The 136,053-nt window shown below is 38.6% G+C and overlaps 1 protein-coding gene across 1 annotated transcript; it reads left to right on the forward strand.

Annotated features, from left to right (window-relative positions):
• Window positions 1–319: 319 nt before the first annotated feature.
• LMBRD1 (LMBR1 domain containing 1) lies at window positions 320–68,573 on the forward strand. The gene is made up of 16 exons (XM_030944972.1): window positions 320–432; window positions 938–1,114; window positions 9,240–9,300; window positions 13,760–13,857; window positions 14,831–14,898; window positions 19,321–19,409; window positions 23,327–23,400; window positions 39,528–39,653; window positions 42,051–42,203; window positions 46,699–46,763; window positions 47,525–47,627; window positions 48,767–48,871; window positions 49,304–49,453; window positions 54,566–54,641; window positions 66,348–66,439; window positions 66,600–68,573. The coding sequence occupies exons 1-16, from the start codon at window positions 373–375 to the stop codon at window positions 66,714–66,716; spliced, it is 1,614 nt and encodes a 537-aa protein (XP_030800832.1). The 5' UTR covers window positions 320–372; the 3' UTR covers window positions 66,717–68,573.
• The last annotated feature ends 67,480 nt before the right edge of the window (window positions 68,574–136,053 follow it).

The following is a 136,053-nucleotide window of genomic DNA, read 5'->3' on the forward strand; positions in this document are numbered from 1 at the left end:
TCCCTCAGGCAAGAGTCCGCTCGGACCGAGCGCTGCCCTGTCCCACCCTCCTGGCCCCAGAAGGGAAGGACAGGAAACCCTTCTCGGGAGCAAGAGGTGAGGACAGCTCTTCATTATCCCGATTTCCCCTTCCTGCCCCTCGACGGCTGCGCTCTGCCACGGGACGGGAACGGGGCCGGGGAACTCCCGGCTCCGCTCACTTCAGCTCTCGGAGCAGCGCCGCTCCCCCGTCAGCAGCGCGGGCGGGGCGGGCGGGGCGGGCGGGGCGCGTGACGCCACGCGGCGTGGGGCGGTTGCCGCGGTGACGCGAGCCCGCCCCGCTTTAAGCGCCGCCTCGGCGGGGCGGCCGCGCTGCCGCTGACGGAAGTGAAGATGGCGGCGGCGGCGTCTGACCTGCTGACGGGATGGTGTCTCTTCGGCCTGGCGCTGCTGGTGAGAGGCGGCTCTCCCGCCCTGCGGCTGCCCCCTCACCCATCCCCTCCCCTTCCCTGGGCCGGCTGCTGCTCCCTCTTCGGCCGCTCGCTGTTCCAGTCCTGGGCATCCCGCCCGCCCTCCTCGCCCGTGCCCCTGGGGCTGCCCCGGCCGCGGGTGCTCCCCCGCGGCTGCCGCGGGTGCCTCAGCTGTGGTGCCCCAGGGCAGAGCGCGGAGCTGGCAGCGGGGGCTGCCTTGCCCCTCCGCCCGGCGAGCCGCGCTGTTTGTGTTTTCGCGTGTTCCGTGTGTGAGCGCTGGTGGTGTTGCTCCAGCTGCTCTTAAGGAAGAGTGACTTTTGTGTGGTCAGTATAACCCTGTTGTGTGGTCAGTATAACCCTGGTGCTGAGTGTTCAGGTAAAAGGTGTGTTAATGCTATGCCAGGCATCCGTACAGAGTCTAACATCAGTACCTACTTGCTGACATTGTTATTACACAACTCATAAGTGCTTTTCCCTGTGTGTTTCAGGCCATTTTAATTTTCTGCTGGGTTTATGTGCGCAAGTATCAGAGTCGGCGGGAAAGTGAAGTGATTTCTACCATAACAGCAATTTTTGCCTTGGCCGTTGCTCTTATCACATCAGCGCTTCTGCCAGTGGACATATTTTTGGTCTCATACATGAAAAACCAAAATGGTACATTTAAGGTATGGACTTTAAAAATGCGTTAATTGCCTCTTCCAGACAAGCACTTGTGTTGCAAAAGGATGCTCCTGGGTTGTGAAACTGTTTCAAACCAGTGCTAATACCTATTTTAGTGACTTGACTTTTCTCAAAGCTGGGTACTAGTACTGTCCATAAAACATATCTGGTATTTGAACTGGATTTCAGTTTTGACTTCTATGCTTTCTCAGATATTCTACTCATTTCCAAGTGCTTGTTCCTTCTGTCGTGCATTAGAGTGAATGTACTGTCCTGAGGATATAAACAAATTGCTTAAGGGTTGCTTTTTAGTGCATCATGATGGGGCATTGTAGAATAAAACCTGTTGCGCTTTTGTTCAAGGATAGACTGTATTGCCCCTTTGTAATTTAGGACTATTATGTCTTTTTAGTCAGAAAAAAAATTTAGTACTGGAGCACTTGAAGATGTATAAAGATTTACTGTGGTAATCTACCTGCAATCTAAAGCCTGAATTAAGCATTTTGAAAGCTGCAGGAACCCTTGGCAGAGGGGAATGCTGTAGTATCTCTTTTTGGCTGATAAAGCCTTAACTGAACTCCTGCATTTATAAACTGTAGTGGGTTGCTGTGCAAAATGAGTTCCTAATGAGATGAGTACTTGTTGTCATCTGCTCTAAGTATTCCTGTAAGAGATCTTCCCAATGCTTCAAGTATTACTTGAATTTTCAAGAAGAATTCTTGAAGATATCGATCCAGTGTCTTTGTAAGGACATTGTGAGTAACAAGAGGTTGAACTGGAGTATGTAGCTAACTTGAATAACAACTTACTTGGGTTTGGAGCCTAACTGGATCTCTTGTAAAAGTTATGACCCTGAAACAAATAACTGAGTGGGAGACAGGTAAATGCCTGCACACCAGATTGTATTCCCTTCCAGCCCTTCTTCCAGAGGAAGATATAGGTCTTGCCAGATCTATGTAAGGCTTCAAAATGCTTCAAAACTAGCTTGCAGCTCATACCATGCTTTTTGGTTGGTGCTTATATAAATGCAAGTTATGAGAAGCCTTTAGAATTGAGCTGTGTTTTTTGTCATCTTTATTGCTCATGGTGAATACAGAATAAATTAAGCTGTTACTCAGTGCTATTCAGAAAAATTTGTGTTTTCAGGCCTTGCTTGTTTGGAATTAAAGACATTCTAGATGATGGAAGAGATCTTTCATATGTCAGGGTTCTAGCAATTCAATGAAAACAGTAGTCCTAAATACATTAAGCTTGACTATCTAGAGAAATAATCATGGTGCACCTAGGTCCAGCTGAAAAATGCACATCTAGTGAGGACTAAGCAGAATTCTGTGCTGCAAAGGACACATTTTGCTAATGTGTACTTTGCCTGATTAGAAACAAACCTGTGAGAACAGGTCATCAAAGGTGGTCATGCAGTCACTACAAATTTTTGCTTAAGGAAATACAATTACTTAAGGAAAACTACTTATAATACTGTTTTTTTGTGGGCTAGAATTCCTTGTTAACGGACACATGTTTTGCGATATGGTGAGGTGGATATGTTCTATTTAAAAATTGTACTGAGAGCAAACATTCATGCTTGTGGTAAACACTTTTTTTGTAAAGTGTCTTTTTGCCTATGCTTTTGAGGCTTCTTTGTTCTGCTTAGTTCTAATGTTGGTAGGTACTTCTTATGGCTTGTTAAAATAAAATTGCTCCATACTGCCTTAAAGAAGCATTCTTCTGTGTCTTTTAAGACTCGGCTGAACTGAGTTTCTAGCTTTGCAGAAATAACATGATTTCTACTGGTAGTAATGTATTTCATCCAAACGCAGGTGTTGAAATTATGGCATAGAAGTATTAATGTGGCCTTTGAAGTTGAGTGACTCTGAAATCAGTCAGAACCTACAAACCTATAGGTAAACATAGCTTTATTGATTTGGTAATTCCAGTTTAAGGGGCAATGAAGTAGGAGGCTGACAACATCTTAAAATCAGGCACATGATGTCCTGCACAGGACTGGGAGTGGTGATCCTGATGGGTCCTGGTCCTGATGGTCCCTTCCAATTCAGTATTTTCTATGGTTCTTTGGTCTTCATGAATTGTTAAAGCTTTTAAACTGTCTTCAGTAACATGTGCTTCTTTCCTGCCATTGCTTTGCTAGTAGGATAGACTGAATTGTGTTTGGAATATTTCCTGAAGATTACTGGCCTTTCTCTGGACCATTCTTTCAAACCCAACACTTCCAAGACCCTATAAATGATGCTGGGGTCTGAAGGACTATGGCTCTGGCAAGAAACCTTCGTTGCTTTGGATGGGCAGAGTGAGTTAAGTCTTTAATCTTCTCAGTGACTTTTTGAGGGAGATCCAGGTAGCAGATGTGGATAATAGTCTCTGTAGATAAATTAGTAGTTCATCAAAAAACTCCATCAGGATGGTTTCAGAGCTGATGCCAAAAGAGCAGTGGCAGTTATCCAGATTCTAGGTAAAAAATTCTTCTGTGTGTATACTTTTCCTCTTTGCCCCTGCTCTAATTCCTGGTATCAGTGTTAAGAGTCATGAGAAACAAGGGTGCTCAACTTGAAAGAGGTACTATATGTGAACTTCCAGTTCACTTTTGATGTATCTGACCTTACTGTCAACTTGTGGATATAGCTGGAGATTTACAAGATGAATAAGCTTGTAGCAAACCTAGGGAGAATCACACTACACTAACAGCAGAGGTTAAATTGAAGGCTTTGATGGTTCAAAGTTCTCATTGGCAATTTTGTGTGTGTTCTGTGACAAGGGAAGATGGTATGTCCTGGCTATGAAGATTTGCTGAACTGTAATACCCAAGCAGAGTATCTTTTTCTGAAGGTTGTGAATATTATGCTGCTTTCTGGAGGAATTCACTGTAAAGTGTTGTGTAGCCCTTTTCCGTCATATATTCTGAAGTGCCTTCCTTGACAAGGGCTGTATGCTGTGGCTTGGTCAACCTTTGTTAACTTAAGGTTTTGTTTATTTCAACAGGACTGTTAAGGTACTGTTTTTACATCTTTCAATTACTACAAATAATGGCTTATGGTGAAAGTGCCTTGTAGCATTTAGCACATAATGGTGTATCTCACCACATTTTGAGACTTAACAAATATTATCTTAAAGTTTTTATACTGAGTGAATTGAGCAGGTTTGGTATTGGCATGTTTTGCACAGTAGTTACACAGTAGGTACACAGTAGAATTCACTGGAACACCTTTTCTGGAGGGTGGGATTACTTTGATTCCTAGTACTGTTAAGTAGGAAAGGAGGATTTTGGTCTAATACTAGTGAAAACTTGAGTATTACCTTGTAAGTGAAGTCCTGATAATGTTCAACAGCAGCATTTCAGCTCAAAGGTTTTGACTGTGAGCGCTGTCAGTGCTTTAGTTTGTTTCAAAGGATTTCAGATGCATCCAGTTGCATCTGATCTGTTTGATCTGAAAACTTGTTGGACTTATAACAAGCACATAGGAGCAGAAAACCTTGCCATAGCTTAAAAACATAATATTTTTGCTGGAACCCAAGTTCTCTGGGTCTGACCTACAAGTCTCATAAATATTTAAAGCATAGCTGATGCTGTCTTGCAGCAGGAAGACTGCTTGAAACAAGGATGCTCACATCATTGTACTGTCTCTTTTCCTACTGTTCTAGCAGAAGGCAAAGAAGGTAATGAAACCTTTCATTTCCTTTTTGAAATGTATGCATTCTTGCTACTATATGAAGTTAAAAAGCCAGTGGCTTCTTACAGTCTGATTAAGACTGAATGTGTCACAAGCCTTAGGTGTCTGTGTGAGCTGTTAAAAGCCAGTTGTCCTCTTAATGGCTGAAAGAGTAGCATCTGCTTGATAGGAGGTACTTTTTGTAGACCATTTAAGGTTTTTTGCATCTTACTAGGGTGAGAGGGGAACAACTCATTATGTAGATGCTCAGCATACAAAACCACTAGAAATGTCTGGGTTTTTATTTTTAGAAAGATGCTAACTGAGAAGTTATTATTGACTGAGAATGTACCTCCTTCCTGAGTAAGAATTACTACTTATGAAGCAATAATACTTGGCCAAAACTTTGTTGCTAGGCAGAAGAGGCTGAGATGTGCATGTTTCTGGATGCTGCTTTCCATCTGGCAGTCAAAATCCTGCCGCTGTCCCATTTTGGAGGTAACAGGCTGGAAGATCTGAGATCTGGATACAAAATTTTCTCATATTTTGCTATGACTCAGTCTCCACTCTTTCATACTGCATCTTCCTTTTGTTGCCTAAGCTTTGGGAGAGGCTAATCAGAAGAATGAGTGCTTCATCTACATTTCATGAAACATCACAAATACTGAGACCTGTAATGTTGCATAACTTTAAGCTCTGTTAAGGGATGTTTGCAGAGAATGGGAGCTAGCTTCCCTGGGTACTCATGAAAGTCTTACAGGGTGCAGCAGTGACACTAAAAATGTCAAATTTAATGGGGACAAAAGAATGAAATTCATGGCTGTTCCTCGCCATAAAGGGTGGAAAGTCAGATTAACTTGCAATGGTTTTATCTGTGGAAGTTATCTGTACAGTTTGAATAGTACTGTTCTGTTAATGTATGTTAACATGAGTTACTAACTGGACAGAGTTACTGGAAGAAGAAAGACTCTGCTCGATGATTAACACAGGAGCAAGTGTTCTTTGTAACTGATTTTCCATTAATATAATTATAAAATTAATCTTCTAAGGGAGCTCTGCTTTGGCTTTAGCGTTTAGGTAAACTTAGTGTCTTAAGCTGCTTTTTTATATCTTTACTTACATAGTGACATTTTATCAGCCTATGTACTTTTTACACTCGTTTTTAACATGACCTACATTACAAAATACTTAAGCATAATAGTTTACTATGGGTCATTATGCTCATTGCACATATCATTGCAATTTGTGATTTCCCTTGTCTCTCAGTACAATGAATTGGTGCACGTATTTTAAAGGTGATATGTGTTGGCTAAACTGCATGGAACAAAATGAAGTACAGCACAACAATGTGGAATGTCTGAATTCTGCAGATCTTAGAAAATTTGTGGTCCCATTTTGACACCTTAAACTGTTTGTTGAAGGTAGTATGAATTTTCACCTCCCTAATCTATTGTGCTTCTAAGCCATTAGCTGTATATACTGTAAGCTTGGGTTGTAATGAATGGAAAAGAAAAAGACTAGATCTAGGAGGCTGCTTAGATGAGTTCTCAGCAGAGTCCTGGATGTGCTAATTGAGTAAATTCCTATACCTAGCAGCTTAGTATGTCACCAGAGATGTTAAGACTGTTGGAGCTCAGCTACTCATGTAGCAGTGCTTGCTTTTGACAAGACAGTGCTGCTGTCAGTAGCCTTTGCAACAGCTCAGATGGACTGGTTACTGCCTTTGAGTTGCTGATGGTGTGTGCATATGGATAATCTGCCAGTTAGGATTAAGTGTTTGCTTTGTAGTTTGTTTAAATGTGGGGCTTCAGCAGCTGACTGAAAGCTGACATAATAATCATGATATACCATTAAATTGGCTTGCATTACATATTCTCCTTGTGCAGAGTAATGCAAAGTTTGTATTCTGAGGCAGATGTAAGTAATGGTGAAATGCACACATTTACAATTTCAGTTTGTTTGGTGTAATATAGCAGCTCACTATTTTACTATGGTGTAGTGTATGTTTCCTGGTATGCTACTCTGGTCCTGTGTGCAACTTAATTTGGAAAATGAAAAGCAATTGTAATGTTTACAGTTCTTCATCTGTATTGTGTTAAAATTACTTCTCTGTAGCTGAAGGAGAAGCAGTTCTTGGGCAGCTAAGCCATGTTGTATTTCCATTACTAGATACCTCTTCTGTACAATGGCTGTGTCTCTTAAACTCTCTTAAACTTTGGTCTCGCTATTGCTTTTCTTGCTTGTTCTTGGTTTTGTGCATTTTAAGTGTCTCCATTGCTCATAGGAGAGACCTTTTTTCTAATAGCTACTTGGAATCAAGTAATGCAAACAGGCCATTTCAGTCTTGATTTTCCCTTAGCCTTGATTAAAGTAAGCATTTTCTTAATATATAACATGAAGCAATTTAAATGGTCTGTATCTGTTCTTTTCTTATTGTAGTCAAATTCTTTTTTGGTATATTTTAATACAAATGCCTAGAAATTTCTTTTTTTAAAATGCTGTTGGGTGTGAGCCTGGCAGTCTTCAAAGACTGAGCTTACTGTGTACCTGACAGATACTTCAGGTGTTTCTTCTGCCCCTTCTGCTAAAATATTTTTCATCCCTTTTTTTTGCTGATTAGATGTCAAAATGGATGTGTATTTTTCTACTCAAATTCCAGCTGGATGATAATCTAATTTAGTTCATACAGTGAATTTAAAAAGCTTAATGTAAACTGATCTATTGGAAGTCTTAGTATAGTAAGAAAAAGGAAGCTGGTGCTGATTTTCTGAGAGATTCAAAAAAGTGTTCATGGTATGTCATCAAGCCCATATTCCAGGTGACTTTATGCAATTCTGAGGGAACTGAAAAACCAAATGCCAAAGTGTCTTTATGTCTTAGGGGAGCAATGTTTAAGTAGTGTGCTCATTTGCATTTTCATGTCTCCCTGTTAATGTGTGTGTCTTTACAACTAAAAGGGATTGACCTTACTAGTTTGAAGAAAGCCCTTTTTCATTTCTGTATGCAGGCTTTGACAGTACTGGATATTTCTTTTTTCACCAATTCAGTTATGTTCGTGTGTTCTTTAGCTTTTAAAGAATTCTGCTTGTGGATAACTACTTTCTTGCTCTTGACCACATGTAGGTTGGATCCCACAAAGCTAAAATAATTCTGAAATATATTTAACCTGTATGGGCAGCATTGGACCATTTTATTCAACCCCAGAGTTTGTCTGTCAATGATTGTCATAAAATATTTAGCTTCCTTAAACCAATAGTTTCTCTCTTGGAGGAGAGGGAGTAGGCACAAGAGCTTGATTTCATCCATCTGGCTGACTGCAGTTTCCAACACAGTTAAGAGTTGTATTTTCACTTTCTTTGTTTCTATTCTCCAGACCATTCCCTGGGACTGAGTAGTGCAGTTACTTTTGCTCTTCTTGAAATAAGGGATATAAGTGCTCTTGGAATTTGACTTGTAATATTAGATATTGCTAAGTTGAATATTCATGTAATTAAAGTCTTGGTCAAACAAAAAAGTGAAGTCTTGTACTTCTGAAAAAGGAGATGATAGCTTAAACTGATGTAATAACTAACAAAAGTAAAAGTTAATGAATGATATATAACTGAGCATAATAAAAACTTTTCTTATTCTTATGTCTAAGTATTGTTGCATCTGTATATGCAAATTTTAAACAAAGCTATTCTATAATGGAGATATTGTGTACATTGTGTACTTTGTCCAACTGTGTGGCCCATGTGGCCCATTTTTGTGGCCTTGTTTTAGCAAGAAAGCTATTAAAACAAGGCCACAAAAATGGTCAGAGTTCTGGAACACCTCTCCTGTGAAGACAGTCTGAAAGAGTTGGGGTTGTTCAATGTGGAGAGGAGAACGTTCTGTGGGGCTGTTGTTGCATTCTTTCAATATAGAGAGAGCTTGTTGGAAAGATGTAGAAACAGTTTTGACCAGGGCCTGTGGACACAGCTTTAAACTGAGTGTAGATTCAGCTATAAAGAGGAAATGTATGGTGAGGTTGATGGTTCTCTGGAACAGCATTCCCAGAGGAGTTGTGGATGCCCAGCACCGGAAGCATTCCAAGGTCAGGTTGAATGGGGCTTTGAGCAACCTGGTGTTCCTGCTCATGGCAGGATGGATGGACTAGGTGATGCTTGATGGTCCCTTTCAACACAGATCATTCTATGATTATCTTCACAGAGTCTTTTTATAAAGATATTGTGGAAATTAGCAGGACATATGTGGCAGCTGCCAGAACTGCTTAATGATCCTTTGGGTCTAAAACCTTCCTCTTGTGAAACTGTCCTATGCTTATTCCTGTTTGCCCAGTGGTTTTCACTGTTGCTAGCACTCTAGCATGGAATTCTTTACAAGTAGTGTTTTGACTTCTCTCCCTTTATTTGTGTTTAGTGGTTGATTCTCATGTAGTCTTCTTTTATTGCATTTGCTAATAAATGCTTCTATCCTTTATTGCTAGGTCTGGGCTGATGCTAATGTTTCAAGGCAAATTGAAGACACTGTACTTTATGGATATTACAGTAAGTATTTTAGCTTTTTTTTTTCAAGTAATAGGACCTTCAAGTGAAGTAATGAAGTTTTTAGAGGTCATATTGGGTTATTCCTTTTTGGTTAAATGTGAGTCTTAGTGCTCTTCAAAGAATATTTATCTTCAAAAGCCCCCTAAAAATGCAAATATACTGAAGCCAGTTCATGAAAAGGCTAATGGTTTCTGTTGTATCATCTGTGGTTCACATGTTTCCTGTGTGTGTATTTAGTGGTCCCTTAAGGGAAACACATGGTTTTGCTGTAGCTTTTACGGCACTGAAGATATGCAGCAGTGCGAAACTCATCTACCATGTATAAAGTTCATGCAACCATGAGTGCAACACTTTTAAGTGTTCGGATTCAGCAACTACTGTGTTCCAAGTAGCAGTTACTGTGGAGGACCATAAAGGAGTTAATTCAAAAGTGGTCATCCTAAATAGAACTGATATTTTAAAAAAGTGACTGAAATAACTGTTCACCAAACCTCTGCATAGTCTTATATCAGTTTTTAGCAGTCCTTATGAAACTTACAAGAAGTTTTTACTACTATGGATGTAGTGGGTATAGAAATATGCTCAGCACAGTTTGAGTGAAATGCTTCAGTTAATGATGCAAACTCAGAGGTGGTTGCCTGCTTTTGGTCACATTTCCAAAGACTTAAAGTTTTTTCTTTTAGATTGTGGTTCTTTTGAAAATATTTTTTAGTTCAGGAAATTATTTGAAATAGTGGACTTCATTAAATTACAGATTAATTATTGCCTGTCAGTGATAGTGACAAACTAGAATTGGCTTCACTCAGCATAAAAATTAATAAAGTCAAAAGTAGTAAGAAGGCTTCTGTTTTCAAAAAACAACATTTAACACAGAGATTCTTCACTTTATAATAGTAGAATTGATATGTGTTTGATTTATTTTCTTTGTAGTTTGCCAAAGTCTTGTTTAATAGATGAAATATTTCACAACTCAAAAGGTAGAATAATCTTCAAGCTCTTCTGTGGACTGTTTGCTGTAGATTTGTAAGACTGATTGATGAATTTCTGTAAGGTGTTTTGGGCTAGCTGAATGTTTTGGTAAATCTTGAACTAATTTTTTGGAAAAGATTTAAACTTAAACTGGGAAAACTGCTTTTCTTTTTGGCTTTTCTGGACAGGTCTACTTGAAATACTGTAGGAAAATGTCTTATTTCATAGCATATCCTCCAGATGGTGGTAGAGATTTAAACATGGTTTTAAATTTTTTTTCTCTTGTCATCTTAATTTGAGAAGATATACTTGTTCTTAACTGGTTTTATAACTAGAGCTATGTTGAAGTGAACAATAATAGTAACTTGTTTTTCAGAAGTCTTCAAAAAATCATATATAAAAATACAGTGCCTCTCCTACATCATCTAGTGCTCTGCTGCTGTTGTCCAGCATAGTGACATAACAGCTGAGAAGGAGGAAGTTAAGCAACTCTTCCATTGTAATACTATTCCACTTTTTAATTTTTTTTCTATCTTCCTAAGAAAGTATTTGATAGTAGTTTTTTTTTTAACAGACAGGATGAGCAGAAGTGAAGTACCCTTTTGTACTTAAAGAATGTGAATACCAGTATTTCCTTGTGTCTCCTGAAAATGGAGACATAACTACATAGATCCTACTTGACTCGTGTAGTTGTATTGACAATTTATGGTATTAATAATTGGTGCACTTAGGTCACTGTCGTTCAATCCAAGTCACTTGTAATTGTAGCAAGAATGTGGAGACTAGGATTTAACTGGTATTTGATACTATTAATAATTTCTTTGCTACTTGCATTGCTTTTTACTGGTGAAGCTGTAACTAAACACAGAAAAGCTTTTTTGGTTTTTTGAGTAGTTGTTAGCCCCCAAGAAAAGTGTTCTGTTTCTCATTCCCACCTGGTTTCTTGGCTAGACTGATACAAAAGTAGAATGAGTTTGTATGTGTAGAATGGTAAATGATGTACCTCTTGGAGTGAAGCTTGTAATAACTGTATCTTGGAGTGGGATTTCAGCAGCCTAAAAGCTTTTCTTAGGAAACCAGTCTAATAATTGCTTTGAAGCCATAGTGGCTTAGTGTGTTACTATTTCTAACCCCAAATGTAATAGAACATGCCTCACAGTACTTTAGTGATTGAACAATGATCAATGGTTGGCAAATGCTCTAAAAAAGCATGTCAGTTTGTTTGGAAGGAAAGCTCTTTTGCAGAAAGTGTTGTAATTGAAAACTGTCCGCCACAGTTTGCTTTGTATCACAAAGAATGAGGTTGAAACAACTGACAGCAACCTGGAGGTGTGTTGTGTAGCTCTTCCTCTAGTGAGTAAGTACTACCTGTTGGAGTCACCTTGATGTCCAGTGTCCTTTGATAAAATTTTGTGTATGGTGACAGGGTGTTATTGGTAGATTCTAATCTGCTTGTGAGATAGACCAAGATCTTGACCTACATGTGTTAGATGAATCCCAGCCACAGGGATTCACAGCAGACAAGGTCTGTCTGCTAAATTTTATGGGATCTCTTCATGTGTGCTTTGAGGTCTATGCTAAACTTGAGATTTTCCATTTCCTTTTTGAGTCAGCAAAAGTCTGGTGATCCCTAGGTTAAAGTTTTTTGAGTAAAAATTTATCGAAAAGGGTAAGTGGCATTACTTCGATGATTTTTACATGGAATTTTGTCTGCTTACTGCAAGTGTTTGATAAGTCATTGACACAAGAATTTGGGCTTCTGGGAACTAAGTGCAAATCAAATACAACTTCATATTTTTGTGGTCTGGTTCTGGGAGAAGCCATTCTCAATACTCAGAGATATGTAGCTGTGCTTGACAAGTACTGTGGAGTTGATCTACAGAAACACTTTCCTAATTAGGGTAATGTTTCTGAGAGCAATGTGCCAGAACATAAATGGAAAGTCACATTTATTCATAATATTGAAGTAGTACAACTACTGCTGTAGAATGCCTAGGAAGGCTTCTTTTTCAAGTTTGAGTTTTCGAGGTGTTATATAGCACTGAATTTGCTCTTGGCAAATGTGAGAGTTCATGAACTGAGAACTTGTTTCTCTTCTTGCATTGCCATACTAAATACACTAAGCAGTAGATACCTTTAACGCTTTGAACTATTTTTCCAAAGAATGAGTTCTACTTAGATATAATTAGAGATTTATATTTAGATTCTAGGTGTTGATACTTATTTGGCTTCTATACAAACTTCAGGAAAAAAGGCTAAGGTGGATTTCTTTGGGGTGCGTGGGTACTGTGAGGAGTGCACCAGCCAAGATAAGAAGTCGCAAACTTAAGTTGGGAATGAATGTATTCATGGAAAGGTGTTAATTACATGTATATGTGTATGTGGTAAGGTGTTAGTCATGCAAAATGGGGCAAAGATGAAAAATAGACAAACATTACAGGACTTCTGTGGTCCTGAGTACTTTTATTTATTCCTTCAAAGGTGCAATTTTGTGCTGGCACAAACAGTCTTGGTTGTGTAGCAATTCTGACATTTTGAAGTCTTAGTAAATTATTCTAGAATAATTTTCTTGTGGGGTGCAAATACTGTAACATACTGCTTCACAGTTTTTAGTTTCCTAATGGACTTCTGCAATGTTCATAGTAGAAGATAATGTGGACTATTAAAAGGTTTTCCTAAATAATCATGCTCTAAAGCATGTTCAGCTTATAATACAGACAGCTGAAGATTTAAACTTCAAGTTGTCTACCTGAAATTGGTCTTCTAGCCACTGGCTAATCAATCTAATTGATTTTGACCAGCTGTCTTAATGTCTTCAAAACTTGACAGTATTTGTAAAGACATATGTTAAACCTTTTACTTTCTTATGATCACCTGCGCATCAAAGCGACATGATGGGAGGATTGTTTGGTTTAGTGGCTACATAGTTGAATATCTGTTGCAATCTCCAATTAGTCCTCTTAAAAAGGGAGCATGAAGTGATGATACTACACTGCTGCAGCTTGTTTTGTGTTGTTAATTGAGGTCAGTAACAGCCATGTCTTTCATCCATGATATACTTCTGTTAATAGGAAAATCTGGTACAGAGTCCAGTGATCAAAATACCTTTAAATTAATATCAAAATTCATTTGATATACATTTTTTTGAACAACAATTGGGTGGCTTAGCTTGCTTTTATTCACTATGCTTTAGGCTAATGTGCTAGTATTGTGTATTACTTACATACAGTTGATTACTTTTAGTCTTTTGTTATTGCTGGATTGAAGATTGCTCTAAAATCCTTATTCTGAAAGGGTTCACTTTAAAGTTCTTTGGAGTTCACAAAACAATAATAGTTTGTATGCTGGCTAGTGACTTTTACTGACTTTTCAGTGCTTGAAATTAAGAGCTAGAATGAGAGGAAATGAATGTTTTACTCTTTCCTTTGAACTACTGTGTGGTAAATGAAGTGCCACTGTAACTGTCTCTTAATTTAATTCTTCCTCCTAGCTCTGTACTCGATCATTCTGTTCTGTGTCTTTCTGTGGATTCCCTTTGTCTATTTCTATTATGAGGAGAAGGAAGAAGATGATGGCAACACATGCTCAGTAAGTTTACTCTAGCAAGTGCACCAAGCAATGAAAAGGCAAATGAATATAGCCAAAACATGAAAGCAACAATGATTTTTTAACTTACAAATGGTATTAACATTGTGATATTTAAGTCTATTACTATAGTCCCATAAAAATCCTGAAGCAGTTCCTAGTAAGACATAGTCTGACATTGTCTAGTCTAAGCACTGTGGTCTCACATGAAATGAAACTTTAGTGAGATAAGTAATTAATGTCTGTATTTTCGTGAAGTCTTTAAACTTTCTAAAAATTCTTTTGAGGAAAATGTCATACACAGGAAGTTAAAACTTGTTATATGAGACTCCATAGAATAAAAACCATATATAGTGACAGCTTGTAAAGTAAAGAATAAGAAGATGGTTCTGATTCTGAAATAGGTACTCAAATTTTGTGTCTTACTACTGTGGTGTTTGCTTTTTTTCTTGAAGTAGGCAGTAGTAATTTATCTGAAGCTAACATGTTTACTTTTGTAATGCACTGGTTTGAGACCTGCCAGGGAATACAGTAACTGCATGCCAGTAAGGTGCTATGTTTCAAATGAAAATACTTTACTACAGTAATAATCTTCTGATCAATTAATCATGATTGTTATCCCTTGTTTAGTTGTAACCTTAACATAAGGAGACTTTTAATAATAGCCCTAATATAGAGTATTAGTAGTATATATTTTCTTTTAGTGTTTATGCAGTGAATATATCCAGCCTTCCATCCACAGCTGCTCAGATGCATAGCTTATGGTGGAAGCAGAATTCTATGTCATTGTTCACAATTCTCAAGCTATGAGATACTTCAAGAATGTATGCTTATGAGTTATATATAAAACTACTCATGCTCTTTATGGAGGTTTTTTGTAGAATACCTGTTATGCTAAGTATATAACTTCATAATTTGCACAAATCCCTTTATATTCAATTTATGTCAGTGTATTAACTTTCTCTTTAATATTCAGCAGGTTAAAACTGCACTCAGATACACTCTGGGATTCATCACAGTTTGCGCAGTTCTTCTGTTAATTGGGTAAGTATTTGTATTGAGCATGTTCTGTGCAAGATTTGTTTATCAGAGTTCTGTGCTTCTAAGAGGTAAATTATGATACACTCAATCTGTATAATCAACATCAGCTTAATCACTAATAAGGCTTAAGTATCCTGAGACTTACATACCTGAAAAGTAAGAGTTTAACTGGAAGATAAAATGGTTTTCTTAATTATGGGGGTGCTTGTGCTTCCAAGCTGACTGAACGTGCAGTGCAAATTGGTATCAAGGACATGGTGGCTTTGACACAACTACATTAATGCTTCAGTGTACAACAGGAGTAAAAAATGTCCTAATCTATGTTCATCAAATAGTTTTTGCTTTTCTCATGTGATTTTTCTGAAATAGACATTGCAAAACAGCTTCTTAGGAAAATGATTAGATGTTATGTGCTTATACTTTGCTAAATGGAAATGTTGTCTGAAGAATGTTAGTATGAGGTTATACTTGACTTAATTGTGCCATGATAAAGCTTTTGCTGGCATTTGTTTAAATGGCAGATATTACTGAAGTGAGTAACCTGTTTGCAGCAAGTGCTGTTGTTCTGAAACTCCAGGTAGTAGCAGAAAATTGATTTCAGGTCACCTTTAAGCATGACATGTACACACCAATACTGAATCTTTCTTATGTCTCCTGTGTCATAAGCTTTTTAGCATTTTGATGTCAGCAATAAAGTTGGTAAAAATTGGAAAATGTATACTAAAATGATTCATATCACAGTACTGGAGTGTGAAGTAGAAACTAGAGTGAAATTAATGCTTCCAGTTGTATACCATCTTACCGGAATATTGTTTTAGTTTTGATAAAAGTTAAAGGTACGTTTCTATCAAGTGTTTTGTCCTTTTAAGTGAAAGTAAGGTATTTGTTCTTACAAGATATTGTAGGAGTTTATTACCTTAATCATTGTCTAGAAATATTACTAAAATTTCTGGCAAAAGCTGTTTCTGACAGTTAGCTCACATCATAGGTATAGATGGATGTATTGTATTGCACATCCAGTTTAGAAATCTTGGTAGTGTCTCTAATAGGCGTCAGCTGAATCCTCAGTAACTGTAAGCATGTTTCTTCCTCCTTCCCAGTAAGATAGAGAAAGGTAATTCTTGTATTTCCCTTTTAAGAGAAACTTCAAGACTCCCTGCAAGGGGAAAAGGCTCAGTTTTAGGAGGCGACTGAGGTGTCTGTGCTGAAGAAGAATGTGAACTCTATTTCCAGTATAGTTTTATATAGATTAAGTAGCATATGTCTCAGTGTTTATGTATATGCTTTTTCTGAAGAAGTTACCTGTCTTAGTCAGCTGTTTTCATAGCAAGGGCAGGGAATGGCCACAGAGTTCAGTGTGACCAGAAAGAGATAAACATGTTGGAGCTGAAGCTTCTGTCTCAGTGGTTTGACAGATGTAGTGAAGACTAGTCTTGCAGTAGTGGGGGATTCTCTCACTGCTGGTTAGGATCAGAGTAATGTTAAAATAGACTGGAATTTTATGTACTGGGTTTGACTCTAGGTGTCTAGGCTTAATGAGCTAGAGTGCTGCTGCACACACGTTGAGAGTGAGGGGGGTAGGAATATTTCCTGCTAAATGCCTAATAAATAGTCTTTTTCCTGTGCTTACGTGGCTGGTGTCTCATAGCCAGACAGCCTCCATTCTGATTGGTTTAGGAAGTAATCTGTATGATTAAAGAAGGTCAATAAATAATTTTAAAGGTGTACATAAGGAAGTTTTTGCCTCTTCCCTGGTCAGCTGTCCTCAAATGAATTATAAAAGCTATATTAAGCTCAAAGTTTGAGTGTCTTTTTCTTACCGGGATGTTGCCCTTGGTCCACAAGAGATCACTGTGATGTTTTTGGGAAACAAATGTGTTTAGTGCCACATAGTCTTGGAGGTTTTTCTGACTTGATAACACAGCTCAGTGAGCAGGATGTTATTGTCTGAATTGTTATCAGGAGAAGTGTTTGTACTACTTACTTTACTTGTCTGTTACAAAGCAGTTGTCTGGCAAAAATGTGCATGTCTGAAATACTTAAATCCTCTGCACACAAATAACCTGATGCAGAGTACCATGAAAAGCAAAGTATAGGGCAAATTTATACTGGGATGCTCAGAACTAGTTTTTACTTATCATAACTTTCCCTTCCCATAAGTTAGGCACTTTCCCTCTACTGTCTCTATATGTCATATGCTTGTCAAGGGGTTTAACATACTGCAATCTACATTAAGGAACCCTGAAGCAGCCTAGTATGAAAAAAAAGGCTGTTTTTGAGGCTAATGAACATTTGGTTCCAAAATGCAAGCTTCTCTGGCTGTCACTGTTTAGAATTAAACTGGTTACCTTAGATTTTCTAGAAGCATTAGCTCTTAAAAAGCTATGAATATATCTAATTATCCTATAAATAGTTATGCAAATTATATCACAGCAGAATTCACTTAAGGAAATGAGTCTAAATCTGATGTGTTGAAAAATAATTTCCTAAGGATGACAGTTAATGACACTTTGATTTAAGGATCAAACTTTTTATCCATCTACACTTGTGTATTAGCCCTACCAAGAGTGAATAGTTTTAAACTGCTTGTCTTGCATTTACTTTCCTTGTTCTGCAGCCTAGATATTGATCTAGATTTTAATCATAATTTACCCAGGATGTGTTTTGAACAGCATAGCAATTTGCTTCTATTCTTAAAATTACCACAGTTAATAATTTGATTTGTGTCCAGAACTCCAAGTATCAGACACCACAACTGAGCTGTTTTGTTTGCTTGCATCACTTAAATTTAACTCGTGTGTTCCTTTCTGGGGTCTTTGGTGCATGGAACTTGAGCAGGAGCAGAATCAGATGTCCATCTCCTTCAGTCAAGGTTTATCTGAGTACTAATTTAAGAGTATAATGTATTCAGTAGCCCCTGCTCTCTGATTAGTGTCCTTTGACATGCTGGTTCAACAAAAAAAAAAAGGAATCTTGTGCTCAGTGGAAAAAAAAAGCAAGCAAGTATAAATATCCTAAAATGTTCTTCCATCTTGTTTGTTTCCTGCATGTGGTCCACAAATAGCAAATCCATAGTCGTGCTAAAATAAAAAAGACTTGAGCTATGTTCTCAGTCTCCTTTAACCATTTTTAGCAAATAAACCTCCAGTTATTTCTTTTTATCATTTATAAGTAGAAATGTTGCCTAGCTTGGTTTTAATACCTGTGTCTTCATTTTGTCTGGATGCTGTTGTACAGAAAGAATTACTACTAGAGGCAGATACAAGAGCTAAATCCTAAGTCAACTTAAGCAAATGCTAGCCCTCAGTCTGCCTCTTGCACAGTCAAGAAGCTTTCTTTAGAAATTAAAATATTGATTTTTAAAATGTCAACTTTTTTTTTTTTTTTTGCCGAGTATCAGTTTGGTTTTGATGTGATGATTATATGTGCACACTGTTGGCTTAGCCCTAACCTTGGAAGCAAAAGCATATGTTTTGTACTTTGAGACTGCTCCTGGAGTATATGTGTTTGTTTGGGACTTCAAGCAGGGGTCTAATCATGTTGTACAAATAATATCAATTTGTCACACAAATCCAAATGATACTTATGAACATTCTTTATGGACTTAGGTTTGAGTTCTTTCATTCTTTGCCTGAAGTGTTTCCCTGTAAATCTGTCTTCCCTGTGACTTGTAGACATTCTATTTCATGTCTCAAAGCTGCGGTCTCAGTGGTTTTTTGGTATGGAGGCACTGTTTTTCCAGCTATTACAAACTCAGCTGTTTTGTCTGTACAGGTGCTGAAGAGTTATTCTTATTAGTAGACTTTAGATGGTGAGCATGACAACAGAAAGCTTTCAGCTAGGGGGCTGTTTTACCTGACATTGTTCTCTGAGCATTCTTTGCTAATGTGCTTATTGGAAGAACAAAACAACTTAGTGAACTTCTCTGCAGCTCAGTTCTCTGGGCCAAGTACAGAACAAAGAATGGAATGGAGCAGATGTGTTTAGTTGTAATAATGGAAGATAAACATGTCCCTTTTTATTTCAGTGCTTGTTCAAGAAATCTTTATTTTATTTTGGCTTTCAGAAGTGTATATTTGAGAATTTGTCTCAATTGATGCTTAAAGTTCATTTGCTTCTCTGCATATGAGTCAAATCAGGACAGTAAATCATATTAATATGTCTTTTAATTATACTTGAGTGCGGAGTCCTTACCTCTTTTAGGATGGGTAAATACAAAATCACTTGTTCATTGACCTCAGACCTGACTGTACACACACACATGCATGTACTCTGCTGATCTAAATGCAGAGGAGAATGTGAATAAAATGAAACACTGCCTTTTCTTCAGGAATAAATGGGTTTCTGTTTCCTTAATTTGGAGATAGAATTCTTCCTATTTTTCACTAATTAGGGTAAGAAAGATTTTTTTTTTCTGTATTACAGTGCTTTTGTTCCTTTGGATATTCCCAACAAGAAGAATTCCACAGAGTGGGAGAAAGTGAAGCTCCTGTTTGAAGAATTTGGAAGTAGTCGTAAGTTTGAGATTTGTTCTGGGCTTTGCATGAGTTGCCACTCTACTAACCTCTGCCACTCATTCATTGACTGATAATTAACTTCATTTGTGGCAGTTTTCTACCTTTTCTCTGACTGCTTACCTGCAGTAAGTCCTTACAATAAGACTTCTTCCTGTTCAGAGAAAAACAAAAATTTGGGCTATTGTGAAAGCAGACACTGCCAGTATCTCCTCTCTGTACTTTAAATACAAGTTCCCGTTTGATAGCAAGGACTCCAGTGTTGTGTCCACTGATATTTATGGTGTGGAGAGAGGATACTTGCTTCCATAGACTTCACTTAGCTCTTAAATGCTGCTTGGATGCTGAAGTTCACTGACTTTGAGGGTATGATGAGTGTGTGATGGTTGCGAAGACCATTGTCTTGTGATGGTCTTCATTCATTTACCTAATGAAATGCAGTACTGCTGTTGACTGTAAAAATGAGATGAGTTGTTCTGTCTATTTGGATGGGAAAGTCCTGTGGGTGTTACAACTTCTTCCCTTTGCTCTTACAGTACTGACCTCTTCTAAAATTGTTGATAGCTGTTGTTATACTTTACACTAGGGCTGTAAAGAGCTGTTGAGAAGACCAAACTCCATGGAATAGTATTTAACACTTATGTGGTGTAGTTCATGTGTGTAACCTGGGTATGTTTTCAGGGTAAAGGTGTGAGGGAAGTGTTTTATAGGTGAGCTAAAACAGACTTGATGTCACTTGTCAAATATATTCAAGAAAAGTTGTTTAACAGATATTCATCCCAGTGCATAAGTACACCATTACTCATGTTTCGTTCTTGATATGCATCAGAGTATTGGCATCTATGTGAGTGTTTTAGGATATATTCATACAAGCCTTCATCAAGTCATATTCTGCATTAGTCTAGGAATTCTGTACTGAATAAAAGTTCCCTGCAATGACATAAACCAAACATTGACAGAGCTGGCTAATCCATTCAGAGCCCATGCCCATCAACTTTATATGTACAGTTTGCTTAAGTATTCTCCAACCTGATCCTCTTCCACCAAGAGTAAATATTCCTTCCAACTTTTCTTAGTCTGCTCCCTAGCCTGGATTTGCTGAAGTCTGGTCTTTCTAGTAAAAGACTGAGGCAAAGAAAGCATTCACTAGCTCAGGCTTGTCATGGAAAAGTCCTGTCACGCCAGGTCCCCTGCCCCACTCAGCAACAAGCCCCTATCTTGCCTCTTCTTCCTCTTGCCACTTAAATACTCCAAGCCCTTCTTGTTTGTTTCGACATCCATGCAGGGTCTTTAATCATAATATGTTCTGTGCTGTAATCTGTGCTTGTAAGTGTAGGAGATGGGGAGGACAAATCCATAGCTTATTGAATGTTTTGGCTGTCTGCTTGTTGGTTTTTCTCTTGCTTTGCAAAGATTATAACAGCTCAGGATAAAATGCTACTTAAACTGTTTATACAGGTTGTGATAACGGTTGAGCTGAGATGCAAACTAATTTTTCCAGGTGACCTTGATATGACTGCAACAAAGTATTTAGCTGTCTTTGCTATGAAATACAGTATAGCCTATGTTTATTTCTAGGAAAGTAAACTGATTAAGATGCTGGGTTGGGATGTGAAAGTCTGATTTTATTTCCTATCAGCATTCTCTTGTGACTTGTAATTTCATAGGATAATTCAGATTGAAGAGACCTCGGGTCATCTATTCAAATCTGCACCAAGAAGGAAGCTGTAAGATCAGGCTGGGTTGCTCTGGGCTTCGTTACCTAGCTCATCAAAACCTCCCAAGTTTGTAGACTGAACTCATTCTGGAAAAATCTCTCCTCTTACCTGTTGTGGATATACTTGCTGTCACCTAATTGTCTCACACCTGGCAACTATGCACCACTGAAGAACCTGGGCTCCATCACTTGGCTAAGCAGACAGGCTGTACTGGAGCTCTCCAAACCTGTCTCTGTTCCAGGCCAAACAAGCCTGACTCCCTCAGCTGCTCTGCACAGCATGTGCTCCAGCTTCCAACCACCATAGTTCTTCCCTTAGCTTGCTCACATTTATCAGTCTTAATCTGCAGCAGGGACCTCAGAGCTGGTTGCGCTGTATGGTCCCTTCCTTTAATAGATGGACATGCTGCTGCTGTTGATACAGCCTGGGATGCCATGGGACTTGCCTGCTGGCGCAGCATGCTGCTGGCTTACCTTCAGATTGCTGTCTCCCAAGCCCCCCATGCAGGGGTCCCTTGTGTTTTCATAGAGCTACTCCACAAACAGCAGCTCTCTGCAAAGGGTTCTTTTGTGTTCCAGGTGCTGGAGAAATAAGGACAAAATGTTTGCCTGTTGTCTTTACTTGTACCTGTTGTCGTGTTTTTATATTAATTTACCCTTTTCCTTTGTCTGTCTGTAGTGGCCCCAGAAATACAAAGATATTGAGACTTAGAACAAACATCCAATCATCACTTGGTAGTTGGTTGTGTGGTTATGAAAGGAATGCAAACTCATCCACTGAGGCAAAGCCTGATAGTATACTTCTGGTATACAATTATCAATTTTTCAGCCAGTTAGTTTCTTAATGTTGCATTGAGTACAGTTCAGACTTCTAAAGTGGATATTAAATGTTGGTTTCAAATACTTGTACAGAAGGATCATCAAATACAGTATGTAAGTACATTGTGTGATATGTTACAAATACAGTCCACTTGTGGGCTATTTTTTGCCCCCTAAACTTCGAAACCAACTCAAATTTTCACAGCTACTGAAGGAAAAATAGTACTAGGTGGTTTTTGGTTTTTTTTCTTTCTTTTTTTTAACAAGTTTTAAACATAGCTGTAGTGTTTGAAACACAGGAACATACTGCTTTTAGCTCTGGGGAAGTTGTTTGATGTTATCTAATGAAAATAGTAAAGGAGAGATTTGAGCAGTGAGGTTGGATTTTGTTGTGCTGTTCTATTAGTTTTTGGTGGTTTTGGAAGGAGGCCTGTAGGGTTGGTCAGAAGAGGGATGCAGCGTCTCATAGAGTAAGGTTATGATTTCTCAGTTGGTGACTGCTTAGTGCTGTGTTCAGTAAATAAGAATGGAAACCAGGCAATGAATAGAAACAGGCTAGTATATTTGTGTGAGTAGAAATAAAAGTTATTGTAAATTTTTGAATTAAGTAGAGGGGAGGACATGGGGGAAAACAGTAAACTCTGGTTCTGACTGAGCATAAACATGAAATTGTTTGCTGATGGTCAATTTCTGTAATTTACTATAAGTTTCAATGTTACTAAGTAACCAAAGCCACTTGTGATGTCTTGTGTGGTGAGATCAAGGACAGACCTTTAGGGAATTAAATGCCTTTTTCTTTGGTCGCTCTTTTACTATCTCTTAAAACTACTAGAGTTATGAGGCTACATTAACTCTGTAGTCCCCTGAGCTTTGTCCACTTTGTTGGTCTGTATATACATTGAGTGAAGCTGAGAGTTGTTTTGATTGGTTAAAGGATCCATGCTTGTCTGATTCTGGATAATGGTATTAGTAGGAGGAATCAGTTGGTAGCAAACAAAACTAAGATGAACCATCCAAAATGCACATGAAAGTTGTGCAAGTTACCACAGCACCCTGGGGAGGCCAGAAATAAGTCTTGAAGAGGTATTAGACACTTTTGTGAGCAGGTTCATCAGTGTCTTTTCAATCATTTGGGTCAATGTAACTTCTGTGAGCTTGTGAAAATGACAAGAGTCTCTCCTGGATCCTGCAATTTCATATAAAGATCTGTTCTGGTCAAAAAAGCTCTTCTAGGTATGTTTTTCATCTGAGTTACAACTTTCAACTATGTTTTCATCTTTCTCATGAACTTAAATCTGTTCTGGAAACTAATTTAGGAAGAACTGTTCTTACAGTTCTACTGTATTTTCAACAAGTTCTTTTATTTAATTTTTTTTTGCAGATGGCTTGACTGCACTTTCATTTTCCATTAGCTCCTTGACTGTGATTGGAATGTTGGCAGCTATCACTTACACAGTAAGTTGTTATATAGTTTTTCAGATTTTTACCTTCATGATACTAGCAGTTATCACTGTCTCTACCTGTGTGGAAAACTTGTCATCCTGAAAAGATTCAGTAGTGTCTTTGGCTCTGGATTTTCATGGTTTGAAATATTCATTCTAAGTTCTAACTTTTTGCTGCAAATTTAAGGACTGCTGTTTTAGTAGTGAGCAGAGATCAGACTTAATTTTGATGTGTTTATGGAAGGGGATGTCACATTACTTGTGACTTGTAACACAGTCACTGACTTTACTTGCTCTTAAGCCTTTATTTTATTTCTCCACCCTGATATAGGGAATTAAATGTTGCACTTTTTTATTCATTGAACTGTGGCATAACATAGAGTTGATATGGAGCTAAGGTACTGCAGTTCTTTATGAGAGGGATTTGGAAGGGTTCATTCTGTAACCAATTGTAAATGGTATGATTAAGGTTATGTTAGTTTAACTGCTTGACTCTTGCTTTTACCTAGAAAGAAAAGGAACTGTTTTAACTTACTGACATTGGTCAACATTTAATGCTTATGTGGTCATTTGCTTTTCCAATTTGTTCTATTTCTTCGTTCAGTGAATAATCAGCGTGTTTGTAATGCTTCATGTTTTAGTTTGTTAAGGTAAAATTTTGCAACAAAGAAGCAGCTTAAAAGCTTAAGATAACTGGCTGATAACAGACAAAGCTTTAAAGTTTCTCAGAAATTACTGTTTTTCTGACAGATTTTTACCTTTAGATTCATGTCCTTGCTGATATAATGTTTTCTTCCATTGGAAGCTGGCTCTAACATAGTTGTTCCTATGTAGGTTTGCTACTGAATTCTAAGTGCCTTTGTAGCCATAGCTTATGCAGTAAATTATTTTGAAGCATTGGTACCCAAGAAGGTGTCTGTTTCAGGCAAACTATAAATATATAAAAGTTGAAAAAGGATTTAAGAAAGAGGGAAAGGGGTAAGGTGCTTATGAAATACTACCTTTAGAATGTTAAATGAGTAACAAGTATAGCTAAAGATTTTCTGTCTCTCCAGCTGGTGTAAGTTACAGCAGAATTATGGAAGGCAGTTCAGTACAGGTTTGCAGATGTGTCAGAACCCTGACAGCTTAGTGGCCATCAGGGTCTGTGCAGTAGGTAGGAGAGCAACTGGGGCATGAACTAGTGGGTATTTTAGGTGAGCTGAATTGCTCTCAGCCCCATTGGTGACATGCTTTAACCTGATCAAGATGATAAATTTTACTACTTTAAGCCTTTTCTTAAAGTGACATGGGTCATAAAATTATTCAAGCCATCTTGCCGACATCTGGATCATGCGATGGTCAAAAAAGATCTAGACCTCCACTTAGCCTGTAGTAATGTGCCAGATTTTAATTAGCTTCCCTTAATTATGGAAGAAAAGATTCATTTCTTGTTTGAATTGCTGAAGAGCACATACTGTATTATTTTAGCTATGATACTAACAAAAGAAAAAACACCTTAGCTGGGAGAATAATACCAGTATTTTGTTCAAAAAACCAAGTATTGTTTTTATAACTGTTAGCAAACATCTAAAATGTGCGATTGTGAAAATAAAGCCATTTTATTCCTGACTGAAATGTAAACAATTTACAACAAAAACCGTAGCATATGTGGCACTTTGTGATGTGGTTTAGTGGGCATGGTGGTATTCCATCAAAAGTTGGGCTTGATGATCTTGAAGGTCTTTTCCAACCTTAATGATAATGTGATTCTTGGAGTTTTTTTCAATTTAATTCTAACATTTCCTACTTCCAGTTTTATTGCCTACTTATTTTTGAACCCATACTGGTTGTAGGCACCATTCAGCTGAGTATCACAGTATGCTTCTCTCTTCAACACTAGCTGAACCTGGAAATATGTGGAACCTGGAAATCTGTGTTCAATAACTTCAGTCTTCTGGTTTGTCTGTGTTTTCTCAGATGAAGACAATACCTAAATCTTCAATACTGTTGCTTCAATAGTGTCAATGTATTTACAACTTCAGTAAATACTGAGTGATAAATGAGGTGAAACATCAAGCATGAGAACTAACTCTTATCTGAATGCCTTAATTACTAAGAGTTTTGGGCTAATTTGTTGATTTGTAAACTTCAACTGAGCTGTTTATGCAAATGCCTGGAGTGTGAAATGGATTTCCTTTATTTTTAACTGTTGTATTTCATTCTTCTGTAACTCTCTGTTCTGTTTTACAGTAGGTGTTAAGGGAGAGTGGGAGAAATTGAGGAGCTATTTTACAGAAGTTTTGGGCATGAGCTCACACAGGAGTGGGTTGTTATCTATTGTCTGATGTGAGTTTTTTTTCATTGTTTGCAGGCAGTTGTAGAATCTTAGCAGTGAGCAGGCTTTGATGTATGGGTAGACTGAGGTACAAATGTGTCACAGACAGTGAAAAACACCTATTAGAAGATCTGTTCTCCAAGCTGGAACAGTGTTTTCTTTGTGCTTTAGAGCTTTCATAACATCTTTCCCACCAGCAGTGATGGTCAGGCTTCCATATTTAAGCTATTTTCACCTGCAGCAGCATGGGCTGGACTTATCCCTGTGGTATGACATAATGCAAAAATTACTTTAGGTAATGAAAAGTTTCTGGCCAGTTGTACTTGCCTGAACTTCAGGGTGAGGTTGGCTTAGAGTGTAGTCTGTCTTTGCCGGTTTGGATTACTCCACTTGGTCTACTTCAGAGCAGAAAAACATGATTCTGGAAGGAGTGACTGTTTTCTCTTGGTAGTTTCCCATGTCTTTGTGTTGTGGGGTGGTTTGTTTTTTTTTGCTGTGTTAGCCTTGTATAAAAAAATCACCTCTAGATGAGACATATATGAGTGCACAGACAGGTCTTTGTTTTTCAGGCAGCCTTCTGCTGCCTATCAAATTGTTTATCCCAGTTTCCAAAGGTGGGAGGTCTGTGTTCTAAGTCATCAAGCCACTCTTTGATCATTGCTGTTAGTTGTTTTTAAGCATAGAAAGAGAATATTGTTATCTAAGAGTGAACACAAGAACTAAGACATCTATCTCAAAATTTTCCTCAAATTCTTAGTAGATGATGGAAAAAAGAATAGATATGTGATCTCTGAGTTCCTGTGTCTCTAGATGGAGGTGATCTCAGATCTGTGGTTTACACAGAGTTGAGGATTTGTAGTATAGATGTAACTGAAAATTTTTGCTTTTCCCCTGACTTCTGCATATCCTCAGCCTGTTTCAGTGCCAGAGTTTGCTATTCTGTTGTTAAAGGGAAATTAGCAACAGGTATATCTGGTCTTCTATGTACTCATTCACAGTGAAGAAAAAAATCTAAATGCTAAATGCTTATCTAATAAAGGTTGTATTGTAATAAGTAATATGTTAGCAAATCCCTTCATACCTAATTAAAAATGACTTTACATTGAATGCCTACTATAACAGAAAACACTAAAAATAAATAGGAGTGCTGTGACTGCAGTTGACTGATTTCATCTTAAAATGTTATTTATGGAAGAGACCATGAAAGAGATGAATAAAGTGCTTTTATTAAAGTCCCTGGCAGTGCAATTTATCCATTCTACAATTAGTTAAATGTATGTTAACAGTACTGCTTTGTGTGGCCTTCAGCATGAAGAACTAGATTATGGCTGCTCTAAAATTGGTGTTGTGGTAATACACAATAATGTGAGAAGTTGGGGGGAAAAGGCTTTGGCACTGTCAGTAGGTAGCCTTGAATTTGAGTAGAAATAGAGAGCAAAATCTCACTTCAGCATGTGTATGTGCCCAGGCTTCCTCTATGAAACCATGTCTTCCTGCTTCCACAGGAGGAGGGATACAGCAGGGTGGTGTTACTGAGATTGTAAATGGCTGCAGTTTAAATTATGGAACTAACAAATTTACCCCAAGGACTAATGTAGTTAAAACCTATTTTTTAACCATCAGTCCAATGTTTGGGGCCTCTCAAGGCCCTGATTGGTTTGATACATTGCTGTGAAGTACATGGTGAACTATTAATGCAATGAAGAACAGAATTCTTATCAGATCATATTGTGTTGTAGCATTTGATATGTTGGAGTTTGGGGGTGAAGGTGACAGTTGAGGGACAACACAGATTGAAGCATTGTGCTGGACTGGATTTGCAGATAACTGAGCACTTGTGTTACTGGCTATGATACATACGTAGGTAATGCTACAGTTCAATGGGGCTGTCATTATATTAGATTGCTGGCTTCAAACATCAAAATCACAGTAAATTTGATCTAGTGGTACATACAGAGAAGAGCTTTACTTGCAGTTTGACGGGAAAATGCAGAGTTTTGCTTTTGAGTTGTGAGCTTTTCCCTGGCATCTGAAAGGGGTAGGATGAAGTATACTGTTAAAACTGAAATTGCCAAAGAAATAAAATTTCTTTGGTATGAGAAATTCCTGATCTCCTCAATTTCTGTGAAATACTAGTTAAAAGCTTTTGGAGGTATTTGTAATAAATACTGATCCTGAAAGCATCTCATCCCTTAAGGTAAATCACTGGAGAGGGGTATTAGCATGGAAATTACCAGCTTAAGAAGTTAGTGCAAAAGTTGCTTTTCCAAAAAAAGGTCAGTGAGAAAATTCACAACTACTTTAATTGGTAAATTAACACAGAAGATTGTGTATGTATTTGATACCTACTAAAAAGCAATAATTATTATAAGAATTAGATTTTAATTCAAGTTTCATGCTTGCTAGGAAATATCTTCAGGAGTCAAGAGCGAAGTAAATGCTTTATGGTATTTCTTAACACCATGTCATTTAAATGAGAAAATGAGCTGCAAGGAGGATGATTAAGGAGTATTTAGAGGATTTTGACTTCACACTTCAAATGGAACATAAATTGGTTTGTTCTGTTTAGTTTTCCATGTGGTGATGTTTGGGACAGTCCTGCAGAATGTGGCAACAATGTCTCACCTTATTAAAAAGTCCATAGCAGTAAATTCTCAAATTCCTTCCTTACATTTGCCCTAAAAAACTTCCACTTAACTTTAAACTTTCACTTTTTTAGTTTTGGGATTTTTGGGGTTTTTTTAATTATTATTATGGTCATTCCACTGAGCAGTTATTTTTCCTAAGGTACTCACTTTAAGATGTGGGCACAGAACTGAATTATCTAAATTTCCCAAAAGCTTGGACTGTAGCAGGCATATAGCTTAGGACCAAAGAAACCAAAAATTTATTAGATGTGGGGTCAGCCAGGATGTTTTTCAACAGCATGAACTTCTTTCTAACTGTGTATAACAGTTTAAATGAGTGCTGTCTCTAGATTGTATTCATATTGCTACAGTACAATTTTTAAACATAATTCAAAATTCTGGAAGCAAGTTTATGGACAGATCTGCATAGCACTTAATTCTGAAGCTTCAAAAGTTTTATTCTGAAGAACACATTTGAGTTAAGCTGTTTTCAGAGTAATACTTCCCATGTCAGCCTGCAGAGCCTTCAGCCCTTCACACACTACTGTGCTGTTGTAACAGGCTAAGAGCATCTCTTGTTGGTGATGTGGCTTTGCCGTGTTTGGAAAATGTATGTCTAGCTCATGTTGAGCCTCTCCCAAAAGATCCTCGTAGAGAATCTTGTGAAATATGGCCTGGATGAGCAGACAATGAAGTGAATTGAAAATTGGCTGAATATCTAGGCCCACTGGATGGTGATCAGTGGCATGAGGTCTAGTTGGAGGGCAGTCATTTGTGGTGTATGCCAGGGATTGATACTGGTTCCAGTCCTGTTCAATGTTTTCATTAATGATCAGGATGATGGGGGAGAACCCTCAGCAGACTACACACAGAACTGGGAGAATGCCCTCTGGAGTTTATATTGGAGCTGTCCAGAGGGACCTTGCTAGGCTGGAGAAATGGGCTGACAGGAACATAATCAAATTCAGCAAGAGAACATGCAAAGCTGAAGAGGAATGTATGTGTGCATATCCAGGGGAAGCACTCAGGAGAAAAGCAGCTCTGAGACTGGGAGTTCTGGTGGACGCCAAGTTAACCATGAGCCAGGAATGTACTCTTGCTGGGAGAAGGCCAGTGGTATCCTGCAGTGCACTAGGAGGAGTATTGCCAGCAGGTTGTTGGTGACTCTGCTTTTATTCTCAGCCTTGGTGAGACCACATCTGGAGTTCTTGTCTTCTCAGTATGAGAGAGATGGAGCTGCAGGAGGGAAACTGGTGAAGGCCTGCAAAGATAATCAAGGCACTTTCCTCATATGAAGAAGGTCTGGGTGCCAGGACTGTCAGCCAAAACAAAAAGACAACTTAGGTGAAGTCTTAACACGTGCAAGCATCTGAAGGAGCAGTACAAAGAGTATGGAGCTGGGCTGTGTTCACTGGTACCTAGGGATGGGACCAGAGCAGAGGGCACAAGCTGAAACACTCTGCAGGTGTCTGACCACTGGCACAGGTTGCTTAGAGAGATTGTGGAGTCTCCTCTTGCAGATACTCAAGAGCCATATGTACATGGTCTTGGACAAGCAGCTCTAGGGGACCCTGCTTGGGCAGAGGTGTTGGACTGGATGACCTCCAGAGTCCATCCAAACCTCAGGCATTCTGCTGTGTGGATCTGCAGGGTTTACAGTGGTACCAATGGGTCACATTGTGTTGTACCTCATGGTGTGAGGTGTCTTCTCTTTAAGCTTGGGTCTAGCCTATGAAAGGGTTGAGGTGACAATGATTGACTGTAAGATTGGTTCTTTATTGGATTAATTTTTTCTTCAGTACTGGTTTTACTGTTAAACCCTTATTTAGCTCATGTTGGACAACTCTTTATTCCATCACAGCGGTTAATTTGTGGAAAAAACCAAAAGATTTATTAGAGATTCTTGCTATGATTTATTCACCTCAGTACAACTAGTGTTTCAAAAAGTGCACTGGGCACTTTGTTGAAAAACTACGCCATGTCAGAAAATAAGTAGTTATGTGTTAATAACTGCTAGTTTGTGCAAGATTATTCTGTCAGAAGATAGTAATAGCTTTGAAGTACTTTGATAGGTGGCAATTTTCAGAAGCTCATTGGGTAAGTGAAAGGGAGACTGCCAATTCAGAGTAGGGGAACAACCAAACTTTTAATACCTGTTCTTAGTCTAAGTAATACAAATTTCTTTTTGCTTTATTTTGTAGCTTTGCAACTTGGTTGGACGAAAAGCAAAGTTACTTTGTTCTGTAAATGGATGTAAAAATATAAAAGCTGCAGTTATGCTTCTTTTGACTGACTTTGAGCTGATACTTTTTAGTATGTCTTTTTAGAATATAATACTAAAACTTCATGTTGGATTTCCCTGCTGAATGCACCAAAGAATAATGTTTTCTTGGTTTTAATTGACTGTTTGGAAGACTAGGAAGGGACAAGAAAGATGCAACTTGTATATGCTAAATTTTTAACTCTTTAAGGGGAAAAAAGTCAAATAGCATAGGTGAATAATATAGATGAAGTCTACAAATGTTCACTTGATACATTAATATTACTGGCAAGAGCATAAACATATTTCATTTTCTCAAGTACATGCAGTGTTTAAATTAACAACATTATTTAGATGTATGTCTTGATATGTCTCAATTCTCAACACAATCCTTCATTGGTAGTTGCTTTTAATTTTCAAGTTTTAACACAAAGTCTACTTTTTTGGCATTATGTAATGTATAGTACTGATGTACAATGCTTGATACTCAAAATTGTTTTGTAAAACATGTTAATAGGTGATCTTCAGGAGGGCTCTGCAAATCCATGACCGTGATGATTTATACTGACAGCTTTCTATGTCTATAAATACAGAATAGTAACAAGAAAATTATAAATTAGGCCTGCAGTGCTATGCTGGTTTTGGCTGGAGGAGAATTTGAAACAGTTTCACAGATGATGTAGTTTGCATCTATTCTTTCATTAACGTGTTTTTCATTGAAATGGTTCTACATGGCCTTAGGTATTAAAACAATAGTTGTTGTCAGCTCCAGGTTGCTATTTGAATTTGAGACAGAATAATGAGTTGCTCATACAACAATAGGCAGATTAATTTTTGAGTGATCTTGTGCATCTCACTTAGCATGTCCTTGAAGGATGATTATAATTGGCTTTGTAGTTTTTCCAAACATTTCATAAGCGTTATTTGATTTCTTATGGAACTATAAAATGCTCCTTTTTTCCCCATCCTGAAAGAAGAAATGTTAGAAAGCTTAGCTTGTCTACTCACAAATGTGATGACCTTTTCACACCTAATTTTTGCCTGGATTATGATTTACTTTTCTGCAGTTGATGTTATTAACAATCAAAGAGCTTAAAACCATTTAAAATCTGCCTAACCTTAAAAGCACTCATTCACTAGTGATATTCTTTTAAAGAGATGTCAAACAGCTATTGAGAAATTGAGATTCATCAATTCATTGTCATTACTATTTAATCACTTCAATACCAATTCTGAAATAGAAATGTAATTCTTTCATTATGTTCACTTCTCTGTGAAGTAGTAAATAACCAAAATAACAAAACCATTTGATGGTTGTTTTATCAGCCTGATTCCTACTATACTGTTGGAGAACTGTAGGTATTAAGCTGGTGGATAAATTTGTTTTGTACTTGAAAATTTTAGAATTGGAAAGTAGGTTAATCTTTTGGTTTTTAATGCTTTTCTAAGCCTGATGGGGCAGTATAGAAGGTGACAGCTAGGCAGAATAATTCTGATCAGTATTGTAACTGAAGCAGAATTAACTCTTTCACAGATGTTTTGTCCAGCAAGCACAAGTTCACAGTGTGTAGTAGAACATCTGTATTATAGAGGCTGTTGTATTTGGCTTCTGTATCCTAGAAACTTTGACAGCATTTTTTGTCCACTTGAACACTGACAAATAGTGAGTCTGTATGGTGGAGAGAAAACATCATGAGAAATGAAGGTGAATGCATAGCTGGATACTGTAGGGATGAAGAATAGAGAAATGGAGAAACAAGTGCTCAGTGCAAGATTCATGTTGAGTACTGCAGATCATGCAAGAATTGCCATGGTGAACCTGTTTGGTCAATCTGTTACACAGTTTGAGATGTTTTTTATAACAATATTATTCAAAAGTTATGTGCTCTCATAGCAGCTGAAGACTGGATGCTAGAACTTCTTATGAAAAACTGAATTTTTACCAGATAACACGTTGAATGACTTTTGAAGATGTATGGCATGACATTTTTAGAGGAAGCAGATAGCCAACTGTCCATGAGAGAGTTTGCCATCTTCAAATGCATTTAGTAGGCTTTCTCCTTTACCCCTCATAATTTAAGGGAAGATGTATAAACTGCTGTTATTATTTGCCATGCTTAATGATGTTCTGGAAATAAGATTGTTGAATTCCAATTTTTATTTTTGAATGATAGTGTGAGTAGGTAGTCAGAGACGGGAGACATGGCTTTAGAAGAAAGCAGGTGATGAGTCCTTGGAAGGTCAGATTACTTTTCAGGAGAGCTGTGCAGTCAAGCTGCACAGAGAAGGTACAGTTTCAATCAAAGTGGAGTCCCAGTTCCTCTTACACAAACTCAGTGTTGCTTGGGTTGGTGTGACACCTGAAAGTGCACCTCCCTTGAGGCTGTTAAATTGGACTGACCAGTGTGCTCAGTCAGAAGCAATGCTGGCAAGAATGCCTTGTATCCATAGGAAACTGTTCAATATAAGCAGCTGAATTGTGTCAATTGTTGTGAAGGGTAGAAGGTGTCCTGTGACTTCCCTCGTGGCTAGCATAATTGAAATAAAAAGCTAATTAAGCTACTAGTATATAAAAGCATCTTCTATACCAAAATAATTATTTAAATGGAGGGGGTTTTTAACTGGGGCATTTGTATTAAAGAAAATTAGCTCATAGTTGACTGTATTTCTTAAATACTGCATATATTGAAATAGTTCAGCTGTTTCTAACTTGAATAGATGCATTTTTGTCAGTCTGGTTGGTAGAACTGAACATTTTGTCTTTCATGGTCATGCTTTGAGGTGAAGTATTGAAATAAGCTGTTGTAAGAAAATAGGAATATGAATATTTGTGTCTTTAAAGCTGAGAACATTTCTGTTGTCTTTTATACAGTGGTTATAAGAATTCTCTTTTTAATTTGGCTTTTTATGTGACTTCGCTAGAGGGCACTGCTGTGCAAGAAATGTTTGTCAATATTTATTTCTACACTTCTTGCCCAAGACTTGATAGACATCTCTTAAAAACCTCAGTGATAACCACCTTAAAGCCACTTGCATGATATATAGACCCCCTAATAATAAATGGTGTAAGAAGTCTTTCTGATATGCTACATAAGTACTTTTCAATAATTTATTGAAATCACAAGTTTATTTCTTAAATATCTTTAACCAGGAAGAGCTGTTAAGCTATCTTTTTTTTGGTTCTGGTTGTGCACCAAGCTGATGAGAAACAACCTACTTGTTCTGTTTGATCTCTAACAAGGAGTGATTATCCTGTTTGGGCCACAGGTTAATCATTTGATCATATCTTATTAGCTGAACATAGCAGATAAGAAAATAAAACATAATCAACTTCCATTTAAAGTATAATGCCTGATGGCTTCAGGCTTTTTTGTGGTAGGTGTTCAGCTTTAAGTCATTTAACTCTATTTTAAAGTCATTTAGTATATTAATTTTAATGTGGTTTGCTGTCTTCCTCTCAGCTATCTATGCACTTATGGCTGATATGGTTGATGATTAGATGTTCCCACCTTAACATTCCCTTTAAGTGATATTCTTTCAAAGTTTGTGCAATTTTGAAATCTTACACTAGAGGTTATAGTTTCCAGTGGAAAACCTTTCTGGATCTTTTTAATACTTGAGTTTATCCTTGAAGTAGTTGCTTGATGCAACAACTTCAGTAAAACATGATTTTACAACTTGTTGCAACCTCACTTATGTTCTGGTTTCTGTTTCTGAGTGACTATTATCAGCATGGCGGGCAAGTAATAAGAAAGACTTCCCTTATCTGGCCGCGGGTTATGTGGGTGTGGCAAGCCTCAAGTGTTGCAACATGCTGAGTCTGCTAAGAATCAGAACAGCAACTCTTCCTTCTAAATCCTAACTGTGAATGATGTGAGAGTGGCTGAATCTGCTGCAGGATGAGAAGGAAAGGGACCTGGGAGAAGTGGAGATTAAGGAAATTAGTCACAATGCTTATGTAGTTTCTCATAAGGTATCAAATGCTCTGTCTGGAGCATGGATTTTATTTGTGTTGAGTGGCATGCTCAGAGAACAAGTAGAGCATGCTTCTTGCTGCTCTTCAGTGCCAACTGGTACTGCATAAAGGTACTGATCTATTTGTTGCATTCGTGGGAGTCACAGGCTCTTCCTGTAGATGGATCTATGTTCAAATTACTGTCTGACTGAACTACCACTTCCATGAGTAACAAATATGACAGGAGTCTCAAAAGCTTTGTTTAGACTGTTCTCATAGGTTGGGAAGCTGGGTTTTCTGTTGCAGTATGTTGTTCTGTGTTTTTCTTCTTATCCTTTAGAGTAGAAGGCCTTATGCTTCAAAAGGTCTATAAGTAAAAACTTCATCTATCCAGAGATGCCTCTGGACAGAAGCTCAAATGAGAACAAGACACTTGTAGTTAGTAGGTAGTGAGCTCTTAGGATTTGGCTTTCCAGCCCTTAAGCTAAATGATAGTGGTGGTCTCTTACATTGAGCACTTGTGGTAATTTGAGAGACCGGAGATGTCTCTAAAATAAGTTGGTTTAACTATAAATTGAGATTATTTTTCTACTCAAAAATGTGGTTTCAGTGAAGCTGATCTGGCATCTAAGCAAGAGCAGAGATAGAGCCTGAGGCCTTAGAGACATATCCTTGCAATATGTGTTATCAGATACCAGCCTGAACACTTGGTGTTTGGTACCAGACTCAGTTCATTTTTAAGAGCCTGTGTTACAAAACTGCATGTATACTGTAATTGACTGTACATTTGGATGTCTGGTTACTTACTCTTTGGTAGTGTCTCTCATTTGATTTAACAATTCTAGACCAAAAAATTGTCTAAAAATAAGTCCTGGAATCTGTTGTTTCAGTGGTATAAATATGTCAATAATTAATTGTTTGTTTTATGTAAATTCATGTACATCAGTTAACTTGTGTTAACTGCTTTAAAGGCTCATTTTGATATGTTTTGATTCATATTTCAAACTTTGAACCCACAGTTTGTTTCAGGACTAAGACCTCTCTTGGTTGTAGTGTGCATCTTTGGTTTGTTTTCCTTTGCTATCCTCAATGCATTATTTGCTTGTTAAGTTGCGGATGCCTAACAATAGTCCTTGAATAATTTAACACTTGTACTCACCCAAGGGATTAAAACTTTGTCCAGGGAAACTTTGAACTTCTTTATCAGCCTGAAGGGAAATGCAGCCCTGAAAATGAGCTAATACAGCTTCTGTTCAGACCTGTGACACATCACATGGGATGACTCATTTTTCTGTCCTTCATTCTACATATTATTGTCTTGAAGGACCAATGTGTTCTTTTCCCACACTGATGATGGGAGCTTTACTTGCATAATCATCTTACTATTAGCATCTTCTGTATTCAGGGAAGGACCTTAGACAGCCTTTATCACTGGAGCAAGCTTGATGTTCAAGTATGTAGTTCACATTTTCAAAAACAGCAAAACAATGCATCACTTTGAGAGTTGTATTTTTCTCTGTAGATACTTAGACTAAGCTTTAAAGCCCTGGATTTTATTTCTTAACTGTTTCATAGAGTGAATACTTGCTATGTTAATTGATATGTTAGCTGTTTGAAGAACAGGTGGAAACCTCAGATGTTGAAATCTAATTACTTCTAAGCTCAGGTTTGTAAAATTGTTCAGGCACATTGTTATAGTAATGTCTTACATGTTTCCGCATACTGGCACTGGCTAGAAATGTTTTGTGTTCCAGAGAGGGACCTCAGGTAAATTGTGACTTGCCCTCTAGTTGACAATGTTGTACGGTGTTCACATGTCCCCTAAATTCTGTAGTTACACTGCTAGTGACCTGAGTGAGCTCTTTGGAGTCAGTATGGGCCCAATACTGTTTAGTCCTCACAAATGATCGGGGTGATGGGGTTGAGTAATCATATAGTTTGAGAAATGTCAAACTGAGAGAAGTAGATAGAACAAAGAGCCACGATAGAGACGTTGACTGATGAGAGTATTGGGCCAACAAGAATGACATCAGGTTTAGCAGATCTTAAGGTAGTTTCTTGCAATGGGTTTATTGCAAGCAAACAGTTAGTGCTTGGGTCTGATCAGCTGGGAGATGGTTCTGCTGGAAGTGACCTGGAAGTCCTAGTGGGCAGCAAGGTGAGCATGATCCTGCAGTGTGCCTTGCAGCAGAAATACAGACAGTGTCCAGGGCTTGCCTCAGCAAGAGAGTAGATGGTGTCATGGTACTTGGCACTTCCAAAGCCACATCTGGAAATTGTCTGGTTTTGGTCCCCTGTTTATGAAACAGAGACTCCAATGAACACTTTATGGACATGATTACAAATTTGTAGAGGGCAACCCATAAATGAAAACTGAAGGAATTTGTTTGGTCTAGAGAAGAGAATTGTAGGAGAGTGCTTTTTACAGAATCACAGAATCAGCTATGTTGGGAAAGATCTTTGAGATCAAGTCCAACCTATGACCTAACACCACCTTGTCAGCTAGACCATAGCACCAAGTGCCACATCTAGTCCTTTCTTGAGCACCTCCAGGGACGGTCACTCCACCACCTCCCTGGGCAGCCCATTCCAATGTCCAGTCGCCTTTCTGTGAAGAACTTCTTCCTTATGTCCTAAACTTCCCTTGGTGCAGTGTTCTCTTGTCCTGACACTAGTGGCCTGGGAGAAGAGAGGTGATCCTCACCTGGCTACAGCCTCCTTTCAGGGAATTGTAGAGATAAAGTCTCCCCTGAATCTCCTTCTCTCTAGGCTAAAGAGCCCCAGCTCCCTCAGATGCTTCTCATAGGATGTACGTTTCTAGACCCTTCACCAGCTTTGTTGCCCTTCCCTGGACACATTTCAGCATCTCGGCAGCCTTCCTAAATTGGGTGCCCAGAACTGGATACAGCGCTGGAGGTGCAGCCTCACCACTGCTGAGTACAGGGACATAATCTGGTCCTGCTGGCCACACTCTTGCTGACACAGGCCAGGATGCCATTGGCTTTCTTGGCCACCTGGGCATACCCTGGCTCATGTTCAGCTGTCGGTCCATCAATACCCCCATGTCCCATTCTGCCTGGCCACTGTCAAATCACTCTGTCCCCAGCCTGTAGCACAGCAGGGGTTTGTTGTGGCCAAAGTGCGGGACCTGGAACCTGGTATTGTTAAACTTCACATCATTGGATTGAGCCCATCAGGTCAATCCAGGTCCCTCTGCAGAGCCCTCCTACCCTCCAGCAGATGAACATTCTCCCCCAGCTTGTTGTCATTTGCAAATTTGCTGATGGTTGACTAACTCCCCTCACCCAGATCATTAATCAAGACATGAAACAGAACTGGGGACAACACAAATTCCTGGGGGACACCATGGCTGCCAGCCGGATGCAGCGCCGTTCACCGCCTGTCTCTGGGCCTGGCCATCCAGCCAGTTCTTAACCCAGCAGAGTGCTCCTGTCTAAGCTGTAGGCTGCTGGCTTTTCCAAGGGAGTGCTATGAGATATGGTGTTGAAGGCTTTGCTGAAGTCTAGGTAGACAATATCTGCAGCCTCATGTGGGTGGCAAAGCAGCTTATATACTTAATACTCTCAAAGGAGGTGATCTGAAGGGAGAGCTGACACACATTTACAGACAGTTGTCAAGCCCAGGCTAAGTTATGGCATATTCAAAAATACAATCAGAAACAGGCAGTGCCTTGCTCTGGGTTCAGTGCATGAGACTTTAGTATGTCCAAGTAGGTTTCTAAGCAGGTCAAATCGTGTCTTGTGTGCAGAAAACTCATGATGTGACAGCATGTATGGTGACATTTTTAACACACTAGCATTTGTGTTGGATCTATTCTCAGTAGAAAATGTAAAGCTGTGCTTGAAGGAGGAAGTGGTATTTCTGTGAAAACTGCTCTTCAAACTTCTGGAAATATTGAAAAGACTTGTAGACATGCCTCTCAGGGGCATGGTTTAGTGGTGGACTTGGGAGTATTAGCTTACTGGTTGAACTGGATAATCTTAGAGGTCTTTTTTAACCTAAGCGGTTCTCTGAAGTTAGCCAGTGTTCAGATATCAGACTCCAATAAAATTGTGTGTGTTAATTGCTGGAAAATCTTCCTGCTGAGCTCTGCACTAAGAGCAACATATCATCCACAATAAACAAATTACAAGCTTATGGCTAATGTCTCTGAACTGCCTGGAGTAACTTCTGATCTTGGCTTTGATCTGTCATAATCGCAGGGTAACAGAGAGAAAGTAGTGCCATTTGATTGTTTACCTTGCCTCAAATATGTTTCTTTTCGTTAGTGGACTTAAGCTTATGGACTTTGCATTGGAAAAATCTGGATGCACTGTTGATGTAGAAGCTGGCAAAACACTTTGAATGACAGAATTTATAATGAGGAATAAATTCTGAGAAAATTTATGAATGGTTGTCTAAGCAGTCTTGGAATGTAGCTGAGTTCAGATGTTCACGTAGCTTTTACTGCCTTTTTACTGCAGAATTTTGGTTTTAGTAAATTTGGTACTTTCAACTCAATTTTATTCAAAAACAACTTGAACACTACTGGCTGCAAAGAAGTTGTGTATGCTTTGCTTCTAAAACTACTAATGTTCAATTTCTAGATGTTTCTGTATTGCACAAAATGTTGATTTTGATCTGAAGTGGGAAGGTTAGCGTTTCTGGAAGCTATGTGATTTACAAAAAAACAAGGACTAGTTTAATAAATCATCCATGTTCTGTGCTTATATGAAATCTTAATAGTTGTCTGAGTAGTCATGAGACACTTAAGTACCACTGTAATGATGTGGGATGCTGGAATTTGCATCCCATGTTTATGTTTTGCACAAAAGAGGAGGGGAATTGGATGCCTTAGTAAGAGATGGGATGAAAGAAACACCCATTTGTGCTGCCTCATAGCTGTACAACATAGAGCAGCCTTATCAGATGAAAATATATGGCAGAAAATTTGAGTATGTATATTTCCTTTTTATTTAAGGCTTATGGTATGTCAGCTTTGCCTCTGAACTTGATTAAGGGAACTACCAGTGCATCTTATGAACGTTTGGAGAACACTGAAGATATTGAAGAAGTAGAACAACATTTATTGAGGATTAAATCCAAGGTAAGGTCTTCACTGTTGTCACTTTCTTAATGATTTTTTTTCCTTGCTTACTAGTTCATGGTCATGCTGTAGAGTCTGTTCCAGAAAGAATAGCAAGTAAGAAATTAAGAGCTTGCAGTTATTTGAGTTACTTTGAAAGACGTGTAGTCACTTGTGTAGCAGCAATTACATTCTTTGTGTCAGTCCTGCAGCAGTAGTTATTTCTGTCTAGCTAATAAGTGTTAACAAATTAAACTCAACCTTCTCCAGGCCTGCTTGGATGGAAGAGATGCTTTGTAGATATTAACCTCACTTAGTCTGCTATCAGAAACAGCATCCAGTTTGATGATTTACTCAATGCAGCATAGTTAACACTGGATACTTGCTACAAAGAGCTGTCATGATTTAGATTCATCAAACTATTAATCATCTTTATGAATAAATAACAGCTCCAGATATTCTTGCTTCCCAGTTAATGTACCTTGCTGTTATAAATAATTTCTTTAGGAAAGCATACAGATGGAAAGCTGTTCTAAGTCTTAAATATCCCTAGGAACACTATTTGTAAACCCATTATGGTTTTGGAGCTAATGGGAATGCTGTGCCTCATATAAGCAAGACACTTTTAACAATCTGAGTGCAAGCCAAAGGAGGGTAAGATTTCTTTACCTACAAGATGATAGGGGAGAATGTTCTGCCTCTTTTTTCAACTCATTTCAGATAATGCCTTGACCAGTGTTTTTACAGCCTTGATTGGGAAAAGTGACATTGAGGTGCCCCCCTTCCCTCCTGGCAGTCCATCTGTGCTGTTATATGCTCTGTGGTAGTAGACCTTAGAGATGTTGAAGCAGTTCCAACAGACTTCCCTTGATACTTGGCTTACCTCTACAGTGTGGGCATCTTCAGTGTTCTAGACAATTTGTTGAATAAAGAAATCTAAAAAGTAGTCTGTTTAAATAATCGTGTTTTGGTTTTGCACAAAGCACTACAGCACAAAGGCATCCCTTACTGGAATCAATATGAGAAAAATGAGAAAGCTGTGACAAGTGGATCATTACTTATTATGGAAGACCTTGTCTGATTATGGTAATTGGCATGCAACTGGTCTTATTGTTCAGTCTGGCAAAACTTTAGGTTCAAAAACTAGGAAGTTCTTAGTTTATGTTTATATTTTAATATGACCTTTAGTGCAAACTAATTTTTCTTGGGTTATGGGTTCTGGTCAGGATTCTGCTGCATTCTGTAATGAAAATCTTAGTTCTTCAGTTATTTATGCATTAAGTTGTGAAGAAAGTGTTACTGAGACTACTATACAGTAAAAACTAGAAGTGTGAAGGTATGCTACTGAGATTCAATATGTAGTGTGTTCTTTTACTGTTAGTGCATCAGGTAGATTTATTTCATTAGTCTTAAATAATTGAAGCTTGAACTGTTGTCAAAAAGTCATTTTTAAGTCACAGAGGTGCTATACAGGGTATAGTACTTGTGTTCATATTAAAAGTACATTGTAATCTCCAATTTAAGTGTTACGTACACCTATGATGTAGTCATAGCCTTTTTGACAAATTTAATTTTTTTTCCTCGGTGGTATAAACTGTTATATTAATTGTAGGAAGGATCCTTTAAAATAAGAGGTAAATTAATAAGGAATTTCAAGACTTTAAAATATCATTTTAGTGCATTTCCTACTATAAAAGAATCTTTTGTTTTCCAAGGATGAGTTTGTAATACACAAGCATCAGTGTTAGAAACAATTTTGGTTCAGCTCCCTAATGCCCATTTTGTTGCTTTTGCTTATAGCAGAACTGAGATGTAAGGATGTGCTGCTCACTTTACAGTGGAGTGTAATGGTTCCTGCTCAGTGTAAAGGCTCAAAATTAAAATACTTTCCTAAACATAATGATCAAACTATCTGTTACATTCACCTAATTCTTGGGTGATGCTGCCTCTTATCTGACCTATGTTTCTTGCTCAAGAAACATAAGAGTATAAAGTGGAATGCTGGAAAGAAAATAAGTGCTGAGTTGGATATGTAGGCTTAATCATGGAATTTAATGGGAAGTGACCTGAAAATCACCATGTTCAACCCTCCACACAAAATGTGGACCTCTTTCAAGTTAGATCAGGTTATTTGGATAATGACTGTGCTTTTAAACTATTTCTAACAATGGAGACCATCCACCCTGTTAAAGTTTTTGAAAATTTTTATAATGAAAAGTGATTTCTGCCACCTAATAGGAATTCCTCTTGTTGCAGCTTGTGACTTCTGCGCTTCATGCTCTTGATAGTCATAGAAATTATACATGCATGAATTATATACTAGTAATTCTTTAGAGTTGTTGTAAATAATTTAAGTAGCTGTCAAGTCTATTTTCTTGATTTGGTGATTCTTGATCTTTTGCACTCTTTTGTAATCAGTGCAGAGATGGTCGTCCTCTGTCATCGAGGGATAGACGGACGTTACAGCAACTAGAAGAGAGGTTAAGGACGCTTCGAAGGAGAGAGAGGCATCTGGAGTCTATTGAGAAAAGCTGGTGGACAAAAGCTTGTGAAGCTATTCGACCTCTAAAGGTAAAACTTCTCACTTTTTGTTACTTAAATTGAAATAACTTCCAACTTCCTTTTCTCCCCCTAAATCACAGGTGAAGTTTATCAATTGCCATCCTGAATATCAACTGCACTTTTTTTTTTAATTTACTCCAGTACTGCACAATGATAGATAGCCCTATTGTGTGTTGCCCTATTCTTCTAAGTTCTTCAAAGCCCTCTGATATTTACATTTTTTGTAATGGAGTTCTCACACACTTTCATGTAAATAATGTTTGTTTTTGCATTCTTTTCTGGAAGAGGAGAAAGTGGATGAACTGTTGGTTTGACCAGTGTCATTGGAGAGGTGGCAATTTCATCCTCCAATCCACTGTCATTTTTGAAAGTTTATAAATATTGGAGTTTGAAAATAAACTGCCCTTCTTTTCACCTTAGAAGTTCCAGCATGCACCTTGTTTTATTTCATGTCCTGTTACAACAATAGTGAACTCTGAGCTGTTGGAAAACCTTCTACTTTGTCTCAGCTGTGATTAAGATTAAAAATGAGCAAAACCTAGCAGATTTACTTTGGTGCTACTGCCATAGAAAATCTGAATGTCTTACTTTTTAAATCAAAAATATGAAAATGGGAAAATGGGAAGAAGGAAGAAGTCTATGGCTGTCAGTTAGCTTAGGTTAATCTAAATTACATGTATCCAGCAGAAATGAGAGACACTTTGATAATATATGCATTTGGAACAAGCATCTTGCCAAGGAATTACATGATAAATAGCAAGCTAGCTGAGTAGAATGTAATGTTGTGATACTTAACCAATGCAAGGGAGATGGTTACTGGGGCAAAGCTTTTATCTTGGTCTCTTTGATCTTAGGACTTTGATACTTTGATATCTACTTTTCAGTAGATACCTGGTTTTGAAGACTAGTACCTTTATGAACAGTATTGCCATATAAAGTATTTCTTGCCAACTAGAAGTAGGAAGAAATTTCAGCGTTACTTTCAACTGTAGGCTGCTTTTGGGAAAGCTGGGAGGGGTATGGGTAAACCATTTCTTCTGTCATTGCTGCTGTTAATGCTGAGTGCTGGGCTGAAATTGCCGCTGAACAAAAGCTTTCAGTGTGCAATTCTTAGTGGAGTTATCTTGCTATGATACATTACAAATATAGACTGAGCTCTTTCATTGAAAGGACAAATATCCCTAACTATTCATCTTAACAGTTTGGAGGCTTCCTTTTGATTTAAAAATACTTAATACAGCTTGTGTATAAGGTATTAAGCTTCTACAACTTTTCACATAAAGCTCAAATTTGAGAAATATGTTGGCCGTATATTTTGTCCCTGGGACTTGAACGTTTCATTGTGTCCTCACAGGAAAGCATACAATAACATTAGTTACAGGTTATCACCTACAGTCTGGATGGTATTCCAGTGTCTCCTTGTTTTCATGGTTTGAAAGCTTTGTGTTCACTCAGTAGCTGTGACAGTCACTGTGAGTTGTTGACTCATGAATCACAGACTAAAGCAGCGTTGCTGGTGGATAATTTTTCCTGATAGATTTTTCTTAGACTATGGTTGTGCTATGAAGCATGTCAGAGAACTCGTTTGCTTTAACTAGAGCTGTTCTGTGAAGGTGGTAATGTCTATCACTTAATTGCATGTTAACTCTTTCAGAGCTGTTTTAGTGTTGCTTGAAGAGCCTTTGGGATGTCTTTGCAGATATATAACTTGTGAATTTTTCAGTTGGGCTTTAAGAAAAGGTGAAAATATGTTTGATATCCATATGTAGTACTTCTGTTCAATGTAGAAGTGCAGAAAGTATCTTGGAGCTTTGCTCACTGTTTTACAACATTTTCACCTTCAGTGCCTTAAATTTGGATATTACTGTTCAATTATGTGGCTGCTTCTCAGACTTCAAGAAACATTCCATTTCCTGTGAAGCAAGTACTAGATAGAGAATCCTTTTTCTGCTTTATATTTGAGATAGTCAATTTATGGGAGTTTCAGGCTCTTATTGGGACTGACAGAACAGAATAACATGTTCAGGAATTGCATTTAATTTTCAAGGTCTTTTATAGCATTAGCATAGTGTCTACATTCGAACTTCTGTTATCATATGTCTTTGTATAGTGTCCTCAAGTGTTCTTGCTTTAATTATTTTATTACTGCTAAGTATCTATGAGCATGTGATTTGTTGTTAAAGGCAAAACTTTTTTCTTTAAGTAGAAAGCCTCATTTGATGATTATTTTACTCACAGCTTATTCAAAGATGAAGCTGTTAATTTTTCAATTCAGTCAGAAGCTTCACATCTTAAGATCCCAGGGAATTGAGTATTGGCCAACATGAGGTTGTTGAGTAACGTTAAATCAGTCTAATTTCTTTCTGCAAAATGTGACATTTCCTTTTTTATGGATTCTTACGCTTCCATCTGATACTCTCAGCAACAAGAGAAATGTTGTATACTCTAGGAGTTTTAAATTTTTTTTATAGGGAAAACAAACTCCAGAGCACATAGCTATGTTTGCTCAATATGTGAACAAAACTATAGGATATGAAACATAGAAGTCTGCTCAAAAATAATAAGTTTGCAGTATTGCATCTGTATTTTCATGGTGTACTTCACAGCTGTTGGGAGCAAACTGGAAATGCCTAAGGTAATATAAGGAAGTCAAGTGCTCTGTTTTGAGATCTCCATGAGCAGAGATGCCCGCTCTTTCCGAGGCTCAACTCTTTTTGTCCTGGCTCTGGAGTGGCACAGAGGGAAATGGGGAGTTGCCATTAGTCCATAAAACCTCTACTCTGCTGTTGCTTCCTCTTCACACTTTGTTTCTATTCCAGTGTGAGGGGACTCCATGAACTATAGTTCCTGTCAGAAGCACCTGTGGGATCTCTGTAGGCTGCAGCTTCCTTTAGAAAATATCCTCTTGTTCTGATCTGGGGCTCTCCATGGGCTAAGTGTGGTTATTTGCTCCAGCATAGTCCTCTTAATAGGCTGGGATAGAAATGTCTTGCTCCATTCTCAGGAGCAGCACCTCTTTTGCTGAGCTTGGTGTCTGTCTACAGGATGAATATTAACAATTTTTTGGAAGTTATTTTTGAGGCTTTTTAAACAAGTACCAACTGTTTGTGGGTTTCCTAATGTTAGATGTCACCTCAGAAGACAGGCATATTCCAGAGGAGATACAAATACCTGTCTAGTGGGCATAGCTGGCAGAAGGTAGTGAAGAATTATGAGATTCAGACTTTTGGCCTCTATTGGTTTTCAATATCTATTTCCCATACAGCTAATACCTAGTAGGATTTACTGTGGAGAGGTTAAATCTTAGTACATTTAATTATGTGGAAATGCAAAACTTAATACTTACCTTGATATTGATCTCTAAATCTATATCTAATAAGACCTACATAATTTGAGTTGTTGTGTAAGTGATGTTCTGATACTGTGTTAGAGTTCGCAGATGGAAGTTTATCTTCAGAATTTAATGAACAATAATAGCATTGTATCTCTGAGAGTCTTTAATGAGCAGCTGCAATATAGTTCTTAACCTTTTCATGATGGTTGTGTGACAAGTTTTGAGGCTAATAAACCTGTGAAACTCCCTCATTCATGTGGAAGACCATGCATTGTGTACCTGCATTTAGAATTTTGAAATGACTGTCGAAGTTTCAGGTCTAGCAATCTGAAAATGTTGTTTTGGGAAGTTCAGTGCACTTATCTGATTGTATTCCATGACTAAGATTTCTAGGAAAATATAGTGAAACTGTTGGAACTGTAAGTGAATGATATTCCTGTCTGGGCTCTCTTCTGTGTATCATCCCCTAAACACCCAGGGGAAAAGATTGTGAGGGAGAAAACCTGTCAGAAGGAGGGAGAATAGTTTCCTGAACTAGGTGATAATCCAAAAACACAGTAGGTGGTGTTCTGGTTGAGGCAGCTTGGAGAATCAATTCTTGGCTGGAGTGCTGTATTTGTTAGGCATAACAAAAACACTTCTCTGTATTTTAATGGAGACCTGGCATTTGGGATTGGTTTTTTTCATCATTCCCAAGTGTCTTGGTCATTGTGCATTTCAGAATAGTGCTACAGAAGGGTGCTTTTACTCAGGAAGGGTGAGATGTTCCTTGTAAGCTGTGCTGTTGCCTCCTGTTGGAAGGTGGGCACACATGAGGTGGTCAAGGCTTTCCAGATAATACAGAGAATACAAGTTGTGAATTCTGCTAAATGCTATTTTTGTTAAATGTAATGTGTCATCTCTTTTCTTAATGTCACTTTTGACATTGGGGTAGATTTTTGTGTTACAGTAGAGCATGTGATATGAGTACTTGACAAACAATGTTTAACATGGTAAAAGTTTTGTGAGCACTTCTCTCAAGTATTTACCAAAAAGTTACTGTTTGAAGTGTATTTAAGCCCTGAAGTGCTCCACAATCATTAGTTTCTTATTGAAACAAAGGCAAGTGTTCACTTCTTGCATCAACTGCCAACACTTTCAGTTAAATTGTTTTAAATTTTTTACTTGTAGATTGTGTGGGGAGTGTTCTTCATCATTGTGGCATTGCTCTTCACTGTCTCTCTGTTCTTGTCAAAGTAAGTGCATTTCAGCATTTTCCTTGACCATTTAAATTACCTAGTTTCTGCTCTAATAGAAAAATTTGGATGGTTGCCTCAGCCCCCTTCTTTTCAATGTTACATTTCTGTCAATAGAGCTGCACTTCTCGTTATAATAGTTTATATTGAAATGGAGCAAAGTGTACCAAAACAAACTGAAGAAAAAACATTTTTCGGGTGGGAAACAGTTCTGATTCAGCAGAGAAATTAAGTATATATGTTCAGGAAGTTTTAATTCAGATGACAGAAGTATTCTGCTTGCTTGAATGAGTCTTACTGCAGGTACTTCGACGGGTTAGCAGGTGCTTAAAATCTTGCAGTAAATTACATGTTTAATCCATTTTGCTGTGCATTACATTGAAATGGTTTTATAGTGTCAAAAGCAATATAGCCAGCTGCAAATCTGGTAGATTTCAGTGTGAGTCGACACTAGCCAAAGGTCTCAAATATTGGCATTTTTGATCTGTCATACTGGGGACATATGCTTTTTGACCCAAACTAGGGAAAAGCAAAAATGCTGAGGAGATGCAGAAATCAATATATCTTTCACAGAACAAGTGCAGTGAGTGTGGTAAAGGAAAGCATGTGTCTGTATAGATGTTAGACAGCTGTCACTGTCTGGGATTAGTTCAGTTTGTTTTGTTTTGTTTTTTTGGTTTTTTTTTGAGTTTCCCTTTTGAAACTAAAGACAGAGCTCTGGGAGAACTACAGCACTTACCCAGTTTTTCTAATTACTGCAGTTTGGACAAAGCTCTGCATTCGGCTGGCTTCGACTCAGGATTTATAATTCTAGGAACTAATCTGACCAATCCGTTGAATATGCTGTTACCAGTTCTTCAAAGGGTAAGTAAGGAAGTGGTGATATACATACATAAGGATGCTCTTCCATTTCCTTTTAAACTTCTCCCCAATTAATTACATTAATTAAAGCAATATTGTCTAAATGTGGGTTCAGTAAAAGCAAGGCAACTTCCCTGTTTTTAGTTACTATTTACGATATGAAAATCTTGGGTGAAAGGAATCTAGTTTGGGCAAGGAAGGTGGTGCTTGAAAGTGATCTCTATGTGATGAGAATACAGTGGCAGCAGGGAATGACAGCAGTTGTAGTTACTATGCACAGAATAAAACAACTTTGTCACATGTTCTACATACATTCTAGTTGGTGTATTGATCAGTACACCAGTACATCAGTGCATAGTAACTACAACTGCTATAACTTAGGCCTTTTTAGTCAAGTAAATGCGACTTTTCACTTTTTAAGATATTGCACACTGAAAAAAATGCAACATTGGCTATATTATAGTAAGGCATTAGTCTTGGAAGCAAGCCCAATGTAAAAACATGCATCAGTTAACTTTAGTAGAGTTGGATGGCAACAAGTACACATACAAATTTGAGTTTGTGATGAGTAAACTGAGAAAAAGAAAAGCTTTGCTATTAAACTAGTGCTTTATTCCTCCTCCAGTTGAGGTATTCCTATATTGTTGGTGTAATGGGTCAGCACAATGCATTGCTTCCCCATAGCTTTTAAAACTGTTGAACATCTAAGCTTGTAGTTCACTGAGACAAGTAGTGTTCAGCAGCAATGTTATCTCAAGCTTTTATTAATGTAAATATAAGTTTTGTATGCAAATATGATCAGAAAAATAAGTCACAAATATGCAGTCCTAAAATAATTGTTGCCACTGTGGACTTGTCATTCTGTGGGTGTATTTAAAATAAGTAAATATTTCTTGGTCTAAAAATGCATAACACTTCAACATTAAGGCATGTCTTAAATTAATAAAAATGCTTAATGCTTTTCCACATTAATTGTCTAAGCTCTATTAGCAGCAAGCTATGTTAGCTATATTTGGAATCAGCTATGTAAAATAGGACTCTGACTACCTCAGATATAAGCTATAGAGGTAGAAGATACTTAGTTTTGAGTGGGATAAGAGCTTTCTTCCTTGTCTTTTTAACTGCTTGTGTTCTTGTTTTAGGTTTTTCCACTTGATTATATTCTTATCACAACCATTGTTATGTACTTTATCTTCACTTCAATGGCAGGGATTCGAAATATGGGAATATGGTTCTTCTGGACACGGGTAAATTAAGAGTTTGTTTCTAATACTCAGATATTTAAAAAATATGTGCTCTTGAATATATTTAAGATTTTTGTATTGCTTCAGGAATGTGGGATGTTGCCAACAGCATTGTCTGTATGTCTAATCAGCGTTAAAAGCCTATTGTACCATTTGCACTGCTTTTGGAAGGTGTTTCATTTTACCAAGTTATCAGACTTTTGGGCCATTAACACAAATAGAACTTAATTACGTTGAATAGCTGTGCTTTGAAATTTAGGTAAATACACCTGAAAACCTGCTTTGAACTCCTGGAAGTTGCCAGAAGATAATTTTAGCAACCTCCCACTTCTGGCAGTAGATTTAAAACTTATTTGAACTAAAGAGCTTTCTGAATGCCTTCAGGAAAAAAAAAGAGCTATTTCATTGTATTAATATTTGTTTTTCTGATTTTAGCTTTATAAAATCAGAAGAGGAAAAACTCGACCTCAAGCACTCTTATTTCTCTGTATGATACTTCTGTTGATAGTTCTTCATACAAGTTACATGATTTACAGTCTTGCCCCACAGTATGTAATGTATGGAAGCCAGAAATACCTGGTACAGGTGAGATGCTTTTTTTTCTGTTTACATTTTATTTTCTGTATTAAAAGTGTACTGCTTACAGAAACTTTGAAAGTCAGATGCAGTTTTCAAAGAGATTTTGGTAGGCAGTTTTATAAATACTAGAAGGGCTCTTGGTAATACACAAGCCAGAGACTGATTGCACTATATATAACACAACTTAATTTCCCAAGAAATTGTGACTTAGTCATGTCAAGACTTAGTGTGAAACTGAGGTTTGTTTTACTTCTCCTGATAAGACAGTTGATAGCTTCCACTAGATTTTGTGCTGGTCTGCTTAGGTTGCTGAGTGACTGCAGGGATGATTATTTTGAATGTGTAAAGCTGTGTACAGAATGAAATCAGTACTGTCCCACAGTTGATGATTTTTTTATCATGACAGAGAACTTGGTACAGAAGAAAATATTAAACTGAGTGGAGCTAAGTGTGTGCACATTCGTCACATTTCAGGCACTTTGGATTGTCCAACTTCGTGAAACTCCATGCAGTTCTTGCACTGTAAAATATTCTACAGCATTAAGCAATTAAAATTTAATCTCTGATTTTGTTATTGCACTTTTGTGTATTTCAAGATTTTGATTTTTTTAAGTCTTTCATCTTCTGTACCTGAAGAATTAAATTATTGTGTTACATCTTAGTTTGAGTGGCAGTCTGCATATTTATGGCGAAGTTCAAAGTTGCATATCAGAAGCATCTTGAGAGGTTTCATGGATAGCTGTTTATTAAGGTCTGGTATCTCTCAGGGGTAGAGTTCATTAGATCTGATCTTGCAAATGCAGAAAACTAACCAGGTTATGAACTGGTTGCTTATTCAGGCACAATGAAGTCAAGATCCCTTGGTGTGCTGTTTGATGTTTAAGTGTCACAAAGACAAAACTGTTGAGCTGGAGTAGTCAAAAGAAAATATTTAAATGACATTGAAGTGATTGGATGCTGCTTTGAGCTTTTGGAATATCTCTGTACTTCTCTGTGAGGATGTTCCTGTGGGAGGAGAACACACCTGCTTTACAAACCAAACACCTACTGACTTCCTTCAGCTGCAACGAATTAGTAATTTTTGTAATTTATTACTATCAATTCTCTTAGTTTAAACAGTGGATACAGAATTCTTGGGGCAAAAGGGTTACAAGGAGAAATTGAAATTGGAATAGTGTTAAATAGGCTAGAGAAGAGGAACTTTCTCAACTTAAATGTGTTGGTGTGGTAGGATTGTCACCGCAGGAAGTGGAGGTCTCAGTAAATGCTACTTACTGCTGACTTTACATTTGAATTCTCTGGTAATGGGCAATTGGTCATCCTGATACCAATCCAAGCACAGTAATAGAATCACTGTAGGGAATGTGAATATTTGGTATTTAGAAAGTGTAATGCATTTTATTAGATTTTATGCTTAATATACCTAACAAAATAAACGTGCTTGGGTGTGCATTGGCTCAACTTGTCAGAATTAGGGTAGTAGTAGCATGAAACTAAGATGAAAGTCAGTTTAGGTGTGTTTACATAGAACTTTGTGATAAAGTTTGTGGACAGCATGGAAGATTTCAAGAGAAAAATAAATAATAAAGGCTGTAGCTAGCAGTTTGTTTTGCTTTATGAATAAAATAAAATGTGTGTATATTACGAGAGGCAGAAGGATTGAGACTTAACAAATACTTGCATGTTAGCTGTTTATGACAAGAAGTATCTGAAGAAAAATACATAATTTCTGAGAAAAAAAGGGTCAAGAGAATAGAGCACAGCAGTAGAAAGGCTCTTGTCATTCTTGCAGCTATTGCAATATAATCCTGGTCAGCACTGCAAGAAGGATTAGCTGGAATGGTTGAGTAGAGCTGTAACTTTCTGTTTAAAGGATTACAAAATGTTCTGGTCAAGATAGCCATCCTGAGTCTTCAGGTTATGTCTCATTTCAAAGAGCTGTGTTTAAAGTGCATAATCTAATTTGAGTAGAAACTGGTTTTATTGTTAAAATAACATGAGACATAAAGAATGTGCTGGTAAATTACATCTGGGCATCTCTGGCCTACCAAATAGATACAAGGTTTTCAGAAAACATACTCTCCAAGAGTATTTCAGAATGTATCAGAAACATTTTCTGTGTCTGACTACCTTGGCAACTGGATGTTAAATTGTGATATTTTGAAGTGAGGAGAAATGGAGTCTGGGAATGAAGAGAAGCAAGGTATTTTTCTGTGGAGGTAGTAATGAAGAGGTTCTTAAGAGTTATTGAATTGGTGATTATGGATTTAGGAGTGTCCAGGAACGTAACCAGGAGCAGGGCAAGTGAGCTAGACACAGCAAGCTTCCTGATGATGAGAACCTGAGAACCCTGTGCACCAGCTCACTTTGACAGTCCGGGTTTTCATTGTGCTCTCACACTACAGTTGATTTCATCCTTTAGAATTCACCACTGTTAACCAGCAGTGTTTAAGAACCAAGCAATAATGAGCATTATTCCAGGAAAGCTTAGTGGATGGATGGGCTGATAGACATGTGTATGACAGTCTGGTGGCTGATAGACTGTAAAAGGAGCACTTCCCCCCACTGCATTGCTGTACAGTAATTCCAAATCTAGTAATGTGTCGTGGTAAGTTATCACAATCTATAGTAATGCATGGGATAGGTTAGGTCACTGTTTGAATCTTGGGATGTTTCCTTTGGAGACTGTTACTCTTGGCAGGAGCTTTTAATTTGGAAGTGCTGGTAACTATTCCTTTTAACTGAATATATATATATATATATGAAAGTGGAGCTTTTGTGAGGCAATTAACATTAACTAGACCTGGGCTACTTGCTTTATTAACTCTGAGCAGTGGTGTGTTCAAAGCATGTGACCCCAATTCATCAGTGTCTTCAGCTGTGGTGTCTGTAGAAGACTTGTGAAAATTTCTTCTGGATGTTGTTCTTCTGGATGTTCTGGAAGTATTGTTCCCATACCAACTGAATCCCTCTGCAGGAATTTGTTCAACTTTCATAGCTCTTCAGACACCAAGGATAGCTTAGCTTTACTTCTTGAAGCAATTTGTCTTAACTGTTAATCAGCAATGACTCTTTCTATAACCTTTCACAAAGAATTGTATCCATATCTAGGTTACCTTCTTAGCTTTCTAGCAAAGCCATTACTTTGCCTGTGCTTGAGGTATAATTCCTATTTCTGTTCAGTAAGACCAAGGGTTATTATTTACCTTTGTCTGAAAGAAAGACCACTGCTTGCTGGTATTTGTACCAGTGGACCTTTAAGACTTGATTGACTCAGACAGGAATTTAAAAGCCAGTACTTGCCATAAGCAACATGGATGGTTTTCCCTGACTGGGGACCAGAATAGCAATGATCACTTTCTTTCTTCAGTCATCACATAGATAATTTGGAGGAGTGGAGCTAAATTGCAGGACTCAGAGTCTCTCCATTGTCAGTAGCAGGAATCCAGAAGTATCATCTCTTGGATGGCTAAGTGTGGAAACAGATCTCTTCAAGTTCTTGGTCCTTAACATAAGCAGAAACTAATCATGTAGGTGTAACAGGCTATATCCAAACCCTTTATATAATAGCTTGCTATTTTCTCAAGTGTCCAAAATGTGTCAGCTCTTGAAGCCCGTACTGAGTTATTGTCCATAGTTTTGTCTCATGCTTGGCCTTGCTGCATCCTGCATTCTGCCTTGGAGTAGATGGGATAACAGACCACTAAAGTTTTACTCTGGCAATACTTACACTAAAAATGTCTGAAATTATAGGAGTGTTCATGGAGAACAGTAATATAAGACCTGGAAAACAGCATAGATGTTGTCAAAGAAAGCCCATAGGTCTAGTTATTGTTGTATTTAAAGTTCTGTTAATATGGTAAAGTGAATGAGATTAAGGAAGGCAAAACTTTGAAATGGCTGTATTGTAGTTGTTTTGTGCTTTTAGTGTGCCCCATGGAATTTTACAAGGTATGATACTGTTCTTTTGAAAGAAATGCTTGTTGTGACTGAGCAGTATAAGCTGGAATAATGACAGTCAGCTGGAATACATTCTGGAGATGGGAAACTGCTAAATGTACACTGAATGATTGAAATTTAATGTGTTCTGCTCTTACCCTGTTGTTTGTCTACACATTCTCTTTTGTTCTTGATGCCTGTGACTAAGTCATATTCAATTTAGATCCATTTTTTTAGGACAGTCTCCCCACTTCCATGGGCTTGCATGAAACAAAATTAACTGCATGTACAAATTGCTACTTTTTTGTGCAGATACTGAGTTGTTTCTCTCAACTGTTCAAAGTGAAAGCTGAATTTGCTTAATATTGATAAGCTTCCTCAGAGAAGTTACAGCTTAGTTTTATGTGCCAGCTTGTACTGATTGCTGATATGTTTTAAGGAACTTTTTTCAGTCTGAAGAAAAGGCATTGACTCTTACTGATTTCTTTAGAGGATTTTCTGTTTAGGAAATCACGAGGGTACGAGGAAGTACAAGTAGGTATGTGACCCTTTAAAGTGAATCAGTTATGAAAAAAAATCAGTGTAGAGCAAAGGATTTACATTGGGCTCTGCTAAAATTATTCACTGATTGTTCAAAAATGTGGAAAACAGAGTTGATGTTCCCTGAAATGGTCAGTTTTCCAAAGATTTGGGACATTTAAGCAGGTACATTTGGGTTTTCAATAGTTCACTTAAGCATAATTTTTCTTCTTCTGCTCTGGCAGTCCAAATATGTTGCATGCCACCATCTGGCTTTTAGACCTGAAGTAAACTGTATTCATTATCATTATCAATTCTAACAATTCTGTGGTGTCTTCATCACCAAAGTTGATTTTCAAATTAATTTTATGCACAGTTAAAAGGTTTATTTTCAGAGCTCAAGTATATTTTTCACAAGTCTTCAAAAAGAACACAAGCTATTAATTGTTTTGTTAATGAAATCTTACTTAGAAATGTTCTTGTTTTACTGCTCATGGCTTACTGTGCTTATGCTGTTCAAAATGCTTTTCAATAGTCTACGAGATTTAAGGGTTTTTTATTTAATTCACTGGAAAATATACGTGGATTCTGCATTATCATTGTCTATGGAAGACTGCTTCTGGAAGACTAATGTACTAATTTTCCATATTTATAATGCAGAGTAATAAGACAGTTGATGGTCAGCCAAGGAATGTGACACTTGTGTCTAAAGACTGTGATGCAGATGCACCTGAAGGTAAGATAAATTAGTTCCTTTTATTTCCATTGTAATAGGTGCATGCTCAGCTGTAATAAGCAGTTTAATCTGTCTTCATGGCTTTCATTTGCCTAAAATGAAGCTTTGATGTATAGTTAAGTTAAAGCTTACTTTATTCATTTGAAGGAATGACTATTTTTAGTAGAAACCATGGGTAACAAAGCATTCCAGTTAAATTTAAAACCTCACATTTGCTTTAATGTGTATGTAGAAGATCTTAAAAATAAACCCCAGCTGGTGAATAGCTTAGCATTGAAAGTGCACTTCACTGTGTCTGTTTATCATACAAACATGCAGACAAATATTCTATTTGGTCTCTCATGGTACTCAGGAAAACAAAGGTCTGAGCTTCTCAGTGGAACTTGAGATTCTCAGTGGAAACTTACAGATAAGAGAATTACATAATTTTTAATGAGATGTAATTGTAGGCTCTTCCATGAGCAACAATACCAGTAGAACTAGAAATCTTAGACTATTTTTCTCTAATTCTCTTAGAGGTATGCTGGAGATAATAGGGAATGATAAATTTTCTCAGCTGTATTACCCCATTTTTGACTGTTACTTGAGCAGAAGATGTATTATGGTTATTCTGGAGTTAAGTAACGACTAGCCAGCAGATGGATAATGCTGGAGTGTTCCTTTACTTTCCTATGCAGGCCTTAATAGTTGATTTTTTTTTTTTTTTTTTTTGGGAGAGAAACTAGTAACATTTTATTTAGTGCTTATTCCTCAGTGAAACTCGAGTAAGCTTGTGAATGACTTTTAGCCTGGTTTTATTAAAAAACCAAGCTAATTGAAATCATGCTGTTTTTATTTTTTGCAGTGTTCCTTTACACTTCCTTTCCTCTGCATATATACGATTTTTTCACAGATTGAATTGCAGAAGCCATTGCAATACTGGTAGTACTCTTTAAGGTCACAATTATATTGATTACTAACACTGATCTCAGCTTAAGATTTATAGCCTTCAGAATTGTCCAGATTTTTTTGAACCCAAGCATTCAGTTGTTCTTACTCTGGCCAACTTTCAGCTCCTCTGTATGAACAGCAGTTGTACTGTGTGTGCATTTCTATCCTTATGAAAATGCTTTACAGTGTTAGTTATTAATAGAAAAGATAAATAGTTGTCCTGTGTTCTCCTCTTATTATCAGTATTCTGTAACACCTGATCTTTTGACTGCTTCTTGAAGCTCTTAATACCCACTCAGTTTTTCTCTACTTTTGTTATTGGAAAATATGAAGCTTAATTATTTTTGTACTAGTAGAGGTAACTGGACCATTAGTTCTTTGTTCCGAGTCTGTCAAGCCAGGTCTCTTCTGCAGGGCAGTTCCCTTGTATTTGTCTTCAAATTTATTGTGCTTATCTTCAAATTAATATATGTGTTATTTATTGTGCTTATCTTCAAATTAATGTATGTGTTATTTATTGTGCTTATCTTCAAATTAATATGTGTTAGTCTTGTTCCTGCTGGTTCATCGCATTTCCCAAGGGTGATTTTTATCCCCCATTTTTCCCCTTACTTAAAACATTTTTTTTGACAGCTATGTTTAGACTTAATGCTGTTTCAAGTATTTTGATATTTTGACAAATATGATTGTTCAATTAATATTTAAGTTGTCCTGGTTTTGTGAGTAAAAATAGTAACTCTGGCAAAATTTGGAAGAGCAAATGAGATCACTTTTGTCCAAATTTTACAGATGCTTGTTTCTTGTAAGCAGCTTCTTGACTTGGCCAGTATCTGCTGAAAGCAGAATATACTCACTGCCATTGATAAGCTTGTTAGTCTTGACCTTTGTGAGAGAAATTAAAATAGTCTGATTTCTTCAGACTTTGCTTAATTATAGAAACAGGGGTTAGATTTAAATAAACTTGCTCAATTCCACCCATACTTGAATTGTTTTGAATACTTTAATACTTCACATGATTTTCTTTCTTAGTTTACTTTCATCAATGGAAACAATATGCTGATGCTTAAAACTAGTCTTCTAATGTCCTGAACAGAAGTTGGTTTGTGTAAATGGTGGCTTTGGTTTGTCATCATCATCATGTTGTTGCAGTGGCTATCTCTGAGTCATGGTCTCCTTTCTTAATAGAAAAGAGGTGAAGATGTTGATATGCTGTCCTGTGCTGAGCTAGTATAAGTAGAAAATGGACGGATATTTTTTAAATATGAATATCAATGTGATCAAAAGGCTTAAGTGGAGTTGTGTTAACTGTAGATAATACATTCAGGCCATTAATGTATTTTTATTATTGAAAGAAAAGTTTATTTTGTAACAATCAACTTTTTTTAAAAAGTTGCATCAGTGAAAACACTTCAATGATTGTTTAATCAGTTAGTCAGTTTTAGAAACTGGAGATGTAATCCTTACCTTGGAATACCTGTAATTTTTAATAGCTGGTAACAAAACTAATGAAAAGTAGAAGCTAATCTTTTCTGTGATCAGACAGAGCATCTTGACAAGTTAGATTTATTTCAAAGGTAGGAACTAAACTTTTAAATACAATTTCTCTTATTTTTAGGGATATTAGATGTGGGCAAAAATAGATGCCACTAACTTTAAGATAAAGAAAGGTTGGTCAAGTACTTGCAGTTTGAATTGCCTTCTTTGGTACTAGGGTTTTGTGTAAACCAGTGAACTATAACTAAATGCAAACATGGATTTGTCTCCTCAATTAATTTTGTTCCACTTAAACTGATTTAATTCTAACAGGTGTTTTTCCTTAAACATATAAAGCAAGCAATGACCTTTTAATGGCTGTGCTGATAGATAAGCTTATAGCAATCTGCTGTCTTGTGGAATGCTCAGATATTGGAAATATGATCTCTACTTACTGTTACTAAGTAAATTGTTGGGTTTTTTTCTGAGATGGTAGAAGAGACCTGATCAAGTTGTAACAGCTAATACTTCAGGCTGTGTTGGGCAGTGTTTCCTGTAGATTTGTTTCAAACTAATGTTTTGTTTGGTCCAAAGGACAATTTCACTTCCTGGAGAAACACAAGGCAGTTAAAATGCAATCTTACAGAAAACACATTCTTGAGTATTTATAGTTATATATATGTTTTAGCATTGTTATCTGCTTTCATTCAGTAAAGCTTGTCTCTATTTACTCTGATATGCAGGAGGTAAATCTGTTTTATACTCAGGTAAGGGCCATAATAGTGTAACTACATGAAACAGAATAGAAGACAAAAAATATTAGAGCAGGGCACATCTTTTAAGTCAAGTACCTTTTTTTAGTTAATGATCTTGCACAAAAAGTTTGTGTTTTGGTTAACTTAAAAGACTCTTTAAGTAGTCTTTTGGGGGCAGCAAGTTATTTTTGTTATAAGTTACATTTGTTATAGGCAAAACAAGCTTTAGTTTTCCATGTTCAGTACAGTTGGGCAAAAATATCATTTGATGACTGTTCTCAAGGCTAAATGACAGCTGAAATGTTGGGTCCACAATTTGCTTGAGTATAAGGTAAAGCAAAGAAGTTCAATTATTTGATTACGACTCTTGCAGCGGGATTAATGTGTTGAAAGCTTGGTATAGGTTTGCCTTAACAGGTTAACGGGATTTAATGTAAATGAGCAATCACTCAGCTGCAAGCCTGAGCTATGATCTGACAAACACTATCGTCCTCTTCCTAGATGAAAAGATCTAGTTTTTAAGCATCACTCACTTTAAATGCATAACTTGCTCTGAATCCCCCTTGGATTTTCTTCCTTCATTGAAGAAATGAGCCTTGCCCAAGGCCTGTTACATGCTGGGTAGAGTCTATCTGCTAGGCCTTTTTCATAGACCTGTGCTAATTTGGAGCTACATGTGAAGTGAGAAAAAAAAATCTAATTTCTAAGGCTTTGAAATTACTTGATCTGTGCTGCCTTTTAAGACACATTTATTAGGTAGAAGTCAAAGTGTTCAGTAGCTCAGGCTTTATTTTTGCCTGAATAAAGACTAGATATAGACATTGCTCAAGCTGGAAAGGGGGCCCAAATACGAATGCCAAAACAGGAGCATATTCTGTTTCTCTTCTAGAGAAATGCAGGAAATGTGCAAAGGGAAACCACAAGCAAGTTTCTAAGAACCCTCTATTATTATTATATTAGTAGTTTTGTATGAAGAGTTGTATGACTGTAGGTTATCACTTCCAAACTGTTGTTCTAAATTAATTAATTTGAAAAGTTACAAAATGCCTAACATAAAGTGAGGATTTTAGTGAGTACTTTACATTTTCCTGTTGCTTTGTGAATGACTTCACTAGTACTTTACCCTGAATCTATACTTAAACCTAACACTTTCTAAGTCCTCTATAACCATAAGAACTCCATATAGATAAGCACAGTGGTGCATGTCTGAGCACAGAAAACCCTGTTTGGCACCTGTAAACAATATGAACAGCTAAGACTGCTATAAATATCTTTTTGCAGTACATTGTTCACTGACATGCAGGTCTAGATATGTCAATTCCAACAATTATTTTTCCTAAAGGAGGAGGTTTTGATAAGAGTGAAAATAGTAGGTTAGGCTGTCTTCTGCTTCCTTTGTAGAGTTGTACATCTGTGTTCATCCCTAGAGTATTGCCTTTGATGTTTATCACTGGCTATATCTTTATGATAAGAATTGCTTGCCTCTAGTTACTTTAAAATAAGGTTTTCAAGGGAGACTCAGAAAATGCCTCTTGAAGAACTTCAAGTTTAAGGAGGCAGTTCGTAGGTGTGAAGTAACAATTATGGCTTGTCTTGAAACCCATGTGGCCAGTGCTAGTAATTAACCTGAATTGTACACAATGTTTCAATGGATCTCTACTTTCAACAAAAGCACTGAGAATACTTTTTCCATCAGCAGGCTGATCCAATGGTTTATTGCTTCCCTGTAGAAACTGGGCATTATATCTCTTTGGAATTAAAGTGGCTTCAGATTTAGCTTTTGGCTAATGCTGTACCTTTTCACTTTATACATGGACTTGTAGCATTAGTATTTTCCTCACTCGAGGGTACTTAATAAACATTAAAATTAAGTCATCCTTTAAACTTATGAAAAAATGAGATTAACAGGTTTAGCTCTTCAAATCTCGTTAAATGTTTTTCACCTAGCCTGTTAATACATGCAAATCTTGGCATCCTCACAGATTCTCTGAAACCAAAGTGAAATAGAAATCTTATAGCTAGATGAAATTTTGCATTATAATGCCATAACTGTGCTAGGATGAACTCCAAATCTAAAACAGCCAAAAAAGGACCGACAGACTCTCTGAATATATAGAGGGAAGTGGTGAAAACTCTTGCTATGTTTGGATAAAGTTTGTTTGTGCTTGGTTGTAAGACCCAGAACCTTCTTTCTACAACTACATCCTTCATTCATACATAAATGCAAATCCTGTTCCTACATGTCACTTCATTTAAATTTGACTGTTGGGGAAAAAAATGGGACACCCAGATCATTCAATAAGACAGTACTTTTATTATTTAGCATTAAGAAACTTTGATTAGTGGCTTTTTTCTTCTTTTGGCACAGAATCTTGGAGAATCCTACTGGAAGCCTCCTTATGCTATGAAGCCCTGCTAGCACTGGTGTGACTTAAAAATTCTTGAGCCATTTAATAACATTCATAATGTGTAATTATCATTAAGAAATTTTGTGACCACTGCAGTTGTTTGTTTACTGTAAAATAACTGCAAATAGCTATTGGTTATCCAGATTTGTAACTTTTGTTACAAAATCAGATCTATTTGTTGTAAAGCCAAACTGATTCACGTTGATTACTTTTTTTTTCAGTCTGTCTAGTTTTGTATCAGGTTGTGTTTGATTTGCAGATAGACCATGAGAAGTATCATACACAATTTACCTGTAGCTTGAAGCACTGAAAAAAACCACAGAGTTTGCTTTCTAAATAATTTGTCCCAAATACCTTTTTCAGGCTCCTCATTAGTTCCTGGTTTCCAGGTTTCTGGCTCTTCCATAGCCTGCTAAATATTTTCCTTTGTCAGGATTTGATTCCAGACCTACTGAGCAGCTTCTGTTGAATAAGATAGCTTTTTGGACTGGACTTATCTGGCTACACTTTTGGTCTCTACAGGTCTAATTTAGGTGCCATCTCACTACCACTTCCAGCTAAGCAAGAAAAAGCTGCACCAAAGCCAGACAACTGGGATGAAACAGCAGGCAGCTTTTTTTGCTTGTATGTTAGACCTAGATTTTAGAAGATTTTAGATAGCTGCAAACTGTTGTTTAACATCTGAGTGATTTGACACTCATGCTTCTGTTGTGCTGTGTAGTACTTCAAAGTGCTGTCAGCTTGAAGTGTTGGAAGCTTAGTGATTCACATCCCTAAGTGGGGAGTTATTGTAGCTACATACAACCAGTTGGGAAATATTTTCAGATCCCTGCTATATGTGAGTAGTATGTGTTCCAATATGCTTTTCAGTCTGATAAGGGATTAAAGGTATAATTTTATTGCAAAGTTAACCTTGAAGCAAGTGGTGCTGAACCTGTTTGATACTGGCATTATTGTGAAAGCTGAATGAGCGATGAATTGAAATTTAAACAGTTTCTGGGAGAAGTTAGGTGAGAGAAAGATAACTGGTATGGGATGCCCCAACCCAAAAGTTATAAAAGCTTTGTTTAGGTGATTAATTTTAGCTTGTGAAACCAGAGAAGTAGCAACAGTAGAGGGGCTGGATTGTCAAGTGCAAAGACAGGCTCAGCAGCTGAATGAGGCTACTATTAATTCTGTGTGTATATGTATATGTGTGTGGGCATATATATCACAGCAGAGAAGAATATGGAATAAGTGGGGATATGCTCAAAGAGTATATTTAGAAAACACTTGTAGAAGCTAATGACTAAGGGGCAATTAAAAATGTAGCAATTTTTTGCTGTTTAGCCAACAAGAAAAGAAAAAAAATCCTGTATTTGTGGCTGGGGCAGCTGTTGCTGCCATTCCATGAATCTGTTTCCAGAGAAATGTGGAAGTGATATATGAAATACGGTCTTTACCATAAACTTCTGTGGACTTTGGAAGCACTGGAGTGACCTGAACACTATGAAATGTTGATCAAGATGTTAGGTTGTGAGATGATAGGTAGAAAATGGGGAAATTTTTAATATACCTGTTAATATCCTTCTGTAGAGACTCCTGAAGCTTGCTTTGTCTCAACAATTTGATCTGTGATACAAAGCCATACCTAGAACCTTCAAACAGCAGCTCCTTTTTGCAATAACTTGCAAAAAGCTTGATTTATTGACAGCAAGGTTTGGATTTTTTGGCAGCAAGGCTGTATGAAATAAGTATTTGTGGATACCTGTATGCCTTCAATATTTCTAGGGTCTGAAATTTTGCAGTGCTTAGATGTTCAAGCACAGGAAGGATGCAGATTTTCCTTTGGAAGTAGTTTTGAGTCTATTTTAAGTAAAACTAAGTTTTGCTTGAATCTGGGGACATAGACTTCATCTGTCTTTGAATAACATTATCGCTCTGGGGTTTTCTATCCAAAAATACCATTGTTATTTAGATTTGTGTTGTCAATATCTCCCTTCATGTCATGATTTTGAGTACATGCAGGACCAAAGAGGTAATCTGGTCCAGCCCCCCAGCAAGGGGCAAGTAGAGCAGGTTTCTCCCATCCATCCAGCTTTGAATTTCTGAGGGACAGCCTGCTTCAATGTTTACCTATGCTGATTGCCTCTCCTACTATTTAATAGGTGTATTTCTTGCTGCAGCTCTGTCATCTGTTGTACTGTAATGCAGGTCTAGGAGGAATCTGATTTATTACTTTGTAAGTCCCCACTAGACAGCAGAGCAGCAGTAAGACGCACCTGCTAGCACCTTTACTTCAAGCTGAAAGAGCTTCATTGTCTTCTGTGTGCTCTGAGCTGTTGCAGTGGTCCTGCACTAGATTTGCTTCAATAAGTCAATGCTGCTTTTGTACTGGGCAGCCCATAGTGGCACCACTGCAGATGCAGTTTGTCACAGTGGTAGAACTGATCAGGTTCATGGGGTTTCACTGCATTCCAGATAGTGAAGCCTGCTACTCAGTTACACTTTTGAGTTACAGATGAACACTGGTAGCTACATGTTCTGTTTGTCTAATGGGAGATGAGGTCACTTTCTGCACAGTTGCATTTCATCTGGCCAGCCCTGAGCCTGCACTATTGCATGGTGTCACTTTGTTCCAGGTGCAGGGCTTCTGTCTCCATTCAACTTTGAGGACTGTTTCAAGGGGCTTGAAAACAGCCCTCTTCCAAATCTGACCATCTAGTGTGTTGGACCTCTGCTCTTTATTTCTCCCCAGTTTGATCTATGAATTTACAGAGGGTATAATCTGTGTCATTATCTAGTTGATTAATAAGCAGGTAAAACAAGTGTACAGTATTGACTTTCAAATAATGCCAATGTTTATAAATTACTGTCATGGTTTGACACTGGCACAATGCCAGTGCCCCATGAAAATATACTTCCCTGGTGTTCGCTGTGAGATGTGACCAGGAAATAAGCAAAGCAGGCCTCTACCTTAGAAAAAAAAGTTTATTAACTAAACTACAAAAGGAAAAAAACCACACACACACACACACGCACACACACACCTGGAAAATGAAAACTCCACAAAAAAAACATTTCCTCCTCCCCCCCACCACATTTCCAATACATCTTCCAAATTTCAAGTCTCCATCCATCACCCTGTAAATACTCAATTTCAGTCCATCAAGAGGAGAGGAGTCCTTCCTGGGGCCATGGTGACCTCTTCCTTGCATGCCCAGCGCTCTCACCACTGGACATGGAACAGAGCTGCTTCAAGGGTTATCCTTTTAAGGGTGCTTTGACCAGTTCCAAAAAAAGCACAGTTTTCTCTCATCTCGGGACCTCTTGTCCCCCCCATACTTGTCTACCCCCTGGGGCCGGGGGTCTCCAAAACTGAACCCTCTCAGTTCTGAGCCATCGCCTCCCCCTGGATGCAGCCTCTGTGTCGCAAGGAAGCATGGTTCTGTCCATGGCTGTACCAAAAAGAGTCCAGCAACCAGCTACTCCATCATCTCTTTCCGGCCTCTTCTTTACTCTCCCAGCCTCACTCACTGCTCCGACTGTCATTCTCTTGCCCATTTCCTCTTTATCATCCACTCCATCTCCCCTCCAGGAAAGGTCCAAATGCTCTGTGAGGTCTTCATTGTCCAGAAAGGGGTTAACAAACTTCTGCACGCGGCCAGGCTCCTTCCCTGCTGCACTCCCCCCTTCCCCCTCCTTCTTCACAGGCTGATATCACTTCAAGGCCACAGGCCCGTACCAGCTTTCTCTCTCTCATCTTCTAGCTGGGGGGTGCTGCCCAAATCTTCTCAGGGCCTCTCTCCCTCTGTCTCTCCTGGGGGGGGCTGCCCAACGCCTCCTGGTGCCCCCCACCACCCTTCCATCCTGAGGGGTCAGGCCTACCTCTGCCGGGCCGCAGGTTTTCTCCTCCCCCGCCCAGCTCGAAGCCGGGCAGGGGAGGCCTTGCCTCTTTGCTGGCCGGAAATCAAAGAGAGAGCCCAAGGGAGTGCTCTGCTTCTAACCCCTGTGTTCTCAGAGGCACATCCACCCTCAGTGGCCAAGCCTGGTGTCAATTTAGAATCTGAACACCTATTGGCCTCTGGCCACTCCATTCCCAGAAAACCTGCTTCCTGTAAACCCACGACAATTACATTGTTCACAACAATTTGTAACTCTTCCCTAAGAAACCATTTCCTTGAACATACTTTTATGAAAGCTTACTGTGTTTTGAGATGTACAAAAGACTGACCTCATCAGCAAGTTCTCACAATTTGAGTTTTCTGTGCGCACAATCACGTTTTAGAATTTAATATTTGGCTTTGAACAGAATTATCATTGTAATTCATCATAAACTAGCTAATTCACTTCCTGAAAGAAGCCTTAATTTGAAAATAGCACATTAAATGTAACTATTTCTTACCATAATGAAAAACTTCATCAGTGGACTCAAAACGAAAAATAGTTGACTCTTCTGGTAGTCATGACTATTTGTACTTGTTATTCTTAATTTTAAAAATTGCTTTGTCTTGAATCCTGGCTGTTTACCTTTGTTCCTTGGTCAGCACTACATATGTGCATCGAAGATAGTGTATTTTTTAAATGGTAGCATTTAAAAAAATACAAAAAAAATCGAAAATGCAAAAAAATACAATGTCTGTTGGAGGCTTGGTAGCTTCCCATGTGTACTTTTTTCCACATGATCAAGATACATCTAATACTCACATTGATCATTCTGGATAGCAAGTAGCTATCTTAATTTAGGCTATTCATTATAACTTATTCTACATTGAGTCATATGGAGGAATCAGTTAATGAAAAATGTCATGTCAGCCTATTAAGTAACATTTGTTCAGAAACAATAGCTAAAATTTAGTTATCTGCTGTTGTAATGTAGCATAGAAATATTCTCGCAAGGTCAAACTATTCCAAAATATTTATCATAATCTAGTTAATCCAATTATTATAGAGTGCCATCTGAAGGTCTTTTAGTTGTTTTTTAATTCAAGTAACCAGCTGGAGAGCTGCAGATGGTATTGACAATATTATCTTCAATTCTCAAGTATCTTCACCAGCATTTCTTCCTTAGATGGCTGTGAAAAGTGAGCTATGTAATCATGTAAGTAGTGTATCACTCAGAGCTTTAGAAGGCAGGAAATCTTTATTTCAACTGCACCTGGGGAATATTTCCCAATCTGGGGTCTGAACTCAGGGACAAACCAGCAGTTTTTAGGTTGCTTACTTTCTCTGGTGTTCAACATGTTCGCACACCAACTCCTGTTCTGAAATGACCTTTAGGTGGGGTTTGAAGCATAGTAAGCATAGTATAAAAAAACAAGCCAACCAACCAGGAATTGATATTTTACCTTATCCTGAACTCAGTGCATGCCCTTCCTTGCATTTGAGAGATGAATGAACTGGCTTGCATGTGCTGCTGGCCATCCTGTAGCATGACCCCTTGAATGCCACAGGTTCAGTGTCCTGTACAAGCCTGTACTCTCTCTATCTGCGTGTTGAAAATTGCTTGGAAATTTGATTCTTAATTTTAAAATCTCCCAGTTAGAAGTGAAGAAAAACACACCTGCATCAGAAAATCCTACTTCAGTATTCTTGTTGTTAGAGAAGTAAGGTTTAACCAGTACAATCAGGTCTTGTGTACAAATAAGTCTTCTGTTATCTGGGTTGCAAAAGGCCCAGTACATGCTGGAGTTTTTTTGTGTACATGTAATTAACTGACTTTTGATTTTTACAAAACTTATATAATCCTGGTAGCAACACAGTTTTTCAGAGTTCTAAAATGTGTGTTTTAATCCAGAACCTGCTTTGTATGGCTGTGGTTTTATATAAAATGGGAAGTGAGTTTCCTTTTGGACCAATTCTAGTTAATCATTGACACATCTGCATGAGAAATTGTCCCAAGTAGTAATAGGGTTACCTATGTAACTTGTAGCTTTGTGTAACCTGTCATAGTCACTCCACCATAACAAGTGTCCTTTTTGTATACATTCTTGGTGGTAAATTCTCCTCCTTCTTGGTAGGAGAGTAAATTAGATGTAATAGAGTGTAATTGTTCTGCAGAGTTAAATATTGCTAAATGTTGCTAAAATATTATCCTACTATATGGTATTAAGCTGATTTTGTTGTTCTGTGTTAATCAGTACTATTTCCTTTCAATTTAGATCAGTGTATTGTCACTCGGACGTACCTGTTTCTTCATAAATTTTGGTTCTTCAGTGCAGCCTATTACTTTGGGAACTGGGCATTCATTGCAGTAAGTACTTGGAATTTGGAGACCTCTGAACTGAGCTGGGTAATTTACAGTAGTTGTCATTGCATCATTTGTATCACCACACTGCAATTTGTTTTACTTACATTGCATTTATATGCCCCTGAACTCAATAACAGTAACACTTTTTACTTTAAATTTGCAGGTCTTTTTAATTGGATTAATTGTTTCATGCTGCAAAGGCAAGAAATCAGTCATTGAAGGTGAAGTAGATGATGATGATTCAGATATGAGTGATGAACTGTCTGTTTATTACCATTGACAACCTTTTGCCTTCAAGATGAAAAAATGTAAAATTACATTGAGAGTCATGCCCGTGTGGAACTTGTATCCAGATAAGCATCTTTGCACCTGTAAAAATAAATGAAATGAGTGTACTCACTGAAAGGGATAAAAAACCTGAATATCACTTTGAGTATCACTGTTAAATGAGAACAAATGTTGAAGCTGACCTTGAATAATATATAGAAAATATTGTTTTATGATTAAACATATGTGTAACCTTCTGATGTATAATTTGATGAACTGTTGTAACTACTTCATAATTCACGATGCTTTTCTGTTAACTTAGGTTTTCTTAAATACTTTCATGCTTAACTTGTAGGACTTTTTTTATTCATAAATACAACTAAAATCCTGCAAAACAGTGCAAATAGTGCAGGAAAGATTTGGATGAAGTTTACATTTTCAGAAGGACTTGACTTTTGCATTGGTTTTGCTGTGATTTCTGTATAAAACTAGAGCTAACAAGAGACTTTCCATTAAAGTATGCCAAAAATATTGTTTAAATGGTGAGTTTTCAATCTGTGAAAAATAAGTAATTTTCATACTGTGATTTCCACTGAGTTACCATGGAAATCCTCAGGTAACTATGAGATGGCTTTTGCTCTCTCAAAGGAAGTCATAGTGTAAATTACAATATTCAGCACTGATGCATTGTTTTAGTATGGTTAAGTTCTGAAACTTCCAGGTGCCTGATCTAGTCATAACCAATGGAATAATTAAGATGTGATTAATTTTTAACTTATTTTTCTCTTTAATGCAAATTGTCTAGTTTGAAGTTCTTTCAATATTTAAAGTAAATGTTGTCAATTTGTTTACAAACCAATATGTTTATATAAACACAGTTCAGAAATATTTTTGTCATTCGTGTTGTCTTTGCAAATTAATCCTATTTTAGCTATATAGTTACTGAGCTGTATTTCTAAGGATGAAAAAAATCTTCATATATCCTTTGACAGACTCTGAAAGAGAAAATGTTTACAAGGACAGGTTTTTAAGTTCTAATGCCACCTGAGGGACATTGCAGTCTATGCAAGCACATGGAAAGGTTATTAGTCTTTTTTATAAGACTAATTGTTAAATAGCTATTAGAATGTAGGGTAGTTATTAATATTATGTCTTGCTGTCATGTTTGCAAACACTAAAGTTATCTCAAGAACAATCTACCTATTTCTGCAGTATTTCAGAACAGCAGGCTCTCAGGTACTTCTGAATTCTAATTTAGTTTCACTATTGGAGAAAGTCTTAGGTGAGTTGTGTAGGTTGTGCAGGAACACAGGGAACTGATGTTTGGACTATCTGATTTTTGGAACAAAAAAACCTGATATCTTTTAACAAGCCTTGTGTGCCAACTGCTTCAGTAATGTAAATGTTGATGTGGCAGTGTGGAAGAATCACACACAGAATAAACTGAGTTGGAAGGGACCCACATGGATCATGGAGTCCATCTCCTGGTGTTGTAGGGGGCTCGTATGCTGAAAATACACAGTCAGGTCTGCTCAACTAATATCAGTCAGTCTGTTTGCTGTCAATGTGACATTTGAAAGGACAGAAATGTATTCAAACACTGAGAGTAGGTACTGAAATTTGACTAGGTAGTCTGAGCTGTCTGACTAGAATTAGCTGAATATTATTTAAACATGACAACTGGAGAAGCTTGCAAGGAATTAGTTATAAGGAGTTCAAGTAATTCAAACAGAAGGTAGAATGTGATGTTGACTGTCTGGAAGCTGCATCCAGAGCATAGCAAGAACTTGGAGTATACTTAATTGTAGATGCCCTAGTGGAAAGCTTACCAGAGATAATTTAAATAAAGTTAACTGCTCAGATGTCCTCCTTTCTGGGTTTTATTAATTTGTCATCTTCAGTTTTAACCAAAAATTGTCATTTCCTTCTTACAGGTTTGTTTGAAACATAGCTGTGCGGAGTTATATCTATTCTGCCCTAACTTTGCCCTGGGGAGATCACTGCTCATTTGGGGAGGATTGTTGGGAAGGTGTTGGTTTTGTGCCATGCAGCTGCTTCATGCTATGTGCAGGCCTAGGGGATCACTGGCCAAGATGCCTAGCCAGTGCCTAGGTACATTTTGTTATAGGTCTCTTATGTTTCTAGCATTTCCTTAATTTCTGGGAATTTCTCTCCAGTCCAGTTCTGTTTCCTGTATAAATAATCTATATGCAGTAATACAGTGATCTGCCTTTGAAATGGTGACTTTGTCTTTTTAATTGGAGGACTCAGTAAGTACCAGATCTTTTTATCCAAGTATTAATCAGATTTATAAGCAGCTCATTGTTAATTGCAGCTATCAAGAAGCAGGCTTCTCTAGGAGAGTTCAAAAGTTACTTCAGATATCTGCTGTCACCCTCTGTCATAGAAGCAGTAAATAACTGCCACCATTGATAATCAGAATTATTCGTCACCTGCCACATCCTCACTAAAATTTTTCAGGAGTTCAATGAACCATTTGACTGACAAGGTTTTAAAAGATTTTCCACGCAGTAATGTAATTGTAATGAATATACACTCAAGAATTCATCTCTAAATACTTCATGTGATGGAAACTTGACTTTTTAGCTGTACTGTGCCTTTAAAATGAACTGGAGGTGTTTTTGAAGTTTACTGTGTGAACTATAACTGTTTTTCTACATCCATTCTCACCCAGTCAAGAAACCTAGCAGTGAAGTTTAAGACAGCTGTGACCTAAAATACTTGGCTTTGATCAATACTTCCAAGAAACAGAACTTCCAGTATGTTTTCATTCTAGTTGTCTCTTGTGACCTCTTAAATACTTGCAGTTAGAACAATTCATTACTTTTCATCCTCAAAGTGCTGCTATAGCAGCACATCTACTCATTTCGCTGTTGAATATGAAATGATAATCCAGTTTTCTGCAGTTTTGGGAGCAAATTTGAACTTTGCAGTCATGTTACAATAGTGTTCTACCTTGCAAGCAAACATTTAATATCTTCAACTGAGTCTTCAGAGATCTGTTTTCTGGACTAAAGTCACTAAAAGACATCAGAATTTTTTTACTACTTTCTTTAAATGAGTGAATCCATGTCTGAAATGTGAGCTTTCAAAATTCTGTAGACCTGCCTTAAGTTACCTTTGTTGTTGCAACTCTAGTTAGATTCTACCATGTTGGATGTTCATGACCATTTAGAAACTAGAGAGCCTTAAATCTTGCTGACATGTCAAATAAAACAAGATTACTCAGAATATGTTGGATAGAATTCAACAACATGTGCCAAATAGTTTCTCATTTTGCTATTTGGACTACAGTGATTGGTCGTTTATTCAGAGTTCCAGGTCATAAGTATGGTAAAGCCTGTAATTGTTTGCTTGTTTCATATCTGAAGCTGAGAGTGTGCTGCAGATTTCCTGCTGATTGTCAGAAACAAGTGAAAAGCCTTTCCTGATAAAGATGAAAAGAAATACCTGCTAACTTTTTGTATTTTCTGCTTTAATTTCAGGAAAATGATTGCAGGGTAGGCTTGAGATTTTTGCACTGAACATTTTAATGTACTTCTGGGTAGAGTGTACCTGTACAAGAGCCATGCTGCAAAGGATGGTAATTGCATGCTCAGAAAATTTGACTATTTAAGCTGAAAGCTAATGAACCTCTTCAATGCTTATGATTTGCTTCTGAATAATCAGTGTAGACATAACTATGCAGTTTTTTTTGAGATATCTCCTACTGCTTAGAAACTGTATTTCTTGGATTTTCAGCTGTTATTTGGCTTTGTCAACACAAGTTAGAGTTGGACAGTTTGAGTTGACCTACAACAGAGTTTTGAAAAGCATTACCCCCCTGTAGAAACTATTATGTGGCTTATCCTAAAATAATGCTAAGTGCTGTTGTTATGCATAGCAGAGGTATGAAGTGTTTGTTGAAGTGTTTAAGGTAACTGGTGAGGTGTACAAGGTAACTTTTTTTCACTAACTAAGCAGATATTCAACCCTTGTGACTGCACTGACAGTTCTGGGCACAGGCAGGAAAATAAAGCCTTGCTTCAGAGATAAAGCAAAGGAAAAAAATATGTATCCCTTTCTAAAACTATCAAAATAATTTGAAATACTCAAGCTGTAACAGTTTTCAGGATCTCAGGTTAAAGATTATTGTTCATATTGAAAGTACTTCCATTTTTGTAGATCTGTTCTCTTGTAACCTTCTGCAAGGTCACTTTTCTTGCAGATAAAGCAAAGAAATGAAATTGAGAATTACTATCTCTTCTCCTGCAAATGTGTATTTTGAATGTACTTCCCAAAAGAAATAAAAGCCTTGTTTTGATTGTGGCAAGATACCATTTTCTATTAATACTCTAAACCAAATTCTGCTTCTAAATTAAGACACTTGCCAATTCTGGATAATTAAATGGATCAGAAGTTCTTCAGCTTTAGTGAGATGTGGTTGTTACAAAAATTATCTGGAAGCTGGGCTATTTTTAACTTCCTTCTATTCAAAGGGGTTGCATGAGTGATAGCACTTCAGACAAATTTATAGCTATAAAGAGGATTATTTCTTTTAAATAAACAGACAGTTGAAGCACATTTAACAAGCTGTATTTACAGCTGTCTTCCAGATTTACCTCTAGAAATGTGGTGCATTTAGGAGGTCAGACAGAAGAATTTGGGCTTGTAGAGGACTGGTAACAGTGGTAAGCCACAGATGTAAGTTTCATGATCCTTCTGTATTGATGTTGAGTCCTTATTTTGTATATTATAAACATCTGTGTTTTTTCATAAAGAAAATAGTGCAGGTTGCCTATAAAATAAAACAGCTTACTTTTTTTTGAGCATTTTTGCAAGACAGTTTCAAAATCCATATCGTGAGAATCCAAGTCTTGCATAAAAATGGAGATTGTGAGACATTCAAAGTAAATGTGAAGCTGAACAAGTGTGTAGTTCCTACTGAAATTCCAGTCTGGATATGATGCTTTTCACTAGAATGTGTGGAACTTCCTGCAAGGAAGTAAAATATAGATTAATACCTCTGCTTCTGCTACAATGCCTAAACATTAATCATGACATTACCGCTTGTGGAAATTATTTCTTCAGCCAAGAGTACTTCAGAGTCAGGACAGCAAGGACTTGGTGTGAATGACTAGGATATTTCTCACACACATAAGCCCCTTCCCAAACTTACAGCCTATGGACTCAGCACTATATTAGGCTTTTGAAGGAGTGTCCTGGGACATAATATATTTGATTCTGACACTTAGTATATAAGTTAAAGGTACCATATCAGGTCCAACAGTAAATCTAACACTACCAAGTCCACCAGTAAACCATGTCCCTAAGCAACACATCTACATGTTTTTGAATCCTCTGAGTTTTACTTAGTCTTCTTTAAACTTTTAAATTAAACAACGTTCAAATCTACATACTTATTTTATGCTACCTTTACAATCTTTCCAAATAAAAATGGTAAGATGCTGTTGACAAGTATATCTAATTTGCATGGAATGTTCTTTTGGAATTGGCTAATGAAGAAAACTTCTGTTTATTAAAAAAAAAGTGTTTTGTTCTATCTTGAGGTGCAAAGTCCTGAATCTAGAACAGCTTTTTTAAAACTTAAAAGTTGATTTCTTAACAATGGGTGTATCTTTCTAGTGCATGGAGAAAAAGAAATAACTGGAAAATATGAACTCTAGAGGATTCCTCATTTCCCAGCTATGAGACAGCTACCTTACTTTTTCAGAAATTTGTATCAAAGTAATGATATTCTTATTAATTTCATTGTCTAGAAAGATAATGCCTTTTTAGTTGTACAGAGACTGATATCTGAATATTCTTGGGTGATTTTCAAAAATGTTGAGTGGAGCTCCTGCTGAAAACATCAAGGGTTTCAGATCCTAGGGGATTTGGAACATGCTGCTTTGTGCTTGAAGAACTTAGGGAAAATATAAACCCAACTGTTCTCCTTTCTGTTCATGAAGTCATTAAATATATTAAAAACATGCTTTTAATGAATGGAATTTAAAATGCTATCAGTTTTAGGTATTTGAAACTACATTCCTGAAAAGTTAATATTTGACTAATTCAATCATTGTAAACAGGTTTCAGACCTACCTGCTCTTGTCCCTGGTTCTGAGAGGCAGCAGAAGGGTACTGTCAGAATTTATTATAGATCAATTGTAATCTTTCCTAAGCTATCTTTGAGCATAGAGTTGAGGGACTTAATAATAGAGGATGCGGCGTTTTTGTGGAGACTTTTTAATTTCTGGCTCTTAGTCCTGTGCTGTTCTGCTTGAGAGCTTGTCCAAATGGTACCTGACAGTATTCTGGAAGGGACTGACAGCTCTAGGAAGCAATTGTTCATAGAAAAGACAACGGTTGAGAGAGAAGACTCTTACATGTGCTAGATCCACAGCATTTAAAGCTTGCACCACAGAGATCTGCACTTCAGACACTGCTGTCTAACAGCTCAGTGCTGCTTCACTCCAGGTTGATTTGCATTGTGGGGAGTCTTTATGCTGCAGGGTTCTGTAAAGCAAAGCTGAGTGCTCAGAAAGGAGCTTGGTGGTTACAGGTGTGCAGGACCTCAACCTGATCTGTGGGTTTCTAAATTTTGGCCTATAAAGAGGTCTGTTGCTGACAGAGAATCAGATTTCTCTAGTCCATCACTGGACAGGTGATCTAGTTGAAGTTGTCCCTGCTCATTGCCAAGGAGGTTAGACTAGATGACCTTTCAGTTCCCTTCTAATCCAAACCATTCTGTGATTTTCTTCATGGAATCATAGAATCATATTCTTGATGAGTTAGATCTCAAGAGCTCTATCACCTATTTTGGAATGTGGCAAAGAGGAACATTTGGTAGAAGCTGAGTGGGTGTTGATCCTGGATGATTAGACCTTCCATTTTAGTTCTTTCACATTCATAGCAAAGGTAGATTAAAACATGTGGGCAGAATTTAGTCTGAGCAAGTCCTATCTGAAAACTGAGCCATTTAGCCATTTATTCCAGGTATTTCTGAAACTTAGTTCATGGGTTGGGTTACCAAACTTTCTACATAATCTCTAGTTAAGGTCCCTTGTATATTCAGAGATATCCTTCTCTGCAGATATCCTAATATCTGACGTGTTTTAAGTACAGATAATACACTCTACTTGATGCAGGCTGGCTGCAATATCTGCCCAGTACTGCTGCATCATTGCACTGTCCTCAACTTGTTTTCACACCTGGAAAAGAATCTTCATCACCGTGCTGCAAGGGAGAATTTTGTCCCTACTGTTCAATTGGATGTATTGCAGACTTCTAAACATCTCTTGACATCAAAAAGGAGAGTAGAAGCAGCAGCTTCTATAACCAATTGCTCTGTGGTGTGTTCACAAGGTAAAGGTGGTGGTCTGACCAGAGAGTGGTGCATCTGGCTGGCAGCAAATTAGAATTTTTCTAGTCTTGGACACATTCCAAGAATAGCTAAATTGGTCCTCCAGGCTTGAAGAAAAGCTGTATTGTAGCATAGTTCAACCTAAAAGTACATTCATTGCTCATCCAGCTATGTTGTCCTGCTGAACAAAAGGTTTTTCATGCTGTGGGACCAGTACTACCATGTGAAGTGTGTGGAGCCAGCACTGATGTGCAAGGCATGCTGAGCAGACAAATGGTGCCAGTTCCAAGTGGTAACAGTAGAAATCCACATCCTACCAACTGGAGTCCTGTCTTCTGGAGATGAAGCATGTCTATTTTTTGTCTCAGGAAAAGCTCAAGATCAGCATCCTGACAAGCTGGCATCCTCCTACAGTGGAGCAAGGAGCTGTTTTAATGCCTTTCAACTGCTTCCACAGATTTCCGGTGCCACGGTAGAAATCATGTGAGGATGGTTCTGTCTCATCCTCTTAGCAGTGTGTGAACAGGCCCTGTTTTGACAGGCTTGCTGGATGTGTGTTCACAGTTCCCAGTAAGGCTCTCAGGTCCCATGCCAAAGACACGGTGATAAGTACGTCATTCAGATTTGGCAAATCTATCATTGGGCTGGATGAATAATGTGGAGAAGGGCTGCTCTTCATGCATGTGAATTTCTGTCTTCAGGAATGTACTGAAATAGAAATGTTTTCATATTAGTGTCCTGTTTTAGGCCAGTGCCTGAAAAAATCTTTGTAGCAGCAACTCTGAGCTGTCTGATACGATGGGGATGCTTTGAATTGAAGAGCTCATCTCATAAAAAAATGTAGTGTATTACTCCTGGTAGTGTTACATTTAATCTTATTTCATGTGCTTCTGACAGGCTTTATTTAGATTTACCTATTCCATTTAAATTAAATACAGGACTTAACACACTGTTCTCCAATAACAAATTTTTTAAACTTTTTCATATAAGATTTTCCATTTGTTTTTCAGCCTATATTTATAATGCTTTTCCGAGACTCTAATCCAATCCTGTGGGCAAATGATCTTTAAGTACCTTGAGAAATCCACTCATTTTATGTAATAACACTGCAAAATTTATCCTCAGGTAGTGTTGGAGCTCCATTAAATAATCTGGTTGCGTAGTTGAATTCTCCTAAGTCATGATCCTCTCATGGATAAAACAAACTATATGTTCTGGCTGTACCTTGTGCCCTATTGTTGCTCTCTGTGTATTGTTTGGACTCTTTCCAAAACCATTCCTGATGAGTCTTTTGCAGATCCTGAGCTCTTTAACTGAAAAAAAGATTATGCTGCTAGTTGACAGATGTACTTTTTTAATTTCCCTTACATTTCATCACAGCTCATACAGCATCATTATTTTTTGAAATATGCTAGTACTCCTAAATCTGTAGTGCTCCTATGTGAGTTTTATAACATTGCAGTTATAAAACTTTACATGTTGGCCTTGAGTGTTAAATTGCTTGGATGAGAGCTGTTCTCCATACTGAAATGCATTCAGCTAGCTGCTCTTGTTCCTGCTGTGCTGAAGAGGATCCTGCTCTGTAGGCACCTACAGTGGCAGTCATCAATATGAAGGAAAAAATAAAACTCTCTAATGTGCTCCACTCGGGAGTTTGTCAGATTCTCTCTGAAGTTGCCCAGCTCCAGCAAGCCATAGCCAGTTTTTAACTATCCTTAAAGCACTTCTAGTTCTTTGCTGTAGAGTTATTATCTTCCAAGAGCAAGTAATGAGTCATATTGTTTGCATATTATGTGTTCATGTGATTAGTTCTTAGTTATGAAAAATGCTCTTCCACAACAATGAAGTTTAATTTTAAAAAGTTCCTAGGGTGGGAATGGTTGTGCCAAAGTATTAAAATAACTTCCATTATGTCTCATCTTGCCCCAGAGATAGGAATGTGAAGCATAATTTTCATAACGTGGACACTTCTGTAACATTAATAAAATGTGTAGTTTGGTGTAGCATATAAAGTTTAGTGTCAGTTATGTTGTATTTATACAGAATTCTCAGAAGTGGCGGTTATAAACAGCCAAGGGAGTTCTCAACCAAGGGAGTTCTCACTCTCAATTTTTTAACTAGTGAAATACAAAAGTATATATGTAGAAGTGAAACGGTGCCTATTTGTATTAAGAATAATCATACATTGTCCCTTGAGTAAGGAAACAATAGGATGAGTATGAAATTGAGTCATGCTGAACTGCTTTAGTAGCTTGCTGCCAAAAGGGACTGTCTCTGCATATTCCTGCATCATGTAGTCCTCGCTTAATCTGTTTGAGAGCTCACTCAGTCTGCTACTGTAACAGCAGCTAGGGAGCAGAAAGGAGGGAGACCTAAGCGTGAGTGGAGTGGGGTGATGAACTGGGGAATGATAGTGACTGACCTCAGGACAGCCAGCAAGTGATCACATTGTAAGGCTCTTTAAGAAAGATTTTCTATCTGTGTAAGACTCCAGAAAGACAACTGTAAGAACTAAGGTGCTCCACCAGAAAAAGAGAAATGTCTGTCAGGACAGCAGACTTGGGTATTAAGGTGGATGTAATGCTGGAGGTCACTTGTCTAGCTAAGGGATATCTATGTCTTAGGGAAGTCTGGTTGCCAAGGGCTTCTTTTCTTGCCCCTTCTCTTTCTCTACCTCTGCCTGTCATCATTCTGTCATTTTATGTAATTTGTACTTATGTACTGCTAATATATGGTGTCCTTTTGGCTTCTTCTTTTTTTTTTAAATATTTTTGGAATGTTTTGCTATACTATGAGTTGAAATAAAAGTGGTCTAAATGGCAAGTTGATAACATGACATTTGTCACCCAAAGATGCAGCAGATCCCTGCAATGCCTTGGCTATGCCCAGATCCATTCCATGTTGTTCAGGTATCCAGAGAGCAACAGACTTGCATGGACTAGGGAACAGCTGTCACCTGCAGAGAGAGAAGCCAGGTTTTTTTTGACAGGTCACCGCAAAGGGATTTTTGAGTTGTGTTGAAGCACTGCAGTGCACATTTGACCCTTGAGAGTCCACAAGGAACTGATGAGATCGGTGAGCTGACTGACTTGTCATTGCCTGCCAGTTCCTTGGAATGTGAGTGTGTTTGCGCTGCTTGAGCAGGTGGGCTCAGAACTCCTTATGGAGTAAGTCAGGCTCAATTACATGCCTAAAGGGGGAGCTCAGAATCATCTTTGAGACAAAACTAAAAGGGAAGGGCTTTCATTCCAGGAAAAGATAATCCTGTGGACATCAGAAAACAGGGAAGGACTCATCTGGAATCTCTGGCGACTCAGGAATCTCAACATGCATTGCCTAAGGCCATCAGAGGATTTCCTAAATTTTTGTTGAGCCACTCTTCACTGAAAGGGTCAGTTAGCAGACTTTTGTGTGCTGGTGCCCGAAAGATTTGATCCATTGATGAAAAGGTGAAATTTAGCTTTGTATTAAGATAGACACACTAAGAAGGTACTTCAGTAAGATACTACCAGTTGGGTTAAGTCTTTTGAACTTTGTTCTAAAATTGAACAGATTCCTCTGCTGCTGCCTGCCCAAAACCTGTCCCACTTCCCCATCCTGCCCAAAAAAAGGCTGATGAAATATCAGACTCTTTCAGCTCTTTTGGGTATGTCAGTGATGATGTGTCACAAGATTGAAAAAAAAGGCAAGTTGAGTGTTTCCTTCACTTGTAGAGCTGAAAGTAGTATTCAGAAAAAGCCAGCCCCATCAGCTTCTAAGAAAAAATGGTTGAATAGTTGGTAGGTACTTGTCAGCTTCCCAGCAGATAAGTAATAGTTGCCATAGATTAACTGAAATCAGTTCCCTACCCTGAGAAAAGTGTGGGCACTGTGGACAGGGAAAGGCATTTTGACAGTCCTGATAGTGTTTTGATAAGGAATCTTGGGGAAACCTCCTGGAGCCTAAATGCAGAAGTGATTGGAGAATTGCACTCAAAAGGTGTTAACTGATCATTAATAAACCCAGAAAAATGTGTTAGGTTGGGTATTTTTGTCTTCCTTGTATTCAGTGTTATACTATAGTAACATTATGATTGGACCAAGATAATGAAATGTAGAATAGATTTAATAGGCCTGCAAATATTTTAAGTTTGAGGAGGAATACAAGCACTGTAGAATAAAATAAAGAATTTTTAGGAGTATGAATAATGAATTTTTAGGAGTTCTGAAAAATTACAAGAATGGTTGATCTGACCAGACAGAGCCAAAATAAAGAACAAATGGCTACTGGGTCTAGCTTAGAAATTTCTCTGAAAATTACTGTGCATTACAAGATGAACAAGTACAGTTTGAGGCTACAGTTTTTTTCAGCCCTCAGCAAATTTATGGGAACACATAAATGGGTAGCTGACCTTCAAGAACTGTGGAATCATTTTTCCACTTAGAAGTGTTAAGACTTGACCAGGAGGAATACATCCTACTGCTCTGGGTACGGCCTTTAAGAAGCTTGAGAGCAAATCAGATAAAATTCTTGTAAGGGTAACAGGAGTGATTAGGTGTCAAGACATGACTTGGAGGCACAGACTGGATAAACTTCTAGAATAACTGTTCAAATAGCAAGAACTGTGAACTTTTGGAACATGTTGTTTAGCAAAGTCATGGATGACCTATGTCTAACCTGTTCTTTTGCTTTTTTTAGAAGGAAGGTGGGGGTCTCAAGGCGCTGCAAAATCCTGTGTTATGCATCCAAATCCTTATGCTGTTAAAGACAGGCTTGCAAACATGTTGCCCAGCACACATTAGAGCCTGTATCTCTGACATCTGCCTTGTGAAGGTCTCTTCATCGTGAACAATGCTTCTAACCTGCTGTTCCAGATTTTCTGGTAGTCTCTGTTACTCCTTACAGGTGAGAGTATAAAGGTGTATTGGTTTGGCATGGCCTAGGTTTTGGTAGCAGGGAGGCCACGAAGATGGCTCCTGTGGGAAGCTGCTGGAAGCTTCCCACCATGTCAAGCAGAGCAAATCCCTGATGGCTCTGAAGATGGACATGCTGCTGGCCAAAGCTGGGCCAATGAGAGAGGTTGATAATGGCTCTGTGATGACATATTTAAGGAGAAAATCAAAACAAAAGTCACATGTTTTGCTTCTAGTCAGAGAAGAGGAGGAGGTGAGAACATGTGAGGCAAACAACATGGCAACACTAAGATCAGTGGAGACGGAGGGGCAGGAGGTGCTCCAGGCTCCAGAGCCAAGATTCCTGTGCAGGCCCTGGTGAGACCTTGCTGAGGCAGCTGTGCCTCTGCAGCCCGTGGGGATCCATGGGGGATGCAGAGATCCACCAGCAGGCCATGGGGAAGGTGCCCATGCTGGAGCACGTGGATGCCTGGAGGAGGCTGTGGTCCAGTGGGAGACCCAGTGGAGAGAGAGGACCCTTGTTCCAGGCTGGAGCAGCCTGTCCTTGGAGGACTGCACCCCGTGGAAGAGAGACCCAGGTCACAGCAGGTTTGGGAGGACACTGTGCCCGTGGGAGGGACTCACTTTTACAGCAGGTAAGGTCTGGCTGCTGCTCGGGAGAGCGGACCCACACTGGAGGAGTTCCCGGAGAGCTGCCTCCCATGGGAGGGACCCCACGGCCTCACAGGGGAAGGACTCCTCTCCCAGAGCAGCAGAAGAAAATCTCAGTGATGAACTGACCAAAACCCCATGCTCTGTCTTCCTGTGCTGTCAGTGGGAAGGAGAAAGGGGGTGGGGGGAAGAAGGTGTTATAAGAACTTATTTTACTTCTCATCTTCCTCTGATTCTGTTAGTAATAAATATCACTTGGCAACTTAAGCTGAACCTGTTTTGCCCTTGAAATATTTCTCACGGTCCTTATCTCACTCATGAAGTGAGATAAGCCTTTGTTAACTTTTTTCTTTTTCTTTCCCTCTGTTGCCCAGCTGTGGCAGGGGAAGGTGAGCGACTCTCCGGGGTGCCTGGCACTGGGCCAGTGTCAAACCATGACAAGAGATTGGAGGCAGGAGCATTGGGCTATAATTTATAGCACAGGGGTATTTTCATGGGGATTTAAAGCATTTATAGATGTATAGGTTGTGCATGTTTCAGAGGCTGAATTCACACTATAGAAAGAAATGGCCCATTTGACATTAACGCCTCATTTTACTGGTTTGTTCAAAAAGAAATTTATCTTTTTTTTCAAATATTGTCAAGGAGCAAATGAAGAAAAGATTGCAACTCTGACTTCCACTGATTTCTCTTTAAGAAGCAAAAGCAAGGCTGAATATACAGCGCTGGTGACTGCCAAGATAAATTGGGGCAAAAATAAATCTTTGAAAAGCTGTAAATCAATTTCAGTGACAAAAAAATCACTCATGGAAACAGGCTGTTTTGTGACAGAATTTCTGAAAGTTAAGCAAATAATGTAGAGCAAGTCAAAATGTGAGAATGTGCAGCACTTGAGGTGTACCATCCCCCTCCCTCCCCATCCCCCTGTTAATGAGCACTCCTGTTCCTGTTTTTACATTAGAACACTGATAGTAAGGGCTATTCATTTAAGATACCACAATCATGTTATCCATAGAACCAAGTGTACATAAAAGTACAGAAAAATACTGCGGAAGAAAATGCAACTGATTGAATGACTTACTCTTGACAGGTTAAATATTCATCTTCACTGTCTGTGCACTGCTTAGGCTTGATAATATGTTCCAGTCTTTTCTTTGGAATTGACTTCAAGGTATTTTAGGGGGTTTTTTGACTCCTTGATGTACCCCTGTGAAAGGCAGATAATGACACTTTCCATCTTTTCTGGAATTTCTTCTCTCCAGGCCCCTGATTTTCATCAGTTCTAATGCAGAAGAAAGGTAAAGAACACAGTGAGAGTTGTAGTGTGGGTCACACCAAACATTTTTCTAGGCCAGAATTTTAAAAACTCAGAGATTATGATAATGATGTCTGACACTTTCTAAAACATCTTAATATCCACTGATTCAGTTGGGTGTTGACTTTCTTCTCCTTTTCCACACAGAATTCTTGCCTTCTTTCTCTTTTCTCTTTCTTTGTGCTTCCTCTTGTGACTCTCATGTAATGAAATTTTTTTGTGATTATTATCATGAAACAACACTTAATCCTAGACTTTCTCATATGAGTCTTCTATGCTTGGTAATTTGAACCTATTTTTATTTCATGTACTGATTTTTTTCAAGTTTCAGGCTGCTGAACAGCTCATGAATTCTTGTCCTTTGTCTGCTAAAGGATTATTTTTTTTCTACCTGTGTTTTTACTATCATTCTGTAGTAACTGGAAAAATCTCCCTCCACCCCACCCTATCCTTGTCTCCTAGCTATCCTAGCCAGCAAATTTGTCTTGAAAGCTATGTTCTTAAAATCTGTGCTCTTCCTTTGTTGCCTAACTAAAGATGCATGAGTATCATTCCACAGCCACTTGTGTACAAGATTTGCCTCTTACTGTTATTTTTTCCACTAACTTTTGTAATTTATATGAATAAACTATAGGAAAATATTTTTCTTTTCTGCAGCTTGGAAGAGGTAGTCCACTATTTTTTTACTCTAAGACACTGATGGAGAATCTGTATTGTATTGTACTTGTTTCCACAATGGAGATCTAATTACTGGAGTATCACTATGTTGAGCATTTCAGAATTTTTCAATAGGTATTAAAAGAACCCCAAAACCTTGACTTGTCTGGTCTTCATGGTTTGGTGCTCTAAAGTAGTCCCTATATAATAATGAAGGGCTCAGGTTTTTGATTTTTCTTTTCCTTCCCTTTTATTGGTTTGGACACAATGCCAATCCAATGTAGCTGTTTGATATTTAATTAGTTTACAGCCTAGACAGATTCATCTACTTCTTGGACATGAGTAATAGTAATTGGAGGAAGATGCATGGTGATATCGATTGGGTGTGACTGTAGGTGAAGACCTTACCTGGAAGATTTGGGTTTGGCTTTCCTTTTGCTCTTCCTTTCACTGTAGCCTTGTCCTCAGCTAGCCCAGCTGTGTGCTCTGTCTTTCAGGCTGGTGGCAGTCTCAGCCAGCGTTTCAGCCTCTGCTCTCTGAAGTTACTCAACTGTATCAAAGCCAGTAGCTATTGAAGGAGAGGTGTGCACTCCTGTTTCGGTAGTGCCCATGGCCACTGATAAAATACCATCTTTCTGGCCTCAGTGGGCTGAGCAGGGCCAGCAGCTGAGCACCCACCCAGCTGCCTGCCCACTTTCTCCCCCCTCTCCCCTCTCCTCCATGGCAGGATGGAGGAGAGAAGAGCAAAACCAGGAAAACCTGTGGCTTGAGATAAATAAGTTTAATAAGTGAAACAATCTGTGCAGCCAAGCAAAGCAAAATAAGGAATTTTTTAACTGCTTCCTCTCAGCAGGCAGATGTTCAGGCGCTTCCCGGACAGCAGAGCTCCATCATGTGAAATGGTTACTTGGAAAGATAAAAGTCAGGAGTGTCCTGATTCCTGCTACCTCCTCCTCTTTGCCCAAGTTTTTTGTGTTAATCCCAATGTCATACCATATGGAATATCCCTTTGGTCAGTTGGGGTCAGCTGTCCTGTCTCCTCCCAAATTCCTAGCTCACCCCCAGCCTGCTCAGTGGGGAGCAGCATGAGGAGCAGAGGTAGCCTTGGTGCTCTGCAAGTATGGCACAGCACAGCCACAGCATGGGGGAGTGATCTGGGCTCCAAGTCACAAATGCAAATGATCATGTACTTCAGGTCCAAATTGGAAAAGTAGTCTATTTGCATCATTTATTTCTGAAATTAATGATGAAAGTGACATGTTCATTTCTGAGAGGTCTGATACCTGTGAAAGACTTAAAGGGGCTGGTGTTGGTGCAAGCATATTTACCTGGCTGTCAACAGAATGTACTGTGCAATGACTGTGTGACAAAACTTGTGCTGGCAGTAAAACATTGCTTGGCCATTTCACGTGTAGGGTGAGACAGTGTTTGAACTGTTCTCAGCTTCTCTGGGGTCAGGCTCCAAGAATTTGTGAGGCTTACAGGAGCCCTTCAGCTGTTTTTTTTTTACCTTTCTGTATTGTAACTTGCTGCACGGTGTCTTACTGCTAACAGGATGGACAAAAAGTGCTTCTCCCTTTACCCTTCCACAGTCACACAGTGGTGCTGGGCTTAGAGAACTGCTGAGGAAGTGGGAGAAGTGTGAGGAAAGAACTGACACCATGTCTGCTGTGTCCTGCCTGAATTAATTTATTACCTTATGATGCTGACGCAAATACTTTTTTTTTTTGCCCTAGGTTGCTGTGGCTAAAATCTTTTTGTATGTCTTAAGGTGTGTCAGGTTCTGAAACTGTTCCCCACAGGCACCCTAAAATTTCAGGAAGACATGCTATGTTGTATATGACTGACTTTGTCACTACTTATGGATGCCTGCCTTGATCCTAATTAGAAAGCAAGCCAGCTGTGTGTTCCATTCCTAACTTCCTGCCCCTATTAACTTTGCGGGGGTCTAAAGTGTGTAATTCAAGTCTGTGTAAATCCACACTGAGTATTGGGTGATGGAATGCTTGGATATAATGACTTAGTTCCCTGGACTGCACCATTAAGGATTTTACTAGTTTGTGAAGAAACAGATGAGTGGCCACATCCTTTTGTTGCAGCTCCCAGCACTAATTTCAGAGCATCATTTACTGAAGGGTCAGGACCAACAATGCACAAATTAAGCACCAGACAAAATGAAGCCTGTTTTGGTAGCAGCCTGACCATTCCTATGTCTCAAGTGCTGCTCAATGCTGCAGAGCAATTTAACTCTGTTCTGAGCTGCTAAAGTGATGAGGGGTGAAAAACAGTACTTGTCATAATTTCTTCTATTTGTATGGAATTTTATCACTGCAAATGAAGATCCAATATTCCTTTCAAAGCCATGGCATATACACAGCACCTTCTTCATAATTTCTCTTCCTTGAGCCATTTGAAGTATTTGTGCAGGATGACTAATAAAATTCTCATTAAGTTTTCCTCATTGCCCTGTGAAGATTCACTCTGAAGACTAGTATTAGTTGCTTTGTTTCAAGTGATGTTATAACTAAAATTCTCGCTCTCAAGTGAAATACATTATGCTGAAAAGATGTCAAATGTGCTCAGTTCCTGTTACTGTAGGAATTAATGAGCAGCAGAAGACTATTTTATAATTCTAAAAACATTTCATTTCTTTTTGTAATCCCATTTTATTTGAAGAGGAAGCAAGCTAATGTTTTGACTCCAGAAAATATTGTCTGAAGGGTCAGGAAAACAGGTCAGCTTTATTTCTCCTATTTCTCCTAAGTATAATGACAATACAAAATTATCACTATGAAAAGAGAAAATAAACCTGGCTTTTGTGTCTCCTGAGTGTCAGTTCTTTTCCTGAAGGCTCTGGTCTGATTCAAAGATTCACATTGATCTTAAAATGTCATCCAGCATTATTCTACACAGAGTTTGTGCTGCAAATGAAATGCAACTCCCAGCAGCTGTTTCTGCTCCAGTTTCTAGATGCAAAAGTAAACCCCAGCTCCTCCTTACAGAATCAGGAAATCAAATGTGCTTGGGCTCCTATGTATACCCTGGGCTTTGGACAAGGCTTTGAAGTATGAAGAGTGTGGAATAATTGTATTCTCTAGCCAATTTCAAATCTGTTTGGGAAGGGATGTTGTACATCACAAGACCAGGAATCATCAGAACATCTGTAATTGAAGATAATTTTCCTTGATCTTCTAACAGGAAAATAGTGTAGCAATTTCACTGGCTGAAAAGCTTCAGTTTTCAAAAAGATAGAGACAAAGATCCCGGTATTTGCAAAAGAGTACAGGAAAAGTGAAACACTAATGATTGAAGTGGCTACATGGCTGAAGGCCCACAGAAATGTGTAAGAGACTGTGACACTTTCATATGCGAAAGGACTGACAGAGCTGGGAAAAGAGAAGGCTCAGGAGGATCTCATCAATGTATAGAAATACCTGAAGGAAGGTTGCAAAAAAGGACAAAGGGAGGCTCTTTCCAGTGGTGCTCAGTGGCAAGACCAGAGACAGTGGGCACAAGCTGGAAATTACTTTTCTTAATGTATCACTATTTTCTACATTGCACTAAGGTCTTGAAAATTCCTTTCTTTTGTCTGCTCACATTCTGTCAGTTCTCACTTTCGGCTTGATTCATCATCTGTTCAGTCTCAGGTTTTGCCATCTACTTGAGATACACAGTCTCCTTAGGTGCTAATGTCTTCATACTCTTCTTCTCTTCTTCAATCTTCCCTTGCTGACCTGGATGGAATGAGTGAGAAAGCCATGGCTCGCTGTCGAGTGATCATGACAAGTGCCATTATGCTTGTGTGTGCCTATAATAGCATTTACACATACATGCAGACATATATATGCATTCATGTTTCTCTTAGCCATTACAAATGCTTCATGTTGGCCCAAATGCCCTTACAACCTTCCTGTCCTCATCTCCTTCCAAATTTGTGCTCTTCACCTTAACTAGATTTACTCAATAGTTGACTGTAAGTGGTAGGAATGAGAACACTCTCTTTTAATGGCTTTGTTAAATGTCAGCAATAATGGAGCTCAATCATGATCTCCATCTCTTGGGATTCCTGCAGCACAGACAGATGGTTTCTGCTCCAATATTGCTCAGTCTCACACTGTGGGGACTTGTATTTTCAAGTAGAAATTAAGCAGAAGCCCCCATATATTTGCTCATTACAAAATGACACATTTGTTATTTAAATGCTTTTTTCTTCCCATCTTTATATCATTCATTGTTAAAGATTATCCTAGGCTTTACACTGAGGTATTAATGATACAGTTGGGTTTTTAAGGTATTCAGAAGAAGTGATACAAAAATGTGGTACCTTGCAAAAATCTATTTGTAACAGCTCCTTAGAAGCCATGTGTGAGAGCACTATAGTCGTGCTGAAGAACTTCACATGAATACTGATTTAAATTCTATTGAGAATATCATTTCAGTCTAAACTACTGCTTAGATTAAAAAAAGAATAGCCTATCTTTGCTTTTCTATCACAGGTTTGGCTCTTTGTGCCTCCAGCCATACTCCGTATCTCCATCATTGCAGCAGAACTTCTGAATGTTAAGAACAGTATTGACTTTGGAGAATTAATCCTTTTTACTGAATGCCACATGAGACTTTAGGAGGCCTGATTTTTTTTTTTATTGCAATAAGTGGTATGTATATAATAAATTCATCAGTTCTCTTTTCAAGAGACTATTTGAGCACTTGCAAGGATCAAGCCACAGCAAATGAACCACAATTTCCTTTTATAGCCTTAGTAGTTTATGCAGGCATGTCTCCTTCCCTGCCCCAATGGCAACGAAACACGCCAAAAAAAGTGAAGATTAGCTATATCTAGAGTTGCAGATGGTCTTGTTTGCAAGTAAAAATGGTAACTTTTGTCATGAATCACAGAATATGCTGAGTTGGAAGGCACCCACAAGGATTATTGACTCCAATTTCTGGCCCTGCACAAGACCATCCCCAAGAGCCACACCCCATGCCTGAGAGCATTGTCCAAACACTTCTTGAATTCTGCCAGTCTTGGGGCTGGGACCACTGCCCTGGGAGCCTGTTCAGTGCCCACCCCTGGGTGAAGAACCTTATCTTGATATTCAACTACACCATACCTGACAACTTCAGGCCATTCCCTCAGGTCCTGTCGCTGTCACCAGAGAGAAGAGACCAGTTCCTGCCCCTCCTCTTCCCCTCACAAGGAAACTGTAACTGCAGTGAGGTCTCCCTTCAGTCTCCTCTTCTCCGGGCTGAACGGACCCAGTGGCCTCAGCTGCTCCTCACACTGCTTCCCCTCAAGGCCCTTCCCCATCTTTGTTGCCCTCCTTGGACACTCTCTAATAGTTTAATGTCTTGTTTACATTGTGGTGCCCAGAACTGCCCCCAGCACTCGAGGTGAGGCTGCCCCAGTGCAGAGCAGAGCAGGACAATCCCCTCCCTTGCCCAGCTGGTGATGCTGTGCCTGATGCCCCCAGGAGAGGGTTGGCTCTCCTGGCTGCCGGGGGGTCCATGACAAGGGAGATACCTTATATGTAGCAAACATTTCTCATAAGGGTTATTTAAAGTGTAATTTTTTTTATTGCTTTCCAAAAGGGTACCAAAGGCCATTGCAAATTATGTGGAACCTTTAAATTCTGATCCTGATAATTTTAGAAATTCAGGACCTCTGCTGAGTAACTTTTAACAGCTAGTTTTAGCAGGACTTTTGCGAATTGGCAGTAATCCAACTCATTGACTCATGGTTTTAGAAAGTGTTATGGATGATTTGTCTAATGGCCCGGCATAGTGCTGCAAAGAAGAGTAAATCACAGCATGAAAGACCTGGATGTGTGACCAATATGTTTTGTTCACTGGGTCAGGAAGTAATTAGAGGGAAGATTCAAGCCCTGGCACACAACTGGAGCTATCTTGAAGAAGAAAGGTAATGCCATCACTATAAGCTATCAACCTTGGAATGCTTCCTCTTTGTCCCCTAAGCTCATCAACTTAGAGTCTAGCATTAACTGCAGCACTTGTAGGAGTAATTCCTATTCACAAATACAAAAGTAGAAAGATGTGAAGCATTTGCACATCCTGTTATCTCATGTAATAAGTCTTCCTTCATCTCCCTTTTCTGTCTTAACGTTTTGTTTACTGACATACAAAAGAAAAAGAATTCTTTGCTTGTTGCATGTGTGTAAACTTTTAGGAATACCTGAATAGTGCAGATAAGGAAGGTGCCAGAAAGAAAATTCCTTTCAGCTAAGTATATTTTTTGAAAAGTAAAACAAATTTTTCCTATCTGTACTGAAATATAAAAATGCTGTGTTAAATACTTTTTTCCAGGAGGGCTGTTTGCTTACTTTTTTGGATGCTCTATTCGACCATATATCTGAGTAGGAAAGGGAATAAGAAAGGCCATCTAAAACTTATGTGAGAATATTAAAATGGCTTTTCGGCTGTGATTTAGACAAAGGAATAATTTAGAACTGTAGGACTTAATAATTTAGGAACTATAGAACTTAACCAACAGCAATAAATAAAGACGTTACTTGGATGAACGTTTTAGAAGATGGCTGTACCATTTTTTAAATAGTTTGTAGGATTAGATTAACTGCAGTATTAACTTTATGAATCCATTAATATCTTCAGCCTGAAACAGCAGGTATAACCCACAAGTGGCATTTTTAAAATTAAAATGCATGGTGTTCTAAAAGAAGAACCATATTCTTAGGACTATTCACAATGTCCAATAGAAGTCCGATATTGATCCAGGAGAACTTATCCAGTCCTTGACTGCCAGAAATAGAGGAACTCATGGCATAGTAAAGGTTTTATTTCTTTTACCTGAGCATGGAGAGGTTGCCCTTTATATTTTGTCAGGTTTCTCACAGGGCAAGTCTGCCTATGCATCCAAGAAAAGAAGAATAGAGCATGCAGTGTCAAGTTCTTTTCTGCAAGACTTCCTTATCACTTCTCGTTTTGGATGCTGTTTGTTCCAGCCAGGCTAATCAGGTGTTCCAGGCATGGCTGCTATGAGCTGAAGGGACACCATTTATCCTTTTCATACAGCAGCTGAGAACTGAAATTGCCTGATGGCCATCTCTCTTCACTTCCCTTACGCTTCCTTAGACCTCCAACTTCCTTTCCAGACCCAGTTATTTTTGATTTCTAGGGAGAAATGGTATGCCATGTTGTCTTTTTTTTTTCCCTTGTCCTCTTAAAGACAAATGATATTAAATGCCATATATCTGCATTTGGGATGCATATTCATGCTTTCTCTGTTGTTTAATCAGGAAAAAGTCAATTTTTATTGAACTTGTTTGCTCTGTGAGTATGCTCTATTGGAGCTCTTTTGCCTCTTTCATTGCTAGTGCCATCTTTTCTCTTGATGCTTCCTGAGTGACTGGTTTTGTGCAGAGGTACAGAATAAGGTGTTCATTGTCTTCCACTTCTTAAGAGGCTTGCCTCTTGGCAATAAACAGGGCAAAGCTGAACTTGCTTCTTGCAGATCTGTTGTTTCAAATATGTGAAGGCTTTTCCAGAATCATCTGTCCATGAAGTTTTAGCTCTCCATAGTTGTTATCGTTATGGTAGTTAGGCAACCAAGTAGGCTTTTGGAATAACTCTGAGTTACTCAGTCCTGTGTTAGTAGATTTGTGTGGTGAATCCATGTGTGTTTCCTCTTCTGTTTGTAAATGCAACCTTGTTTACTCAACCTACTGTCTTCTTATCATACAGTCCCTTATAATATGCAGGGTGGGTTTGATTCAGGGTAGTCTCTCTCTCCCAGCCCTATGTTTCAGTTGTGCAGCAAGGAAAACTGGTGTGTTTCCTATGTTGTTTTACCTTTATCCACTGAGGTGAGGCTGCAGTGAGAGAACCAATTCATATTTTCCTTTTCTTGATGCCACTGATACCTCAATGAGCATTTCTCAGAGCTTTATTTTATTTTGCCACTTTTCAGAGCAAAATCTTAATGAAATTTGCTTCAAGATGTTTGTTGCTTCTTGAAGATTGTAATAGAACCTCTGAAATGCTGAGCTAAAATGGCTTGCTATTGTAAAGTGAGATGATGCTGGCATTGTTTCATGGATTGCATGGATTTGAATTATGACAGCACTTTCTCAGTAAATGGTTTTGAATTCTTAACATGCTTCACTTGACGTTATTTTTGTCATCAAAATTAGAAATAATTAAACCCAGAGAAAATTCTTTTTCATTCAAGAACTCCATATATTTTCTTAGTCCTCACTCACTTGCACTTCATCTAGAGTTGGAAACCACCCATAAAAGAATGAGTGAAATGTGGAAAATTAATTCCACAGAGCTTCTAAGGATGACTTTCATGCTGAGGTTGTTTAAGAAACAGAAAACTATTTGCTGTCTCTGTAGCAATCAGATAAATCCTGTGGAGTCTGGATACTCAGTTGTGCATACATCAAAAATGATGTACTTGCATGCTCCTCCAAGTGCTTCAGTGTAGCACTTAGCTCCCACTAATGTTCGCAGAATATCCATTAGGCTTGCAGCCACTGAGCCTGACTCTGCAACTAAATTTTACTCATCGTTGCCTAAACTCTAGTACCTTCAAATCACTTAGTTTCTATCATATAACAGTACTGGCAGAATTGACAAGACAGACATTTGCCTTTGGAACACAGAAGTCTCAATACACGTTCAGATGTCATTTAACGAGGTTAAGTGTACACCTCCCCTCTCCCCCTTCTTCTTTTAGAGACCATTGATTTAAGAATCTGTGAAGTTTTTCTACCAGTCCTTAAGTTTTATTGTCTTGTAATAAATCCACTTTGTACACGCTACTTAAAAATTCATTAAGTGAAAGACAGAAAGCAGAAAAGGCTGGGGCTGTACAGGCCAGTATTTAGGCTACCTGCTAGGGAAGCAAAAAAGCATCATTTGATTTCCTGCTCCAATGAATACTAAATATAAAATACTGAAATATTCATTGGTAAGTGGAAATGGTATCTGACCACATAAGAATTAACATGGACTTAAAATGAAGGCAATCCTACAATGAGCCTGAGGGAAAAAAAGGTCCAGCATCTGCCATAGTGTATAATTAGCTGGTTGTTAGGAAGTATTGAAAGAAAACTTTCTGACAGTGCTATTGAGGAATGTTTTTATGGGCTTTTATTGGGAGTTGAAGGTAATGTATAATTGTTATAATGTAAGATATGTAACTTATTTCTCTTATTTCTGTTCTATTAGGCCTAATGCGACCATACAAAAAATTATTAAAAATAAAAACAAATAAAATCCCTACAAACAAACAAAACAAAAACACAAAACAAAAACACAAAACAAAAACCCCACAATAAAACTTGTTTTCATTCAGAATAGCTTTGTCCATACTAGAACTGTGAAAGAGACTGCATATTAAGCAGCAGATTAAATCTTCAAAAAGGAATAGGGACATTTGCAGTGTGCTGTGAAGTGACGATCACTAAACTAAGTTATTTCGGTGGGGAATTTGTTACACTGCACATTAATATTTTGCTCCATAAAGTACAGGACAGCAGGCAATATATTATAGTGAACTAGAGAAGTCCAGGCCTTCTATGAGGGCTGCATAAGTGTTAACTCATAAAAATGTGTTCCTCAGTGCAATCCAGGTCCTAATAATGAAGTGGGTATTCAGTTATTGGGAAGATGCAAGTGGTAGGAGGCTGTAGATGGATGGGCATGTCACAGAAAGTGCCACCAAAATTGCCATTAGATGGAAACCTTTGTTGGTAGCTTCAGCTGAAAGGTCAAATCCTAAATGGACAAAGAAATTAATCTGATATTTCTTTCTTGCCTGCTGATAGTAATTAGTCTGATGGATCTATTTTGTCCCATTACTGATCTGAGGTGTTTGACCTCTGTGGCATTTTAAAAGATTCACGTCCCCTGTAAATTCTCCTACATTTGGAGTTGGGGTAGGCAGTGCGGGGGTAGGGTGAGCAGCTCATCACTCATTGTGCCCTTCTGCCCATCAAACACATCTCCTACTTCTTTCTCAGTGCAGAACACTGGTACAATTTTGATCCTCTCTAAAAAACTTTGGGAGAATATTTTCAATAGCGCAGGTAGTTAGCCTTTAGACATTACACTCTTCTTTGAAAGCAAAGTAATCATTAACTAAACATGTTTTCTTCTTTGCCAATAACCTCTAAAAGTTTTAAAAAAAAGGTACTTGTCTGAAAACTTGTTTGATGATATCATATAAACATGCCTGAAACGGTCTTTTCATGAATTTTTAAAGAATTCTATATTCAGGTAACTATTGTTTATTGACAAACAATTAATTCGGCGTTTTCTTAATCTCTGATTAAGTGACATAGAGGTAATGATCTATTCTCCCCTCACAGTTAAATTTGTTTACAAAATTAACTTGTGTTTAGTTACCATGGCGATAAGATTTTTTTAATATAGCTTTGTTATTTTCCCCTTTTATTCTTTTAATGAGCAAATGTAAGTTTTGAGACTTTTCTTAGGCCTTTACATGAACGAAAACTTGATGTATAAAATGTTCATGAATTCCAAATGAAATACTTTATCACTGAGGTCAAGAAGAAATATTTGCAGATGTATCTTTTTTTGTATTTGTAAGTATCCTCTTTTTAAGCTATTGATCTAGGCAATATATCTCTAAAAAAAGTGCCAGAATAGGCAATTCAATAAAATGTGGTGATTTTGGCTTCCTCTTATAAACACCTTCTAAAGAACCAAATAAATTCTGACCCATCCCTCTCCAACTGCTAAGGACACAAGTTGTTGATTACTGAATCATAAAATCATAGTTGACTAATAATTAAACTTCCCATGGGCGTGTATTGATAAAATCACAATAATGGCAATTTTTCCAGAACTGAGTATTCAGTGCAAAACTGAATGCATGACCACAGGATGTATGCTGGAAGAAAACTTGAGGGGTCATCTTATCTGTCTGCTTCAAGTGTCAGATTATTTCCTAGAGATGTTTCCTCTTTTTATTCTTGATGGCCTGTAGCCAAAACATCACAGTTTCTTATGGATAAAAAGAAATGGATGAAGTACATGAAAGCACTTGAAACTCAAATGTGGTAACCTCAGATTTATGTTCTTTATCTTTGCAGGCATGTCAGGGAAGCCAAACTGATTGCACATTTCTGCAACAAATCCTGTGCTATATAACCCAAATTCTGTAGCAACTGTGCATGAAAAGATGTTCTCAGAGACACCATGACTTTTGTGACAGTATTAGGGAGAAGAGAAAGGAAGAAGGGGAATTACTGATGGCCACAAGTGTAGGAGTCTTCTCTCAGAGAAAAGTAATATTCCCTGTAAGACAATAGTCCTGCAGTCAAGACTACTTCTCTAGTGAAGCTACAGATAATTTGATTATATCTTTAGTCTGTAGCTTGATTATAAGACCCAAAGATGACAAGATTAAGGCAAATTCAAATTAAATTTCATGCATTTTAAACTTGAAATATATATACAGTACTACCAACAATGAATAAATTAATTGGAACTTTTCAGGAGGATTCAAAAGCAAGATGTGCAGCATGTAGGAGGTGAGTGGTGTGGACAGAAATAGGAAATGACAAGCAATGTAAAATTGTAGAAGTAAAAATATTTAATTGAATTTTTGTGATTTAAATAACCTGTCACTGAATGCTGAGGCCTTTGGTGTGGAAAAAAAATATTTCAGGTTGAAATGGACTCTGGTCTGTTTTTTACATTGCTCCACACTTTGGTCCAATAAAGAGATACCTTATTCTTAAATCCCTGGGCGTGGACAGCCTTTTATAATTTTTTGTGATTATTTTTTTCATATTATCTTAGAAATTAAAAAAAAAAGCCAGGTTGAAAGTTCTTCTTAAAGTAGTATTTAAAAATACCTACTGTCCTTTTTTTTCAGAACAGACAGTGTAGAAACACTAGAGATGACACAATTTTTTCCAACTTTGGAACATTTCTCTTAATTTCTAATATTTTTTTTGCCTTTATGTTTTTTTTATATTTAAAAAAATAATTGAAATTGTATTTACAATCTAATTGCTTCTTTAAACTTTGCAATGACTAATCTTCTCAACTATGTCTGCTTCACAACTTATACTTTTCCCAAAATAGTGTTGATGCCAGACATTTAAATATTCAATTTATTTATTTCATTGTCTAAATGGCATATTAGATTTCTAGAACCCTGGATGCAGCTATTTTTTCATACCTGTGCATTGCAATCCTGTAGACTTGGCTGTAAATTCTCTCTTTCAGGAACATAATGTGTTGCACAGATGCAGAAACCCACCTGTAATCTCTGCAAGCATGATTTTTTAATAACCCTTAATCCTACTGCAGTAGGGAGACTAGATTCCAAAGGGAAGGTAGCTTTGGCTATGCCATGGAGATGGCCAAGAAATTCCCATGCATGCCAGAACCCCTTAGTTGAGAGACTCAAAGGCAGCAACTATATTAACATTTGAGTTCAAACAAAGAACAGACTTTGGAAGTGAATCCAAATGTGTTAAGTTCCTACCTACCAGGCTTGGAGTTGCACTGTGGAGAAGTTTTGGCCTGTGTTAACAGAAATGAAATCCAAGGTGTGCTCCAGCCATGACGAAGTGTTCACTCTGTTGACCACATCAGAAGCAGATTGAATCAAAACCTTCAAAATTCTGGTACTGGGAACAAGTATGTTCTCAGTGCCAAATAATTAAAATTCTACAAATTTGAATTGTAGGGATTCTACAAATCCATCCTGTCGCACAGAGCTACTTTTCAATGTAGATATATCCTGCCAAATCTCTGTTTCTGTCTGATCTGTTTACTTACTGTTAAAGGAGGAATGACACAGTAGGCATGATTCCTTTCTCCAAGCCATATTTGATTAGAACTAACCATTTTTCAGGTGTCCCTTTAAGAGTAAATCACAGCCTGTGCACCCCTGACTGCCTGAATACTGTGGTAGAAGTTTAACAGCAAAACCTCACCTTGTCTTTTAGGATTTAACCTTGTCACAATCACTTAGCACTTAAGGTAAGAAGAAGAGAAAAAATTGTTTAAAACTAACCTCATTCAAAATACATGAAGTCATCCTTATAGTGATGCAAAGGAAACAAAAAGGAGTCAGTGCTGCAGATTTTTCCTGTTATTTGTCTTCTGTTGCCATTTGGCCAAGTGAAAAAATGGCACTGTGATAAATTAGTCCCTTAATGGATTTATTAGGATGCTAATCAGATGTTTGAAGTGGACTTTATTAGAACAACATTAATGATTGAGCCCCTTAGCAATAAGAAAATATTGCAAGTATTATTTTGTTACCAAGCTTGCTTTCACCTTGCAAGCACAGGGAAAGCATTCTTCAGAAAAATTTGCCTGCTTTATGATGGCTTTTTCAGTGATTTTTCATGAACTTAGTCACACAAAGGGTGAAGCAGTTTAATTTGTTTCTAGTTCCTAATTCAAATACTGCATATAGCAATATTGTCACTAGCAATCCATAGCACCCTGCTGTAAAAAATGGACCCCTGTTCCACTTAAAAGCTGTCCTGAGGCTGGGATCCAGCATGAGATTAATTATTTGGGACCTCTCTGTCTCCCCACTGGTGTGAGAAGTACCAGTTCTTCCCCTTTGGGTTTCCTGGTAATTGCAAAAACTAATTTTTATTTTTCTTAAGGGAAAAAAAGAGAAATAAACAAATAAAAACAACAACAGCCCTCCCCTGCCTTGATGTACCGGAGAAGAAAAAGGTATTTTGGTGCTGCAGATGTACTGCAGATGGAAAAGGTATTTTCCTGTTAAAAATGGGAATCCCAAGGAGGGAAGAGATAATCTGTGTCTTTCTCCTGAACAGCTTGGGCCAAGCACTCAGGGAACACGCTGGGAGTGTAGGGCAGGGTGGGCTGGGAGAACCCACATGAGGACCCTACAGTGAATGCTCTCCATAGAAATATATTGTTGGCCGGAATACACTTATTAACAGACTTAATAAAATCTTCTTTCCCTTCTCTAGATGAATTTTTGCTACTAATAGTTATATAACATATTTTAATTTTGTCGTAATAAGGTTTTGTGTCTACAGGAGGCGCACAGTGGTAGAAAGGGCATAATTTCATTTTAAGTCTTTGGCCTGTTGAAGACCCTGCCCCAGTACTGCAAAGTCCCCTCTGTGTCCCCAGCCCTGAAGGAGGAAGATGATCCTTAAAGAAAGTATCTCCTTGTTCCCATCCAGTCTGCACATTTTTTGTTGGTATAGAGAAACTTAGGTTTGGAGATTGTGTCCTAGCTCTTGTAGTACATCCAGTAATAACTGATTATTTCTTAGAAAACAGCAGAGGATGTAAAAGTTCTTTTATTGCAATAGCCACAGTCCTTCTGTTTCAGTTTGTGTTTTCTGAGTCCTCAAACCACCAAGTAAGACAAGACTTCTGTAGCCAGAGGACAGAATGAACCACAGAAGTTATTTTTGTCTTAAGTGGTAAGTAGAAGCGAAAACACTTTGCTTATCCTGCTAACAGAAGACTTGAGTTTATGTCAGCAGAGCAGGACTGAAGTTCACTGTACAGTACCATGGGAACCCACATGAAAACTCTGCGAACTTCTTTCAAACACTGACATCCAGACCTCGTGTGAACCTGATTCTGAGCTCCCTTGCACTGGGAGGGCTGTGTTTGAACCTGTGAAGATTTACATGTGCTGCCTTTGGCTTTCTGCCTGAGCTGCTTTCAGCCGCTGTCCTTCCAGTCTTTGAGTGAGAATGTGCACAAGCAGCTAAAAGATGATGGCTGTAGCCCCAGGGTTACAGGGGTCAGAGGAATATACTGCTGCCTGCAATGGGGGCTTGTGCTAGAAAGTTTGGTAACAATTTGTCACCCAGCTTAAACCAGAATTGTCAATTCCACTTCTCCTGTTTGAGGCTTTGTCTTCTCAAAGGGACACTATATGGAACAAAGATGACACTATATGGTTGAACCTAGGTCCCAGCTCAGCCAGCACACGCAGTGTTTGGCACTGAAGGTGTCTGGAAATTTGCAGAAAGCAGAATAGGACTCACCTGTTTAATACCCTGTCAGGACTCAGAAAATTATGACATGAGGTTGGTATTGAGTTACTTATGATGATACATTTAGATGTGTCAGAATACATGCTCTCTGACAATATTCTTTTGACCCTTCTGCCTTTGTGACCCATTTTCAAGCTTCTCCCTGTAAGCAGAAGGGTCAGGAATATAAAGTGTGTTTGTTGGGGGTTTTTTTGTTTTATTTTTGTTTTTGTTTGATTATTTTTGTTTGGGTTTTTGTTTGTTTGTTTTTTGTTATGTTTATTTGGCTTTTTGTTTGGTTTGGTTGGTCTGTTTTGGTTTGTTTTGTTTTTCCCCTGGCATTTCTTTTAAAACTTAATTGGTAGTAATGTTCTGGTATCTTCAGACAGTAACAAATCTAAAGTTTTAAGATAAAGCTCCATGATTAAAATCTATGAACTGGCAACACCAAAAATTGGATACAAACGTTGTAATTTAGTCTTATTTTAGATATAATTTATATGGATGTCCAATATAATTCTTATGTCTTAATCATGGTTCCTCTTAATTTACTGCTTAGCAAGTGATTATCCCAGTAATTCCTGGCTTTTAATATCTGTAATGAAATAATGTTTGCTTTCTCTTCTCTGGGATGTTCATTGGCTCCAGTAAGCGTAGCCAAAGTTTTCTCCACAGCACAGAAAAGCAGCTCTATCAGTGGAGATTTTGTACATAATTAGCAGACTGTGGTTAGAATTAAAAATTATTGATTTTCAGGGTAAATTATTATTTGAAGATTTATGCTTAGAGCCATATAGTCAGTGTTTATATCTGATGCCAAGTTGCAGAAAAATACTCCTGAAAATGTTTTCCTCATGCTCTGTAGTGACTGATTGAAATTTACAGCTGACCTCCCTGACAATAATTCTGTCAGAGGATCAGTCCTTCAGGCAAATTGCCAACTCAGACATGAAAGTCAGAAATGGAAGAATGCAGAAAGCCTTTTCCTTTAAAAGGAAAAGATGTAAATTTTCTGTAGCGATGTAAATTTTCCCTGACAAAGCTGGCATTGTGGGCTTCTTCTGCAGCTTTCTCCTTTGTCATTTTTCTTCCAACTGGGGAGAGGAAAATGATACTTTTCTTCTTCCACAGCATGTCCAATCATACTGAAATGCAGTTGTGCTAAATGCCAAGGATTCATTACTGTTCTTGAAAATTTGTCTCTGTAATGGAAATTTGTGGCCTCTGAGAAAGTTTCAGTTAGTTCCCAATTCCAGGTATCAAAATTACTTCAAAATGTCAAAATAGAAGGGTTTCATTATGAATTTATCTAAGGGAAAGATTATTTTCATTGTGGGGTTTTACTGGTAGGTCACAGCCCTTAAGATCTTTATGGCTATCAAGTACAACGTACTGTGAAAAGTCCCAGTGATTCATTAGGACACAGTTTTTTATTAACAAATTGATATATGGGACAACTTCACAGGCATTATGTTGCTGAAGGTGCTGTCTTTTAAGCTGGAAAATACATTCAGCCATGTAACTATGTTCTGCCTTATGATTCACTTACAGTGTAATTAACAATTTACTTCTTCATCCCAGCTCTGTACCAAGACTGGATACCCTGTAGAATATATACTGTGTATCAAAGATCAAGAAAATGAATCTAGAATTTAATGAATAATTAACACACAGATTTCATAGGTATGAAATCTGGGGATGAAAAGTACTATGGAGAAGTACTACTCTGACAGTTAGGGTGAATTTATGTTGAATGCAGACATGATCTCAGTCCAATTCCTGCTTCTTTTGGACCCTTCCCAAGTAGTTACAGGTAATTTATTTAGACTCAGGTCTTTGTGTCTGGTCCCTGTAATGGACCACTGCCCTCATGAAGGTGTTTTTCAAAGAAGCAGTCAGGAAGATTAAATAAGATCCCTTAGAAAGGCCAAAAATCTAACAGAAAACTCCCCCAAGCAAGAAGCAGCAGATGATGCACTCAAATTTATTTTTCTTTTTTGCCAAAAGGGAAGACACTATAAATGTATATATGTGTATATGGAACTTAAAATTTATTGTGATGCTGGTGAATACTTTAAAAGTCTAACCAAAATACACCAAGCATGTATTACCAACACTCATTGATCACATTGATTGAAAAAGTTGAAAAAAATGCTTTTCTAACACACTTACATAAGGAAAGCTTGAAAATGTAGATCTTTTTGCTTGAGTATCATGCTTATCCTTCCAATGCAGCTTGGCCAATGCAGGCTGACAGCTTCCTGCGTCCTGGAGCAGAGGGGCAGAATGTGTTGTGACAAAGTGCCAGCATCCTGCTGTCCTCAGCAGGAGGAGAGTGATGGTCATGGTGGTGCTTTCTTCTCCTCAGTGGTTTCCTTCTCCTGAGCTGCCAGCTGCAGCCTGGCACTGCCCCCAGCCACACACAAATGGCTCTGGTTTGTCAGGCAGTGGCTGGGGGACAGGGGCTGTGTGTGTCACCTCCTCCCCAGCAGGGCCATGGCCAAGGCTAAAGCTGGGGCTGGGGAGGCAGCAGTCCTGCCCCCAGCCAGGGCTAAACCTGCAACACTGATCAGGTTCTCCTAATTTCTCTTTATTTTAAGTTATTCACTAGTTAGCTTTTTACTAGTAGACTTGGAAGTGAGCCACAGATTTGTGATTAATTCAAGTTTTGCTGATCTAAGCTTATTCTTCTGGCCGGTCTCTTGTTTGGCAGCAGCAATATTTATTTCATTGTCTGATTTAAATACCGTCAAGACTGGCTTGAAAAGCACAAGCACTGCTTAGGTAGTTCAAAATATATGACAAGTGATAGCCATAACATAAAAACTAAAGATCATGTTTCTAACATGAACAGTTAGTTCCTGTCACCTCAAAATGAAAGTTTTAATCATAGGTAGTGATAGTGTCCTTCCTCTAGGGAAAACTTCAGTGGAATCCAGAAGTCATCAGGAAGCTTTCATTTGACTGCTGGGTGCTCACAGGGAGTCAGGCTGGACAGGAGGCCACTGAAATAGCTGTAGAGCCTCAAAGCCTCACCTGTGCTTGCAGCAGGTCACACGAGAGAAAGGCCCTGGTTATCTTTGAGCTGTGCTGTCACAGTGCAGGAAAGCGAGATACCAAGGTGCTGCTGAGAGCACTGGGTCTGATGAGAAGCACTGGCCAGGGCTGCCCCTGGGAGCCTGCCCCAGGGTGGCTCCAGGGACACTATCAGATGGTCCTGCCAACAAGTGTGATCACCTGACCTTATCTTTCTATCTATTTTCTGCAATAGGATGTACACAGTCCTTTATACCATATTAACACACAAAATTGTCTCCTTGTTTGCCCCTTCTAGCCTAAGGGGAAAACCCTTAGTTCCATATATAGGGTGTGTTTTCTTCTATCTTCAAGATTTTTGATGTAACTCTGTGTATCTTAAATGGCCTCTCCTGGGAACTTCACTGATTTGGAGACTGTGTTCTGAAGAGAGATGCTTAATTAACTACTTCCAAATAATGAAAATCAAATAATTTAAAGATTTGTCTGCTTCACGGCAGAGAGAGACTTAGCTAGATTTCCTCCTCTGTATATTCCATGTCGCATGTAAGGCACTCATCCAGGATGCAGAAGACTTGGTTCTACTTTCTCAAGGAAAAGGATTTCAATTCCATCTCTTCTCAGTCCCACCTCCTTGGAGAATGTTTCACTGCTGGACTTTAGGGGCTGAGAAAAGGAATTCAATTCTCTGCCCTAGAAGTTCTGTCACTAACATAAGTACTCGAATCCTTGTGCCTCCAAGTGTGGTGTAGCTGTGTAACCTACCTGGTTTGCACAGCTCCCTCTGTGTGGGACAAGTTCTAGCTTTGACTTCTGCAGCTGGGTGGATAATACGTTTATAGAACATTCACCATGAAATTAATAGAGAGGCCTATAGACACATAAAGAGGTCTTTATTTTGTATGCTTATTTGAAATATGTAATAAACATCAGAAATCACAAACCTGAATCAATGGAAATCAGTCATAGGGATATATATATATGGTGTGTAAAAGATATATATATATATATATATATATATATATGGTGTGTGAAAACACCTCCATCCATTTTTCTTGGTGTACATTGATATTAAGTTCATAAAGTACATCTTCAATTAACAGTTTTATATGACCAAATAAATAGCGATTAAGCTGAAAAGAGATAATTTGATTTACTGATTTATCTTCATTGTTAATCTTGCTATTGTAGATTAATCACTGTGGTAACTGGTAGAATGTCCTGAGCCCTGGAATTCTGCATTTTGGGTGGGAAAAAATACACTGATGGATATAAAAAAAAGAGTGAAACCTGAACGATCAAATGAGATTTAATAACAAAACTTGCTCATTTTCCTGTGCAAATAGTTCTATTGACTTTTGCAAGACTACTATGAAGTGAAACTAGTAATTAGAGCTGTCAATTTCTAAAGGATTAATCTCTTCCTGAAACAGAGAACCTTCCTTTCTCCTCCTGTGTTATACAGTTAAATAACATCCATTTCTAATGGGTTGTTTTTTCTGCGAAGGATTATTTCTGACTCACTTGTTCACTTAGAAGAGTATTTAATAATAAGGGTAGGTTTACGTGAGATATTAGGAAGAAATGCTTTACTGGGAGGAGGGTGGGGCACTAGAACAGGTTGCCCAAAGAAGTTGTGGATGCCTCATCCCTGAAAGTGTTCAAGGCCAGGTTGGATGGGGCTTTGAGCAACCCAGTGTAGGGGAAGGTGTCCCTGCCCATGGTAGGGGGGCTGGGATCAGACAGTCTCTGAGGTCCCTTCCCACCCAAAGCGTTCTGCTGTGTTCTGTTCGCAGCGCTGATGCTCTGGGCTTACACACTGACGGTCTGTCCCAGCTTCTTAAGATAGCACCATGACAGATGTCTGAGCTCTGTAAGACTGTCCCCTTGTAAATGCTATTTCTGTCCCTTGTTGCTTACAGCTATTCCATAACTCTATCTCGTGCTTTTGAACTTCTATTCTTAAAGAAAGGAGAAACAAAAGAACCAGACAACTACAAACCCTGATGTCTGGATTCAACAGTGTGCCACACTTTAGGAGTAATTCTGATGAAAACAATAATTGAAAAGTTGGAGGTGAAAAGGGGTAAAATCTAAAATTATGTAGATGAGGCCACACTGGCAGCAGTAGGGGCTGTGTTGGGGCCCCTGTGAGGAAAGACTGGAGCTGCTGGGCACAGCTAGGCCTGCAGCCGAGGTGCTGATGCCTTGAGGAAAACATATTTAAGAAAGAGCAAAAAGTGCCCCAGGGAAAGGAGGAGGGAACACAAGGTCAGAGGAAGAGGAGGTGCTCCATGGCAGAGCAGTTATCCAGGCTGCAGTCCTTTGCCAAAGCAGGTGGATATGGCCTAAAGCAGCTGCAAGCCATGCAAAGCCCTCACTGGAGCAGAGAAAAGAGTGATGAGGAAGGAGTAGCTAAGAGGAGCTGTTAGGGTCTGACCCCAAACATCATTCCTTATCCTCCTGTGTGGTTCAGGGTGAAGGAAAGGTGTAAAATTTGAGAGGGAAGGAGGTAACTGTAGATGTGGAGTCAGCCTGGGAAGGGAGGGGAAGGGGGCAGGTGAAGGGTGTTGTTTTAATGTCCTTATTTTCTCCCCCGTTCTGCTGACTGTAAGGGAAGCAGGAGGGTGAGAAGCTGGGTGGAGGTTTGGGTTAGCCAAGGCTAATCCACCACACAGTTTAATTTCATACCTTCTTTAATAATACTTTCTTACCTTTAGTAGCTGGAGTCAGAACTTGATGTCCTACAAAAGCTCTGTTAATCTTACCTGTCCATCAGTTTGTCATGACTGCATGTGGAAATCCAGTTTGAGTTCTGAGCAGCGAGGGAAGAGGTTACTGAGACTTTTTTTCACAGAATCATAGGATGGCTGAAGTAGGAAGGGACCTCTGGAAGTAATCTGGTCTAACATCTCTGCTCAAGCAGCTTCCCCTACAGCTGCTTGCCCAGAACTGTATGCAGACAACTTTTGAACATCTCCAAGTAGGAGGAGATGCCCCAACCTCATTGGGCAGCCTGCTTGGTCACTCTCACAGGAGAATTTTTTCCTTATGTCCAGACAGTACCTCCTGTGTTTCAGTTTGTGCCTATTGCCTCTGGTCCTGTCTCTGAGCACTATAGAAAAGAGCCTGGCTCATCTTGTGTACACTCTCCCTTCATGCATTCATATTCACTGATGGGATTCCCTGCTGAGTCTCCTCTTCTCCAGGCTGAACATGCACAGCTCCCTGCTTTTCCTCATGGAGGAGATGCTCCAGTCCCTTCATCATCTTTACAACCCTTTGCTAGACTTTCCACTGTATCTCCCACGTGAAGGGCAGCCCACAACTGCACACAGTATCTCAGGTCTTGCATCACCTGTGCTGAGTGGAGTGGAAGGATTGCCTCCAAGGACCTGCTGGTTGCACTCCTCCTGATGTCTCTCAGATGCCACCAGCCTTCTTTGCCGCAAGGGTGCATTGCTGGCCTGTGTTCAGTAAGGTGTCCACCATGCCCTCCAGAGCCTTTCCTGCGAGGTGCTTTTCCTGATGGTGGTTCCCCAGTGTACACTGGTACCAGCGATTTTCTTCCCAGCTGGAGGATTTTGTATCTCCCTTTGCTCTTCATGTGGTGAGCTCTGTCAGCCCATTTCTCCTGCCTGTTTGGGTCCTTCTGGATGGCAGCACAAACCATTGTCACTTCTTTTATGGAAAGAAAGAGGATCAAAGCTGCTGGAGCATTAAAGTAGGCAGTTTTCACTGGAGAGGGAACCCCTTCCCTAGCCACAGATGGCACAAATCCCATATGAAGTAAAGTTAGGCTTAGAAAGTTTTGTAAGACATTGGTTTTGCCTTTGGAATAATAAAGTAGTTTTTGTTCATGCTGGTTATCAAAAGAATAAAATGTTCATCTGGCAAAGGGTCTATATCACAATTTGTCCAATTGAGTCAGGGAGCTTAAATGAGAAACTCAAGTCTTAACTTTACAGAAATGCAGCCAGAAAAAATGTAGACCTGAGAACCACACCTGATGTGAGTTGCATACTAAGTATGCTGAAACATAAGTCACCTTGTCCTAGAATAAGCTGGCAACTTTAGTTAAAGACAAATAAAACCAATATATTTGTGTTTGATTTTGCAAAAATTGTTTGCATATAGGGAAATTGCAAAGGGAATATTGACATGGCAGCAAATTAATGTGTTGACACCAGCTTGGTGAAGACAATTTCCATAATTAATCATATAATTCTTATATTAACACATTAGGCAGACAAATTAAAATGAAAAACTATGCAAAATGAAGTGGTTTTTAAGAGTTCTTCTATCATTAGTGCTCCTGATTGTTGTGAATTCTTTCTGCTAGAACATGTTAACGTAAAATAGGGAGCCAGATCTAGACACTGAGCAGTAAATTACGTTCTTGATTCCTGCAGTGTTTGCAATAACTTTATTCTGCACTGTCAGTGACAAATCCATCTGGTGTAATTGATGTTGTGTGAGCCCTGTCTAACCCCATTCTAGTTGGAACACAGCAGAGGGAGAGTCTCCACATAATCTAGGAGCATCCTAGGTCTTGTAAGTAAATCTGTATAGCCAAAGCAGCTACAGGGTTGCGGCAGATTGAATGTGGAAGCAGCTCTGGGGGGCTGAACAGTGTACAGGCGACTTGATCCAATCAAGCTCCTTGTTTGGGAAATTGAAGTCTGCCTAAAGGGGTGGAATTCTTGCAGGATGGACAAGGACTTTGTAATAGATAACTCCACTGACAAAGGTAAATTAGAGTCCTACATAGTTGTGGTTTGTGCTGATTTTGTTTTCAGAGGCAGTCTCGAGGTAGTTTAGCTGAGCCTTTTATTGATGTCAACAGGATGCTTGCAAAGAATACTTTTTCAGCTTTAACATATGTAGACTGGAGTTTCACGTAGTGAGTTAGAAATATATGGAAGGAACATGATAATCTACAGTGGTGAAGTAGTATCATAGATCTATACATTAGGAGTGATATTTCTGGACTTACGAGCCAAATTCAGAAATGATCTGTTAAAGTTTAAGTGGGGGAATTTATATCTTCATAATATTCTCTAGTATATGATCTGTGTCTCTTAGGCTGGGTATATTACAACCTTGTTTTATATCATTTTTTATATTGGATCATGGCTTGCACTAGAGTTTTAGAATTTACTTGTTGAGAGTCTAGCAGAATGGTGTGAAACAATCGAAGCAGAGTGGCATTAATTTAAATAATGGCCCTTGAGTCTCTTGTGTTCCCCTTTTGCATGGGAACGTATACACCAGCAGAGATAACTTTGTTGTAGGCCAAATTAGAAAGGTCAGGTTTAAAGGTTGCAGTGTAAATGAATCAGATTCTGCAGGAGTAGAGAAGAAATAAAAGCAATAGCTCAGTCTCCCTTGCACCCATTTGCATTCACCTCTCTTTTAAGCTCGGTGAAGCTGGTTTTTAATGAACCATGAACTCTGGTTTTAAAACACTAATGTAAATTCTTCTAGGTTTGATTAGCAGAGCCAGCAAGGTATTAATTTTTTAATGGGATGTTCTGGGCGAGGAAGATTTCTGCCAAAGTGTATCTTAAAGTCCTACTTAAGATGGAAATCTAAACAAGGTGCCAAAGGAAAAAATGAAATAGAATTGTCAGCTAAATTTTACTAGACAAGATTATATAATGAAGATTGTAATATTACATTTCAGTGGAGTTCTACTCTAAGAATTACTAATAAAACACTGAAACATTTATTAGGCTCAATTATGCATATCTGAAACCATTTTGTGGAGCTCTTCATTTAGCCACAGTTTTCAAATGAGTAAGATCGAACAGATGCATTAACTCCCTTGTCCACTTCCCAAGCCTTTATTCCATCATTAGGTTTGCTAAACTGAAGTCTTCTGTGCTTATTCTACAAGCCTCCACTCAGAGGATGGCCTCAGAGTTGGATATGGGCACCTCTCAGTCTGCACAAGGGCTTAGACAGCAGCAGCTGTGCCAGCATGACTGGGCTGTCCCCATGTTTTGATTCGTGCACTGTTGGTTTGTCACAGGCTGTTTGCTCTGAGCCATTGTGGAGTTTAAGAAATGGATGTCTGTTTCAAACTCATTTGAAATTTAATGGCCACCATGACAGGGGTTAACCTAAAGCAACTGATGTATTCTTGAGTATACTGAGCATCATATTTAGGAAGATATTCAGTGTTTTGATAGAAGACGAATTTTTCCCCATACCTAGACAATTGCATCTTGCAGCTTAGGTCACAAGTTTGCCTTTGTTTTATTTATGATAAAAATTTTTCTTGTTGGTTCTTTTATGAAGATCACTATGTTTGATTCAGTTTAAAAATTCTTTAACAGTTTATAATTTGTAGCCATCTGTCAGTGACCTGGTAATGCATAATGACTATTTTCTGTTCTCAGGCATTAATACACTACTCTGAAGCATCTTTATCCTAAGCCATATAAGTCATTATAATTTATCCTACATCCATTATGCTTTAATTACCTTATCATCTGTGCAGATTATGGTTCAGTATTAAAAATAAAATGGAGATTCACAATGTTTGTCAGAAGCAAGTGCCCTTTTCGCATCTTCACCTGTTGTTTGTGTTTGCTCCAAATTAGGCTGAGGTTCATAATTGGAAAAATGAAAGAGGTTGTGTGGACTGAAAATCAATTTGGTGCACAGAAACACATGGCACAAAGAATGCTTTCTTATGAGACATTTTTGGGTTTTGCCTTTTTGTGTACCCATAATTATTTATACTAATCACAGCTAAAATCCCTCTCTCTTACATGCACATGATGCTGGCAATTAGACATGACCTCCAAACCCAGAAATTTGTAAGAAACAAGTTGGAATTAGAATGCTGCATCCAGGTCTGCATTTGTCCTGGAGCAAAGACAGTGTTCTCTCTTCACTATGCAGAAGCACATGCATAATTTCAATTTAGAGCAAAGGAATTGGCTCTTCTAGTTATGTGCTGCTATTCAGTCATATTATCAGAGGACATTTTAAAAACCCCCTTTTGGCTGAATTTAAGCCAGATCCTTAGCTGGATGAATTTCCTTGTCTCTGAATCTGACAGCGCTATGTTTATGTACCAGCTGAAGGTCTTGATGGATTATGGACAATTCAAAGCACCTGATTACCTAAAATGTAGGGTGGTGGCCCCCCTGTGGTATGGAACAGAGACTCCCATTCCTGCTGGTTGGGAGCCCTTCTCTCTCACTTCTGAATGGCAGACCTCCCTGTTTCCTCATTCCCCTGCTCCCTCTCTTTCCTTGGGAAGGCATCTCACCCTGATTTAGGCTTTGTCCCTATTCAGTCAAAGAGTCAAGACCAACAGCATTTTAGTGCAAGGTCCAAGCAAAATTCCTGCCATGTAATTTTGAATCATGCATAGAAATAGACCTTAAAGACCATAAAGACCTAGAAATAAAAGAACACACTTCTGAGACAATATTAGTATAGGAGGTAATATAAAATCTGTTCATTAATTGGAGGCCTCCAGGGCCAGATATGGAAAAGTGCCTGCCCCACACAGGGCGAGTACAGTTTTATGAGTGTAGGAAATTAGCATAATTGATAAGAATTCCCAATTAGAAGCACAAGTAATGAGGTAAACCCTCTCCTTGGTTCCACCTCTTCTGAAACTCCCCCTTTCTTGCTACTAGCTGTATTAGTTGTTCTTTGTTTATGAGAAAATATCTCAGAAGCTGGTTTTTACCTCATTTCCCAGAGGAGGCAAGACAGGAGAGGAGCTTTTGGAATGTGTTTTGTGTTTTTCTGCCTGTTAGGGTAGGAAAAGTACTGGAGTTAGCTAGTAGCTATATAACTATACAGCGGTAGTCTACAGAGCTAAGAATATGTATGAAGGAAATATAAATGCAAAAAATCATTTTGGCATCACTGCTGAGAAACAAAGAAGAACCTGAAGAAGGGTATTCTTTACTACTTTATTTAGAAAACTAAGTCGATGAAAGTAACTAAGGTAACATAGAGCAAACTTTTTTTTTGCCTTGGGAAGTGGCAGACAGTACCAAAATTATGGTGTGTTATTCAGGGTAATGCTCTATTTGTGTGGCCACATCAGTAGTTTTCAGTCAACTTTAGTTGATGGGGTAGAGATGCAAAAGTAATCTGGTAATGTCAAGAAGTTAAATTATTATTTTCCCTGTAACATATGGAAGCAGCCTTCGACCTCCCAAGTCCTACACTTGAGGGGATGGATAGGTGTTAATTTTGAAATCTTTCCTGCTCCATATACTGTTCACCTCACGATGGGACAGTAACTGCTTTACAACACATGCCCACTGTGTCATTGCTCACCACATTGTTACATTTTTACCATTCTAGTCCTGTATGTTTTCAGCGTTTGTTTCTTGTTTTTTATTTTTTCTGTCACATGAGTTCTTGTGGATTATATGGGCTAGATGTATCTTGATGCAAATGGGAGACAGGAAGCCACAATCATATCATTTTAGAAGATACCTTGTCAAACAAGGACCCCTGGCACATTGTGGCAAAGGACTGAGGTGGGCCTGTGACACGAAGCTATTGGCACCAATTTTGATTGCCAATAGAATATTTTGGAGAAGAGTAGAATTGCTTGAAGGGTTTGTGACCAATCCTACAGATGTGTGTAATGGCATATTTCTGATAACATTTTTGGCTATAATGCTGTTAGTCTCATAAAATAATAGATTTGTAAGTACTTCAAGGTCTGAGGACCATGTTACATGGATGAAACAGTTCCTTTGACCATAATGACTGGAAAAACTTCACAGTCAAAAAAAAATCATACTTGATAGCCTTTACCAGACTACCTAGAATGCTTCACATTTTCATGTCAAATTGAATTCTTCTTGTAAAGATACATGGTGAGGAGAATGAGTTATATGGTGATAGGCCAGTAGCTCAAGTTATGCAATAACTTCAGATCTTCTGTACTACTGTCTCAGTTCTTCAGTTACAAAAAGGCATAAATGTATTTGATTAATTAAAGTTTGAAGTTTGTACATACTATGATAATGAGACATAAATATTCTTAAAATCCGGTATTCCAACCCCACACTTCAAGGTTATATGTATAGACTAACCTTGTGAAGTGTGGTAAAGGCAAATCCAGATTGCCACTGCAAGAGCCAGCTGGGATCTAGAAACCCTGTATCTCTTTTTGTGCAGAATGGACATCCAAGCTGAGACTGCCTGTTGATTTGGATCAAGTGTCAGATGGCTTATTCTATCTTCAGATCTTGGTTGGATGTCCATATTATATTTAAATTGTACCATATAGGATGACAGCCTTTTTCTTCCTTGGTGCAGGGATCTTTGCCTCACCCTTCACAAATGAAAGCAAGCAAAATGTTTTTCATGTCTTTGCATTGAGTAGTGTTAGCTTGACCTGGATTACAAGGAAATAGATTCCAATCTCCTTTAAAATGAAGAAAGATTTCCTGAAAGATGATTCTAGTTTTATCCTATCATATATATCTGACTTTGATGCATATTATTTTTGGGGTATTAATGAGGTATAATGATATGGGTGATATTGAATATTAAAAAAAGTTTTATATTTTTCCTTGGCTTATATGTCTCTGTATTTCATATTTGATCTTGCAGGTACACTTTAGGTGAGGGACCTGTTACTGAGTGCCAGTTTGCAAGAAAGTAGACTTTAGGAGTACTATAATAAACCCAAAAAATGCTGTAAGAGGCTGAGTAATGTACTGAAGAATGAACAGTTGTTGGCATCATAAACATGTAATTAATATAAATGACAATTCATAATATGCAACGATAGTCCTAAAAGACCACTTCCTGAGGACAAATGAGTAAAATGAGAAGGTAAGCTTATGACTAGTTGCTTGGCAAGATTAAATGAATTAATTGTAAAGAGTGGAAACATAACTTTTATGAACATGACTTACACATAGCCCTATCTCTTCCTACAAAGATAAATAACCACAAAACTGCCTCCACAAACTTCCTTTTTAAAATCTTCACCAGTATCAAAAATTTGCCTCACCAGTGATTTTGTGAGACTGAGTGTCCTAAACACTTTTGAAAACAGTATGCTAGAGATAATAAAGGAGTGACTCAGTGCTTTGGCACACTCCTGAAAATGTGAACAGTTGGGACCCCAGCTATCAGCAACAGATGGGAAGTGCTCAAGCTTTGAATGTTCAGTAGGAGACCACAGCAATTCTGTAAGCATGCCAAGGAAAACATCGAGTTGTAAGAAACAATTATTAGATTTGTCTTCTTGGCTCTTTAATCCTTAAACTTGATAATCAGTGCTTTCCTTCATGTCCACCTGATTATTGGGCCTTCATGATCTTTTCTCATGAAAAAGCAGTGGGAAAACTCACACCAGAATGAGAAGTACCTCTCAATTTCCTACATCCTTGAAGAATTTTAACTTATGTTGTCTTGTTGTGAGATTGGCTGGGGATGTTTCAAGTGGGAGTTGCAGAGTGCGTGGACAGTTTATTACTGACAATATTAAAATAACTTTACATGGCTGGTGAGGCTTTTCTCACAGTTTATTAATGTCCCGAGCAGTTTTATTTATAATTTGCCCATTTCTACCAAGCTGTGTGCTGAACATCCCATCTCCCTGTTGGGCCACAAGAACAGGTAACAATGTGGAAAAAAACTGCAGTGATTTTGATGTTCTACTGACACTCAGCTTTCTATCACCATGCCAACATAAGAGACTAAATACTGAGGCCATTGTCCAGGGATGGTGGAGGCACATTTGGCAGCCAGCCAGGCAGGGACCATACTGTGCTCATGCTAGCGGCTCGGATAAAGCATCGGTCAGGGAGGCGAGGCTGAGATGATGCTTCTGACACCTTTTGGACAAGACTTGTGATTTGATGTTGCATGTTTGATTGTGGCTGCAATACTGAATCCTTATTTTCTCTGGGATAATCATTTTGCAGCACCCAGGATAGGATTTGATGGGCACTATTCTGTTTTCTGTGTGTGTAGATCTTGCCCCTGAGCCATCAACTATTAAATCAACCATTTCAAGGCTTCCTTAGCTCTGGAGGTGTAACTACAAGTTTAACTTTTTCAAAATATAAACAGCTATGACAGGTGCATCTCACCCATGAAGCAGAGCCTTGCAGTGCTGCTTATTACAAGGCTACCAAGACTGTTTGGTGGTTTCCAGGTGATTGCAAGATATCAGTTTTCTCTAACAGAACACACACTGTGTGTGAGTAGTCAACTGGAGATAAAAAACAGAGGATTCTGCCCAGATTATTGGAAACCTAATCAGTACAGCTAACACAGTTTAAAATGCAATTTATCTAACCAAGTTCAGATGTCTAAGTGATTTGAACTAATCCTGAGTCACCACTGCCTCTATTGCATAGATTTTCCTTGACCATAGTAGGAACTTGGGCACCTTGTGTACTTGTAGACAGCTGTGCACACGTGTAAAGGTAGGTGTTTTAGTCTGATGTCTAATCACACTTTGCCTTTTTGGGTCATGTACTGTTAGAGTACAGAGAATAGAACAGAGATTAACATTAACCAAAAAAAATAAAGGCTTTTAAGATAGGCTTTTATTTTTCCTAAGCTTATTTTTCAGTTTCAGATTTAGAATATCCTGTGTCCTGTGAAATTCCATATGTTTTGTAAAGATATGTCCTTTAGTGGGCACCATAAGAAGACCAAGCAAAAGTAGTATTTCTGACTACTTGTTTAACTGTGTGTGTTTGTATTCTTTAACTCAAATTGGAAAATTCTGAATTTAAGCTTAACTATTAGAGAAAGCAATCATTCATTTCAACTTATGAAATAAACAGCGAAAATAAACCTACATTTGAGAAGCATTTTTGTATGCATATCTAACTCTAAATCTTTATATAATTAGGCATAGTTTCCTAATAACTAATCATTGTTGTTTTTTCCAATTGGTATTTTGGAAAAATCTAATACACTGATATGTCACAATATAGAGATCAATAACTTCTCTGTAAGTGTAATGAGTTTGCTGGTTTAAGTGCTCCTGCTGTCAGGAATCTGGATGGACTCAGCTCCAAAATCTACCATAAGCCACTGTAGTGAGCATTCTGATATTGTGTTCCCCTTGTGATGGGCAGAGGGAGCGCTACAAGCTATGTGTGCCCCCCTGGCAGCTCAGCCCCTCCCTGCAGAGACATGCGCAGAGAGATGAAATTGAAATAGTTTTTCCCCTGAAGAGCATGTGATAAATAGTCATGACAGCAGTCAAAGGAAGGAAGATATTTTTAACTTTTGCTCAGCTTAAGCAGTCTTGTGCAAGATAACGGAGAAAATCTGTGGTAGAATGGGAAAATGACTTTTGATACCCTGAGTCACAGCTCAAGGCCTTGCCAAGAACATGCTTTCCCTTCAGGGAAACTTTCCTCTTTTTCCATAAGAATCCTTGTCCTGTAAAAGTAGGATGATGTCAGTTCCCTGTTGCTTTTTAATATTCCTGCTATTATGCTACTGCTGGTCAGACAAAGAATATTAAATAAATAAAACCACCTCCACATGTCAGTAATGCACTCTTTTATTAATCATACTGAAGGTAATTATTTTAAATGAAATCTGAGGTGGTGCATTTTTCTAGCTTTTCAAGTGTTTGAAAAAAAAATTAATTCCAGCATAGAAAATAAGGATAGAAATGATCTGAAATCTATGTATTCCACAAGGAATGAGAAAAATAAGCAAGAACCTTGCCAGTCTGTTAATGAGGCTGTGGGAGGTAAAAAATATCAATAAAGAGTCCAAAAGATCTGATCTAAGCAATGATCTAATGAGCTCCTATTTCATAGCATGAGATTTTTTCTTTTAAAGGGACATAGTTAAATAAATAATCTTAGGCATGATCTTGTTTTAAGGTCATTCTGATTTTTGGAAATATCTCTAGTTATGCAAGCATTTCTTTTTTCCTAAAATATTTCACTTTAGGAGAAAGATAATAACAGATAAGATAATAACTGTTTATAGGCTGTAATGTCCTTATTTCCCCTCAGTTTTTGTGCAGGAGCCAAGAAGTCTTTCCATATTCTTTTTTTTTTTCCCCAATTAATCTTAGTAATTTCCTTATGATGAAACCAAATCAATTGCTTGTAATCAACTGGGAATTAAATGCAATTCAAATTTTAGTAATTTAAATGGGCCATAGATCTCTTTCTGAAGTTTGACTAATAAAGAAAGAGAGGGGCGTTTCACCCAGATCCACACAGGTCCCCAAACTTTCTTGTTTCAGAAATCTAATGACAAGATGGGTGATTATACTTTGATTTTCCTTTGCTTAGGGATTGCTACTGTGACATCTACCTAATGTTTTGAGCTGAAGTCCCACTTTTTTCCCCCAATCCTTTCTCTCTGTCTCTCCTTTTCCCTCTCCCTCTCTTCCCTCTCTTTTCCTCCTCACCCTCTTTTGTTTAGCCAGTGCTTCTAAAGACTAGAATCCTATTTTGCAACAAAGGGAGCAGGCAAAAAAAAGTGGCCCAGAGAAAATATAATTTTCATTCCAGTTCTGGCTCCTACTGCATAAACAGGTATGATTATTCCTGAAATCAGCTGCCAGTAGTTCCATAAGCAGCTCTGCTTCCATCAACACTGCCTCGTGAAAATCAGTCAGGTGCTGCTTGCACACTGCCCATTCTACAGAGTCACTATAAGTCAACAGCAAAAAAGGCTCAGCCTCTCTTAGGGAAGGTCAGCCCCATGTTAAGAAGGAAGGAAGCAAGGCAGAACTTCTTCTTGTGCTACCAGAAGTGAAAGGTTTCTGGAAAGAAAGTAAGAAGCGAGAGCCGGGTAGGAGCTCTGTCGCAGTGGAAGGAGGAACAGTGCAAATGCAGTTACCAGATTTGAGGCAAGGCAGAATGGAAGTGGTCCAAGTTGAACCTTACTTGGTCTCAGTAACACCAGTACCCTGAAAGGACCAATGGTGCTCCCAGAGGAGCTCAGAGTCCAGGGGGATGGCTGAGACATGTTGTGAGTGAGAACAAGTCCCATTGCCATGAAAGGATGTAATGCACGTGGTTGGTGCCCTGTTCTTTCTTACACTGACAAATTGTACCCACAGAAGCAAACAGGAGATGCAGATGATTGCCTTTAGATACCCTAACAGATCAGTAGAAACTTGCAGAGCTTTTCTGGCAGGAATATACAGAACATATCAACTTGCAAGTGGTGGCAAATCAATAGGAATCCTATCACTGTCATGTGTCACATTAACCTACCTTTGAGAAAGCAGTAAGTTTCAAAGAGTAAAAGGTGTCTTTAAATGGAAAAATCTATCTTCTAGTTGGTCAGCTATTAATCTGAACAGAGTTTAAGACTTTCAGACTTGTTGATTCATATATCAAAAGCAGGGCTGCGATGTAAAGGTTTATGGCTAAAGGCAAGGTAGGTTAATTACTAACCAATGGGCTGAATCCTAAGTACTCTGCAATGTGATTTAAGTTTTATATAATGGTGATTAATTAATGCACAGTGTGGATTAAGACCAGGTAAAGGAGGGAAAAATGCTGGTGGAACAATAAAGATGATAATTTACTGTGGTTATATAGAAACGTTCTGTTCTCTTTTTCTGAAGTGCCCAATAAGTTCCTGAGAACCAGGGACTTTTTGTAAGTAAACATGTCATTATTTCTACTGCCATTTGATGCATATGGCATATTTTCCAAGGTGTTTCAAGATAAGTCTCAGCCTATAAACATGAACTGTCTTCCTCAACCAGCTCTTAATTATAACAGATTTCTAACTGCAGCCTGTTAACTTATATATGTGTCTTTAGATTTCAAGGTCTTCTTAGAGAGATATGTTACATTTGCCCCAGATTCTGCACAATGATCTCTAGATAAAATTAAGGGTATTCTTAGTGGAAATAAATCCTCATTTTCAGACCAAGAAGGGATTTTACTGCTGGTAATGTCTTTCAAATAACTTTGTTTTTCTCCATGATCTTTCAACCAAAATGTCCTTCCTCTGCTCAGATGAGGCTATGGGAAATATAAAATGGCTGTAAATTCTGATGGTTAGTATTGAATTTTACCAGATTAATTGATTCATTATATAGATACCCTTCCCTTCCCTTCCCTTCCCTTCCCTTCCCTTCCCTTCCCTTCCCTTCCCTTCCCTTCCCTTCCCTTCCCTTCCCTTCCCTTCCCTTCCCTTCCCTTCCCTTCCCTTCCCTTCCCTTCCCTTCCCTTCCCTTCCCTTCCCTTCCCTTCCCTTCCCTTCCCTTCCCTTCCCTTCCCTTCCCTTCCCCCCTACAAAGCTACAGCTGAAGGAATTGACCCTTGAAGACCATATTGTCTTCGACAACACTTTATGAACGGTATGTTTGTTCTTATTATTCCACTTTTAAATATCCTTGGGTTTTGTTTTTCAAAACAAATGCTGAATCTAATCTGGATTTCTTATCTTGACAGCATCTGCATCAGACCACAGCCTATTGTGAGGCCAGGCTAGTGAGGCCGTAGGAACAGCACAATCAGAGGTCATTAACCCAGCTGGAAAATCATTTGCCTCATTGGCTATGGGTGAGAATAAATTGGTGAGATAGTGAGCACAGATTGTCCCTTGTGAGTGGCTGAAGCCACCCATTTCTAAAGAATTGCCAGCAGGTTGGAGGCAGTAATTTTAAAAAAATGATTGACTGACACAGCTTTAATTTATAGAAACAACAAATGATCATTTCAGTGTATGCCATAAGGGAGGTATTAGCTAGTGTGGCTTTTGATTCAATGCCTACATTGTGATTTTTTTTTATTCTTATGAAGGCAATATCCATAAACATTGATGGAACATATCTGGTGATTTGAAAGCAATAACTGCAATCTTGGGTGAAAATTTGCATCTTTTAATGCAGTTGAAATCTTGAGTAGCCACCAATAAATCAATACAAAAAAGGCCCTAAATCACTGTAGATATCTATAACCATTTCTATCTGACTGAAGTCTAATCTATATTGAGAATATAAGTAATGACTTTTATGCTTTATGTGATAACCTCTCTTTTCTGAATTCAAGAAATATGATATACAAACACAAGTTCGATGAAGTAAGGCTGTAACTCACACTCTGTGCAGGGTTGTTTTATATTGAAGAGTCATTCGGGTTCTAGTCATTTAAATTCAAAGTGAATAAAGATGGAGTGCACACATTTTCCTTTGGATCTCATTTCCCAGCCAATAGATGTCAGTGCCAGAGATATTTGCTGGTTCCTTGATTTTTTCCCACCTAACTGGATTCCATTTCTCCTAATTATATAGACTTTTACTATTATAAAGGATTAATTTTCTTTTAAAGAATGTATATGGGCATTATTAGCAGATTTTTTTTCAAAAAATAAGCTATGCTGTGCCAGTTTCAAGTGGTTGTTCTGCTCAGTATACAAAGACTGACTAATAAAAATGTCATGCCAAATATCTGAATATTTGAAGAAAGATTTTAGAGTCTTGACTGTAGCAGTAGAATGTCTCACAAAACGTCAAAAAAGAGAAAAAATATAAATTCCAGATTATTAAAGAAACTTTGCTCTGTTGCTCTTAACCACCCTTAACCTCATTTTCAGTCCTCAGTGCTTCGGAGCTGAAATCCTATGCAATTTTGTCTGGGAACCACTTGATTCCTATGTTTAGAGCAAGCTCAGGGGCCCCACACGGGGGACCCTTTTCCTGTCTTTTTGTCAATTCACAGCCCACGATGTCTCCTGAAGCCCATTTCTCTTTTCTTATGACATGTTGGTTTGTCTTGAACATTAATTTTCCTATTGGAGGTTGCATTCAGCATACCTGGTAGTGTGTGTGCCGGGGGAAGTCATGGCTACTTCCATATGGCTTGGCCACAGCTTGAAACACCACACAGAGCCCCAAAACTGCAGCCAGTTGGAGCAGCATGATCCTTGGATGTGTCCAAGAAAGGCTGGGAGCTGACAGAGGCAGGAGATACCTGTGAATTCACCTGAGGAGTTGCATGAGGACATATCTGGGAGACACAGCAGGAGAGGTGCAGATGGGGGACACAGGGAGTTTCACTGGGGACGCAGCTGGAGTTTCCCTCATGGAAAGGAGTGCTCAGTGACGGAGCTAGGGTGCCTCTGTGGCCATGGGTGGCCCATGCCAGAGCAGGGACACTCCTGAGGGGGTCCAGTCAGGGGTAGGCTCTGGATGAGTAGAGGGGCAGTGAGAAGAAAATGAGTAAGAAGAAAGGAGGGGCAGAGAGAAGCCATCACATCCAGACTCCAACCTCCTGCTCCATCCATCCCCTCAGCCAAGGGCTTAGGAGGGCCAGAGTGCAAGCATACTGAAAATGTGGGAGCTGGGATGAGTAAGGGTGAAGGAGAGCTGCTGAAGGGAGTAGAAGTTTGGGTTGAAGCTGGGGAAAGGAAAGGAAAATTGTTTCCACTGGTACATTGACTTTTATTTATTAATCTACGTCTCTGAATCACTAGATAAAAGTTTATGTGTGTTGCCACTGAAGTAAACTAGGTGTTACTGTCATGTTTTCTGAAAAATCTCCTTGCCCAGGATTCTTCTCCTGGGAAGCTGAGAAGCCTCAGTGAAAAAGGAAACAATATTAGCCCATTTGCTTCTTCTGTGTTTCGCTGCTTTGGAATGTGGTTTGGAGATTGTTTACCAACAGGTGATTGTTTCATTGGTTTCATACGAATTGCTTTGACTTAATGACCAGTCACGGTCAGGCTGTGTTGGGACTGGAAGGAATCACGAGTTTTCTTTAGTATCTTTTAGCTTTCTGTCTGTATCCTTTCTGTATTCTTCAGTATAGTTTAGTATAGTATTCTTTAATATAATATAGATAATAAAACAATAAATTAGCCTTCTAAGAACATGGAGTCAGATTCATTCATTCCTCCCTTTGTCGGGGGTCTCAGAAAATACCACAGCTAGGTACAATTTTATGAGTTGAGATTGTTTTGCCTGCTTTGATAAGGCCCAGCAGTGCAGGGGCTCAGCCTCACCGTGGCTGGGCTGGGTGCTGCTGGCTTAGACTCTGAGCTGGTGCTGGTGGCTGCTGTCTCCTGTCACTGCCTGGCAAACAAACCACTGCCTGCCACAAACCACTGCCCTCCGTGTGTGGGGGGCCCCCAAACAGCAGCTGGCAGTCTGGGAGCTGGAAAACAGGCAAGGCCAGGACTAAGGGGAAAAAAGCCCCACCAGGAGCATCATGCTCCTCCCACTGAGGATGGCAGGGTGCTGGTGGTGCGTCACAATGTCTCCTGCCTCTACTGCTCAAGGGGCAGGAGGCTGTCAGTCTGCTTTCACCAGACTATGCTGGAAGGACAAGCCTGATACCAGCCAGGAAAAGGGGTCTGCATTTGTAGGCTTTCCTGTATAACAATTTTAGAGGTATTAAATGGGCTTTTTAAAAGTCAATTTGGACAATAAATGTTGGTATTCCTGAAACTGGGCTAATGGTAATGGCTATAATTTTATTTGATTGTTAAAGCACTTACCAATTTAGCAGTACATTTTAAACTCCTCAAATACAGATTTTTCCTTTTGCTCTTTAAATTTTTGAGAATAGCAAAGGAGGGCAGACAATAAGCAGACTTCTTGCTAGTATATTTTTCAGGTGGGGCTCTAAGGAACAGAGATCCAGTTTCTCAGCTTGCATGTCTCCTGCAAGTCTGGGATTTAGTGACAGGATTGTCCTTTGTTTCATTGGACCTTGCCTAGAGAGTGCAGTGCCACATCTTTAAACTGCCAATAAAAGGATGTCCCCATGGAAATGCAGGACTGAAGAAGACCTCAGAATTATCCAACATAATCCTTTCTTCTGAAGCAGCATAAGGATTCATTCAGAGATGAATATCAGAGGCATTAGAAACTTCGAAAGGAAGCATTTGTACAACTTTCCTATGTGGCATTTCATTCTCTGCATCCATTAAAGAGTTTATCATAACAGTCAGGATATTTTTTGCCTTTGAAATTTCTGTTTATATACATTTGTCCAGTTTTTCTGGGCTGTGGGCAGCTCTGACAGAGCAATAGTGCACTAGCTCCTGTTGCTAGATCAGATCAGTTGCCAAATTCCAAACATCTTGAAAATGTAGGCACAGGGCAATGTTACAATGGATTCACAGTTCACTACTGCTGCCCAAACAAAAATGCATTTATGTACGCTCTAATTTACCAGTGCAGATTCCTAATTTATCTGTGCAGATTTCTGACCTAGAATCCACTGACCATGTCTGCCTCTTCAGCTTGGTGTTCCCTACCTGGCCTGCTCCTTTAGGTGAGTATTTAAATTGAGATCTTACCCATATTTTTCACTGCCCCTGTTTCCTTTTATCACACTTCACTTCCCATTCCCCTTTCTTTCACTCACTTAAACCCCTCTGACCTCTGTAGCCACATCTTCTTTCTCAGCCTGCCCTTGCAGCTAAGCCTGAAGTGCCACGTCTCACACCTCCTGCTTTTGGTGCCTGAGCAGCTGCTGCTGAGCATGGCCTGCAAGTGGCTCATGTAGCCCTGCTGTTTGTGTTTATGGTGTGAGAACAATCGATCCAGGTCATATTTCTTCAGCCTTTCCAGAAGAATGTGTCTCCAGACAGTTGCTAAGTCCTTGCTAAAGCAAGATACATTACATCTACTGCTTCCCTTTAATCCATTATGCCAATTATATTGGCAGACAAGGACATTAGGTAGGTTTGACATCATCAGTTCTTAACACACTCAAGTGAGCTGTCTTTTATCATCTTACTGTCTACTGCTGCTTTTGAATCGATTGGTTAAGAGTTTGTTCCAGAATCTTTCTGGGAATTGAAGTCAAGTGCTCTGTAATTCTCTGGATCCTTCCCTTAACCCCTCTGCCTACACACCCCACACCTTCCCATTTTCAAAGTTTCCTATTTCTAGTCCTTTGAGACTTGTGGTTAAATCTAGGTAGACATCTGATAATGTTCTTAAATCCAAAGGGATGAAAATGGTTTGTCCTAATTCCCTTTCCCTAGTGCTTTTGGTGAGTATCATAAGACACTGCTGAATTGAATACATTTATTTACTAAATATTGAACCTCTTTTTTTGGCTTAGTTTCCTGCTGGCTGTTAAATTTAATTTCATTAAGCCTCAACAAACTAATTTTGGGAGGAGTGAAGCCCAGAATATAAACATTTTCTGCATCACTTGCCATTGTTCTTTTTTTCTGGTCCTTTAACTTCTTGACAGCAAGGGAATTCCTTTAATATTTGTTGAAATGTATTTTTCTCATAGAAGAAATAAATCCTGTTTGACTGACTGTAATCTTCTTCATCCTTGCTCCTTACATGCTTAAATCTAAGCAGAGAAACAGTCCCTTAGAGATGCCTAAGACCTTACATTTGAGTGAAGCAAGTGTCTAAATGTCTGGATTAACAGAGATAATTATACAAACATGGGGGAAAACTACTGTGTGGAGATTAGGAGCAGCATTGTCTGTTAGGCATAATCACTGGCTTCATGCTTCTTTAACACTAACTTTGGATCTCCTCTGTGGTTAGATTGCTTCCATCTTTGTACCTTTCAAACAAGCATTTCTCATAAACATAAAATTCATGTACATGGATTATTTCAGTCATACACCTGGGGGAGGGCTGAAACAGTCGAAAAATAATCTTTCAAGTGGAGAGCAAAAGCACCATGTATGAGTCAGAAAATATTTCTGTAGGAACTACTATTCCTTTAAAATATCAATTTATATTTATGTAGCACTTCCCACTGAAAGAACTCTATATTTTTGTAAATGCTAGTTGACTCTCCTGTGGTGAATCCTAAGAACTAGGAAGGAAACACCTAAAGTTTAGATGAGGAGAATCAAGAAAAGAGCATGAATCACTTACCTAATGTTACACAGAAAGCCTCTGATGGACCAGATTAAAAATCACGTTCACAAGTCTTTGTCTTGTTAGCCTTTCCCTATAAATTTAAATAACTGCTTTCCCTATAAATATAAATAACTGCTTATAGTAAAATTACCTTTTTTGAAATGGAGTTAACTGCTTTGATCTAATCATATTAGGAAACGAAATAATAATAATAATAATAATAATAATAATAATAATAATAATATTGATGATGAAATCTCTTTAGTACCCATCTGTTGCAACTTCCTTTCAAGAACCTGGTCTACAGAGAAGCTTCACTGGGCATGCAAGATTCCTTTCTTTTAATTAGAACATAAATATTCCCACTGTTTCCTTAGCTTCTAAAGCTAATGTCAATCTGTCCCCCTCCAGTCACTTGGCAAAGAATGTGACGAGAGTATCTGGGTGAGGTTCTTTATGCAGGGCTTTCCAAGTGACAAAACATAAGGCTGTGTTGTTACACCTGTCTTTTTCCTTTTTTTGTGTAGCAGTACCCATGCAGACAAACTTCACGTTATCTCTGTACCACAGAGGGATTCATCTGCTTTGCTCCTTCACTCCCCTGAACAACATTTTCCTGTATGTTGAACTGAAGTGAATTACGCAATGAAAATGTGCTTAAAATGGTTGCAATATAGCAAAAAGTTTACCTCTCCTAACAACAACAACAATAACAATAACAAAAAGCCCTACCAATAAGCATGTTGCTCAGCAACATGACACGTGGAGCTGAAGGGACTGCTGGAGCCTGTTGGCATTGACAAGGGATCTGTTGGCAGGTGAGTGATGGAACCACCCTAGCTGGCAGCTCTGGGAAGCAGCTGGAAAAAAAAAGAGATTACAAACCCCCAGAATTACTGATAGGAGAGAGTGCAATGAACTTCATGATGAGAGGGATAGTGTAATACAACAAAAGAAAAGAAACAGTAGAATGTAAGGAAAAAAGTGAAGGGGAAAAGCAAGATAGAGTAAAAAAAATTGCTAGGCCTCCATTCAAGCAATTGCTCTGGCCAGAAAATATTAATGTTCATCCCTAAACAACTACAGGAAATAATTCCCTGTGGTAAGTGTGAAATGACATGAATAGGAAGATTTGGGTTATGGGCATTTTCACAACCCAAAGTGCAGTGATGCCTGCACTTGTTCACTCACACACTTGTGTGGACTGGAGAGGGAGCTGGGAGCCATTGGCTGGATGTCCTTTAGTGACCTGTGTCCCAACTCCACTGCTTAGAATGGCAAGGGCATAGCAGGGGTGAGACAGTGTAGGGATTGTTCCTCTGTGCTCTGTAAATTTGATGTGCTTGAATATTCATACTATTTGAATAAACATGAAAACAGACACCATATCAGTCATTGTCAGTGTGTGCACCTTTGAGATCACAAGTCAGGCATCACATGCTTTAAATTGATACATGACCACCAGATTTTCAGCTCCAGTTTAGATGTATACAGCCACAGAGGGTGTCTGAGCTGAGCCAGGTGTATGTTAGAGCAGGTGTGGGAATACAAAGCATGTTTTCATGCCCCAGCATTTGAACTGGCTTGTGCTATGTCTCTCACAGGATCCAGTATTGCCTTTCTATAATCCTTTGCAGTTTTTACTCAGACTTTCTATGTATGAAAGTGTGCACATAGATATCTGTTAATATGCTTTACATTTCTTTTAGTACTTCTTACCTGAGGGCTTTCAGAATGCTTTAGAGTTTTAATAAAAATGAATATGCATTGTGCCCAAATTCTGCTTACTCTAATGCCAATTCATAGCTGTGTGTACTTTAGTGGTGGTGCCAGATTTACACCACAGGATGTAAGCTGCTGTGCCTGCACTGATAACTTTGGATGTGCAGGAACACAGCACAACACATGGCTTCTCTCTTTTCCCCTACAAGATTATCATCTCAGGAGTACAATATGGCAACTCTAACAAAAGCACGGTAGCTATTCAAAATGCTCTAATAATCTTTTGGGAAACAATCAAAAACCTGTATGATGGGTTGTATGACTTCAAGAAGTGAACAAATTATGTATTTGATTTCAGATGATTAATTATAGCAATCCATTTTGTGCTACAAGGGAGAGACATTTTAAATCACATTTTTTGTAGTTTCTAAAACTGATATTTAGTATTTTGACATGATTCATTATTTAGTTACTGATATAAATTTGCATTTTTTTTCTATATGAGAAAGAATACTAAGTGTATTTATATTCATGTATTGTTAGCTACTGCATAAATATGTGAAAGTGAAAAAAAGAGACTTTCCATTCAAAGCCACTAAATACCTCTAAGTCAATGCCAAGTTCCATTAGTTATCTCAGTAAATGTGGGGCCTAGCAATGCTTTCTAAAGAATTTTTTGAAATATGAACAGATATTATTGAATACTTTCCACATTGAATGTAGTGAAAATGCATGCAGTACCAGTCTTGAGAAACAGGAACAGAAGATAATCTCACCAACTGCTATGCTGGCTAATCAAACTTAGATCTGTTAAACAGTGGATTCCTAACTGAGTTTCCTTTCTTTTCTGTGGCATGCTGGGTATAATATTTGAATGTCATAGCCCATTTCTTTCCTCCTCTGAGTATTCTCTCCTGGTAGGCTTTAGTCATGATGTTTCTGTCTGTGACTAAAGCTTTCAGCTGTGCCTGGGTGGCTGGAACTTTATGGGCTGAGGTCAGCAGGCCTTCTAAAACCATCCTATGTGTTTTGCTGCATGTCACCTGTGGTAATACAGTGTATTTAACATCAGTATTCAGGAATTTCAAATAGATACAGAGCTCTGTGTACTCAGTAATGCATGTTATCAGTGTTGGGCCTAGAGACTTCTAATGCGAAGTCAAGCTCGGTATCCTGATCCCTGCTTGCTCTTCTTGTTCTCAGCTCAGAGTTTCCAAGGTTATGTCAGCATTGCGCAGCAGAACCCAGTGCTGTGGTTCCACAGCTGGCATTAAAGCAGCTAGCAGAGGGGTGGAAAATAGATGTGGAAATAGGGCAGTATGTCCAAGATGACAGATTTCAGGACACCAGCAGAGGAGCTGACATTGGCATGGATGCATACGAGCTCCTGCAGAGACAGACTTCCCTGCTGTGCTCAAATGGACATAGCCTAAAACATCTCCTGCCACTCTGTAAAGACCAAGTTACCCTTACTCAGGGACAAGTGAACCCAGTAACTCATCTCTTCAGTGGATAAAGTTCTGAGGTTACTTTGAACAAAATCTATCAGGAACAAGGAATCACCTTTATATCAACCACTTTAATGCTGTCAGTTTTCAAGAGAAAGTACATGACATGTATATTTTTCTCAACAGAACTACTCCCAAAATCTGGCAATCTGGGAGTCTATGTTTCCTGTCTCCCTCTTCAGAGAAATCAAAGGAGTAGAAGCTTCAACCTTGACCAAGATTACTTTTGTCACCCTGTGCACTGGTGGCTGGTATTAAATTCTGGGATAGCGAGAAGGGAATGGGCACTTCTGTGGAACCAATGATTAGTGCTTGCAGGCAGCTCAGCTGTGTCAAGCCTGGCTGGCTCCTGCTTGTGTAGGCTGCTTCTGGGGTTGGTTTCACTGCCGGTGTCACTGAGATTGATGATGTACTGTGGGATAACTTCTGTTCTCTTACTTAAAAACAGCTTGTGTGACATGATGTCTGTGGTCATTTTACCTAGCAGTTACCAGTTTTTAAAGGGTGGTAGTTGTCATCTCATGCTAGCTAAAATGGTTAATTTCAGAGTTTACTGCATTTCTGGTCAGATTTGAAGAGATGAGGGAATAGAATGTCCTTCCTGTTTCTGGTCCTCTATTTTCTTTCCCCCTTGCTATGCTAGTTTAAGTGCCAAATACTGTGTGTGTCCTTCTCTTCAAATGCCAGTCTAAATCTGCTGCAGCCTAGGGTTGCTACATGTGTTGGTCTGACACTCTCTACCTCTTTGGGCTGTGTCAGTGCTAAGAATTATCTCTGCCTGTTGCATACACTGTGTTTGTTTCTCACAAATCTTTAAGATAAATAAATGAAAGAATTTGTGTAGGTGTTTTGTTGTGTTTTTTTTATTAGGTTGTTCGGCTTTTTTTAAACTCAGCTGTCACCTCCTTGTTAGAAATGTTCTGTTCTTGGTCTTGAGGGAGCTCTTAAATCCAGATATGGTGGGTGGCCCAGATGGTGCCTCAGCTGAAGAAGGAGGTCTGGAATAGAGTGGAATATAATACTCAGCAGTGTGCAGGCCACGGCTGCGTCTCTCAGGCGTTAAGGGTACAATGCATTAGCCACCTCAGAACAAACGAGTAAATGAACAGAATTGCTGAGGAGAGGGCAGAGAGTGCATAATTGGCATCAACTGTGTTATCAGGACATGCTTCAGATAACAGTTTTCAAAAGATATATGAGAAAATGACCTACTTAAAAAAGACATGAGAAAAAAAGTCGAATCCAGGCTTGTGCCCATTTCTGGTGGTTATTCAAGTGGAAATGTAAAGATCCTTCAGTGTTTTCTGAAGAGAAAGAAAATACAGCTTTTCTGGCCTGTACTCCATCAGCCAATAAAAGCGACTTTTAAGTTAAAAACTTCATGTGAGTTACTGCCAGAGCTACAGTAGCTATTGCAATTGCCAAAAGAGGCATTTACAATGCTGGTATCTTACTTATTCCTATGAATCCCCCTGAGATGAAAACAGCACTCCACATAACCCTCGTCTTTATTGGAAATTACATTTCTAGATACACAGTTTTATGTAGTCATTCCATTTTGTCCCCACTGTGACACTCAACCTCTCCTTGTCGTATCAGTCTCCTGCAGGAGTAGATAGAGATGTTCCTCTGCTGCCTTCTGTACTCAGAGAAATGTTGTATCTATTACCAGAGCTTCTGATAACCTGAAAACCCAACTGAAAGGAATTCTTCTGTCCAAGAAATGACAGTGGTATCCCAATTGCTCAAAATGGCTGAACTGAATTTCCCATGAAATATAACTCTTATTTTACTGTCCATCCATTTCCTAAGCTTTCTAAGCTTTCATAAATTAAATAAAATTTATCAAAAAACCTCATAAAAATTCTTTAATACAGCGTGAAACTGATAGATAGGGACACTTCTCTCTTTTCCATTCTGGGTTAAAAATGGAGACCTAATTGAATGCTCTTGTATTTTTACGTTACTTTCAGATTATACTGGATAACATTTTCATCAGCCTATGTACAACTATCATAACAGTTGCATGGGAGCACATGTGAGCAGAGCAAGTACAGCTCTGTGCACCTTTCACCCCTCTAACTCCTAATTTGCTAATGAAAGTCACTTCAGTGAAAATGAGGAGGACAGTCTCAATATGACAGTGGACCTGAATGAAAACTTTGCTATGTAGTCTGGAAATTCCCCCGTTTTCGTTTGAAAACTAGCAATGCCAAGAACTGAAAATGCCCAGGTTTGTGAATGTGTCTTTATTCCCAGTTTTATGTGGCAGATAACACTTGGTGCAGTTTCTAAAGGAGCTGCTTACAGAGCTGGTATCTGGTACATGAAAATCCTGTGGGCTGGTTTATGATGAAGGCTGCATTGTCAGCTGTGGGCAGCATTCCTGACTGGGCTTCAAGAGTTTTCACCCTGCACTCGCAGCACTCAACACAATCAGCACCCCCTCTAGCCTGGCATTGTGTCAGCTGTCATCAGCTGGCATACTGACACTAGGGAAAGCTGGGGAGTGCGTTTGGAGCTAACAGTGAAAATTGAGACTGAGTGGGAGACTGGTTTGGGAAACCTAGTAGACCTGGAGTAAAAAAGAGAAATGTGAGGAAAAATGTTACTTCAGGGGGAACCTGCTTGTGAAGAGGAGATAATTGGCTTCTCCTGTATTGTCAAACTAGCTGGTGGCAAGGCTACCTGGCCCAAAAGAAACTATATCAGAGGCAGTTCTAACAATTTATGGATATGAAGTATGGATGAAGAACTCCTAGGATCAATGTCTATTCTATTTACTAGTGCAGACAAAATCTGAAATGATGCTAACTGGCTACTGCATTCAGTTGTCCAATTCAGGCTGCATGTGTTTTTTGCATTACATAATAGCTTTCCTCTTAACTTATATGACAGAAAAGGCTTCATAAGGAAAGATAAGAAAATATGTTAGAAGAGTATTTTCAAGGCTGCAAAATCAACCTTTCAAATATCTGGAAATACCACAATACCTTTGATAGATATACAATAACATAGCCTTCAACCACATAAAATCACATGCTGTTTTTCTCAGGACATTTTCCTCACTCAGTGCATACAGTAGATAGTCTTGTTGTTGTTGTTGTTGTTTTTTTTTAATCATGATATCTCCTCGTAAACAGCTTCTATTACAGTCCAGGTACATCAGGTTTTTTGCTGACCATCATGGAAACCATCTGAGAATGTAATTTTGTTAGTTTTTGTGGGGAAAAATATGAGAACCCAAACAGAGGAAGAGATTATATATTAAGGGAAGAATGAACAATCAGAGTTATACTGAGTATATTCATAAGGGTGTAGTAGACACTGCTGTAGTCAGTATGGTGTTCAGCTGTGTCAGACATTAGCTGGAAGCAGCAAGCCCAGCTGGATGCAGGAGTGATTACTGGACAGTAAACCCAAAGTAGCTGTGGCTTGGTATCAGCACAGACTTACAAGGGAAATGTGAATGTGAGGGTGGTTGTAGCTGTCCCTGTAGAAACATTCACAGAGCTCTGGGGGAAGCTGTCAGCATGGGCTTGTCAATTCAGCAGCACAGCCATGCTCTGCTTGTGCTCCCCTCCTTTTTTTCCTCCTTGTTGCCAGGGTGCTAAGAGGACAGAGTTGTGTGGCCTGCAAAGAGTCAGGCTGTCTTGCCCTAGACAGTTTGCTATGAAGAACAATTATAGCTAACACAGAAGTTTTTATTTGTTTATTCTTTTTTCTTTGTTAGTGTTACTATTATTTGGTATTCCTTGTGATATAAACATATTTTATTATTATTCACAGAACCACAGAATCAACTAGGTTGGAGAAGACATTTGAGATCAAGTCTTACGTATGGCTGAGCATCAGCTTGTCAGTTAGACCATGGCACTGAGTGCTACATCCAATCTATCTTTAAACCTCTCCAGGGACGGTGACTTCACCTTTTCCCTGGGCGGATCATTCCAATGCCCAGTCACGTGTTCCGTGAAGAACTTCTTTCTTATATCCAACCTAAACCTCCCCTGGTGCAGTTTAAGACTGTGTTCTCTTGTCCTGTCACTGGCTGCATGGGAGAAGAGACCAACCCTCACCTGGCTACAGCCTGCTGTCAGGGAGTTGTAGAGAGGGATAAGGTCTCCCCTGAATCTCCTTTTCTTCAGGCTAATCAACCCCAGCTCCCTCAGCTGCTCTTCAGAGGACTTCCCCTCTCTAGATCCTTCACCAGCCTTCCTGCCTTTCTCTGGACACATTCCAGCACCTCAACATCCTTTGTCAATTGAGGGGCAGAGAACTGGACATTGCATTCAAGGTGCAGCCTCACCAGTGCTGGGAAGAATCCCTGCCCTGGCCCTGCTGGCCACACTATTGCTGATACAGGCCTGGATGCCATTGGATTTTTTGGCCACCTGGGCATGCACTGGCTCATGTTCAGCTGCTGTCAGTCAGCACTCCCAGGTCTCATTTTGCCTGCCTCTTGTCCAGCCACCCTGTTCCCAGCCTGTAGTGCTTCAGGGCATTGGTGTGGCCAAAGTGCAGGACCCAAAACTTGGTCTTGTTAAACCTCATATCCTTGGATTGGGCCCATTGGTCCAACATTTCCAGGTCCCTCTGCAGAGCCCTCCTACCCTCCAGCAGAGGAACACTCTCCCCCAACTTATCATCTGCAAATTTGCTAATGGTTGACTAACTCCCCTCACCCAGATAATCCATAAAGACTTTAAACAGAACTGGGGACATAACTAATCCCTGAGGGACACCACTGGTGACTGGCTGCCAAGTTAAAGAAGAGCCTCTATTTCTAGCATTTTTCCTCAGGGGGTTCCAGATGACATTTACCTACGGATAGAAGTATTGTCACCTCCTGTTTCATGGGCTCTACCAGCATTCAAAGATCATCTAGCAAATGGGGCTTTTCTGTGACAGCATGGACATTTGTTCCACCTGCCAGTGGCTAATTCATTGGTACGTGCTCTTAAACCTATTGGACTTTGCTCACTCTTTTACCTGCACACAGGTCTCCAATTTAATTAATTACTGACCAGTCCTAGCATCCTATTAAATTAATCACCTGCCCTTTCTTCAATGCTCAGCTGGCTTTCTATAGAAATAAAGAGTTACTTAATTTAATCTGAGCCCTTTCACAGTGCTTATCACATTCAATCTCTCTACCAGACTATCTGTGATGTTGACCTGGCTTCTCAGAAAAGGTTTCCTCTTTCCTTGTAAGTGATTTCTTGAGTGATGCCCCATTTTCGAGGAGACAGCATAATTCTCTAATGGCTCTTTAAGAAATTAGCCCTCTTCTTATGGAAGGGTTGAAGAAATCTGGGCAGCAGCTTCTCATCTGGCACACTTCCATTCCCTGCAAATGGTAGTTCTCTCCTCAAGCACTGATTCCACTACTTTGATGACTGCAGTCTTGACCTTTTTATGAACTTTTCTTCCATCTCCAGGAAAGTGTGTTTGAAAATTGTTTCAATTTATGGTGCCTTGTTTGACTGTGCAAGGTTTTTCGTCTGATGAACGCAGAGGCCAATTAAATACAATGAGGGTCCTTTATTTGTCCTTCAGATTTGCATAAGAAATTGCAGTTTTGAAATAGAAATGGTTTTGAAGGAATATAACAGCTTAGAATTTTCAGGTACTAATTTTTACTATACTTCTAACAGAATATGAGAAATGGTCTCTCTTCCTGAGAAGCGTTTAGTCCTTAGCAGCCTGTTACCATAACTAGCCTTCAGTAAGAATAGTCCTTTAAACATAGTTCTCCTGGAGTCCTTCAAAATTCTCTAAAGTTTCCCCAATGGTGATCCTAAATTGAGGCAAACATTATTTTTCAGACAGCATATATTTTGCATGCAAAACTTCCTGACTTTAATAATTCATACTGAGCAGCATTCAACTTAACAGTTTCTCATTTGGCTGAATAAACAACACGGGGTTGTTCATTACAGCATGGGTAGCTCAGCTGGAGTAAATCAGTGTAATATTGGCTCAGTCACTGGAGTTACAGCAGTTTAGACCAGCATAGGCTTTTGTCACGTATTTTTATTTAGAATATTTTTTCATTTACTCTGGCATTCTTAAGTGTAGGAGATGGCAGCTTCACAGACATAATTCATTCATCCAGATAGCTCCCTTGGGAGCTATCCCCTAACTAGTCCCTTTGGAAAGTAGGGAGGTATGGTATTCATTTTACAGATGATCAACTAAGGAACAAAAAGTGATGCTTTTTAAAGACATTGACATTTCTAAAATGTCCACTGTCTTGATGCTGTAAAAAATTTGCATCACAGTATTGCAGAACCATAGAAATATTGTTTGGAAATGACCTCTGAAAACCTTGAGTTTCTTCACCTATCTGAAACAGAACAGTTGTCCATAGCTTTGTCTAATCAAGTCCTGAAAACTTGCAAGCACAGAGTTCATAGCCTCTCCAGACAACAGGAGTCAACACTGAATTGACCTTCTCATGATTTTTTTTCCCCCCATCTATTATTTAATTTGAATTTCCTAACCCACAGCTTGTGGTGGTTGTGGAACTTTATATCACTTTCGCTCCAGAACTTTTGTAATTGTTTAATGTAGTCATAGGCAGGTAGTTAAATCCCCTCTTACCCACTTTTCTGTTGAATTAAATCAGCCTAACTCCTTCCAGATGTCCTTGCAGGCCGTGTACTCTCAACCTTTGACTATCTCAGTAGCTCTGTATTGGATCCTCTCCAGTTTCTTAATATTGGATTTATCCATTATATTCTGCCCTTTCTGTACCCTAATGTCTTTAAAAATTCATTCCAAATACAAATACTGATTAATTTTCTCAAAGCCAACCAAGATAATTATTAGTAATATTTTCTAAGGAATTTAGGAGCCAAAAAAGATAGATATGATATTAGAGATCTTTGAGATATTTTCTAAATTACCCAGACATCCATCAGCTTCTTCAGAATAATCTTGGCCTGCTTCCTACTGACTTGCAGGCAGACTTTCACTTACTGGCCCCAGTGTAACTGCATATGAAACAAAAAATGGTTGGATATAGATTAAAATCAAGATCCGGGCATTGTTTGTGGAGCAAGGATACACATAAAGGTTTGTTTGGAATGCTTTACAATGATTGATGACCTCCCAAGTATTAGATTCTTATTGCATCCACCAGAATCCACTTAACTATGCTTGCAAATATTTTCCAGTCTGGATATTTGTTGGTTTGCACACAGTCTTTTAACATTCTGCATCTTTATCCCTGGAAATATCCCCAGAAATGAAACAGAGGTAGTGTATGATCTTTGGATATTGTTCAATCTCTAGAATGAAATGACTAAGGTTATTAACATTGTTTAATTTATTTATATTGCCATTGCCTCTGGGAGCTATAATCATTAACCAGAGGATCTACTTCAACGCCATGCACTGTTTAAATGCAGAACAAAGAAATAATCCCTTGTCCAGTCTATTTGCAGCATAAACATAAGGAAATAGGAAGCAGATGGGTATAAATACAAAAGCAGGAAAACGACATTGATCAGAAAGGAAAAGCAGGACTGTCAGGGTACCAGAGGATACTATGAATTTTTGTAGGCATCACAGTATTGGAAAAGGAGTGGGGTTCTCCTTTGTGAAAGAAAAATGGGATTGAAGTAAGGTCTGAGAAGAAAGAATAACACCTTTGCATCACATTTATTGGCATAAACTGATGACAGAACACCCATCACAGGATTCCTACATGACAGTGTAAGGTTTTAGTGAGGACACAGTAAAGAAGATAAAATTATCTTTTCTGTTTCCCTGTTGTCTGGTGTAAACAGCTCCTGGAGGTACAAGTACTTCTGCTTGGAAAGGTGGAATCTGAGGCTACCTGTGGGTAACTGCTGTCTCTGAAAAGAGAATGTATTAAATCTGTGGTAGATAGCAAAGAGCCAGGTGTGTGAACAATTAATCTTGGGCAGGTTTTTCCTACCCTAGGAAAAGGTCAGAAGCAGTGGGGACAACTACTTTCTAGAATACTGGGTTTGTCCCTCTTTAAGCTGTAGCACTACTATAACTTCTCCCCTTGGGTGTGTTTGGCTTTATCAGCTTGGCAATATTTCTCCTTCAACATAACAGAACCACAGAATCACAGAAATCATCAATGCTGAAAGAGACGTTCAATACCATCCAGTTCAACTATCAACCCAGCACAACCTTAATCACTCCTAAGCCATATCTCCAAGTGCCACATGCAGACACCTCTTGAACACTTCCTGAGGCAATGACTCCATCACCTCCCTTAGCAACTTATTCCAATGCCAAATCACTCTTTCAGTGAAAATTCTTTTTTCTTGTATCACATCTGAATCTCTCCTGGCACAACTTTAGGCCATTTTTCTCATCCTTTCACTTGAGACATGGTGGAAGAGACAGATCCCCACCTCACCACAGCCCCCTCAGGTAGTTGTAGAAAGGAGTGAAGTTCCCCCCAAGCTTTCTCTTCTCCAGGTTAAACACCCCCAGCTCTCTCAGGTGCTCCTCATGGACTTGTTCTGCAGACCCTTCACCAGCTTTGTTGGCTTTCTCTATGTTTGCTCCAGCACCTCAGTGTCCTTTTTGAAGTGGGAGTCTGGGCATGATCCCCTGGTTGTCCTGCACATGCTGAGACGGCACTCAGGATGATCTGCCCCATGGCGTTCCGTGGTACTGAGGTCAGGCTGACAGTACTCTGGGTAATATTTCCAACCTTTCTTGTAGATCGTGTTGCATTTGCTGATTTCCAGATTACTGGGATTTGTCTGGTAAACCAGGACTGCTGCTAAATGCTTGAAAGTGGCTTGGTTCTTTCGCCAGCTCGCTCATTACTCTCAGATGAATCCCATCTGGACCTGTAGACCTGTGGGTGTCCAGTTGGCATACCAGGCATTTTCTCCTGGATTATGGTGCCTTCAATCATCTCCCAGTCACTAACTTCCAGCTCTGGGAGCTGAATATCCTGAGGGTAACTGGTTTTGGTCTTAAGGACTGAGACAAAGAAGGCATTAAGTACCTCTGCCTTCTCCTCATCTGCTGACACTGTTCTCCCTCAGCTGTGTGCATTTTGAAGGACATGAGTCCTGCAGCAGGCTGCCGTGCTCTGTGGTGCTCGTGGCATGCAATGCTGGCAGTCACTCTCATCCCTTTTACTGGTGACTGCTGAGATGGCACCTAGTGCCCAGGACCTGCAGTGAAGTTTTGACCACCTGGATAAGTTTCTGTCTCATTAACCCCTTCCATTATTTCTCAGCTCTTAACATCAGGAGGTGGGCAACAGGAAAATCACAGACAAAGCAGCCATTTAATTAACACATTAGTGCACCATCTGCCATACATTCCTGACTCATGAGAGGAGAGCTCTGCTCTTACTGCTCTCACCCTCCTTACTATAAACTTTATTAAGAGTTGAGAGACAGGGTATGTTAGGCATGAATTGTAGAAAAAAACAGAAGCTATTAATGCTAAAAGTGACATCATAAGGGGAAGGAAGTGGAAAACCAGAGAACAGGTCTACTGGAGGAGTAGTGGCTGTATGAGAGAGTAAGAGTTACCCATACTGATTAATGCTTCTCTCAGACTTATTTAAAAAATCATTGTTTCTTTTGATATCAAATAGCAGGAATTGGGTTCCAGCTGGTCCAGAGTTTGCCTGTATAAAGTGTCTTTGCTGACTGAACCACTGTGAGACAATGGAAGTATGTAGATTAATCTAACATGATTAACCTAGAAATGTACAGCTGAGGTAAAAAGGATTTTGTTTCAAATTCTAAACATCCTTCTGAAACACTGAGATGTGCCTAGAAAATTAAATATGTCTTCCTTCTGTGGGCAGCCTATATTTGAAAATTATTCCTGTGGAAATTAAAGTATAATTAAAGAATTTAAACCACACCTGCGAGAGTGGACTCTGTGCTAGCTATTGTATTGAGGGATATTTACTTCTTAATATTTTCTCTGGGAACACCAACAGCATTTGAATCTCTGAAAGTGAGTTCTATCAGAATGTGTACACTAGAGAAAATGTAGTGTGAGAAGGACAACAAATAAAGAGACACAGTAGGAAGACCTCTGCCCAGAGGAAAATGGGGTCAGATATTTGGGCATCCTCTGAGGATGAGTCTTTCAATGACACCCTCAATGACAGTACCCTCTGAGTTTTGCTTGTATATCTGCTCTTTGCCTTTCCAATCACCCTGCTGTCTTTCACTACTTTTGCAAGCCCTTGTTTTCCTGAGATCTCCTGAGTAGATCAGGAGTAGAGCAAAGATGCTCTTGAGGTTCTTACTTGGGTACTGGCAAGTAAGACTGAACCTTCTTGTCTTAGAACATTTTGCCTGACCCACAGTCCAGAAACCACTGGTGTTAAGCCCAGGCACACTTATTACTCTTTTCTGTGTCAAAGAATTACATGGATACATATTACAAAAATGAAGAAAAATATATGACATGCCATAACTGTGAAATAACATTCACCTGCAAAATCCTTCTAAACATATCAGAATCCTCTTTGCATAACCTCTATATTTTGTAAATAATGTGGATGGCAAAATTAAAGAACAAACACCTACAGTTAGCTTCTATTATTTTAAAATAATTTTAATTTAAAAATTATGTGAAATGCTTATGGTGATAAAGTTTAAAGCTCTTTGATCTTGAATAAGATGTAAAAGATCTGAAAATAATACACATATTAACATGTTATTCTTACAGGTCTTGTTGAACTCATATAACTCCAGAATAAGACAAGCATTAATAGACAGGTCAAGTCACCTAGAATGTTTTTCTAGCTGAATAGTTAGTGTTTTGAAAGGCTATAGCAAATGAAGTTTTCCTTATTGCCACACTTCAAGGTGTGTGACATTTCAAATAACTTTGTGGAACAAAAGAAAAGGAATTCCTATTGGATTTGTCTCAATTGTGTTGCTGAGTTTGAGGCAGAACTACGCGACTAAGCTCTGAAACACACTTATATTTGTTCTTTAACCTTATCTGAAGATCTTAAGATTATATTTCCTGCAGCTTGTCTTTCAGAAATTTCTTTCTAGACAGCCTTTTGTTTTTCCCTTCAATGTTATGCCTCTCACTCAGGCATCTAGCACAAAGCCTTAAGAAGTGTCAGGTTAACACACGTAGTCCCTGCTCCAGCTCACCCTTTGCTTTTCTAGCCAGGCTCAGGTTCTCCTACTGCTTGTACATAACATGATAGGGATAATCTTTGCTTGTCTGACCCTGACTATTTTATTCTCATCCTCCAGGCATTTTGTCTGACGTCTGATGCTATCTGACATGACATTCTTTCAAGTCCCCAGAACCAATGTGCAGTTTTAGATACATTGCTCTGTCATTTTGTTTCACCTTACTTTGTCTAATTTCTTCTTTCTGCGCCTGAAAGCCTCTATTCTTACACTTGGACTAACCTGCTAGAGGCTTATATTAGCATATCTTAATTTTCTACCTTAAAAAATAAAAGCACTGTGTACTAAATCCACATATTGCTTATCTGAAATCTTACATCCATAAAGAAATTATTTAAGGAGTAGTCCAGTATTTAGATTTAGGAGCATATATTTCTTAAGTGTATCCTAGTTCCTCCTTCATTTAAAATGTAAAGGCACACTGTCATTTACATTCATATTTTGAAGCAGAAAGGTCAAGAAAAAAGTCTTTATGTTCCCACATTGTCTAAGAAAGACAGGTCTGGGGGTCTTCAAGGAGATGAAGGTGTTCTTTATTAAAGCTATTGTTTTATTCTGGGCAAAATATGAAAAATTAGACTGACTAGACAGCGTTGCTTTTTATTTGCATGAAATCAGACAAAAAATATTGACAGTCCAGTTAGGCCATCTTCCTGCAAAACATTAGATGTTATTACTACTGATGCAGAGAGACAATTCCTTTTATGTTTTTTATCAAATACTCTTCCCTCTGTGTCTTTTAAAACCTCAGTTGTTTGCTAGAGCTATACAGAAAGCCATTGCAAACTGTTGCTCTTGAATTACTAAGCATTCAAAAGTACACTAATAAAACACTTTGTTATATTCCTGTAAAAGTCACCATGGCCATAAAAAGTCAAACTCTTAAGTCACGTAGCACTTTTGAAAGTCTACAGTAATACCTCAGGAAAGCAGCTCACACTGTTACCAGCAGCACTGGAGGTGTTTATAATCATTTATAATACAACATATCAAGAACAGACAGGCCTTGCATTACAATTTTTGCATTGGGCTCCATGCAGCAAGCAGTGCATAAGACTACCATAAAAGCACAGATATATTGAAAGAATATTCATCCTTTTATTAATGATCCTTTGAAGAGGCTTTCACATTCTTTCATGTATTTTCTTGCAGAAACTGTCCACTTGATCTATTATATCCAATAAAGAGACCTTG

This window comes from Camarhynchus parvulus, chromosome 3 (assembly GCF_901933205.1).
Source record: "Camarhynchus parvulus chromosome 3, STF_HiC, whole genome shotgun sequence".
NCBI lineage: Eukaryota > Metazoa > Chordata > Aves > Passeriformes > Thraupidae > Camarhynchus > Camarhynchus parvulus.

Excerpts from the sequence above, each read along its gene's own strand:
- LMBRD1 (XM_030944972.1), top strand. The coding sequence starts at position 373 with ATGGCGGCGGCGGCGTCTGACCTGCTGACGGGATGGTGTCTCTTCGGC. Across the intron at positions 9,301-13,759 it reads TGTACTTTATGGATATTACA|CTCTGTACTCGATCATTCTG; the intron begins GTAAGTATTTTA and ends TCTTCCTCCTAG. Across the intron at positions 46,764-47,524 it reads GTCTCTCTGTTCTTGTCAAA|TTTGGACAAAGCTCTGCATT; the intron begins GTAAGTGCATTT and ends TAATTACTGCAG.